General features: G+C 32.4%; 5 protein-coding genes across 6 annotated transcripts in view; 1 reads left to right on the forward strand and 4 right to left on the reverse strand.

The window, feature by feature from the left end:
- Positions 1–2,802, reverse strand: part of LOC127723456 (uncharacterized) — a 4,893-nt gene extending 2,091 nt beyond the window's left edge. The window contains exons 1-3 of one of the 2 annotated variants that reach the window (XM_052230101.1): positions 2,742–2,802; positions 650–1,073; positions 1–258 (exon numbers count right to left, since the gene is read on the reverse strand). The exon at positions 1–258 is cut by the window's left edge and continues 20 nt beyond it. In XM_052230101.1, coding sequence (XP_052086061.1) covers positions 1–258; positions 650–1,049 — 658 coding nt within the window. In that variant the 5' untranslated portion in view covers positions 1,050–1,073; positions 2,742–2,802. Of the gene's footprint in view, positions 259–649; positions 1,972–2,741 lie in introns of those variants that run through there. The other variant, XM_052230100.1, reaches the window with a different exon arrangement.
- Positions 2,803–46,809: 44,007 nt separating this feature from the next.
- Positions 46,810–53,634, reverse strand: LOC127723457 (uncharacterized). The gene is made up of 5 exons (XM_052230102.1): positions 53,379–53,634; positions 52,273–52,412; positions 50,574–50,806; positions 49,832–49,980; positions 46,810–47,258 (listed from the first exon to the last, which is right to left on the reverse strand). The coding sequence occupies exons 1-5, from the start codon at positions 53,530–53,532 to the stop codon at positions 47,179–47,181; spliced, it is 756 nt and encodes a 251-aa protein (XP_052086062.1). The 5' UTR covers positions 53,533–53,634; the 3' UTR covers positions 46,810–47,178.
- A 12,627-nt stretch (positions 53,635–66,261) lies between these two features.
- LOC127723797 (uncharacterized) lies at positions 66,262–68,917 on the forward strand. The gene is made up of 3 exons (XM_052230535.1): positions 66,262–66,356; positions 67,698–67,988; positions 68,779–68,917. The coding sequence occupies exons 1-3, from the start codon at positions 66,298–66,300 to the stop codon at positions 68,786–68,788; spliced, it is 360 nt and encodes a 119-aa protein (XP_052086495.1). The 5' UTR covers positions 66,262–66,297; the 3' UTR covers positions 68,789–68,917.
- Positions 68,918–79,132: 10,215 nt separating this feature from the next.
- Positions 79,133–83,223, reverse strand: LOC127723798 (uncharacterized). Its single transcript, XM_052230536.1, has 4 exons — positions 83,155–83,223; positions 81,701–81,787; positions 80,205–80,390; positions 79,133–79,303 (listed from the first exon to the last, which is right to left on the reverse strand). The coding sequence occupies exons 1-4, from the start codon at positions 83,217–83,219 to the stop codon at positions 79,273–79,275; spliced, it is 369 nt and encodes a 122-aa protein (XP_052086496.1). The 5' UTR covers positions 83,220–83,223; the 3' UTR covers positions 79,133–79,272.
- Positions 83,224–107,819: 24,596 nt separating this feature from the next.
- Positions 107,820–118,077, reverse strand: LOC127723910 (solute carrier organic anion transporter family member 3A1-like). The gene is made up of 7 exons (XM_052230626.1): positions 117,960–118,077; positions 113,660–113,824; positions 112,591–112,774; positions 111,483–111,621; positions 110,277–110,434; positions 109,935–109,999; positions 107,820–108,537 (listed from the first exon to the last, which is right to left on the reverse strand). Exons 1-7 carry the CDS (start codon positions 118,075–118,077, stop codon positions 108,179–108,181), a joined length of 1,188 nt encoding a protein of 395 aa, XP_052086586.1. The 3' UTR covers positions 107,820–108,178.
- Positions 118,078–144,179: the final 26,102 nt, after the last annotated feature.

Raw genomic sequence — 144,179 nt, forward strand, 5'->3', positions numbered from 1 at the left:
AAATGTCAACCATGTGTCTGACTGCGTCTTGTGTTTTCCCGTTGTACGTAATCAGTTTCTCTGTACTACCACAGCGTCCCCAGTGCCAGCTGACGGAGTAATGAGTAAGTAAATGACCATGGACTTGTTTCATGGCTTCCGTTTTAATCATGTTTAGGTTTTGTAAGTACCGTATCTGTTCTGACTGTCCATTGTGACATTTTATTGATGCATATGCTTCATTGTTTACTGCAACTCCATCAAACTTCTCATCTGCAGCTAAATATTTATAGATGTAAATAATAAAGGATTCAGTTAACAATAAAAAAGTCATGCTTGTATTGGCAATGAGACAACTATATTTTTTTAAAAGATATCATTTTACGGCCTTGAACAATGAGCAAAACTTATGGTGTGCAGTAAGTGATATAAGAACCTGGATGACAAATTGTAAAAAAATATACACCAACTTAATGCATTATGACAATTATTTAAATAAGTGGGATTCTTTAATTTAAATTAAATGTCATGTGTTAAGGTTTTGTTAGGTCAATTACATATACTTTGTTTGAAATCCCAGTTAATGAATATTTACTTATTACTTGAACGTACATTAATAAACAAAATATTGCTATTTGTCCTATAGTTTTATATATCATGTGTACAATACCTGCGCAATGATCGTTGTACCAGACCACGTGCTTAATCAAGTCCTTTTCTGATACGTCAATATCACTTACAGCAAAGAGTGCATATATCTGGAGCCCAAGTACTGTTGAATGACCTTCACTTAATGTTTGTTTTATCAATTGAATTCCAGGAAGTCCGCACGATTTGGCATTAAAGCCATCATATAATTTATGATGAACGTCTGCAAGAAATATCTTTCGAATTTCTCTGCCCTGTACCTTACATGTGTTCCATAGCCATTGTCGTCTGCTATGGGTGTCCCAGGTATGTGTAAAGCATTTCGAATGTTTATCCCAGTTCAGAAAGTCACTTTGACTACATCCGGGTATCGTTTGGTCATAACCGTCTCTCCATACATATATGGCATATCCGTTGTTCATTCCCGTCAGCAGAAAACATGAGGACTTTTGTATGAACAAAAATAGAAAGATAACACATAGAAAATTAAGCAAATTGGATTCCATAATGGCACATTAAGTTTGTGTAAGAAAGAAAATTTACCTTTATAGATAAGAATATTAACATCGCGTGACATTCGTGAAGACCTAGTCGGAAATTTACTTAATATATTGTATCCTGTTTTGAATTGCGAAGGAAGTGATTTTGTGTAAATCATAGCGAATATATAAAAATAGGGAAAATCATTGTTTATTATTAATCAACGATTTAAACCTAGTTAACAGGTAGTTAACTTTTGAAGACATGATTTATTTTAATTCATTCAAGTTATGCATTCAATATCTTCCCTTCGACTGGCAAGAGAGGCCTCAAATGCTTAGTGTTCTTAACTACCTTTTTTTTGTACTCTACCACTATAGCCTGTCAACACTGTGTTTGTTAGTTCGAATCCCGCACATGACAATTGCGGCGCTTTCGACTCAAACTTAAGTGAATATGATTGTTAGCTAACTCCAGCTTCCTCCAGCCTCACCACTTCAAAAGCTGACTGCCACAAAATAGCCAATAGTGCTGAAGTGTCGTTAAACATCTCTCAATTAATCAATCAATCAACAGCTAAAATACATTATCTATTTAAGGCTTAAGATTTATCGTATTTATGATTTATTTTTTTCATTTGAAGAATATGCCATGGTGCTGATTGCAGATCTTTGATTGATTACGTTTAATATTCTTTAAACAAACTTTTTAGGACTTCGGAATATTTTTTGCCTGACCTATTTTTTACTATAAAAGCTGGGCAATTGTCTCGTTAACATTTACCATATATCGTTAAGTTTAATCTAGCGATTAATTTCATTTTAGAGGAATCAATTCAATAACGCTGAGAAAAATGTTCTGGTAACTTAGAATTTAACAAAAAAATGTTTGGTTTGAATTTGGTTGGTTTTTATTAATATGAAATAGTACAATTCTATGAAATAGTGATTAATGTCAGTTAATCTTTATAATTTTGCAAATAAATGAATAAAACCTTAATAAATGAATAAAATATTCACCTTTTAATGAATGTAAAACAAATTAAATCTAGGGTGGTTCCTTATATAGTTTTGAAATCAGCATAAGTATGTATATCTGTCTTAAACTGACGAAAATCGACCGTAATGAAGATAGAGACAAAACGTTGATTTTAACAATGCATTTTCTCAATATTTGTAAAACAGCTAATGTACCGCCTATCTATACAAGCAGGTACAAAAACACTATACAATATAGATCAGCTAAAATAGTGTTACTTGTTGTTGATTCAAAAACGGCTTGAAGAAACAATATCTATACGCATCAAACAAAGCTAAAATTTGACAGAAAAAAACAAGCCGAAACTACTTAATAAATAAATGTTCATTAGTTTACGCTTACATATATCAATCTTCTTTGCATGTAAAATGTACCTATAAAAATGGTATATATATTAATAAATAGAAACTATCAATTATTTGTGTTACACATCGTTGATAGTTTCTATTTGATAATTTACCACCTTTACATATTTCAGACATATTCATACAAACTGTATGATATCCTCTTGTTTTATGTGTCGTTGGATTGTTGTCTCATTGATGTATATCCCCACATTTTCTTGTATTAACCAATACATATCTGTAAGAACTTACGTGTTTATTTCCTGATCAATTTGACCGTTTTATTTTTAATCCTGGTGTACAGGTAAAATGATGTCAACAAAGTGTAACTTTTTAAAATTAGTGTGGATAAACAAAACTGTTTGATAGTATTAACTTACATAGTAAATTTTGTAACCGAGGTACTTAGTACTTAACAGTTTGACGTAAATAAAACTAGCGTTTTTAGGGTAAGCAATGAAAACATTAGATGGCTGATAAAAAAGAAAGATACTTTTTTATTTATAATGATTAAATCTTAAAATAGGAATTTGTATTTCAGTAGAGGTTACTCTGAAAATTGAACAACTTAGTGTTACGTTACAAGAGCGGTAACTCCAATATTCCTATTCGTTTCTTTCCTTTTCCTGAAAATATTATACACGAAGTTATATATCCTCATATATAGATAAAATCAAATAAAATATAAAGTTAAAAAAAGTCAGTATTTTTGTTTTTAAATTAGGAAAAGTTTTACAGAGTCACAGGCATGATTCTAGAAAACCTACATTGCCTGATTCCTGACCTACGTGTTATATATGTCGCTGGACGTGTGGAGAGATTCTTACAAAACCATAGCTAATCAGATCTTTACAAAACCATAGCTAATCAGATTCTTACAAAACCATAGCTAATCAGACATGTTATGAGATCATCCCAGTTTTTGGTGGGGTTCGTGTTGCTTAGTCTTTAGTTTTCTATGTTGTGTCATCTTTACTATTATTTGTCTATTTGTCTATTTATTTTTGGCCAAGGCGTTGTCAGTTTGTTTTCGATCTATGAGTTTGACTGTCCCCCTGGTATCTTTCGTCCCTCTTTTAGAAAAGCACAAGTATGCCGACATTGATTGTGATTTCCAATATCCTTTTTTTTCGTTTTTTTATTTGTACACATGCTTTATGTCTGAAAGATAATTGATAATATTTCCAATAAGAAAAAAGAAACATTGGCGAAAAGGCGCTAAAGTTATTTTCAAAGGGGGAATCTCTACAAAAGTTACTTAAAAGTAAATCACAAAAGTACTGAACTCGGCGGAATGAAAAGAAGTTAGCAATATTCTTATAACATTATTTTTCCGCTTTATAGATGATTCTCTCTCATTAAATAATTCAACATGTGAGAGCTATGTTAATTGCATTCATCCCATGTAACTTGAGATAACGGATACAACAGATACAGTTAAGTCTGTCTCATATCAAGAATTGCATCTAGAAATTGACAATGATGGTTGAAAACAAAACTTTAAGATAATAGAGATGAATTCAGCCTCTAAATTGTGAATTTTTCATTTTTATGTAGCAACATTCCAGCAGGTCTTGCATACGGACTGTGTAGGTCACAACTAATACGATATTTCAGGCCTATTTTTTATACCATGATTTCCTTAACAGAGTTGTCGCTCACTAGGAAACTATTTGACTAAATGTTTCTAGCAGTCTAGTTGAAATCTTCCATTCGTTGGTTGTGCGAACGCAATTGCAAGTGGAATAACCGTTATAGAGTATCCGTATTGCATATGACAACGGATATGTTCCAATCGGGGTAGATACAATCCGGCCACTTTTCCCCGAATATGCGAGACTGTTATACAAGTCAGACGTTTAGCTAGCTATTAAAAACCAGGTTTAATCCGGCATTTTCTCATAACAAAATGTCTGTACCAAGTCAGGAATATGACAGTTGTTTCCCCATTTGTTTGATGTGTTTGTGCTTTAACTTTAGCCATTTGATATTGACCCTCCGTTTTAAATCTTCCTTGGAGTTTTATGATGTTGTTATTTAACTATTTATTTTGTGTATGTTCCTTTTTCCCCGAATGTGAATTACCGAATTATACTTATCATCGGGTTTGTACTAACATGAGTAACATGATATGTGGAGCAGGATCTGTTTACCATTCAGAGCACCTGAGATCACCCACAGTTTTTTGTGCGGTATGTGTTGTGCAGTCTTTGGTGTTTTATGTTTTGTTCTGCGTAGTGTTGTTTATCTTTTTGTCGTTTACTTTTTTAGCTCTGGCATTTTATATTCAACTTATAAGTTTGAATTTCCTTTTTGGTATCCGTCGCCTCTTTTTCAAGCAGGCTTTAAGTGTTGTTCATTGTTACAATAAAAATCAGCCTGTCATGAAGTTACATATTTTGTATATAATGTTATTATAGTTTGAGTTTGTATTACTTTTAAAAATTGGGACTGGTAAGCGCAACCTTAGCAGCTTTTTGCAAATGGCCATTGTTATATTATAGTTCGTTCCTGTGTGTGTTACATTTTAATTAATGTTGTGTTTTTGTTGTGTCGTTGTTCTCCTCTTATATTTGATGCGTTTCCCTCAGTTTTAGTTTGTAACCCGGATTTGGTTTTATCTCTATCGTTTTATGAGTTTCGAACAGCGGTATACTACTGTTGCCTTTATTTGGCAAAACCTTTCGGAATCTAAGTTCACTGCTCTTCCACTACGTATTGTATTCGCCTTTTTTCAATTTTTTGATACTAGAAGCACAGCTGGGTGTTTTGTAGTGGAAACACAAATCTGGCGTACAAACGTTTAATCTCGGTATCTTTGATTCAGTTATCAGGATATTTTGTTTCATACTTGTTATATTTCTGTAATTATTACAACCGATTTCTATGACTGATGGAGACACCTTAGAAAACATGGCATGATTGACATACACCTATGTACCTAATACTGCAACTATACGTGTGATACGTGTACTATAATCAACGTGAATGTGAATATTCAATATAATATATAAAAAAGACGATTGATAAACAAATGAATCAACATAATTCAAAACAACAAAGTTAATACAATGCAAGAACATTTCCGTAGACTTATTTACACATTTTGCACTTATTATTGATTTTAGACCCTTCGATTCCCGACGCCATTAACATTAAACATAGGCATATCATATGGGTGGTAGAATTAAATACTATCAAACGATATCTTCAATACAATACCGTAAATTGGGAAATTTTGGCGTCGGGATATTTTCGCGGTTTTTCACTCAAAAGGCATGTGTTTTACAACAATGATACAACAATGATACAACAATGATTACAAAAGTTTTAGTTCACCGATAGTCAAAACATAAATGTTTCTTTCACATTTTACTTGAACAGAAATCAATACCGTATATCCAGAAATGTTCGAATGCGTTCAGTATATGTAAGAGAATGAGAATCCCTTTCTTCATGATTAAGATCATTCATTGATGAGCGTTCAACTTAGAGTATTGTGCTCAAGGCTTAAATGATCTCTTGCTTAGTTGTATTTAAGAATCAGTTTCATTGTCAGTGTAAGTTATAGGTTCATAATTGATGCATGACTTCATTTTTCAACATTTCATTTATTGGGTAGTTTGAGTGATGTAACTTTCTTATAATTTGGGAAATATTTAAAAAAAAAAATGCGTTATATGAATTAGGTGACACAACAGTACAAAGAAAAGGTAGGAATTGTCTAATGAGGCTTATGTAGACGAAACGCGCGTCCGGCGTATCAAATTATAAGCCTGGTACCTTTGATAACTATATGGGTTTCCAGATTAAGAGTATAACTGTTAATCATGTAATATTTTAGCGAAGAAATATCCTTTTTTATTTACAGTTTAAATCAATACAAATAATTTTATTTCACAGCCAATATTTTGGTTCAGACTTTTTTAATCAAAAACCGTTTCGTTATATGTCAGGGAAATATTCTAATAAAAAGTCTTCAAGAGTTTTAAATAAATATATTGAAAATAGAATTTTCATTCAAATTCCTGTTGTTTCTGTTTTTATTTTATCGGAATATTCATATATTGGAAATTACTATTCTTCCAAACCTCTAGTTCAGTATTCTTTTTTACTTTTTTTCTTTTTTTTTTTTGCATTGCTTTGATATTGTTTAATTTTTAAGTAATTTGAAGATATTAATATTTTCAAAACATTAAAGGTACACATTTTACTGCACCAGTAAACTTCAACTTAATTAAAAACAAATTGTTCAGAGAACAATTAAAGGTCTTTCCATAGCAATTTTTAAATTTATTGAAAAGAAGTTAGTTCGTGTTTACTCAAAGTTAAAATTGGCATCATATCATCAGTTTTTTCATACTGATGTGATAAATAAGTGGTTTCTATATACTTTTGAGTGGAATAAGGGTCTAATTAGCTACTTCTTGTGAAGTAAATGTCACTTCCGGTCTTATATGATAGCATCTTTCACACTGATTCCAAAAATATATAGTTTCTATATACGTTTGCGGGGAGATAATTGGCCACTTCCGGTTTATTGAAAGTCACTTCTAGTCTTTAGTTAACGGTTAATGTATTTAAATTACAAAATATATGGATTCCGAGTACTTTTCCATGAAGAAAAGACAAAAATGGATACTTCCGGTTTTCTGAAGGTCACATCCGGTTGTCATTTTTAAAGGTCATATGTCACCCAACCTTTTGTAAAAGGTCATATGGCTTTATAATGAACCAAGTTGAAGTAATAATTAATTAACCTTATAATTAGACATTTCAGGGGCACTAACTCCTATAAGATGCCATAAGAATGTTTCAAACCAAATGTAACTTATCTTCATTACAAAAGGCAAACATTTTGCACTTGTTCTTTTATATATATCTTTAAAAGTGTTGGAGAAAATGCAAAAACAAGGAAAAGTCAAAATTGAGAACTTGACCTTGACCCTTTGACCTTGACCCTTTGACCTTGACCTCATTTTCTAAGTTAGGACCTAGGGACCTCAAATAAAAAGATGCCATGATTATACGGTTAACGGTTTATGAGTTAAAAAAAACATACCGACAAATTTATTTGGTAAAGGTAGATAGCTCCTATAAAATTTCATCGAATCGCTTCGATCAAAATAAGCCAAAAATTCCAGAGGATGTAACGAACAATTTAGAAAAAGAATTTTGTCGATATCTTTTTTTGTTACGAAGGAGATGCACACACTTGATAAACAGTTAATAGGGAGATAACTCTTACAAAGAAAATTGTTCGGCCTAGAATGTGTGAATATAAAAAGCGCATAGACTGTATGATACTATATAAGAAATATCTTAGCGACATATTGCGAAACAAAAATTTTACGCGAGAACAAAATTTGGCGGAAGAAAGAAATTATCATCAGAACAAATACAATTAAAAACCAATTGTTCAAAGAACAATTGAAGGTCTTTCCACATCAATTTTCTAAATAATTGATGAAAAGCTAATTCTGGTTTACTCAAAGCTACTATTGGCGTCCAATCATAGGTTTCTTCATACTGATTCAATAAACATATGGTTTCTATAGACTTTTGCCTGAAATAAGGGAGATAATTGTCAACTTTCGGTTTAGAAAATGTCACTTCCGGTCTCATATGATAGCTTTATTTACACTGATTCCAAAAATATATGGTTTATATATACTTTTGCCTGTAAAAAGGGAGATAATTGACTACTTCCGGTTTAGAAGATGTCACTTTCGGTCTCATATGTAAGCTTTATTTACACTGATTCCAAAAATATATAGTTTGTATATACTTATGCCTGTAATAAGGGAGATAATATGCTACTTCCGGTTTATAAAATGTCATTTCCGGTCTCAAATGATAGGTTAACCTATGATCATTAAAAAAATATATGGTTTCTAGGTACTTTTCCATGAAATAAGTGCAAAAAATACTACTTCCGGTTCACTCAAGGTCACTTCCGGTTTTATTTTTTCAAGGTCATATGTCAACCAACAGTTTGCAAAAGACCCTATGGCTTTATCATGTACCAAGTTGGAGTAATAATCAATTAACCTTAAATTGAATCATTTCAGGGACAATAACTCCTATTAGATATCATTAGATTGTTTCAGACCAAATGTATCATATCTTAATCACAATTAAGCAAACATTTTGCACTAGTTCTTTAATTTGTAATTTTAAAAGTGACAAAGGAGATGAAATAACAAGGAAAAGTCAAAATTTAGAATATGACCTTGACCTTTGACCTTGGCCTCAATTTCATTTAAATGAACCAAGGAACTCAAATCAATATACCTTAGGTCTCTATCACTTACCATTCAGGCTATACATTTATATATCCCTTATGTCAAATACAGAAGGGGAAATAACTCTCATATGGAGTTTACGTATCGCTTCGGTCAAAATTGGACAAAACATCCTGAGGATATATCGAGCAATTTGGTAAAATAAATTTGTCGCTTTCTTTTGCGGTTACGGAGGAGATGCTTGCACAAAGAAAACAGTGTTCGGGGAGATAACTCCTACAAAGAAAATTATTTGGTTACGCAGGGTAAATTTCAAAGGCGCATAAACTATTCGATATCATATACCAAATATCTAAGCGACATATTGCGAAACAAATATTTATCGCAAGAACAAAATAAGGCGGAAGAAAAAAAAAAAAAAATAATCCGAAGAAAACCAATAGGTCTTTCCACAGAAAAGTGGAAAGACCTAATAAGTCTTTCCACAGAAAAGTGGAAAGACCTCATTAGATTTTTTGGTTTGTTTCAAACTTCAACTTTTAGTCAGTTTCAATCACTGTGATACATCTCAATCTGATAAATGTGCTTCGGTGCATTTGTAACTAATTTATAGAAACACTTTGTTTTAAACTGTAAATAGACCTACACAAAACCATAATCCCTTACTAAGAACATGATTTACATTCATTCTTAACCATTAAGAGACATCAAATCCCACAATTTCATTGGTCGAGAGCACTTTTCTATATTCTAATTATAGCTATGCTGAAAAATTTCCAACAAAGGTCCGAAATTAATGATCGCAGTTCTAGGAAATGCTCTAAAATATAGAATGTGCATTTAACTTTTACGAACCGTATCCTGTCGCATATTTCTTAACAATAAAAAACGTGGCAAACATCTCTGAATTGACAGTAATCTCCGGACGCGCATGTTTGTCAGGAGAAATAAATATTCTATACATATGATGCGGAGTTTCATATACATTACAATTAACATGACTATACTACTATGGCATAAGAAAAACAGATTCCATTGTAATAGAAATGCAAAAAATGAATCGCATTTATCGTCCGTTGTAAAAAAACATCAAAAACCAAAACAGATTTCCCCCATTGATTGACAATGTATAATGTTTTGGTTGAAGCATTAGGTAACTGGTTGTATGATGCCATGTCGACTGTCCAATGGTATATCTAAAACATTGCCGTCCCGTGTCAGTCGGTGTATGTTGTTCGAACCCTGACCGCTGACGCAGAGCAAATGTCAGTTGGCGTATCCATACTTTCAATTTTGAGAATGTATTCCTCCTTATTCTGTGTGTACTCGATATGATTGGTATATTTGATATAGCTCTGACCGCCTATTCAAGAAAAGAAAACGCCTTCGCGAACTGCATGGAACCTCACAACAAGGGGATCAATAGACCAATCGCTTACCATCATATTGTTGTTGATGGTTCGGAAATTATTAAAAACAATGATCAAAAACAGTTACAAATGATTAATGAACTGAATACACTATCCATATTTCCATGGATAAAGACAATTCTAAAATCCTTTACAATAAATCTTAAACAGACTGCTTCCTAATATATTCCTTTATAAACATAACAGATCTTCATATATATAATGATTTTTATCATCTACAGTACCACAATAAGCAATACATTATCCCTTCGAAAATATTATTGACCAGCCATTTGGAAGTGCAAATTGAGATGACATGTGTCTCTGCTACTTAGTTAGTCATGATGTTGTATTGTGACTTTTATGAATTGTATACACTGAAACGTGTCTGTTTATGATAATAGACCTGGGGTGTGTAAAAGAACTCTTACAAAGGTATTGTGTGTTTAAATCTGACAATTATTGCAACAGTTATCAGGCATTGATGTTGTCTGCATTTGATTAAGGGAGGATATATAAAAGTTTATCTCCACCATCCACCAAGCATTATATTAAAGAATTTCATTATTTTTCAAGTTTCAAAAAATAAAAGCTGAAAAATTTGAAATTTAACATTCATTAACGAAAAGCCTTTGAAGAAAAAAACAAACAATGTACTGAGGAGTTTTAAGAGTGACTCTAGACATCAAATGTTAAATGGTTTACGAAAACGTAAACCGGGATAAAATGAATAGAATAATTAGGTTATAAGGTTAGGGCTACTCTTTTGATTGATAATTATAAAAAAGAGGATGGAATACAAGTGCAAGTTTTAGCTAGCTATAAAATAAGGTTTTAAAACTATTTTCTACATAAGAAAATGCCTGTATCAAGTCAGGAATATGGCAGTTGTTATCCATTCATTTCATGTGTTTAACTTTGATTTTGCAATTTGATTAGTGACTTTCCGTTTTGAATTTTCTTGGAGTTCGATATATTTGTTATTTTAACTTTTCTCATACTGAATGGTAATTATTTGCTTATTAACTTGACTACAATGATTGTTTTGACCATACAAATTTCACTCAAACATACAAAAATAATGCAAAAAGAAGCAGTAGAAGGTTTTTTTTTATGATAAAAAAAGAATTTATATTTTTAATTTCAAACGTTTAAATTCAATAAACGTTAGTGGTTTTCAAGTTTAATATAAAATAATTGTTTTTCATTTTTTTTTTTTGCAGTATTTATACGTCTTATTCAATAGTTTTGACCATTCATTTACATTCAGGGTACACATATTATCATGACATTTCAGATTAACTTTTAAATATGTTTCTTCTATACATTTTCAAAGTCGTGGTTATTCCCAGATGAAAACATGTGCAACATAACAAAGTAATGTATGTATACTGTTGTACTCGACAGTTGTTTAAGGTACCTCAAAATGGGTCATATTTAATTAACCATAAATATAAAATGCAATGATGAATTTAAAAAAAAAACTTTGACATATGATGCATTAATTCCTACGCTTAAATGGTGTTAATATTGTAAGAAAAAAGAATCAAGAGAACAAGTTTTAGGTTACCAAGGCCAACTGTCTTAATGTTTACAGGGTATAAACGTAATTTTATGCTTCAATGTTAATATTGTATGAGTTCTTTGGAAATGAAACAGTTAAAATTACGATAAACATGTTAAATGAGAACAAGACAGATGCAACTGGATGACAAAAGTAAAATTACAAAAATACTGAACTCCGAGGGACATTTAACAGCAATAAGTAGTCATCTATACAGTATTTTGATTTGTAAAATTAAAATCTCTAAATCGCCACTTAGCATGAAGAAATAGAAAATAAAGATATGAAATTGAAGACTGCATACGAACATCTTAAATGAAAATGACGAAGTTTCAATCGACATGAAACAGTTTGATTCAAAAAGACCCCGTCTTTAGGGATGAAAAAGATGGTTTTGAGATGTTTAGAAGATGAAATGATATGATCATTAAACAAGTTTGATTAATATTGTGGCATTGGGCGTATCACCTAATTAGAAAATATTTCATTTTATTTTCAGAGTAAACTCAAGCTTTAAATTAGTGTTATTTTTTTCAAAATACGGACAAATGTGGCCTATACTTTGTCTAGTGGCATACCCACCCTGAGGTCAATTATTTATGCTATCAATAGACCAATCATAAAGTGATATGTTTGAATTAATTGATCGATGATTTATTGCTTATTACTTAATGCATATTTAGAATGAAAATAAATTGGCAATTATAATAATAGTCAACAGGGAAACTATTCGCTTCATGGTTTTTTGTTAAGTAGTTGTGATTGGGTTTGAACTAACTTTCATACACTGAGTAATCTGTGATTTTGTTAGGTTTTCTTTTGATTGTTAACGATATGTCCTTTCGGTCATAAATCTTTTGAGTACGATTATCGTACTCACTTAGAAATCAACTAATCCAAATTATTTTAGAATCGGTGTTTCGCGCATACAGGTTGTTTTATGACCGAGAGTCCTGATGGCTTGAGCCCTTTTCAACTGACTTATAGTTTGTTCTGATGCAATAATGTTACGGCATAGTCCAAGGTAAGAAAGGTGGTTTAATGCCATGAAGCACATTTAATCCCGTCATGTAATGTATTTGCCAATCTAAGGTTCGATGACTACGCATGTCTGACCCCCTTATGAAATGTCTGGTACTTACTAAGAATTCTTCTTAAGTTTGAACAGGAAATATTTTTTTATATGAAATGTGCAAAGACTGTATAATCATTACAAACACATTACTTTACTGTATACTAGTATTGTATCTGTGAGGATGTTACGAAATAGATTACGTAAATGTGAGCAAAACATAAAAAAGGATCAATTATGTTTGAATTGAACTCACAAATGAATGCATTTTGTGACACTTCTTCCCTGATCACTCAAAATGGTTGTTTACTTGGTTCCAGATTGAATAATTGAGTATAATATTGTTTCAAACAAGAAGATCAGAAATAAACTTACATGTTATAGCCATTGACTGGATATGCATACACATTGCCATAGAGTTTTACACTAAAATAACAGGGAACTTTATTCGGAGTGTCCCTTCCAGAATTGGAAACTGCTGACACACAAATCCCAGTTGTGCATACATCGTTGCCTTTCACTCTGTGGAGTATAACCATTTGGTAAGGGTCTATTAGTAATATAGATTCGGTGTTAGGTTGTGTAATATATCTTATATTTTGATTGGTAACAGCCACATCGAATGGTTCACTATCAGTATATTCAACAAATCTCCTTTTGGATCAACTAAAAGCAGACTCTTTCTGTCATAGTCACATAGTAAAATATTTCCCTTTGTTGTCGCTGCTTTACCAATTATTCGTCCGAAGTCATGTTTGAAATTGTTTTTGAAAACAAATCCATGTCTTACATCTCCCTAGACTGCCAACACCTGTGCCATCACTAAAACGTTTGAAAAGAAAAATCAATCTGTTATATTATAATTATTTGGAGAATTAATGTGAAATTTATCTAGTTCGTACTACTGCTTTTGGATAATACAAATATAGCAAATTAGTATTATTTTTCAACATTTTATATTTTTTTTTTTATACAGTATTTAGTTAATCATAAAAGAAATGTATTATCCAATGGCATTTAGAAAACTTTTTAATTATAATACTACTAAAATTTCTACAACAGTTCAGGACAGCTATTTCTTTTTAAATATGTTGAGTTATCTATCTATTTATTTATTTAATAGTTCATTTTTAATCTTCATACTTTTGACATGCTTTAGGTATCGCCATCTTATATTAATAATGTTTTCTCCTATTTCTTTGCTTAGATGTATATTATTTCTTTCTCTCTTTTCTAATTTATCTTCAATACCATACTTTACTATAGTATAAGGCATTGCTCAGTTTTTCCGAACTAGTAATATTTTTCACATTTTATATTAAGTTTCCAGTATGAATTGTTATATTTTGTACTGGCGCGTGTCACAAAATTCACAGTTATACTAGATTACATTTGTATCAATATACAATATGTTAGGTAAACTCTGCATATATATGATAGATGAAGTGTTTAGTACAAAAACGCCACTTTTATCACTATTGTCTGTTTCGTGGTGGACAATTGTTATTGGTAACGAAAGCATTCATAATTAAATATAATCTAAAATAGTTATATAAGCCTAGCCAATTAAAAAGAGTAAAAAGTACTTTACTTTTATACCCTTTGGTATGTTGATGTTGAAATGTTAAGATAGTGTCAGTGAACACTAAAATGCATTGATGTGTAATGATGCAACATTTGAATTGACATTGAAACTACGTATTCTCAGGCAATCATTATATAGTGTTCTGCGAAATACTGTTTACTCTTTTAAGTTTATCCCATGAGATCTTCTGGAACTTTTTTTTAACTTCAAATATAATTATAATTGAAAAAAACATCATCAGAATTTATTACTCTAATACGAAAAGTATTAAACATACTATGTTCAATATTCAATATTCAATATAAAAATAATTCAACATATCTTATTTACCTATATTACTTGTCAAAGGAAAACGCTTAATTGTAACAAACTATTGCGTACAGTAAATGTAATTTTTCACCCAATGCACAAAAGCATCCGCATCTCGTATTTACTCCATTTGGAGCAATTCTTCGGTACATCATATTATGTTGGTTGTAGTCTTTAAGAAAAACGTGGCTAGTTTGGGACCTTATCGTGCGTACTCTTTTACATGTGTGTATTAATCAAAGAAAAATACATGTACGAAGCTAATTGTACAACGTATTTGTGCAAAGCTAACTGCTCAACAAATGCTATAGAATTTTCTATTTATAATGAATGGACGTTCCAGTGTTTAAAACATATCAGTGTGCTTTTTTGTTGAAAACGATTTTTCAAAAATACGAGTATGAAATCACTTTATCAACGTACAACATACTCTTCCTCCTAAGATCCATAGTAAATTGCTTGATTTGGCAAAGTATTTTTTTTTTTGGGTCATATGTTTTTTTCACATGTTTTTTATAATATGTTTTATCAATACTTTTCAATCGTTTGAAGTTTATATTATTGAAGAAATTCACTTGAAAAGCTCGGGATTTAAAAACAAAATGCATATTATTCAATTACTTCTGTTGAACCTCACAATTGTGTTTACGGTGAAAAGTGTACTACAGTTCTTAATAAGTCAATAACTTTGAAGCTGCTACGGGGGGAACACAATTAGTTGTCAATTAAATTGTGTTTTTACAAATGGTGTTTCTGGATTAAGGCTCATTAAACATGTTATCAATGAAAATAGTATAGTCTCTGGATCATGACTTTTGAACTTGAATCTATAAAATTGTGCACCGCGTGTCAGTATAAAAACTTTATTTGTTAACATTTACTTGCAAAAAACTTTCTATCATTTTTGCAAGTAATTGTTTGTGTTATCCGTATTAAACAGTGAAAACATACTCCTCATTATGTTGCATGCACTCGTAAAATATGTATAACATCATTGTAAGTCAGTTCCGGCGTTCCATATATATGGCCGTGCTTCCGTGTTGATGACATTTTTTGTATATTTATACTTATCTACTTCCTCATGTAAATGAGTATGATTTTGATATTATTTAGATGTACATATAAGGTTTTTCCTTTACAAATTGTGACTTTGATGGAGAGTTGTCTCATTGGCACTCATGCCACATCTTCTTATATCTATATATAATATTAATCTTGACAGTGGTATATAACACTTCTTCCAATAGAAAAAGGTGTATTTGGTATGTTAATTTGCTAAAATTGTGTACTGGATTACAAAGGCATAACATTTCTCTTCAACAATATATGCATGACAAAATATGTTTAAAACTGTTACGTAGGGTAAATAAGAAGGCGATTGGTTTACAGTTGTGTCATTTCCCTATGAATTTATAAAGTATGAGATCATGTTTTCATAAGGTGCTTTCTGTTTGAGATGACAGGTGTTTTATGTCTATAAATTACACCTTCCTGACGGTCAAACATTTTGAAATAAAATTCTATTGAAAGACATTTGTTTTTATTTTCGTAAAAGCGCGACTGTGGTAAATTTTATTTGAATGCCGTATAAAACTTACTGTTTCTTGTAGTTTTAAGGAACGTGGATACATATAACTTCCTTGTCAATTCAAGATACTTTGATATTCGATATTTATGGAAGCTCTTATGCGACATTATATGAAAATAAAACCCGAGAGAGTATTTAAAGTCAATTGATAAGATCAGGTAATATGTCCTGCGAGAAAAGCCTTTTGTAAAATATTCAACGTTTTCTTTAGTAGTATGTCTACAAAAGTTATCGTTTGATTAGGATGATGCGGGAAGGAATAGTCGAAATAAGAAGAAAAAAAACTTTTCATGCTGTTATTCACAAATACTACAGAATAAAATGCACAAAGATACATAGGCAATTGCAATTCTTCATCTTTCAAAAGTTTAAGAACAGCGTCTATTAATTTGGGGAAATTTCAACAATCAACATCATTAATAGAAAAGAATCGGAAGTGATTATTACGTTATGTTCTCTATTGTAGGATACTAAACGTTCCAATTTCTTTGAATGCTTGTTTTTGAACAATACACATACTTAGAGTTTCTCATGCGCACTTGTAATTAAAATTATTTGCCATGTAGAGCCAAATATGCATCATTACTCTTTGTTTTGAGTTTAATCGAATACGTAAAGAAAAGTATATATTTATAGATTTGTTGGTTACAAGCATGTAAAAATTGTTTTTAAATAGAGAAAATAAGCTGAAACGTTTAATGACTTCCTTAATCTAAGTCTCATTTTAAAGAATTTGAACTTCATGTAAAAAGTACGAAAATTGTCATAATTGATAGCATTTTACATAATAAATTCCAGTTGCGAATATTACAATGTAGATAAAACTTTCCGAATTATAAAAATGTGAATGTATCTATAATTTTGATTTACACTGTTTATTCAGAAGTTCATAGTACTACATAGTGATAATTCTATGCATTTCTAGGGATATAAATTGAGGATTATGACTTCGTAATTGAACGTCTGGCATAAACAAACAGAAATCTCTCATTTCTCGGCGTAGATCGTACTGATGAAAATAAAAACAAACGCTGCTGTCAATCTGATATGAGGTAAACGATACATATAATCTAATATTGCAGTATCCAGTTTTAAATATGTAAATATCCTTCTGATTTTACCTCTTTTATTTATTTAAAATGTCCTCTACCAAGTCAGAAATACGGCAGTTTTTTTGTTGCACTTCTGTGTTCTGTTATTTCGTTGTTTTCCTCTTATAGCTGATGTGTTTCCTTCGGTCTTAGTTTGTAACCTGGATATGTTTTCTCTCAATCGATTTACTTAACTTTAATTTATGACTTTTGAACAGAGGTTTACTACTGTTGCCTTTATTTATGGTATCGTGGTTGCGTGCTCACCTCGAATGCAAATTTTCTTAGATTTGCTGCTGCTTCGTTAAGCGGTCTATATTAAAGAGCAAAGTTTATTTAAATATAATTTAATTTTGGATGTAACACGTCTTATGATTGGCTGAAAGTGTTTTGTCTATCAGCTCATAGACATAATTTTGTCATGTGACCGTGACGTTATCAACGTTTTTAGCATGATTTACTCCTTTTTAAAATTAAATTATACGCGGGTTATTCAGTGTGCACCACATTTTTGATGTTATTTTTTCATAGACAGAAAAAATATTGCAGTCATTCCTTAAATGAAATTATTATGTCCTCTTCCTAAATGTGCGTTCATATACCACAGTTCGATAACCTGCCATATATTCTTTCCAACAATTTGTTTTTATAATTATGGGTTTGAATGTTTGAATTAACAGAAAACATATATAGATATCATTGAGACAAGACAAGATCTTTTTTTCTAAAAAAAAAACCACATACATCCAGTTAAAAAAACATAAATCCAGTAAAAAATGAAAACACCACGTTATAAATTTTATGCTTCCGAAGCGCTTATATGGATTGACCTTCATCAGGAACGTTCAATGCCAAATATTTCAAAGCGAAGGATGTATAACAACCGAAACAGTTAAAGAGCCATACGCACAAAAAGCCCCTCAAAAATTGCAAACTCCATCTCAGGTCAACTTTGCTTGGGGAGTTGAAACCTTAGTTTCTAAACAATATCAACATTTATTTCCAGTAATTGATCTCAATATCAAAAATATCTAATGTCAACAGTTTCATCGAAACAATTGATCACTATGAATACATATTGAACTGTTTAAGGCAGACAACCGACCCAAAAGATCGATATAACCACGTTAAAAACATATCCGGTCAAAATATCGTCTTTATATCTGCTATGCAGATACATCACAAAAATGACAAAAGTAACAAATCTGAGAGACCATGCTTACATAAATAGGTAGTTCATATACGTCATATGCTTTCTGTTTGTATTTTGTTGACATTACACAAGTAAACATCATGCATAGAAGAAAAATACAAAAGGATGGACAACTAACAATGTTTGCATGCTTTTAGAAAGAAGTAGACAGTGACAATCAATTTTTATATTTTTCAACACATTGGTTTTTATATTTTTTGCACTTCTGTTTGATTAACATCAAAGAAAAGTTTTGAAAACCATGAAGCGAAAATATCGATCGGATACAAATTTTGTGTATTCTTTTAGAATGCTTGTAATGCATTTCCGTTCATCAAAATGGATCTTGATAATAAAAGTTTACTTGTGGAAATCCTGAAATCTATATGCAGCGTATCATCAAATATTTATGACTTTGCAAACGTGAAAATATAAAAACGAAATAGAAAACGTCTTATTGGGGAAAGTAGTGATTATTGTCAGAAGCAAAATGGCAGTCGCGTACATCGTTTCACTCTGTGTTCTACTGTATTTTGAATTGATAACAGGAACTCTTGTGAGAGAGATAACCTCTCAACATGTGCATGCGTATGATGGAACTTACGAACATGAAAAATCTCTTGGCATATCTTACGTTGGATCTTCTATGCAATGTTCAATAAAATGTTTGAATGATAACCGTTGCGTATCGTATTTTTATAATACAATAACGAGAACGTGTATTCTACATGCAGACCCGTTCACTTACACAAATAGAACAAAATCCGGAACTGGTTGGATATTTTTCCAAACGTTTATAAGTAAGTAGACAAATTGAACGTTATTCCCTCTGAATTTGAAAAAAAACCTATAATATATTGATTGACAGATAATTGAATAGTTTTGTTTAATAATTAAAAAAATATTTGAGAATACAAATATTGCATGACATATTTCAAGTTTATATTGAATTCTTGAAAGGGGCGTTAGGTACGATATATATACAAACATGAAATATAATTTACCAACATTTATCATTAATTTAAAATATAGCAATAATGATGGCTCTACTTCGTCAAAATTAGCTGGATAAAATCGCTGAAATATATTTAGATTGCAAATCAATCAAATTCAACTCATTTAAATTCGTATTCATGAATCATTTCCTTTGACATACTTATATTGGTTGCACATGTGTTCAGACTGTGGTCACACGTCAGTTCTTCATTTATATAAAAAGAGGAATGTCAAACTTTGAAAAAGAATCAAAGGAGCCATTAGGAAATACCGTTTCGTTTACAGATTCTACCGACAAATTATGTTTTTAAAGGTAAATCTGTGATTATTATAATATATTTGATTCGTGATTCTACCTATAACAAGAAATTCAGTGAAATCAATATCGCTTATCAAAACGTTAAATAATAAATTCAGCTTTATTCCAATTTACTTCATAGGAAACGTTGATAATATAAGAACATCGGAAATGTAGATAGACCAGAAGAAAAGGTGGACAATTTAAAATTTTAGTGATGCAAAATAGAATTATAAAATCCAAATTGAACAAAAAAAGTCATGTTGAAAGAGGTCAGAACGTACACTTCCTTTAAGAAAGTGTAGATTGCAAGTCCGAATTAAATTAACTTTACCAATAAACTTGAGATTTTGCAGGTCTTAATTTTGACAGAAAAATACACATGTTACATTGGTATTTTACATTTATAGAAGCACTTGGACGCTGCAAAGCCGATTTCATCTATTATCGATATCTAGATCTCTGCTTTAACTTCGGACCCACCATTAATTCGTCTGATTCTAACGTGGCTATGGCTTGTAGTGCACCTGGCGAAGAACTTGTAAGGATTGATTCGGAAGAAAGACAACAATATATAGAACTTATCACAGGTATAAATAATTGGTTATAAACTGTACGTACAATTCTAAAGTTCAGTTTATCGTTATTGTTAGCTTTGTTTAAAGCAATGACAAAATAAGTACTATTTGTGCGTTTCATTAATAGATTTCATTCAGGAGTAGAGGCAAGAATAATTGACTATGAGTCATATTATTACGTCCTAATAGGTAGAAACATTTTTACTAAAATACAAGGTTAATATAATCCCCACAGCGTAATAGTAAAATATATCTGAAGAACAAGAGTATGTTATAGTCTTGATATATACTTGAACACTTTTCTCTATGCATTATACATATCAGAACATTAATATTTGTTCCTATACTTTTGTAATCTTTACTGAAAGTTGTTCCTGCAATATATGTATCTACCGCCAGGCAAATCCCCAATAGGCCAATTGTCACAATCGGGAAATGAAACAAATGGTAAAATTACACATTGAACTATTACAATTAATTAAGATCTATGACTGTAAACAATGACAATAGTGACATGAGACACATGCATATTGTTGAGGTCAACGAAATTGCTGATGGTTATCTTACAATTTATGAAGTATCGAATTCAGTCGAATTCAGTCGTTATTCCTCCAAGCTATGTACATGATATAGGACTATATTGTGTGTATGGAGAGCAATTCTGCAAATGCAGTCGGTAAAATAAGAATATGCACGATCGCAATGTATCAGTTCAGACAAGTTAACTCTATACGATATAAGCAGAGGGTGGTTGGTTTTTGCTCAACATTTGGAAGTTGACGAGTAACACAAATGACAACATAAAAAGGTAAAGATTGTTTAAACAAGAAACTTTTCCGAAGTTAAAATCTTTCTTATCTATAATAACATGTAGAACGGATATTTAGTTTTTGTTGTTTATTTTTTTTCGCTATGCTATTCAACTTTTTTTTACTTAAGGGTTGTGGTTGCCGCACTGATATAAAACCTCTTTGTACAATTTGGAATGATATATACGCAAGCATGGTTTTCCCTTTTCTATATATGGATATATGCCCCAATTTTAATTTTCAGCTGACATTGGTCTAGTTTTTGACAACGCTATCTGTATACAAGGCACAAGCATGATAGACCCATCCAACAAATGGACATTTAACGGTGGGGCATTGATGACATATTCTAAATGGGAAAAAAACCAACCGGCTGTGAATGGAACGTTTGTACGCATAATACGAAACAAGAATTACAAATGGAGATCTATCCCTAAAGAGGAAAAGTGTTCATACATTTGTGAATATAACTGACATGTCATGATACAAATGCTGATACGAAACAATTATCATTTGTATTTTTACATTTTCCCCTAATTTTATCCATAATTAATCATTAATGATCACATAATGACAACAGTTATACGTCGAAGATATGTTGTCATTGCCTGATACTATCTGATATAATCTGTGGCAATGCCTTAGCACACAACGGCCTCTGAAGTCATTATTTCCAAGCGCAGACAATAATTATAAAGTTGACCTTAGATCGATTTGGTATTTTTTGGGATCATTTTTTGTTAATATAGCTCTACAGCGGTTTCGGTTCTTACACACAACGTTGGTTTTCAAATAGTCGGCTTTGAATGTTCCTGATGCATGTAAATCAAGAAAAGCGCTACGGACAAATGAAATTTATTGTGTGTTTTCTTTTTCAGTCTTTATAATGAATGTGAAATTTTTAGTTCTTGACATTATTCTATATATAAACTTACGATAATATAGGACTTAAATATCAAATGTTACTGTTTTGCTTAAAACAAAAATACGGAAGTGTTTTAAAAAGGAGGATTGAGCTCTCGCACATAATTTAACCCACAACATTATATCTGTTACTGTCCCAATTCAGGAGCTTGTAATAAGTTATTATCGTTTGTGGCTATCATATTTGCTTTTCTTTTTTCTATAGATTAGGCCGTTATTTTTCACAAATAAATTGTTTCATATTTTCATGTCGGGTCGTTTTATAGCCAATTATTTTGTTTTATATATTATATATTGTTAAAAGGCCGTACGGTTGCTTATAAAAACTGACAGACATAGCATTTCAATTTGATTGATAGTTGCATATCATACCACATCTCCTTTTTTTAATTAATAATGCAGTTACCTGAATCATGTTGGCATAATAAACACTAAATGCCGAATCACCTTTAATAACACTGTACTGTTTGGAACTAATCAGCGCACTTCTATAATGTTATGCCTGATATATGGCTGTAAAGACAAACTGACATTAAAAGTTGTCTCCTTCTTTCCACTATATATTCCTCCAATAGTTTCAGCAATCAAATGTATTATGACGTAAACACAAACCAAAACAAAAACGAACAGTTTGCCTCTAACCTTACACATTGAACTATTACAATTAATTAAGATCTATGACTGTAAACAATGACAATAGTGACATGAGACACATGCATATTGTTGAGGTCAACGAAATTGCTGATGGTTATCTTACAATTTATGAAGTATCGAATTCAGTCGAATTCAGTCGTTATTCCTCCTAGCTATGTACATGATATAGGACTATATTGTGTGTATGGAGAGCAATACTGCAAATGCAGTCGGTAAAATAAGAATATGCACGATCGCAATGTATCAGTTCAGACAATTTAACTCTATACGATATAAGCAGAGGGTGGTTGGTTTTTGCTCAACATTTGGAAGTTGACGAGTAACACAAATGACAACATAAAAAGGTAAAGATTGTTTAAACAAGAAACTTTTCCGAAGTTAAAATCTTTCTTATCTATAATAACATGTAGAACGGATATTTAGTTTTTGTTGTTTATTTTTTTTCGCTATGCTATTCAATTTTTTTTGACTTAAGGGTTGTGGTTGCCGCATTGATATAAAACCTCTTTGTACAATTTGGAATGATATATACGCAAGCATGGTTTTCCCTTTTCTATATATGGATATATGCCCCAATTTTAATTTTCAGCTGACATTGGTCTAGTTTTTGACAACGCTATCTGTATACAAGGCACAAGCATGATAGACCCATCCAACAAATGGACATTTAACGATGGGGCATTGATGACATATTCTAAATAGGAAAAAAAACAACCGGCTGTGAATGGAACGTTTGTACGCATAATACGAAACAAGAATTACAAATGGAGATCTATCCCTAAAGAGGAAAAGTGTTCATACATTTGTGAATATAAGTGACATGTCATGATACAAATGCTGATACGAAACAATTATCATTTGTATTTTTACATTTTTCCCTAATTTTATCCATAATTAATCATTAATGATCACATAATGACAACAGTTATACGTCGAAGATATGTTGTCATTGCCTGATACTATCTGATATAATCTGTGGCAATGCCTTAGCACACAACGGCCTCTGAAGTCATTATTTCCAAGCGCAAACAATAATTATAAAGTTGACCTTAGATCGATTTGGTATTTTTTGGGATCATTTTTTGTTAATATAGCTCTACAACGGTTTCGGTTCTTACACACAACGTTGGTTTTCAAATAGTCGGCTTTGAATGTTCCTGATGCATGTAAATCAAGAAAAGCGCTACGGACAAATGAAATTTATTGTGTGTTTTCTTTTTCAGTCTTTATAATGAATGTGAAATGTTTAGTTCTTGACATTATTCTATATATAAACTTACGATAATATAGGACTTAAATATCAAATGTTACTGTTTTGCTTAAAACAAAAATACGGAAGTGTTTTAAAAAGGAGGATTGAGCTCTCGCACATAATTTAACCCATAACATTATATCTGTTACTGTCCCAATTCAGGAGCTTGTAATAAGTTATTATCGTTTGTGGCTATCATATTTGCTTTTCTTTTTTCTATAGATTAGGCCGTTATTTTTCACAAATAAATTGTTTCATATTTTCATGTCGGGTCGTTTTATAGCCAATTATTTTGTTCTATATATTATATTGTTAAAAGGCCGAACGGTTGCTTATAAAAACTGACAGACATATCATTTCAATTTGATTGATAGTTGCATATCATACCACATCTCCTTTTTTTAATTAATAATGCAGTTACCTGAATCATGTTGGCATAATAAACACTAAATGCCGAATCACCTTTAATAACACTGTACTGTTTGGAACTAATCAGCGCACTTCTATAATGTTATGCCTGATATATGGCTGTAAAGACAAACTGACAGTAAGAGTTGTCTTCTTCTTTCCACTATATATTCCTCCAATAGTTTCAGCAATCAAATGTATTATGACGTAAACACAAACCAAAACAAAAACGAACAGTTTGCCTCTAACCTTGCATGGCTTAATAACATAAAAGAACATATCTAACTAAGAACAACGATCTGACACTTTTCACATAATTTCAATATGCTAATTTGTTTTTGTTTTACATCATACTATGTTAGTGCATGAACAGATGATCATAATTTATCAGCTTTTTTCAAAAATCAAAAAGTAATCTTGGTCTGTATCCAACAAATCACTAACTCAACAGTTAGTGTTAAAGTAAAATTATGTATAATACATTGTATATATATTTGTATTTCTCATATATGTAGTCTGTGTCAACATATCCATGTAACCCTCCAAAAAATAACATTTATAATATAAGATTCGGAATTCACTGTAAAATATACTCAGAAAATTATGTCTACAAGATCTTTCTATAGTACCAATGTAAAATATATTTTCATTTCTAATTAACCAGTGTTTGTATACGTATTTGGCACAACTTTTTTGAATTTTGGGTACTCAATGCTCTTCAACTTTGTACTTATTTGGCTTTATAACTATTTTGATCTGAGCGTCACTGATGAGTCTTATGTAGACGAAACGCGTGTCTGGCGTATTAAATTATAATCCTGGTACCTTTGATAACTATGTATACAACCAAGCTTCTTATTTTGTATTTTCTTCTTTTTAATGGAATAAAATGTAAGTAAACCCTACCACACATTGTTGTTCCAGAACCTGATCAGTTGCTTATTTACATGTATGTTAAATATGTTGGATTTTGTTATTAAGAATATTTGCTGTTGACATCATATCTTGATTGTTTCTGTTTAATATATACAAACTTGTATGGACGACTGGACATATTGTATAGACACCTGTCGATTGTTGAAGACTGTATGTTGAACTTTACATGTGTTGTTGGATTGCTGTCTGCAAGATAAGTATGCAACAAATTTTTCTTTAAGTAATGCAAACATTGACAAATTTAATATACATTTAACATGTACAAATGGTGTAGTATTCATACGTATATAAAATATGCCATTTAAAGGGGCATTAGCCAAGAGATATATTAGAAATTAAATATGATTTGTTTTTGTATGTTTTTTTTATGATTTCAATGAAAATTGAAATGATCATAATGATCATAATGCATTTAAATGTTCAATGACTCAGTAAATTGTTTGTCAACCATTTCGAAATGCCCATAAAAATACACAATGATTGGATTTAAACAAAACAAATAGTTGCCAACATCCATCCAGACTAAATAGCTAAAAATTCGGGACAAATCGCCTGTAATAGTACCATATTCTTTTCTCCATACCTTCCTCCAATAGTTGTCCTGATTGAAACATACACAAACACAAAAACAGTCCCTTAAATTGTTCCCCTGTACGTCTTGATACACAAAGAATATCTTGCAGTCCAGAACAAGCTAACCCATATTAATCAATCTGAAACTTTATTTTTCATATAGTTTCAATATTGTAATGTGTGTTTCTTTATTTTGTTGTTGTTGTTAGTACACTATGTCTGTAATCAGAAAATCAACTCTTACAAAAAATTAGAATTACTCTGCATTTAACTGTTCAATGATTCAGTAAATTATTTAAAGATAAGAAACAGATGTGTAAACATTTAACATATGTGTATTTTCAATATATGTACTCTATGCGAATACAACAATTTTACAAAAACATTTCAAGATTTGGAGTACACCGTAAAAAGTAAAATCACAAAAATACTGAACTCCAGGGAAAATTCAAAACGAAAAGTCCACAATAAAGTGGTTTAAACACATCAAACGAATGGATAACAATATACTTTTCAGTTTCATACACAAGGTCTACTGGCAAGATCATCCTAAATCATCAATATATAATACATACTCGTTTCACATTAACTTGTCTTATCTATTGACATACATCACCGTCTTATTTTTGTGGCTTTTTTCCTTCTTTTCCATACATTCACAGGCAAGTTAAACCTTCCACATACTCCTTTACCTGACACTGATCAGTTGTTGTTAATTTGTGATGTAGGTTGTATTGTCCGATATAACTGGTATTTTTCGTTTTAGGAGAAATTGATTCTACCTCTTTTGATATACTTTTATGAACGCTCCATTTATATCTTCATTCACATATTGAAATCGAAAGTAACATTTGTGTTGCCACTTCTTGATTCATTTTGCGCATCGTCTTGTCTACAGACGACCTTTGAAATCTGGTCACAAAAATCTTCAAGACGAAGACCATAATGATTGGATCTAGTAGAAGACTAATAATTTTTATTTAAAAGTGTTACAGTAAACTATCCATCAACTAATTGTTTCTGTCCGCCCAGGAATTCCTAACACAGATTAATAATACAGCTTGGTATGTCAGCGAATAGTGTTATTGACAACACTACACTAAGTGTTTTGAAAGCCTTGATCGTCATCTCTGTTGCATGAAGAAACCTGTCGATTATTATGTCTCTTGTAGATTCTCACAACAATTATAAGATAAATCAGGATTGTAAAAATACAAAGCAATGCCAATGGTATATCCAAAGCTGTGTTGATACTTGGAGCACTTGTATAACATACCGATAAACTGTTTTGAAACAGAAATATTTCAATCAGAGTTTGAAGAACAGAACCAAGATGACATACAAAGCATCCAATAACAGCTCTCTTGACTGAAGTTATTCCTCGTATTGCAGTTATTTCTAGCAAAAGTTGCATTGAGTCGTTCAGAGCAAATGAAAAAACAATGAAATAGTGAGAATGTATTTGTCCCTGCTGTTAAGTATATGCTATATAAAGTCTAGTATCAAACTCTTTTGATATAATATAAGTGATGACTTTACCAGGAAAAATTATGTCAATTATACTCAGATGTATAACTAACTTTTCGGGTTTCGATTTTTTGTAGCTTAGAAGATTTTTTTAGCACGAAAGTAAAAGCAGAATCAGAGCAAAAGACGAGGCTACTATATAATATATACTTGAGTACGGCATGCTCTTTTCCTATTAACAAAGTTGCACGTTGGTGCAAGTGTAATCTTCAAGTTATCTAAATAACATTTTCCGTCACACTGCAAATTATAAGCCTGGTACAATTGATAATTATTAGACGGGTCTTTACTGGGTTTGGTCATAAACTGTGATTCCTAACAGTACAAAAACAAGTTTGCTATTAAAAAGGCACAATTAGTTCCCATCAGAATACCTACAATCTGTCGATAAACTTTATTGACGAAAATTACATAAATATTATCAAGGAGAAAAATTAAATGCTTCAATCATCTCATCACAACACCAGTAAGTTATCTACCATATTTCCCTTTCTCATTAGAGAAGAAGGCTTTAAATGAGTGGCAGCACACATAAAGTTTTGTTTTCAACCGTTCCTTATTGTAAATTTCTAGATGTAGTTCAAGATACGAAGCAGACTAAACCTTATATGTTGTCTCCGTTCTCCTAAGTTCGATGGAATATTTAATTTAATAGAGTTACCAAATTTAGATTTTTTAAGTAAGAGAACATCAACTTTATAGCGGGAGAAAGGTTAAAGGAAACTGCTAAATTTTTTATTTGTTTTTTAAGTTCATGTATGAAATAAACATCATATGAATAAAGGACCAAGTAGGCAAGAATCTTGTTCAAACTAATTTCAGCTAATTTTCGTTTGAATCAGAGTGAGTTTTTTTCCCTTCCTGATACAAGATACTTGCATCTACAATGGCCATTACTTCTTTGAAAATGAAGGACAAAACACACAACTAAACGGATTTTTTGCATGATTTGCAAGCTTTGTTTGAGTTAAGTCATTTCAATTGATATTTTATAGTTTGTCTTTCTATTTTATACTATTGTTTCAAAAAAGGATGAAGGTAGGTATCTATTAAAACGTTTAAACCCGCTTCATTTGTTTGCACATGTTCTAAGTAAGGAATCTGATGTTCAGTAGTTGTCGTTTCTCGTTTCTTGTTTTTTTATAGATTAGACCGTTGGTTTTCCCGTTTCAATGGTTTTACACTAGTCATTTTTGGGGCCCTTTAGAGCTTGCTGTTCGGTGTGAGTCAAGGCTCTGTGTTGAAAACTGTACCGTACTTTGACTTATGATGGTTTACTTTCACAAATTGTGAATTGGATGGAGAGTTGTCTCATTGGCACTCATACCACATCTTCTTATATCTATGGTATGCATCACTAATTTAAATCACTACGTCTGTTTTTTATCCGCGAATTATCAAACTATGTGAGAGAAAAAAATAACTGACCACAACATCAATATAATTTATATTATCAGACACGAGACAATGCCCTGTTATAATAAAACTTGTTTCCGTTTCATGGTGATTACATCCAGGCTCATATATTTCGATGAACAGCCTTCGTTCAATTATGATAATTGTAAAATCTGACACTGTGAAATAAAATGACAAACTCCTTTAATATAAAACTAGGGCAGAATCCGTAATAACATACATGCATGTACTTTAAATTTACTCCAAAAGTCATGCAGCGTGCACGGTTAACAGGAGATGAAAGTAATGACAATGGAGCACCTGTCACTAATTATTTTCACTATTTATTATTATACCATTGTTTGATTGGTATTTAGGACAATGTTGTCATAAAGCATGTCAAAAGTAAAATCACAAAAATACTGTACTCGAGGAAAATTCAAAAATGAAAGTCCTTAAACAAATGGCAAAATCAAAAGATCAAACTCATCAAATGAATGGATAACAATTGTCATACTCCTGATTTGGTTCAGGTGTAGAAAATGGTGGATTAAGATAAACAGACGTGATTAGTAAAAATGACAAAAATAGGGGTACAGCAGTCAACATTGTGTTATAATCGTATTCACTATAAAAACAAACAAATATGCAACAAGGGAGCACAAAATGGCATATATACAAAGTACATTTAGCAAATATTTAAGACAAGAATACAAACATTTACCATAGCACAATAAAATAAAGCACAAATAAGCATTGTCACATCTTCGTACTATGAACATCAAAATTTTTTTTTCTTTCTCCTTAAATACTGTTCCGGCACCGTTACACGAAGTTTTATCGAGCACTAATTGTATAGTTTAATTGGTGATATTCACCCCACATGTACCAAGTTTTATTGACATACAAGAAATTTCATGGTATTCCTAAACGGAAGATTACATAGACAGGAGAAGAAGTATACTTAACAACAAAATCATTTTCATTTACCTGTGTATAATATGACGTAATTTTTTTCATAGTTGATGTTTTTCTGAAAATGTTTAACATTTCACAGCGGTTTTATATTTTTACTTTAATCATCCCTTATTTTATTAACTATGTATTTACATTGTATCATAGATCAAATTTATTCGTTCATTGTGTGTAAATTAGTGTTACTACGTTTTTTGATTGAGTTAAGTCATTCCAATTGATATTTTATAGTGTGTCTTTCTTTGTTGTGAAGTTGTACTATTGTTTCAGAAAAGGGAGAAGGTTTGGTACCATTAAAACGTTTAATCCCGCTGCAATTGTTTGCACCTGTCCTAAGTCAGGAATCTGATGTTCAGTGGTTGTCGTCTGTTTATGTGGTTCATAAGTGTTTCTCGTTTTTCGTTTTTATATAGATTAGACCGTTGGTTTTCCCGTTTGAATGGTTTTACACTAGTAATTTTGTGGCCCTTTATAGCTTGCTGTTCGGTGTGAGCCAAAGCTCCCTGTTGAAGGTCGTACCTTGACCTATAATGGTTTACTTTTATAAATTGTTACTTGGATGGAGACTCATACCACATCTTCCTATATCTAATAATTACAAGAGATGAACAATGAAGTTCTATCGCACAACATTAAACAATTATTGGATAGCACGATTACGATGTATATCAGTTTGGTTCAACGCTAATAAGGTGGAGAGAGAAACTTACTACAGACACTTAGTTTTATAATTTGGTATGATTAAGAAGATTAACAAGAAACAATGTAGATATATCATACAAAATTTAAGAATCCTTTAACAAGTTAAATACATTGATTAAGGTATCGACACTAAGCTTATAATTAAGTATGATAAAATATATTATACTAATTGTGAGAACCTTAAATACTTTGCTTAAGATTTCGACATATCATTTTTAAGGGTATCACCAGCCCAGTCCTCAGCACTTCTGTGCTGACATGAATTATCATTGATATGGTCACTTTTAAAAATTAACTGTTTACAAAACTTTTGAATTTTTGAAATCCTAAGGCTGTTCTACCTCAGGAATAGATTACCTTAGCTGTATTTGGCAAAACTTTTAGGAATTTTGGTCCTCAAGGCTCCTCAACTTCGTACTTTATTTGGCCTTTTTAACTTTTTTGGATTCGAGCGTCAATGATGAGTCTTTTGTAGACGAAACGCGCGTCTGGCGTAAATACAAAATTTAATCCTGTTATCTATGATGAGTTTATTTACAACCACTGGGTCGATGCCACTGCTGGTGGAGTTTTAATTCCCCAAGAGTACCACCAGCCCATTAGTCAGCACTTCTGTGCTGACATGAAATATCATTGATATGGTCACTTTTATGAATTAACTCTTTACAAAACTTTTGAATGTTTGAAATACTAAGGCTTTTCTACCTCAGGAATAGATTACCTTAGCTGTATTTGTCAAAACTTTTAGGAATGTTGGTCCTCAGACTCTTCAACTTCGTACTTTATTAGGCCTTTTTTATTTTTTTGGATTCGAGCGTCACTGGTGAGTCTTTTGTAGACGACACGCGCGTCTGGCGTAAATACAAAATTTAATCCTGTTATCTATGATGAGTTTATTTAATACAGTCCATCAAATGGAAAAGCCACTCACCAAAGACACTATACTTGTTATCTAGGATGAATTTATTTTGGTACGGTAAAGCGAGTTTCATAACATTGTACTTCTATCATACTACTTTTTGAAATCCACAAAAAAAAGAAGTCCTTAATCAAATGTCAAAATCAAAAGCTCATACACATCAAACAAATAGATAACAACTGTCATACTCCTGACTTGGTACAGGTATTTTCTTATGTAGAAAATGGTGGATTAAAATAAACATACATAATTAGTAAGAATGTCAAAAATAAGGATACAGCGGTCAACATTGTGTTATAATCTTATTTACTATAAAAACAAACAAATACGTAACAAATTGAAAACAACACGTTTAATAATTTCAAAGAGGCACACAAATGCACATAGATAAAGTACATTTATTTAGCAAAAATAAAAGACAAGAATACAAAAATTTACCATAGCACAATTATATAAAGCATAAATAAGCATAATTACAAGAGATGAACAATTTAGTTCTAGTGCCTGACATTTATTACTTATTTTTTGTGCAAAAAACAAAATTGTCAATGTGAACCCCACCCCATTTTATTGAGGTTTGCAATAAGATTTTTTAGTGTCAACCATAGGTCAGTCATTTGAACGAACATATTCAACAAACACCAACATCTATATAACATATAAGTTGGTTTGTATGGTGGAAAATATCTGTTATAATAGCAAAGGTATGTAAAATTGGCCTACATGAACAGTTTACACCACCTAATATGACCCAATTTAAATTATCCGTCAGTAGTAAAAAATATGTTTACCCGGAGAATTTTTTTCATGAATAATCAGCTGAATACCTAATCTTTAAGTGTAGTGAGTCATGTTTTGGCTATATTTCTTAAAAAAAAATATTTGGGGCACACATTTGGTCAAATTTTACTCATTTTGTCAAAGATCCACAGTACCTATAATAGCTATTGGCTCTATTATTCTATACTGTTTGTCACCGTTTATGATCTACTTTAATAAATACATTTTTATTTAGCATATTCTGTTGTTTATTTAATGATAAGCTATTTCAAGCTATCTGCAATAAAAACTGAGCTGTTCGTAATTTAAAATTTGTCCTTGGTTGTTAAGGAAATTTAATTTCCTTAGCAACGACAAGAAGGATTGGGATGATTAAGATTTTAAACTGATTTGTATGAATAATGCAACTAACTTTGATGTTAGAGGTAGTTTTTCTATCACATTATTTTTTTCATGTGGCCAGATGTTTGGTGCATACAGAGAAATGATGTTATAAGTTCTGATGTCACTTTGGTGTCCTTCGCGTCTCTTTTTAAGGAAACGCGAAAGATATAGACGACATCGTATCGGTAAACCAACTCGTGATGTTGAAGACAAATATTTTTGTTTTTCTAAAGTACGGTCTTGAACATAGCAAGGATGTTGTTCTTTTCGATTGGGTTTGTGTTGTTCAGTCCATATGTTTTAATGTTGTGTTTTGAATACTGTTGTTGGTCTTTCAAATGTTTTTTTTTTCTTTTGTTATATGCCAATGCATTGTTGGTTTCTTTTCCACAAATGAGTTCAATAATTCCCTTGTTTATTTTCGTCTCTCTTTTGAAATGGACATAGTGGTTATATCTTCTTGTAGCTATTGTGACATTTTTTAAAACATTTAATCACCTGATCACTGTCCAATACACGGCTTGAATTTGTTTTTGTATTTTTCAAACGTTGTTGCTAATATTTGTTCCAGTTAATATCCCTGAAGCAAATATATCAATCTTAGTCTAGCAAATATGTCTACATTTATGAATCATTAGGCATTCACGTTGAATCTCAGGTTTTGGGCCTACTCAAATGAAATTTCTTCTGAGCTATACAATTTGAGATTTTTAAAAGTACCTTCTCGCTAAATACAAACTTTAATTTTACGTTGATGGTATCATGCACCAGACCTTAAGTATTTCCAATTCAAAATGGTAATATCAAAGTACTGTTGCAAACCGAAAATAACATTAAATGATTGATTGAAGTCAAAATTATATTTTTTATATTTTTTTTCTGTAAAAATCTGAAAGATGTGGTTCTTTTATCAAAGACTTTAAATACTTGCTAAAATATACGTCTTGTTTTATAGCTAATGATTTATCAAATTATTTTGTAAGCATTATCGCGGTTATCAATTATAATCAAATTAGTTCTGATTGCATCCAACGGTATATATACAGACCCAAGCAGTCTTATGATCACAGCAGGTTAACATCGTCGACCATAAGCCACCATGGGAATGATAACCCTATTTCTGGTCTCCCTTGTCGGGGCTGTATATTGCACAGGAAAATTGGATCAAGGTTTTAGCCAAGGATACGGTGCTAGTAGCAACGGAGGTTATAGTGCTGGAAATATCGGTGGTGATGAAGGAAAAGCAGTTGGAGGTGAAGCTGGAGGAGGATCAGGAAATGGTGGTGTAGCAGCTGGAAAAAAGGGTCAGTTAGCAATATTTTAGTTTGGTTTTATTGTATTAATAATACTCAATTCTAGCCTTTGTGGTGATTAGAAAAATAACTGGCAAACTGTAATAAATACAGTTTTTATTCCGTTTAGCAAGTTAAAAGTCAATATTATCAACACCTTCATAGCGTATGTATATGATAAAGTAAACACTTATATGCCATACTCGAGTATCTGAAGAATGAATTTCAAGATTTGAAATACCAACATGGTTTCAAATGCTATTCTACATGTTAATAGAATATATAGATTCGAGACTTCATTTTGACTGCTCTATTTGTTTGAAGTTGTATGTGTATCCTATTAAAAGGTGATCTGTATCACAAAAGATTAATGACTTTACGGGGTGAAAGGTTAATGCTGAGGGTGGCGAAGAGGGGCAGATTTGGATTCAATTTGGGGATGATCAGAAAATAATTATTCTGGCCCAGGCGGAGTGAACATGAAAATAACCTGGCCGCCTTTATGTTTGAAATAAATATTTTGACCTCATCAAATTTGCTATCTCCCCCTCAAATCCCCCATCAAAACTAAATGGTCGTCCGCTAACAGACTGCTGCTTTGTCCTCTTGCTGGCGCTTATTTAATGTGGTTACATTTCGTATCATGCCAAGAAATACGGCAACTGGACGTCATATGTCCAACTTTAACGTCATTCGATATATGACGTCACGCCTTGGTGACGTAACACATGTGTGATTCCGGAAGCATGAAGAGGTCGTCTTCTAAAATTTCAAGCGGATAACAACTAAGGAGTTCCAGAAACAATCTCAAGATGTTCCAAAAGGGGTGCGATACGTGGTATGCGATACGAGTTTAGCTATGCGATACGGGGTATGCGATACAGGGTAGATGATACAGACTGGGGAAAAGAACCTTTATAAGATATACAAAATTTCTGTATTTAGTACTAAATATATGATAAACGAAAATATCACTTAGCGTTCTAACTAAAGTGTTCGGTATCTATAACGAATTTTTTATCCATGATATATGTTTAAGTTACGTTATTGTATCAAATATTAGTCATTATGTGTTTCGTATCTTTGAGTTACCGGCTTAATTCTGCCTTCCTTCTAACAAATAGCCAACATCTCTTCTTATTTTATTACAGCACAGTTAGGATGCAACTTCTTATGAGCTATATGGTTGAAGGAGCACATTTATCAGTGTCTAATTATATATTCAGTCAGAAGTTATAGAGATGTGTTTGCTTTGAACTAATCCTGCTTATGTTTTGCTTTAAAATCTTTACATTTTTCTTCAATTCCCTGTTGATAAACTAACAAATTACTAAAAATAACTAAGGTTGACATTAACTGATTTTTACTATTAATTTTTTGGTCAAATAGCTCTTAACGTTTCTATGATTTATACTTCTAAGTGTATCAGTTTTTTGGTTTGAACGTTCATGATGAAAGCAAATCCAAAAAAAAAAAGGTTCGGTCGCACTAAATTAATAATGTGTTATTTCCTTACAAAGTTATCATCACAAGTTAGTGATTTATGGTTTATTTCCAGTGTCGAATTTGACTGAATTGACTCTTTATTCAACATGGTCAGCAGGTGCATTTGTTATACGACGGGACACGTGTTCCATTGGAAATGGTATGCAAGTATCCTTCCGAAACACTCATAATCAATTTTGATGCAAATTCGGTTACCTCAATTTGCCGTTGTAAGGATATTTTTCTTATTTATTTATAAACGACGTGAAGAAAAGTGTTCAATAGTTTTTCTGTAGATCCGTCTTATGGTATCTTTTTTGTGAAGAACCACTATGATTCCCACACCAAATTCATCGAAGATGATATAATGCTTGACATTTTGATCAACAACATATTTGTTGATTTTGGTGGATTGATATTTCAGTAGAAAGTCGGTATTCCAATGGACACTAATTGTGCACCACTACTGTTCGACTAGATTTTGAACTCATATGAGGCAGAATTTATATTAAACTTTCCAAAAGACAAACAAAAACCTTGAAAAGTTCTTCAATTTAAATTTTAAGATATGATGATGATGATGTCCTAACGTATGGGTATACATATCTCAATTGATACGTTCCGCTCGTGCTTGTTAACACTATATAGACTTCATTAGTAGGGTTTGCTCCTTACACAAAAACTACTGCAAAAAGGTTATGAAGACAACAATATATACATGTAACATGTGTAAGTATTATGGTCACCATCGTGAACTTGTGGCCCGAAACGATATGTCTGTATCGCAACTCTATAGCAACATGTTTGAACAGTATGAGAACTTTAGATGCCAGAATAGAGTGCGGAATGTTCCCGATATTGGCATTTTTATTGAGTGTGGATTCACATGGCTCATGATGCATGCATAGCAGTAGATGCTTACCTTGTCCACGCATCCGGTCTCATTTCTTTTGTAATTTATGCGATTCCCTCAGTTTTGTTTGTTGCCTGGATTTATGTTCTTAACCAATTTGTGAGATTTGCACACTGGTGAAATACACTGTTACCTTAATTTATTGTCAGAAATATTGTTACTGTTCTAAAGTTAAGTATACTTATAGCAAATATACATTATAAGTAATAAAAAAGAATGCAAAATCTTTATAATTATATATCTGTTGAACAAGAAAAAGGACAATACATATCAAATGTTTACTAACATATTGTACTGTCTTCAAAGAAAAAGAACATTTTAAAAGTATAAAAAGGCACATTTTTAATATAGCATGGCAAGTTCACTAAAAGTCAGCATCATTGTCACTAAATTGGAGTCGTTTAGCTATTTTGTTCAAATAAATAGCATTTATACACAAACGGCTTCTTTGACCTTTGCCCAGAAAATATCAGTGTCTTGTCTATCATCAGGATATTCTATGTATGACTGGTTTTGTATGAGTTCATAAATCACTAAGGGTATATCCTTTGACCTCACGTGCTTGTATAGAACAAGGAATATCACATTCTTTCCATTTCTTGAATGTATCCCTTCCATTCTGGCCATGTTAAATTCAAACATACAATAGTATGAGTCAAAAAATGATTTACTAATAATACAAATTGTTTTTCTACTTTTTTGAATAGCATTTATAATATTGTCAGTAATATCATCTCCAGGAACAAAGTCGCGATGATTGATACACAAACTAAGATTCTCTTCTTTTTCAAGTTTTTCAATAAAATCGGTCAACACAAATGATCTGTCATCTTCTGAGTAGGATATAAATGCATCGTAGGTGTAGTCGATTACATCTGAGACGGCTTTGTATTGATTGTATTTACTCTTAGCAGAATAAAACATGTACCGTAGTTTCCATCTTTGCCTATATACTATTGCTCCTAAAATGAAACTGAGTATTATAATAAGCAACGAGGAAGCTCCGGCGAGAACATGGCTCGTATTTATACATTCTCTTTGTAAATGCCTTGTTGCATCGTTCACTGTTCGATACTCTAATGACTCACCAGAATAAGCGCAATTGTAATGTCCAAAATGATGAAAATGAACCGGTCCGTTTCTCATCCATAACAAAAAAGATAAAGAAGAGCAACTGCATTGGATTTCATTGTAACTGAGATCTACTGTAAGCTTCCTGTATTTTGATATTGTTTCTAAGTTCCTCATTGTTACTTCGGTAAAAAGCATGATATAATTTCCAGATAGATTCAAAGACTCCAGACTGATTGAGTATGATAAATCGAATGCAATTTCTCGTAGTAAGTTACCACTTAAATCGATATTCCGTAAATTAGGCTGTCCGTGAAATATCGGATAATACAACTTGTAGATTGAGTTGTATGATAAATCTATATGTTCTATCCTACTTTCATTTGATTTCATATATCCGTTATTAGCAAGGTACTTTCCAAGTGTATTGTTACGTAATATTAGCTTGCTAACATTTGCTAGATTTAATCTAAAGTTTACAAATTTGCTATACGAAAAATCAATTATTTTAAGTCGTGGTGACGGTGATGTTGGGTAATTTGGAAAATCCCACTCATACCGCCCATTATTTGTAATATATAACTCCCTCAAAGGCGTGTGTCGAAAAAAAAGGTTAGCACTGTCCCATGGGAAAAGAGTTATTGTATCGTCATTAATTAAGGCATTCGTTAGTCTGAAGATTTCAACAGCTGTAAATCTTAATTCTTCAACGAACTTACAGAATTCCATATATTTCAGCTTAGATAAGCTATCGTATTTAATCGACAAAGTATTAAGTTGCTTTAGTAAAGCAAACGTCCCATCATCTACTTGTACTTCTGCACATTTGACAAAAAAATGACGAAGCTGAGTCATATATCTTAAAGTGTTATTAGTCAGCCATAGCATATATGATTGTCCAATGTATATTGAATTAAGATTAACTAAATGCGAAAACCCCTCTCCAAAATGCTTTGCCGTCCTAGAACTGGCATCGATTTCTATTCTCTCCAGCATTGATAAATCTGCTATTGTTTCAGATGGCAATTTAAAGAAACCAGAGTCCAAGGTGGAACCAACTATGTTAAACTTTAGACTTAGATGTATCAGGGAAAGGAGAGGTTTAAAAACGCCTTTAGGTAATGTAACCTCACTATAGTTCAATTTGTTATGATCTAGATTCAGGTACAACAAACCTGTTAGTCCTATAAAGGCTCGTGGAATCAAACTAGATATGTTATTAAACGAAAGATCTAAAACAGTGAGCTTGTTTGATTGTAAGAATGCATTGGCTTGAATTTTGCTTATACTGTTGTGTTGAAGATTCAAACTGCTGATATTTTCTGGTAAAGCTGGAATATCTGTAATATTTTTCCATGAACAGTCGACATTTACATGCATTTTATAAACTATACACGTACATCTTTCGTCGAAGTGGCACTGAAACGAATGTGTGCGATCAAAACAGAATATACCATTTTGGAGAAAGACGAGTATGACCTTTAAAAACAGATTACACCGATTACCCCTGTAAGATAAATACCAAATTTATAAATACATTAAAAAAAACTCACTCAAAATCACATATTTTTATTAAAAATATATTCTTATAAATTAAAGTAATATGAAATGAAATTCTTGTAATCATAATCTCTGGGACATTTTTGAACTAATGCATGTATATATATATACTAAATTAAGTCATATATGCGCGATTTATTACGAATTAGGGGGGTACAGAACACCTAAGAAAAGATAACTCTTACTCATAGTCTGTTTCATTGCAGCGTTTTAAAATCACATGCAATATGCAAGAAATTTAAAGATCCTGATCAGAATGTTTACATTGTTGCTAAGAGCAGATGTACGCCTATTGTTATTCATTTAATCTTTTAATCCATTTATAGTTACACATTTTCCATAAATGCATCTTCAAAGAGACAAAATAGGAAAATTTCAAAGTAAAATAAATTTAAATAGTTCAAAATTCAACTTTACGACAAAAGAGATGATTTCAGCTTCCCAATTATGACCTTTTCATTTTTAAACCAAGAGATCCAAATGGTGAAGTTGTAATCATCACTGCGTAAATATTACGGACGCCATCACGAGTTGGTTGACCGTTATGGAATATTCGTTATACATATGATATCGGATATGTTCCTTATGTCGTAACTACAATCCCCTTCCCTTTTCACGAATGTGACCTACCGAATAAGACCATTTACCGGCTTTGTAACAACATAAGCAACACGAAGGTAGCCACATGTGGAGCAGGATCTGCTTCCCCTTCCGGAGCACATGAAATCACCCCTAGTTTTTGGTGGGGTCCGGGTTGTTTTTGTACCCCTATGTGTGACATTTTGTTCACGCATCATTGTCAATATAATGGAAATTGATGCGACTGTCGTACAAGTGAGAGGTTTAGCGCTATAAAACCAGGTCCAATCCACCATTTTCTACATTTGAAAATGCCTGTACCAAGTCAGGAATATGACAGTTGTTGTCCATTCGTGTTTTGTCATTTGATTTTGCCATGTGATCAGGGACTTTCCGATTGAATTTTCCTCGGAGTTCAGTATTTTTGTGATTTTACTTTTTACAAAAAAAAACCAGGAGGTCAGATTTTTTCAAAGTGGCAAATGAAGGGGAACAGAAAGGACCATAACTGTTTTCGTTTTTTTACCTAGGCCTTACATATAATATAATAAAGTATAAAAAGTAAAAAGACTTACAATAAAATTATAACCAAATACATAAATAAACCAAGAACAATTATGCTTCTACTCGTACCAAATTGATTAAAATCAAACCAGAATTGACTCCACGATACTTTTTTTGAAAACGGTAGTTTTGAATGAAATACACTTAGTAGTGTAAAATTGTAGGTTACGAATAATTTATATATGACATGTGTATTTGTGTGTTGAAAAACGCTGGCATGGTTTTTTATGCAATTGAAAATTTTAGGACATGATTTATATTCATATAAAATGTCTGAAAAGATACCAAGGATAAAATCAACCACTAGTACATCATTTACAAGTCGAGGAACAAAGACAACAACAAGAAAAAAACCATCAGATTCAGTCCACAAAACATTACACTATATTATTCAACTCTCTTACTCCCTATTTCAACCTTTATCCTGGCAGGTGTAGAATATAAACAGGTGTCTTCTATTCCGTCCGCAATTTTTGGGAAAAGTAAAGTCTAAATTTAAAACCATGGTTGAAACTGAAACTACACATGTATGATGAATATAGAACATGTTATTTTTGCTTTATCAAATTCTAATTTCGAAGGGATATCGAAATTTGTTTTCTTTTGTTGTGCTTTTGTGTATCTTTCCGAATTAGTGAATGCAATTTTGAAGTAAAATTTTCTTCTCAAGTCTCAATTCAAGATTAAGACTAAATAGAGTACAAGGGGGCCATTAAATAATGTGACAGTTCTAACTGCAGTTTGATGTTTGGTGGAATGAGAGGTGAAATGAGTTAAGACTCTTACATTTTGATAGCATTTTTAAGACTGATTTGCTTTAAAGTAAAAACCAATTGTATCTAATTTTCATAACCTCTGCAGAAATACTATCACATTCTTTGTTTAACGAACTTGATTATACATAAAGGTCTTGCACGGTCAGCTCTATTTTATAACCTAGTTCAGATTTTCAGGAGACGTGGTTCTTTGCACCAATGGATTCTTCGTTCATTTTTGAATCGTATATCTTTTTTTTTAATCTGTAGACCAACAAAATTGAAAATCTTGATCATGTAAAATATCTGCCGATTTTTAAGATTTTCCCTATGTATCCTATGTATTTTTGGCGTCTCATGCTGTTAATTTCAACAGCTCGTATCTCAAAAACGAAAAACGGTTACTCCCTTTTTCATTTTATTATCTCGTGTACTTTTACAAGCAGAATTTATATGTGAAATTAAAAAAAAACATTCTGTGGAGGAGTTAGGTACGTACACTTCGCCTCAATAGAAACTATACCTTTTTTGAATTTTTTATGTATATACATGTCTTTTATGTATTCCGTGTGCATGGAATTTGTTGATATGTCATACTGTGTGTCTATATTGTTGTATGGTCGATTAGAGCTTGTTTAATATGTATTTTTTAACTAAATATTGACTCTAAATAAAACTTTGAATTCAATTGAATTGAATTAACAAGCCAAAAATTTCAGGCCTAGGTCAATAGACAACAAGTCATGGCCTGCTCAAGTGTTTCTTGCCAAAAATACAGTTATGGTCCTCGAGGTTAAAATTCAAGGTCACATGAAAGTCAAAATTGTAAGGGTGCACACTTCCTCATGATAATACATCCACATGCCAAAGATGTAAGGTATAGGTCAAAAGACGAAGACGTTATGGCCTGGTTATGTTTCTTGCGAAAAAGTACATTAAGTTGACCTTAAGGTCAAATTTGAAGGTTACATGAAGGTCATCACGATACAAGACACTTAACCTCATGATGATACATCCACATGCAAATATCTAAGGCCTAGATCAAAAGACAAAAAAGTTATGGCCATTATGTACTATCAGAATAGATTTTGCTCTTATTTATTGAGCCAATTTGAGGGTGGGGACGTACTTTAAACTTTAATACGAAAAAATCATGTGGTTAAATTTTTATAAATTTTTGCAAGAACAACAGACTGATATAACACTACAAATGGTTAGCTTTTTGAAAAAATTAAACGAGACATCTTTTTTCATAAAAAAATTTCTTCTTCAAATACTAGACCCATCACATTCAATTTTGGGGGCTGACTCTGATACCCTTCTTTTTTAGTTCGGACAAAACATTAAATCCAAAATAAAAAACTTAGAAGTAAAGGGTATCGGTGAACTCAAATTTGCCTCAGTTATGACTATAAACTATGCTATTGTCAATTTAGGATTAATTTTTGAAAATATTAACATATATACCCCTATACCCATATTTCTGAAACTTCCAAATTTGGACGATATTAGCATGTAAAAGATGCCATATTCGAGTTGCCAAATCTTTTAAACCTATGGTTCAAATCTTTTGAAAATATTTATAAGATGTTTAGCTAGGCCTAGTTTATCAATGAGAGAAAAACAAGAAAAATTAAACGACAGGGTTGTTTTGGGGGGTATAGAGTTGGGTACACCCTTAATAACATATAATCGACAAAGAATATTTCATTCAGTGGAAAAATTCCCCTGCTGATTAACTTTCGTGTTTTGTTCCCGACGTTTACCTAGCCTGGCATCCTAGTTAAACTTCTTCTTCGTGTCAGTACGGCCAGACGTATAAAATACAATCCACGTGTTTATTTTTTCAGCGCTAAACTGAAATGAATTACTGCGTATAGGTATGTGTGTTCTATAAACAACTAGTATGATCGGATCGTAAATTAACTAGTGATTCACGATGTAAATCAATAATGTTTGGATTATAATTGCTATATTTTTCTGGAATTTGTATTTTGTTTTTACAATTAATTCGTGGCAATGTAAATATTTCCCGCCATGTGTCAAGAAATGATGTTATCTAACGATGCATCATTCTTACATTAAAAAAACGGATACATGTCGTTTTTTTCCGCCTGCCTCTACTGTCGAGCAGTGAGGCAGGATCCCAGGCTAACCTTTACCGTGTGTGATCTTCATAAACAACCAACACAAACTCAGAATAATGGAGCTCGGTAAAAAATAGTGGAACGATAGACATGCAATAGAGCGATCTTTTTTTTAATTTTTTACCAATGCATTTCTATTTGTTAATTACATTTTTTCCTAACAGTTGTTAAATGATTTGGTGTCATAATTTTTTTCTTTCGGGATCAAATAACACTATCTAACTTCAACGTTTGTTTACTTTTTCTTTGATCGTGTTTTTCTCGCACTTGCGCTGTGCGGTTGCCAAAGAACTAACGCGTGGTCTCGTGGTAAAGATCACTACATTTGGAAAAGCTATTGGCGAATTACAGTACGGAAACATAATAATTTAAAAGTAGCACATATCGGAAGATTTTTATTACATTAAGGATTGTCTTTTGAAAAAAAGTCAATGTACACGTGTTTCATAGTAAAACTTCAAGAATTTTACATATTCAACTTTGTTTTAGATTTGAATTGTACCACATGACTTAAAGGAGACGTGGTGTAATGGTAAATAAACTCATCATGTAAATGAGACTACCCGACAAATCAATCATAGAAAAAAAAAGGATTCATCAACAACAGGTGACTTTACGGCCTCTCATAATGAACAAAACCGATACCGTCTAGTAACTAATAAAAGGTCTGTTTGATCACCTGCAACGCAGTTATAACGGTCTACCAATTAATGAAACTAGTAGTGTCATCAAATATTTCGAAGAAATGACTTCAACTTTAGCTCTAAGAACTCTTTGTTCATCATTATCATCATTACAAATATAATTATTGAATATAAATTTAATTTTGTATTATATTTTGTACATTTTCGGAGTACCTGAGTGCACTTCTTTGTGGTTTGATTCGTGATTATCCTTGTTTTTGTGTAGTATGTCGCAGAAAATAGTTTATCATTCTCCGGTCGTTATGTTGTCTGTTGCTCTTTGATTTATGGTTTGTGGATTGACCCCATGTTCTGCTCTCTCTGTTTATAGTATTCGTATCATGTAAATATGTAAAACCATACTTACATAATCATTACTTAGAAATATCAATCTCTGCCAATGTATATGTATTTTTGGAAATACCCGTTTCTGTCGTTGGAAACAAATGTGCTCGGTCGAGAATGCTTACTTATTGCATATGATTAACTACACTATTAGAACAAAAATTATTCATACTTTCTCTACAATAAGGTAAATGTTAAATTTCCGCGTTTTACAAATCGTTTGTGTTTGAAATTCTTCCTTAGTGTGTACGATACAGATATATTTAGGTTTCCTATGTAATTGTTTTACGCAATAAATTTATTTAAACTGCGTAATAGATTACATTCAATTTCTGACCTTGTCTGGTCAATAAACTCATCATAGATACCAGGATTTAATTGTGTACGCAAGACGCATAAATGACGCTTTAATAAAAAGTTTATATGGCCAAATAAATTATGACGTTGAAGAGCATTGCGAACCCAGATTCCGAAAGTTTTTGCCAAATACATCTAAGGTATTCTATTCCTAGTGTATTTTGTTTTTCGTAAAATTGAGAATTTTGTAAAAGCAAAGGTTAAATTGAACACGTACATGTACTTTTTAATTTTTTTTTACAAGTAAGTCGATCAAGACTTGTACAATAGGTAACGAACCCTTTTCTGCTATAGGTTCAGCAGATGCAATAGGTAACACAGGTAAAATTCTGTTGAACATGATCACAAAATACATCATATTGCAATTGCAATCGGAAACAGACAAATGTTTGCCGTACACAATAGCAAAACACAAATGTGTTAATGGCAATCAGGAACACAGGTCCTATTGTATGGACATTATTGATAGCAGGTAATAGGATGTGAGTAAAAATATTCCAATGTTTCAGAAAAAAAACAAAGTCTGACAACATTTTCGGAAGAAAGAAGGCGGAAAAAAACTTCTTCGACTAAAAACTTAAAACAGATCCTATAGTAGAGTAAGCAATTCCTCAAATACTGGTTAATTGATTGATTGTTGGTGCTTAACGCCACTTTCAGCACGTTTGGCTACATCTTTGTGCCTAGTTTTTATAAGCGGAGAAAGTCGGGGTGCCGGGGTGCCCGAAGACCATCACCGAACTTCGGTGGGAAAACTGACAATCACCTACTTACCACATGCGGGATTCGACACCACTGGTGACCTACGTCATGTAGCACATGACACTTATGAATCTGACGATCAATCGCATTCCGTCATATCACAAACAAGGAAAGTAGGGTTAAGGCTAAGACTGTAACATAGTTGTAATCTACGATCTATATATTGAATATGGTTAAGTAAATAATGACGGCGTCTGTCAAACATTTAAAGAGATTACTTCACTTTAAACATTAAGAACCCTTAGTACATGAGTTTCCTGGTTTGCAGCAACCCTTTATAAAGGAAATTATAGGAAACTCATGCCCTGACAAAATGTTATTTCCTATAGAAATGACGTCTGTCTTTTAAAAAAAACATCAAATGTAGCATATTTATTGTCAGTTACAAATCAAGCATCTGGTGTATGAGTATTATTCTTAGACTCTGTTTACAGTCTATAAAGTCTGTTGATTTCTGATGCTTGTATAAAGAAAAACCAAAGTACATCACAATATTTTCAGTAAGGTTCTTAAGAAAATATCAAGAAGGAATCAATTAAAAACTTTTTTTGAAGAATAAGACAACTTGTGGAGATTTAGAGCTTGCTATATTGTATACTAATGATAATTGTGGTCTTTTGATAAATATGATCAAAATAGGATTTTTGTTAAATACAAATAAAATATGATTTTGAATGAATGACAATGAAAAGGAACTAAAAAAAAACATCTAGTTAAAGGTTAACATACAGTCTTCAACAACAGGTACCTCTACTGTAGACTGGTTCCCTGTCCTTTATCTGTTTGGCTCTGACTTGACAACAAGGGTGTCTGAGATACCCGTATGTTGCAAGGAAAAGGACCAGCCTACCTCTACTGATGTCCAAATATTTAATCGCTCCTTTTTTCTACAACGGTTTTGATGAATTGTACTTTACATTAAATTTCATGCAGCAACGTTATAGAAAAACCAAAAGGTACCATCGTGTGCAATGTACAGATTACATTTAAGGTCAAGGAACAGTAAATAGGATATCTCACCGATTTTGTTTTTGAAATTTTGTCAGATATTAGGAATCCTATAGTTTAACCATGTAGTGCAGTTTTGCCCACTAACCCCTTCTTTTGTTTTCATATTTTATTATATAGAGTTTAAATATGCAGACATTTTTGAAAATCTTATAAAAATCCTTATTATTTTTTCATAGTTTTTGAAAAAGTCATCAATGATAAATGTATGCAAAATTTAGAGAAAATCATTTCCTGCCAAATTTCCAGTTACTTATATCTCAAAAACAAGGACACGGACCTTTCATGTTTTTCTGAATTCTAAATTCAGTTATTTGTATACTGTCAATTTATAACAGTCTTTAAAAAAGCTTGTTATTTTGAAAATGAGGAGCAAACATCCTTAAATGCAAAAAACTGAGCATGCACCTGTTACATTAACGATCTGAGAGATGTATAAAATAAAATGATACAAAATATATATTTAGACTTTTGCCAACAGGAAAACAAAGAAGAGATTACAATCAGAGTATTTCCGTAGAAATGCGTTCCTTTCAAAGGAATAGACAAAATATCAACTTCCGATCTTTAAAATTTTCTTAAATTTTCCGTACTGAAGAATTATCTTCTTGGTGAAATAATAAAAATTATTACAATAATCTGTATATTTTTAATAAATCATTTAAACTCTCTTTTAAATACTTTCAAACATATCTATCTATATAAGATGGTGAAATAAGAAAATCAATAGGACCAATACTTGTATTGTATCTTCTTCTTTTTAAATAAAGCTAATTACCAATAAAAACATGAGGTCATCAGTACGTGACTGATGTAAGATACGTGTATAAATGTCAAAAATTGTAAGTACAAGTGAATGTCAAATCACAAAAAAAATACTGTAAAATGGCAATAAATTATTTTTTAAAGAAAACATCCTGACAATGTAATAAACTATTTGTAACTTCTTTACTTTATCGTCAAAGATTAACACTTTTCACTCATGTTTTGATGTCAGCTGTTTTCATTTCATATCAGTACCTAAGTACTCTGATGGAATGTAATCCTCAAGATCTTTTCGTATTGTTCGGAGTCTCTCTGCACCTGCAATGATAGAATTTTTCTTAAGAAACAATTCTTTTCAAAAACCAACTTTAAATTATTTATTTGCCATGGGGTTAAACATTGAGTTTTTTTGTCGTTTGGTTGCTATCTTTTTGTTTGTAACCCGGATTTGTTTTCCCTCAATCGATTTATGACTTCTGAACACCGGTATACTACTGTTGCTTTTATTTATGACGTATACCATAAATCTCATTTTTCTTTATTGAATGTTTCTTTAAATGAAAGTACAACCAAGTCAGCAATAATCAAATGACACAGGAAATGGCGTTTTACATTACAGTACAATCCTTTCTTCTTAATCTATTTACGAGATTTGAAGATCGGTAAACTGTCGTCCTTAGTCGATTAAAGATTTTTTAAATGCGTATCTCCATTTCTAAATACTCTGTATAAAGTGATTTGAGAATGGAAACGGAGAATGTGTCAAAGAGACAACAACCCGACCAAAGAGCAGCAAACAGCCCAATGCCACCAATGGGTCTTCATCGCAGCGAAACATATGCACCCGGAAAATCTATTTGGAACTTAAAATGTAAAACAAGATTTCAGTTTTTAAAGGTTTTCACTGTTAAGTGTGCATTTATGGAAGGATCTATAAAACTGTGTGTTGCCGCTTATAAACGTATCTTCTCAACAAAAACGTGTCTCTGATTAGTTTCAAATGTACCTATATTCTGATTTTTATTGAAGATCAATGCCATTTATGTTCAAAGTTTGAATTCCCTTAGCTGAACAAAAACAAACGCCAGGCCCCTTTGACGTAGCACATTCTAAAACCTTCCTATAAGAATCGAACTCAGGTCATCCATGACCACAGATCAATATCGTCGTAAAAGTATACATCATATAGATATATGTTCTGCATACTAAATGCGCATGTCAATTCTATTCTGTTTAATAACCGCAAAATATCAAAGAGATTGCCAGTCATAGAATGATAAGAACCGTTTAAAAAATGTGTCATTATTATAATATGGACTGCTACACTCATACCAGGAACATGGAAATCATATAACCTATCCAATTATAATCGGGGTTAATGGAAGGGGTTGAAAATTCATACACTGAGTTGGGTAGACAGTTAAAAATCCCTAATATAAAAAGTGAAACAAAAAAAAAGAACTCTAAGGTAATTTCAAAAAGGGGGAAGTCCATTAAAACTGGCAAAATCAAACGTAAGACTTTATCAACCAACGAAACGAATGGAAAACAACTGCCATATTACTGACTTGGTACAGACATTTTCCGAAACAAATGGTGGGCTAAAACTGGTTTATAGCAAGCTACACGACCAACTTGCAGGCCTCTAACATAACTGTTTATAAAATTGAGAATGGAAATGGGGAATGTGTCAAAGAGACAACAACCCGACCATAGAACAGACTACACCAGAAGGTCACCAACAGGTCTTCAATGCAGCGAGAAATTCCCGCACCCGGAGGCGTCCTTCAGCTGGCCCCTAAACAAATATATATACTAGTTTCTTTATATTGACAAAATTGGATGAGCAACCCAAACAGACAAAAAAAAACCCAACCCTTTGTATATATAAATTATAATAGTGCTGAACACAATAACACTTATCATCCCATTGTATCTAAATGTTAAGCACAGTGGCACTTCACATTAGATAAGTACATGTACAAATCCCACGACCTAAGGTCATATCGGATAAGTTTCACAAAATGACCCAATGTCATTTTCCTAGTAAAGAATGATTATAAAACAATTATAAAACGAATAAAAAAAGGAAGGGTGACTTTGAGTCATCGTATTATTCGTTAGCATACAAAGAGGGTTCGTGTATTTATCCTAGACAAAGTGGTCATTGTCTTACACATCAATATACTAGTAAGGACGACCGAGACAGGCTCAGATCACTGAGTTATACTTATCCCATAAAATACAATAAAGAGGAATTAACTAAAGTCAATTTTTAATTCTAGTCCAGTACATTGTAAACAGAGGAATCGATAACCTTTAATCAATGTTCATGAAGGGGATGACCTGGGTAAATTGTTTTCGCCATTTATAGGCAAAGGGGGTTTAAACATATCCAGCACTATTAATATACAATTAGACTGACCGTGGGTTTTTGTGTTTTAACAAGTATCGCTTATGTATGATATTAGGGATTTCTAATTTTCTACTAACTTTAGACTAATAAATATTTCAATTTTTTTTAGAACTCCATTGCTAGTCCCGTTTCAAAAAGAATAGGTAGTGTTATGCTCATAAGTGACACCCATTTGCATATACCTGATTCAAGGGCAGCACTTACTAGTATCATAATCATACTTTTTCCAAACGTTTCATACCATTATTTGGCTGACGATCTTTTGAATATTTTGCGGTTTAAAAACGAAAGTAGAATTGTCATGCGCATTCAGTCATCAATTCTTACCGAAACATTTTGAGAATGTGCTTTGTCGTACAAATAATAAAGGATAAAATCTGGATGTTCTCTAATAAAAAAAGATAGGACTTGGAATGACAGTAATCTTTATTTTTAGACAACCATGATTGTTATCCTATATATATATATACTTTACCTCTTCTCTTGTCTCCTGGTCTAACACTAGGTGTATTCGGTCTTCTTGTTGGATCGTCTGTAAAGCTTCTGTCATTTTCTGATATTTTATGCTGTGCAGCTAATACAAGTTGCATTTCCTCTTTACTTACACCTGCTACGTCACCTGGTCTGTAAATATTTATATTATCTTAGTATACTAACATGAATAATGCTTTACAATATCATATTCGTTTGCGTTCCCTCGAATTCCAACAGTTACCTCAATTCCCCCAATTATGCTCCAACATTGACATGTAATTATATGGTACAAACGAGAGGCTTATTGTTACGGACAATTGATAATCTCTGTATTGCTGTCTCTTATGTTTACTCAATATATATTTTTATTTATAAAATTACCCAACGCAGTTCAAGTTGTAAGGTTATCCCCACTATACAACTGTGACGTTTAATATGCTGGTCCAAGGGCTATAATCGTCCTCGAAATTACAAAACCGTATTTTAACAGTTGCCACCGCGAAATCCTAAATAGACGTTCGAAACTGTTTACATACAGTATTACAATTACTTGATTACAAAGAAAAAGAAGAGGTTTTGAAACTTTTGTGTGAATTATCGACTTCAAATTTTATACAAATAAGAAAACAATAAAAAAAAAGTGTATTTTCTTGAAATGGAATTTCTATAATATTTATTGAAAACAATCTCAAAGAATTTCTATAAGAATATTCATCTAAAACTATTTCTCTATCTACTCATACTTCTGGTAAAAGTCTGATGGGTGAGATGTTCTTCCACGGGCGAGAATCTCGTATATCTTTGCAGCATATTTATCCGTATAACTGTCCGTAGGGAGCTGCTTGTCGTGTCTTTCAGCGTACCATCCCATTGTTAAATCTTTCAGGGTTTTTATCACCTTATCTCGAACATCATCACGGCAACTTTTTATTTGAGTCTCCAGCATCAATAACTGGGCTTCAAGTATTCGTCTTACCTAATCATTTTCAAAACAACAAAAAAAAACTATAAATAGACCTTACAAATTGAATTCATAACTCGCCTCTATGCGTTAGAATAAGAGACAAATCTATAATAAATTTCCTCTTTAGTGAGTTAACTTCAATTTTTCAATTCATAATTAGATAAATACCTTGTTCTCTATCCTTTATTTCACTAATTTAAAAACTCTGAAATCTCTTACAGCTATAAACATTAGTTCCTTCCCCATGTTCCCCTTAATGGTCTTTAATGGATACTATCATATTGTATTAGAGATATGTACCTCTTCTGTTTTTCTGCTTTATTGTTTTTGAAACACGTTTAAGGATGGTCGCTGCTCTGTTTCAAAACTACAAGGCCTATTATTAATTGATAGTATATAGATAACGAACGAAACTAAAAAAGCAAGAAAAATGAAAGTTCCGTATACTTGTTTTTGAGATATAAGCCATTATCAATTTTGGGGGAGATGGTTCTCTCAGATTTTCCTTACATATAACCTTGACACCTTTTTTCTTTCTAAAACTAAAAAAACAATAACAAGGATTTTATGAGGTTTTCTAATATGGCTTTTTAAACTACATAATTATAATAAAATTATGAAAGGAAAAGTTGAGGATTCGCCGGCGAATTTTTTAATCGCACTACATCGATAAAACCCGAGGATTCCGAATATCAGACAAGATCAGCGAACATCCTTAAAACTGAGTTGCACCAGCACAACAACCTTAAACCCTTCAGAAAAGCAAAATAACAAAAAAAAAAGATAAATGAATACCAATGGGTTTCAATGAATATTTAAGGGCATACAATACAGTTTTGATTCCACGGTGAATTTTTGACGAAAAATTGCATACAAGCTATTTTTCACCTAGAGTTAATTCAAATGTGCAATAAAAACGTATAGCTTCGTGTGCTACTTTTATACATAAATGCAGTCAACATCTAAGATATTTACTAAAAATTATGGTTTCTTGGACATTTCTATCCTTTGGATAGACAAACCGAACTATTGTTTCAAAAGATAAACGCAAGCGGATTTTTGTTAAAGCGTTTGCAATATCTTTTGTACATTAATACACAATGTATGCTTATATTAGTGTAACATTTCGTTGGAAACAATTCATTTTTATTAAAAACATTCTACTGTGTATTTATCTAATTTATAAAAAATCAACGTTGATTTGTTCATAAAAATTGGTACAAATAATCTTCATACAAAAAGGGGACCCATGTACTCGTTTTCGAGCTAATGGTTAAAATCAGTCGAAAAATGCATCTTTTCCCCGATATGTCAGTTTGACGTCGCGAAAAATAACATACATACGTTAGCAACGTCATGCATCATAATATTCCCATGAAACTGTATCGCATGCCCCTAAAATAATGCATCGAACAGTTCTTCCGATCTGATTAAAATATTTACAATCTAAATACGATGTATTTCTTGCTTGTACTCACGTCATAATCTCCTTTATGAGATTGGTCAGGAAGGTTTATATTTGATTTTGTTAATCGATTTGATTTCTGTTCTCTTTGCTCGAATTCTTCTAAAATAGCTATGCAGTTGCCATATACTTCGTATACCATTTGGGCACTTGCTATTTCAAAATAGAATAAACAACATTGATTACCAACATCATCAATAGACCACTTGCACATTGTTTGGTGATTAGTCGTACCGGAAGTACGTAATATCGTATTTTGCCCCACCTATTTACGGTCGATATATTTTGCAGATTTGAAAGCGAAACGCCACTTAATGTGCAAGTGGTCTATTTGAATACTGATGAGACTCGAAATTCTGTAACGCCTTTCTTTCCCGATATTTCTCTTTACTTCGAATTTTAAAGTGTTTCAAATACAAAGTAACCGTCTCTTTGGTCTTGTGCTCCCTTCGAGAACGGGAGATGTGGGTTTACTCAACGACCGGGACAAAAAAAAAAGACTTATAATTTTGTAACTGGGTCAATATTCATAACGTGCCGCAAATTCATGTACTCATATGTGATCCAAAATTCTTTGTGCAGTGATATTGGACATGTTGCTATTTTTAACAAGTGACAAAGTATACCTATTAATTTGTGCTGATTCGAATAGCAAAGGACCATAGAATAACAGTGTACAACTATGGAGTTTGGAATAATTTGAGTGCGGGTAGGGTGAACTAGCACATTAAAAATCCGGCTGAGCGTGTACAAAGCAGGTCATATTGATATCTGATGAACATGTTACCATCCCGATAAGGATGTAATATATGCCACTGGACGTTAACCAATAACTCTTCATCATCATCAATACAAGGTAACATGTGAGATCAATACATTCTCTTTAAGTATATTACTGTTTAATCCAATCGTGTTATCGATGTTTTAAATATAAAAACTACAAAACGGTTTAACTCTTACATATATGAATTATAAAACGTTAGAATTCCTTAATCATAAAAAGTACAAAAAACTTTTAAATGTGTATTAATAATAAAAATGTGATTAAAATTTAACGAAATAAGCCTAAAATTTTTATATCATCTTTACTTAGATAAAAGCACAAGTAAATTTGTTTACCGTCGGCAGTTCGTTGGCAATGTTTTAATTGCTGGACTTGCTGCTGATAATGTCCATGGTCTTCATGATGACCGTGATAGCCATGATGCCCATGATGACCAGTCATATCTTGGTGCGTTCTGTCTGAAAATCTGTTTGATTTGCCAAATGACATTTTATGGAATATTACTCTTCAAAAACAATATCTGAAATGAGACAAGTAATTTGTAAATGTGCTTTACATGCGATCTTTAAGAAGATGTTTCAATTGGCTGAGAATCGTTTTGAAATCCCCAAACTATATTTATACTAATTCCTCGAATTCGATTTTTTGTTTACTGGTAAACGATTTAAGGCGCATGTCATAAACCTCTTATTGTTAAAGTTACTCTTAAAATTCCACTATGTTTTTTAAATCATCTGCATACGGTGACGTAGTCCCTGAACTGTAAATTTAAAATTCATTTTTTTTTCAATTACGAAGATTGTTAAATTAATGCAAGTCATTATACTGTGTAAACTTTAATATACATTTCGTCATAATTAAGATTAATTAAACTCGTTCGATTTGAATAACAATTTAAAGTATATACCCTTTTATCATTGGCATGTTGCCAAATGGCGTCCGTTTCGTACATTTCTGTTGTATTGGAATTTTTCATGTTCTTATATGGTACTTCCTAATAAAGTTCTTTGTAATGTTAATGACATAGTTCTCAGAAAATTATACACAGATTCGTTGTTCCCGATGTCAACATGAAATTCTGTCAATATTTACTAATCAAATTGTGAACGAATGAAAATATATTTCAACAACTTGTAGAAAGTTTTTGTAAATGCCGGACTTTTCGCAGACTAGGGTTTATTTAGAATTAACATATGGTATAGATATTTAAAAACAAAACGAAAAAAAAGCTTTATATAAAGTGTATGTGTCCTAAACACTTTTCCGGATTTACAGTCATTAAGAAAGCTCAAAGCCAAAAATTTGAAAGCCAAGGAAGTTTACAACAAATATCGGTTCACTTGAAGAGCTATATGACGGAAGGGGACCTACAAATAATAGCCAACTCACATTGGAGAAGACCGTAGCATTGTTCAACTCTGGGAGTCTTTTTCGTGCTTTGTTTAAGTGTGTTAGGCTTTTCTTTCATTGTAAAATCCACTGCTTGTTTAGTAGGTATTATTCTACGTAATTACGACTGTATTTTCAATTGTGTGCATGTGCGACTGGTTTTTTTGTTTTTTGTTTTTTTTTTGTTTATTTCTTAACGCCTCTGTTTTGTAAAGGATGATGATGAATGGCTGTTAAACATCCAGTGGCAAATTGATATGCATTTTCAAGAGGAGATCATGTTAATGTAATATGAATATTAACCCTGCTTTGTACTAGACCGACACACTGAGCCAGATTTGTAACGTGCTAGTTCACAAGCTAACAGTCCGCAGGAAGACATGTCACCTTACGCGGACACATTACTCTGACTCCGAGCCGACTAGTCTTTGCTTTTACACCTTTTAAAATGCAGCGTGCTTAGCGGAGAAGCAGCAAATACCAATATTAAAGTCTTTGGTTTAATTGACACGGATGGGGTTCGAACCCACGACCTCCCGCACTCGAGGCGAACACACTACCACGAGACCACCGAGGCGGTAATTGTAAAGGAGCCTGGATGTGCACGAGACAGTCTTGGTGGATATGAATATTCTGTAACACAAAATGCAGGAAACAAATGTGTACAAAAGTGAAAATAAATTTCAGCGTGGCAATGCGGTAAAAAATAAGCATGCGTAGAAACAGATGAAAATGTATTATCAATCCCCACCCCAGATTATCAAATGGTCATAAAAGCGGCCATAAAATCTAATAAATTTATTATAAAATTTCTGTTTTATCTTTATAGCAAACCAAATAATTCGAACGAAAACCTGTTTTAATACATTTAAGTAAAATGAATCGAAAACTCTCAACAACAAATACGATGTTCAAGCATTTAACATTGTAACAGACAATGCATTCTCTAAAGTAAAAGAAATGCTGATGATAAAATTGAGAATGGAAATGGGGAATGTGCCAAAGAGACAACAACCCGACCATAGAACAGACAGCAGCAGAAGGTCACCAACAGGTCTTCAATGCAGCGAGAAATTCCCGCACCCGGAGGCGTCCTTCAGCTGGCCCCTAAACAAATATATATACTAGTTCAGTGATAATGAACGCCATACTAAACTCCAAATTGTACACAAGAAACTAAAATTAAAAATAATACAAGACTGACAAAGGCTAGAGGCTCCTGACTTGGGACAGGCGCAAAAAAAGTGGTTAACTTTGACAGTCTCTGTTGGAATTATTTACAATTTGTTAGACTTTGGGCGATTAAAAAATTGGCAAATGTGTGTTGTCTCTTTGACGTAAATCTCTAATCTCTTTCTTTCTTTGCTATGTACAAATTGAATTGACAACAACATCGAGCATCACTGAAGATATACTATTTGTCGAAAGCGCAGAAAACAATGGTACTGTTTAATTGGAATAATATACTACTTGGTCGAAAGTTACATAGCTGAGTGCTAGCTGGAATGAAAACATGGATATTGGTTTTTTTATATTTTTTTTTAAATAAGGAATGTATATCTCTTGTGTAAAGCTTTGATACCTTGTCAAGGTTTAACTGGTTTTTCATTTTCGGTTTTATCAACTCTTCGTCGTTTAGGTTTTGTTTAACAAATATTTCGGTTTCCAGCTACATGTAATATATCGAAAAAAATATTACAATGTTACTTGTAATGATTATCCTTTGTGAAATAAATAAAGGAGTCGTGATATTATAGCATTTTAATCAAACGAAATAGAGTATAACATTTAATCATTTAGAGGGCTATATATAAACCGCGCAAAATGTAAATAGTTAATAACCTAAAGAAGGATATGTCTTGATATGAATATTAAAACGAATATTCCACTTATTTGAAAAATTACATTTTCCAACTAACACATAATCATTCGTAGCCAAATGTTATTGTATTGGTAATGAGTAATTTGTTTCTTTATTATTAATGCGGTATTTTGATTGGCTTAAAATAAAACTTCCTTTCAAATTTCTAAGTATACGATTAAGTTCACATTTATCCAAAAGGGTTAACAATCTGTGTTAACCGAGTTCCGAGAATGTTCTTCTCTAAAAAAAAAAACAAAAAAACTATAATAATTTAGTCGAAGCATTTTTTGAAAAAAAATTATTGACTGATATCTAGATACAAACAAAATCTGAATATCCTTCACTGAGAATAATAATCTTTTATTCGTAAGCAATACAACTTATAGAATATAAATATTACAAATATTCAATAACATCAGTGAAATATATTTACATTTAAACAATTCGTCAAATAATCATAGAAGTAAGTATACCCATATAACAGTACAGCAGAGTATGATAAAATATAACACATATTAAGCATTTATAAATGAATTTAATTACTTGCCTTCTCGGCCAGAAATAAAAACTTCCCTAAATTGTTATATTCCTTTACATTATGAACAGATAGCAGTTGTACGAGTTTAAAATTCGAAGGTTTTCTCCAATAATATGGTTTGATAAATTTCTTTCGAAGTTCATTATACTTTTCACATACTAAAATAAAATGATATTCATCTTCAGTTACTTGTTTATCACACATATTACAAAGTCTCAGATGTCTCTCAATATCATAAAATCGACCAGTTTCTATATTCAAACAGTGAGCAGATACGCGGTATTTACAAATAAATGGTTTATAAATATAATTTACAGCATGATCTAAATAAAATTATAACATGTTGGGGTCAAATACATATCTATACAACGTACATTTTGGCGAATCTTCAAAAAATGAGTTCATTTCACTATGAAAGCTACCCTTTACTCTATCTTTAAATTCAATTAAAAACAAATCCACATTTTTAACACCCTGATGTAACCATACATCCTTGAACCCATACATGTATAATATGTCTCTAATTCGACAGGCCCAGTTATATTTGTCGTTTGGTTTTTTATTACATCTCTCGAGCATTTCTTCATAACAGCATTTAAGAATACAGTTATCAGTACATAATAACTAAACCAATATTTTAACATTCGACAATATCTTTCTATAAACATAGGGTATCGTCCCAACTCACAATAAACCATATAATTAACAGTAGATGCTTTCACCTTTAATATACGTTTTAAGAATTTCATTTGAACTTGTTCGATATCATCACATTTGTGATTTCCCCAAACTTCACAACTATAATTCAAAATACTTGCTACATACGTGTCAAACAATGACAGCATAGTTTCAAAATTAAAACAGTCATCCTGCAATTTACTATACAAACTAAATAATGCTTTACGACCTTGGTTTGCTAATGATTTTTGGGTATATGTAAAATAACCATTATATCTAAATAAAATACCCAGATATACAAATTCATCACACATATCTATTGAATTTCCATTTAAATACCATCTCTCATTTGCTTTAACTTGACCTCTGTTTCTGAATACAACAATTTTTGTTTTTAAACAATTAATAAATAAATTGTACTTATTAGAATAGACATTTAAACAATTAATCATCTTTTGTAAATCTTCAATATTTTCGCTGAACAATACTGTGTCATCTGCATACATAAGTAAATACAAGTTCAACATTTTTAACTCATAAGGTTGACATCCTTGACTAATAAGCTCTATTTCCATGTCATTTACGTATAATGAATATAAAAATAGGGATAATGATTCCCCCTGCATTAAACCAACATTCCTATTAAAGAAATTTGAGAAACTACCATCAAATTTTACACAACATTTAAGTTTTGAATACATAGATTTTAATACATTTAATAGTTTACCAGTTACACCTAATCTAATAAGTCGTAACCATAATTTAATATGTGTGAAATTGTCAAACGCCGTTTTAGAAACAAATGACACCAATGCATGATCGAACATTGAAGTCTTACAAGTGTTCCCGATTTGTGTATGTTTTGTTTGATTTTGTTATTTGTTTTTTTTGTTTTTGTTTATAGATATAAGAAGATGTGGTATGAGTGCCAATGAGTTGTTTCATTTTTGTTTTTATTTTTTGTCATTTATTCTTTAGGGGGGAGGAGGGGTACATCGATTTGAATAGTATTTCATATGATGTGCTACATTTTTCTTCGCTGAACCCCGGCATGAAGCCTATCTGTCCACAATTTCCTAGCCTATGTTTCTTGACTGATTCAAAGCACAAAAATCTCCTATTTATTACATATTTTGATTTTAAACCAATAATTGATTTGATTTGATTTGTTTTCTTTCAATCTTTTTTGTACGTTTTTTCTTCAAGATTCCGTCCGTTACCTTTGAAAATGTGTAACCACAGGAGATGGGTCTATTAACGGACTTAAACACATATTTTCTAAATCTAACAAAATCAATATACAGTACAAATCAAAGGATGGGCCTCAGTGGCCTGTCAAGGTTTGAGGTTGAGAACTCGAGCCTTGCAGTTTTCCAGCCGAGATAGGTGGTTCTCTTCGGAAATTTCGGCTTCCTCTACTTATAAATGCTTGTCGCGATGATTATATAGACAAGGCAGCTTAAAGAGAAAGGGCTAATTATGCCTATCTATCTTTCACTCACAGGGACAAAATCTTAAGTTTACTTGTCATACTGGAATTTGAATAGTCCAATATGTATTTGTCATTTCGGTGCCTTTTATAGCTGACCTATAGTTGTTAATTTCTGTGTCATTTTGTCTCTTGTGGAAAGTTGTCTCATTGGCAATTATACCACATCTTCCTATTTTTATATTAAAACATGTTTCAACAAATATACATACCTCCATAAAAAGGAAATTATATTCAGCGTTATAGATTGCTGTTAATGTCATTTTGATACAAATGTAAATTTATTATAAGTTTTACATGCTTTTGTCGTATAAATTTTGCATCGAAGGACGTCTTTAACATAAAAAAACAAATTAATTTGTTTCCAAAAGACAAGATATAACTTTTCCAATAGAATTTTTTGGCTTCAATTTAATTTTCTTATACATTTTCTTATAATTACATAAATTTGACGAAAATCTAATTTGTGAAGCAGAATTTATATCAATTTTTAAAACGAAGAGAAAAAAGTACTATACCAAAAGCCTGTTGTTTCATTTCATATTTGATTGATGATGTCCTAAGTCTTAAGTGATAATATTTATAATACAAATTTTACTGCACCAGATACACATTTCGACAATAAATGTGTCCTCAGTAATGCTCTAGGAAAAAAAATATTAGAAAATCTAAAATCTAATACAAACGTTGTAAATCTGATACAAACAAACAGAACATAAAGTATAGTTAGATCCGGACAAGGAATCAGAGCAGTTGTTCTTAATTTAAAATGATGATACATTTAATATGTGTCTTCATCTAAAAGACATCTGTTGACTTGTAAATGGACTAACAAGTCCTATTTTTAAAATCCGTTTGAAACTTTGGTCAGATGGGCAACTCATAAATATGATTCGTTACAAACAATTTTTCTATATTGTTCACTTCCTATTCTTTCGCTTCCTCTGTCCTTGTCAATGTTGTTTGTGAATATCTGATAATAGAAAAGATTGCAAGGGGGACAATCGAAAATAAAAAGTCCAAGTTTTTCTTATTTCTATTTTTCTTCCACAACTTTTGTCCGAGCTAATTCTCGAAGATGAATGAACCAATTCTGATGGAACTATATCATAAAGTTAACCAACATGTGAAGTTGTGCACCTGACTTTGGAAATCCAAAAATTGCTACTATTGTCATGGAAACAGCAAAAATTCGAAAAAATTAAAAATGTCCCAAATTTAATCAAACTTTGTGGTTATGTTACATGTCATAAGTAGATGTGCAATCCATCTTTGGAATTTCTTAAATGGATGCTATTGTCATGGAAACAGGTAAAATGTTTACCATGGATTCCTCTGGGAAAAACATTAAAGTAGAATTTTCTCACAGAACATAGTAGGCCAAACCCTGTGAAATTGTAATGGTATGTTCCCTTTCATGTGTCAATAAATGTGGTATCTGTCTTTGGAATTTTGGAAATGGTCACCGTTACCATGGAAACAGCAAAAATGTCCAAAACTTTCGAAATGCTGTAACCTTTATGAAAATTTACAGAAATGATTATTTGCATGTGTGGAGTTACTTATTGACTTTGGAATCTCCAAAATGGCCGCCGTTACTGTTGTATATTGAAAATTGGGAAAATTAAAAGATGCTCAAAACTTACTGAACATTTACAGAAACATGTGTTGTCATCATCATGCATATATGTGCATTCACTATTTGAAATTTTTAAAATGGCTTGTCGTTTGGTGCCAATTGCCAGACCGGGGTGACATCAGCTATTGCTTGAGGGAAATCTTGTTGTTTTTCTTTTTGTCATCTTTAGATTTTTGCCATGACGTTGTCAGTTTCTCTTCGGCTTATGAGTTCTGGTATCTTCGCCTTTTTTACAGGATCTATAGTCATCAGCAAGAATTGGTAACTGTTGATTTTTTCTGTATTTTCGGAGCTATAGTAATACTCAGTTTATCGGAATTATATTTACTCTCAGTTCAGCGGGGCTATAATAATACTCAGTTTAGCGGGGCCATAATAATACTCAGTTTACCGGAGTTATATTTACTCCCAGTTTAGCGGGGCTATAGTAATACTCACTTTAGCGGAGCTATTCTAAACTCTCAATTTAAGCTATATCTACTCTCAGTTTATCGGAGCTATATTTATACCCAGTTTATCGGACCAATATGTATTTTTAGTTTATCGGATTTATATTTACTCTCAGATTATCGGGGCTATATTTACTCTCAATTTTTCCGGGGCTATATTTATATTCAAGTTACCGGAGCTATATCAACTTTCTGTTTTCTTGACCTATTTGAGTTCTATTTACTTTCAATTTACCCGAGCATTATTCCATCTCAGTTTACGGAGCTGTATTTTCGGATACTAAAATGGTCGTTCTATCATACTTAAGTCGAGAACAAATTGATAACTTAGGGATATGAACATTGCTTTGTACTGGACCGACACGGTTAGAGGACGTAGTACCGCACAGGGTACCGTTCTCAAGAAGATATTTAAACCTCCTCAGATATATTATTTTAACTATAGGGCTTATTCTTAATGCTTATTAAGAGGCGAAAAAGATGAATATACTTGAATGGAGTTTAAACCATTCCTCCCAGACTCAAGGTGTTCACGCTTCCACGAGACCATCGAGGCACTACCTAAAGTTAAAAGTAACTTAAATGGACTACTAGTACTTCATTTCATTGCACTGAACATAAGATGATTTGAAAACAGATACGGGTGCCACATGCGGAGCAGTATCTGCTTACCTTTCCGAAGCACCTGAGATCACCCCCGGTTTTTGATGGGGTTCGTGTTGCTCAGTCTTTAGTCTTCTATGTTGCGTTTTGTATACTGTTGTTTGTCTTTTTGGTCTTTTTAGTTTTTTGCCATGGCGTTGTCAGTTTACTTTCGACTTATGAGTCAGAATTTCCCATCGGTATCTTCCCCCTTCTCTTATAAGATAGAAGACAATTATGAAAACTTTATCCAAAAAGGGGGATTTCTGCATGTCGGGCATTTGAGTTCTTATTATAGATATTTAGTGATTTTCAAAATAAAAAAAAAAGTGTATGTCTACTTTTTATGCACATATTAAAATAAGAGCGTGTGTGGGGTGGGTTTTTTGTTGATTGCGGTTGGGGTGGGGGTGGGGGGGGGGGGGGGGGGGGTTCAAATTCATTTGAAGCTTATGCAATGTAAATGAATTAATTAAAATGTGACCATGCAATTCTGTTAGATCTTGTTACAGTGAAATAAGTAATCCTTATACTAAGTGAAATAAAGGAAACAAGGATGTCAAATAATATAGCATTATTGAAAGTAGTTTTTAATCCATTGTAAGTATGGCTCCAATAAAACGAGAAAAAGTATATCACTTATTGATCTGTAGACCTATTAAACTCCTAGTTATTGAGAAATGTGAGAGGAAGTGATCTTAATATAGATATTTAAACTAGCATTACAAACATTTATGAAATACCGTATTCCAACAAACTCGGATTCAATTATCCGTATAAATCAATAGAATTTCGAATATATATTTTTGTTTTGTATTCTAATTGGCCTAACCAATAACTTCCTTTTAAATTTCTCAGTAAAATGAATTTTAAAGCATAAAAAAATCAAAAACTGTGCCAAAAGAGATAGGCGATTTTGTTATTTTAACTTTCAATAAATAAGTTACAACAAGTTTATCCTAAGTATTTCATTGTCTTCATAAATGCATGTTCGAGTAAATTAAATCATTATACACTAAATTAAAAAAAATGATTTTGTAAACCGTCTTGAAACATTTTTTTCTCTTTTGTTTTAAACTATACTGAAAATAATAATGTACTGATTGAACTATTTTCCATTGCCTAAACTTACGAAAAGCATTCTATCCACATTGTCCAATCTCTTATTTTTCAAAAGCACTGCATGGTATCTCCCAGGTTCACGTATTTTAAACGTCTCATCATACGAGTAATCATAATAGAGTTTAACATTATCAAATATGGTGTAACTTTTGTCTGTATCTAACAAAAGTATAATAAATCAAGAATCAAAGGTAGAGTCTTGAAAATTAATAGCAAAATCATATACTATTAAAATAAAAATCTTCCTTTGCTGTCCTATTAACCAGAATTATCCTTTATAATTGTCCCCGTTCTTGGCTTGATGCTGAACATATATCAGATAGTTGGCAATTAAATGATCAGATTTTAAGTAGATTGATACAAACTAATTAACTTGTTATATATCTTTATTCTCACAAACCAAATTACAAAGGTATAGAGATAATAATATAATTCTGTGTAATTTACGGCTGTAAATATTCTATTTGGCAATGTAGTGTCAGCTTTGAATAGGTGCATTTTTCTTATTTTTCCTTTTTCTCTTTTTTTTTTTTTTTCCCCCATTTATAAACAGAGTTGTTGAGATGTATTATGTATTTGTCAGTCCCTGTGTCCTATGCATCCTACACATGTATTCTGTAGTTGTGTAAAGTTTGAAATACTCCTGACTATTTTTCTGGTTCTTGTCAAAATTTTCCCTAGACTGACAAGACTGATGAATTTCAACATCTATGTTTAACTGTAAATATTATTATTTTAAGTTGAGTGTGCAGTATTGTGTGATTTTAGGTAGGTTATGGGTTAAATGAGGATTTCTTCGATTTCCCATATTTGAGGTGAAGAATACATACAGAAAAAGATACGTTGTACGTTGGTCCGTCGTCCGGATGGCAACACTTCGTGCGATAACTCAAACTTGTAACCAATTCTCATGAAATTTAACACAACATTAGGTTTGACGGAAAAAAACACCATTTCAATTTTGACGATTTATTATTTGTAATTTTAGAGCTATGGGACTTATTCAAGAAAAATTGGGCATTTTCTCAAATGTTGTACAATAACTAAACTTTGATGCAATACTTATTCCTGAAAATTTATCACAGGTCTAGAATTCATCAAAGTAATTTTCTTCTCCGTTTACATGATTTTCCATTTTGTCAATACATTTGAGTTATGGGATTTTATTCATCAAAAATTTAACATTTTCTCCGTTGTGCGTGGATTGATTTCCTCAAAACTTTACACTGTTGTTAAGAATGATAAAAGATAGTAAGATTTATAGACTTTTTAATAGTCATATTTAAGACACTGATACATGTTATTCTATAAAGCCATTTTACTACATTTGTACTTTCTTATAAGATTCCATTCTATTTTTAACATTTTCAATATGCACAAAACGGACATAGCATGCGTGCTAGTCGTAGTTGCTTATTTTGTCAATGACTGTATCAATTCCTTAATTTGGTTGCGTGTCCTTAACTGGATTTATGAGCAATTATGGATGTTTAATGTCAAACAAATAATCTGTTAACCATATTATAAAGTCGTGAACTAGTTAATTGTTATGAAACTTGTTTTTTACTGAACCGAAACGGGCAATCTGATTAAAATCTGATCCATATTAACTCGCGTGCTCGTATATATATATTTTACTGAGAGGCTTTAAAAAATAATTAAAAAAAAAAAAAAAACCAAGATTATTTCAATTTATTCTTCGCAATCTGTTTATATAACCCCTTAAAACATATTTTTTTTTTTTATCACATATCATTTATTTTTTACTAATGTACGTCATACTTAATTGTGTCATTCCTATTTTAAGTTATTTTTTTTTTTTTTTTTTATTTAATTAATGAAAAAATTGTGTAAAATTCGGATAATTTTAAACATTTTTCTACGTTTTACAATTTGTTTTTGTTAAATAGTTATATATTTGTATATATAGTGTCTCATAAGCCTGTCTAGGCTGGGTATTTGTCTTATTTTATTGTTATGCAATGTATTTTATATAACCTGTATAAAAATCTGTAGACAAGTATGTGACACTTTAATAAAATAAATTATTATTATTTATAAGTCATATGAGTATAACGAAATCAGAGAACCATATTTTAATTAGATTGCCGAAACGGAATGTCGATGCTTTAGATAGTTCTAGAGTTGGAGAAAGTAAAATCAACTTGAATACACTGTTTCATCTATTGCAACGAAGATAAGTTGTTTTACAAAAAATGTATAACGGGATATTTTTTACAGCCCAAAGATTAAGGTCCGATCTATGAAAACTAATTGATCCTATGAATAAATTTATTATTTAAAGGTTATCAATTGAAAAGCATAGTAAAATCCTTTAGTTATTTATAGTTTTATCGTTACTAACATTGATTGATTTAAAAAAATCAAACATAAATAAATATGTATTGCTACATATGTACAATTATGAGTACTCATGACCCTACATTATATTGACACTGTTTACTTATAGTTTGGAATTGCACAAGTGTATGCGTTTCTCTGACTGTTTATGATTTTTCAAAAAATCCGTTGGATGTGTACTGATTGATACTTTAATCTGGGATAACATGATTTATTTATTAGTTGTAATTGGCTTTGAACTAGCTTTCAGTAACTGCGGTGCTTTGTTTGTTTCTATTTTTTATGTTAAATTAGTTGTATTTTGTGATCTTTTGAGTTAGGCTATTTGCAACTAATTTTTACACTGTTCCAGGTAAGGGGAGGATTGAGCGCTTACAAACATGTTCAACCCTGCCTCATTTTTTTGTGTACCTGTCCAAAGTCAGGAGCTTATAGTTCTGTGGTTATCATTGATTCATGTATGTCATATTTGTTTTTCATTAATTGTATTATTAAAAATTAGGCCGTTAGTTGTTCGTTTGAATTGTTTCACAATTTTCATGTCGAGGCTTTTTATTGCTGACCATACGGTATGTTTTTTTCTCATTAGGCCGTACGTACGGTAAGTGACCTATAATTGCTTACATCCATGTCATTTGGAGCCTGGTGGATATTTGTTTCTTGTCAATTATCCCACATCTCCTTATTTTTATATAGGAAAGAAGTAGATAATGAAAAAAATATACAAAATAATTTTAAGCCCCCACCCCCCTCCCTCACCCTTGAAAAAAAATAAACAGCATTCATTCAAACAGTTTTTATGCACATATTAAATTTATATAATTAATCATAAGAAACGAAATTCTTTTGTATCATATTCAGTAAACACAAATGCCTCAAATTATATGCGCTTCGTTTAACTCCTTAATGTCTATCCGTAATAGTTAATTATAGTAATTCGGGTATTCATATTTCTCTGAACTTTAAATTGATTCGAGTAAATTAAAAGAAAAATGCTATATTTAGAATAGGTGTTTTACGTACGTTAGTACATTTGAAATAGATCGTTAAAAGACTTTGATTAAACAATCTCTACTAAAGAAGATGAGTGTGGATTGGTACCAGCTGTCAAATTTTAAGTGTCCGATTAGCGGATGCAAGGGGTATGTTCATTTACTAATTTTAAGCACAAATCAATTGTTTGATTAATTTTTGTTTGTATCAGTTGTACTTCTGTTGTATCTCAGAGCGTTATACAAAGTTTCTCTTTTATACAATGAAGAATTCAGGGGAGCATATATATATATAAGGCTTACACATCTTTTACTTAGATTCGTCGAAAAAAAAAAATAAAAAAAAAAATCGATCGGAGCTTTTACCATTTTTTACAATTACTCCCTCTTCCTTTTCACCGGATCCTGCATTCGCCCCTGTTTTTGAATTTTTTTTTATTGGTATTGTAATCTATGACCCTAAGGAACGGAACAATTATAAGCCCCTGATAAATTAAAGTTACTCAGTTTATGATGTTTTGTGTTATTTTATATGGGTGGTAATATACCATGGTTTTGTAGTTGCTTATGATTAATTATCACGGTAGGATCCAGGGTCCGGCGAAAGGGGAACTTACTTTTAAAGAAATGTGAAAGCAAGTGGAATTTTTCTTTAATATTATAAGCAAACATCATGATATTTTTCAGATCAAAATGGAGGACGTACGACCCCTCCCCTCATCCCTGAATCCGCCACTTCTCCGAATTCTGTTCCGTCAACGAACAATTTGACACTTTTTATATATACACTATTGTAAACTACTTCCATGATTTGACAGACCAAAATGTACTATTATTTATAATGCGATCTTCAACACTGCATTTACAAAAGTTCTCATCGTCATTAAACATATATTGTATAAAGTCAATCATTGGCAAGGGTTATATGAAACATTGGATAGACATTTGTTTTGCGGGATTGAATATTCAACCTCTGGAATTGTATTTGGAAAAGTAAAGTAATTAAGTTCGTATAGAAATAAGAAAATAAAGTGCAGACAAATCATTTAAAATATAATCTCTAAATCAAAATCGATATCGCAAACGACGAAAACACAAGTCAACAACAAACTGTTATTGCCTTTATGTGACGTGAAAACCTGAGATGGGCTGTCTTTCAATGAGCCTATTATTCACTATACCAACTAACAATGACAACTACTTGGGTCATTGCAGTGGCTGTCTTCGTCAACAGTGGGTCCTCAATCTAATATGTTAAGATCTGAGTCAAATTATGCAGATGTCACTATTCCATCATAAACGCAGTGCTGTATGATAGCGGTTTAGCATATTAGACATTTTTTGATATCATTATGATTTCAGTGCAATTCTGATTAACTGACATCGTACAAATTATTCTATTGGAACATATTTTCTGTTTTTAGCAATTTTAACAGAAAATAAGTTATTTTAAGCTTTAATCAAAATGTCTTTTTTCTGTATTTTTTTCAGTGCCCAGGAACCAACCTCTTGGGTGTGTGCTAACGATAGAACTGACATCTACATAGCTCAAACTGGTTATTTAAGGTGCAGTCATATAGACCAAGGACAGTATAGTCATGTTGGTCAAATTTGCAACTGGGGTTTTGATTGTGGGAACCATGGAGACCATCCAGTCCACAGATTCAAAAAAGCAGATTTACAAGGTTTTTCCTTTGCTTTATCTCATGCGCTGCAATTAGTTTCTGAAGCAGGAGCAACCTGGTGTGCGGCTTTAATAACAGAACTGGGGAAACAATATGGGTATGTTTGAAAAATTCTGTAAAAAACGATATTGTAAACACACGAAAAAACTGAACAATCTCCAAATCTTACAGGAAAAAAATGTATGTTTGATAGCCTCAATTCGGACAGGCACATACTGTGATATTAAAGAGTCTTTGTAGCATTCAAGGCGGATTTTTTTTAATGTGTTGCTGTTAGTGTCTAGTGTAATAGTCAATTTTAACTAAGTTTCTATCGACATTGAGTAGAAGTAGATACAACTTTGTGATGTCCAGAACTTTGACCTATACGCTTAAGCCTTCCTGGTGAATATTGTGTCTTGCGAACTTGACTCGACATCATCTATCTATTCGAAGGTCTTATACAATCTAATTTTGTTTTACAAACATTGATGTTTTTACACGTGCCTGACCTCTTAATACAATAAAATTATTATATAGAATGTCGTCAATTAAGTAAAAATATAGTGTATTGCAGAAAAATAGTGGTGAAAAATAACTTCTTCGAAGCGTCCATGCACGGTCTTCCGGTATACCGATACATTTGTGTACATAAAGCATGAAAATAAGGAAATGTGTTATGATTGCGAATGTGACAACTTTTCACAAGAATCCAAATGAAATGGATGTAGGCAACTATAAGTAATGCACCGTTCGAACTTTTAACAATGAGCAAAACCCATAACGTGTATTTAGCTAACAGGTACCGAAATACCTAAATGTGAAGCAATTTAAACAAGAAAACCCAACAGGCTGATTTCTAACATGAATATTTTGTTTAAACTGATGTTGTTTTTTCTTTATTTCAGCAAAGAATAAAGATCAACTTTCCATACATCTGCTGAATATTGACATTTTTTTCTGGTTTATGTCATGAACGCTTATTTTCATTCATTGTTTTGATATATTTGTTTTCTAAGTAAACATTTATAAAAAAAATGTAAAATACCATTATCATTATTGTCCCTAGTCCTCTTTGAATATTTTGTCCTGATTTAGATTGCGTGCATAAAAATTTTGAAGTCATCATAATTATATTGTGAAAAGGAAGGAAAATACCAATGCTTATCAAAACCCTGATTTTAAAAAACATTATGACAAGAAGTAAAAATATAAACAGAAAAACCGCAATCCACAAAACACAATACAAAAAACTAAAGAATGAGCAACACTAACCCCATTAGCATAGAAACTGTCGTGTCTCTCTTTGATGTATAAACCTTGCGACCAGTCATGAACGACGAAAGAAGGTCGGACTATGAAAAATTAAACCTAGCCATGGAATCGACAATCTTCGTATAAATCCGCTACTCTCGTTAAATGGAGGGACGAAATCAGCCGATCTAAGACGACTGCCTATCCTTATAAAAATAAGGAGATGTGGTATGATTGCAAATGAGAACTATCCACCAAAGTTCAAATGAAGTGGAAGTAAGCAGTTAAAGACAACCGTTGTCATCTAAGAATTCTACACTGCATTGCATTTTAATATTTAGTTCTGATTGAATTGTATAAATACATGAACGTATAAGCATACAACACGTGTTTCGTGGCGCAACTTATTTTGAACTTTGGTGGATAGTTATCTTATTGGCAATCATAACATATCTCATTATTTTTATATTATATCGGATACGCTTCAAAAAAGTCCGATAAAAGGCCGATAAGTTCAAAGGTGCATAACTCCCAGAAAAAAAATGAATCATAATTTCCTGTCGATATGCACATCTTCATAGTATGTTGTGTGGTTTCAAAGGAGTTTCGATGACTAACTGTTGCAGTAGTATATTGATGTCATGCCAATAAGTTAAAAGGAGCTTAATTCCTAGAAAAAAAATTGAATCATAATTTCCTGTCGATATGCACATCTAAATAATATATGTCCTTATTATCTACAAAGTTTCATGAAATTCTGTTGTGTGGTTTCAGAGGAGTTGCGTTGACAAGAAAAGGACGGACGGGTCAAAAACATTATACCCTCCGCAATGGGGTATAATAATAGCCAAAACATCCACAAACAATCCGCATCACTCCTGATCAGTGGCAAATCCAGTTATTTTTAAAGGGGGTGTCTCAACAAGGGATAAAAAAAGGGGGGGGGTGTTCCAACCATATGTTCCCATTCAAAAGCATTGATCGTCAGCAAAAGGGGACCCCAAAGGGGACCCCCCCCCCCCCCGGATCCGCCACTGCTCCTGATTATTTGTTCAAATGGAGAAGATTTCAAAGATAGTTGTTGTGATTTTCAAATTCGATGTCCTAAAAAGAAGCCTTTGGAAACTAATGTCTATTGTGAAAAGGATTTGAGGTGTATACATTAGTGGGACAGCAATTCTACAACTCAAAAAATATATATAATGACGATTACGGGGCTAATTTCTATAGGGGGCTAATTTCTATAGGGAGATAATAAATTATTGTTGGTATAAAAATAAGGAGATGTGGTATAATTGTCAATGAGACAACTATCCACCAGAGTTCAAGTGACGTGGATGTATGTAAGCAATTATAGGCAACCGTACGGCCTTCAACAATGAGAAAATCCATACCGCATAGTCGGCTATAAAAGGCCCCGACATGAAAAATGTAAAATATTACAATTGAGAAAACTAACGGCCTAATTTATAACAACAGTTTTAAAAAAATACTGAAATATGACCGACATGAACCATTGACAATCACTGAACTACAGGCTCCTGACTTGGGACAGGCACATAAAGAATGTGGTGGGCCTAAACATGTTTACTGGCGCAAACCCTCCCCTAACCTGGAACAATGGTGTAACTGTACAACATAAGAACAAACCTAGATAGTTTGTGTAACTTAATGCACCAACAGTAGAATTTAGGCGAAAATTCTTATGCAAACACTAATGATTCAACGGGGAGTGTTCAGTCAGCAACAGTCAATGTGACTAGTTGCGTTTTCCCTTTATTTGTATAAATTATAGAAATGACATGAAGAAAAGACAGCCAATTACTAGTACAAAACAAATTGAAATACATTCTCAAATAAATCAAATTTTTTTCGGCCTGAAATTTGTTGCTATTCAGATATCACCGAAGTGTTGAAACACACCTTCCCCAGTCCTAGTCACATGGTTAGAAGGTACACTGAATTGCGTGCAAAACGCAATTACAACAATGTTGACGCATATCAAGAACAGATTAAGTACTCCGACAGAAATGAGAATTTTAATTTTAAACTGTTTTTCAGTTGTTAAAATACCATGATTTGCCTTTCCTGTTCTAATGTTTTGTACACGTGGGACTCCAAGCAACGCGATCCCCGATTTCTATGATTTACTGATTCAGTTTCCTTATTAATATAGTCATCTGCCCTTGACTAGAAAGCGGCAATGGAAATTTAGCAGAGAAAAATGCTGCCTACTTCCACGTTTCCCGACAGCATAACATCATGAAAATTAGCTAAATTGATATTAATTATATGAACTAACCCTATGTAAGTGTGTCGCTTGAGCATTTTATTGATTAACCTGCATATATCGTGTTCAACTGATCAGCGTGTATCGCACATAAACAAAATGGCGGACAATGAAATAACAATTGAAACTATTATCAAAACAATTGAAGAGTCCAACGACCTTAGTCTGGATAGCATTTACTCAGAATATCCTCCTGAATGTATACCTACAAAGTTAAAAACGCCAGCAGGCGATAAGGCCAAACGAACTAAATATGAGTCCATAGACATAAATCTATATGAGGACAAGGCAAACATGGTTGCCTTTCGTGTGAAAGTTGATCGAATTCTCTTGTGGATCAAAACTCTTCATGTATGGTATTATGATCATCTTGGTAATTCCGCTGAACATGACATAAGGTGGTTTGACGATCCAGCTGATTGGAATAAGAATGCAGGAGGTAATAAAGCATATGTATTGAAATCTCAACGAAGCATACACATGATTCAGAAACCCCCCTTCTCTACAAAATAACATTCTTTATTAACACTGGGGTGATTCAGACTCAGGGTAAGGCCAAAGACAAATTTGTTCAACATGACTTTCCCATCCTAATTGCACTGATTAATAAAATTAAAGAGTTCAATGGTGACCGGGTTGTCCAGCATGATACACCTAGCACTGTAGAAGAGGGCAACGAGGCAAACACTGATGTTACCAGTGAATCAGGTAAACATGACAATGACTCAAATGAGGACAAAGTTAATAATGACCAAACACATGGAAAGCAATTATTTGAAAACAGAGGTGATTTAAACAATAACAGTGAACCTCAAGTAAACAACCAAAATAATGAATGGTCAGTAACACAATTTAGACCTGAGAAAATGTTAGAGAGAATGGAAAACTTCTTCGTACTTGCTCTAGATAAGATTTGTACAAAACAATCTGAACTTTTTTCAGCTAAAATGAAAACAATGGAAGATTCATATCTAAATCACCTTAAAGAAAATGATAATAAACTTGCAAAAGTACTTGAAAGTGTTTCCAAAATTCAAGTTGCCAAATCTGATTCCACAAATGCATGTGATCAGAAATTTTTCAACAAATTAAATACACTTGAGCATGAAAACTCTGATTTGAAGATGTCATTACAACAGGTTAAACACACAACAGAATTGGACAAGTTTCAGTTACAGTCAAAACTTGATCAGCAAACATCTCAGTCTGAGCTTCAAAAGGTGAACCATAGCAAATCACAGAAGCAATTTGAGTTTGAAATTAATAAATTAGAAACTACAATACATGAGAAAGATGATAAACTTAAAACTTTAGTAAGCTCATGCAATGAACTGAAATCTAGATTAGAAGAAAAAGATGATGAGCTATACAGTCTCAAACAACATGCATGTAGAGATGATGGTGCAGCGCATTTTCAGGATGTTCCATCAAGAACTAGACGATCTACACAAAGCAACTTGCGTCAAAATAATGCAGACAAACCACATGTTATATTAATTGGAACGTCAAATATTGAAAGAATTGATGTATCTAAATTGTCATCAAAGTTTACAATGGAGAAGCGAATTGCTTACACTTTACCTGATACCGAGAAAAGTTTGCGAGAAATTGAGCATGCACCTGATATAATTGCGTTTCACTCCTTAACAAATGAGCTACGTGAAAAAAGTGCAGAAATTTGTGTTAACAAAATGAAGGAAATTATATCTTTAACATGTGATTTATATCCATCTTCAAAAGTTATCTTATCTACACCAACACCTAGAGCTGACAACGAAAGCTTCAATATGAAAGGTCAGTTGATAAGTGCTTTATTGAAGCAGGAATACTTTGATACCGAAAAAGTTTATCTGTGTGATCACAGTAACCTAGCTAATAAAGGCAGAGCAATCCCTAGATTTCTTAGTGAGGATGATAAATATCACCTTTCAGATCAAGGTGTAAACGTGTTTGCAGCAAATATTCGGGATATAGTTGATGAAGCACTAGATCTACCAAAACGTAGACCTTTTTATAACAGCAATGTTAACCTGAATAACGGATCAAGAGGCGGATATCGTGGACGTGGTGGATATGGTGGATATCGTGGGCGTGGTGGATATCGTGGTCGCGGTTATAACACTTATAACAATTATCAAAGTCGGGGTCGTGGATATGGGCAGCCTTAATATGCTGATACATTTGTATTTAGATTTTCTTAGTAAAGAAGATAAAGTTGCCAGTTATAATTAAGTTTTGTTTGATATATTGTAAACAATTGTAGCTAGATTTTGTTTTGCTTTCTGTTTTATCTAAACTTAAATTGTCATTTATATAGGACAATAAAAAGATAATTTCATTTTTGCCTTTCTTTAGTTAGAGGAGTTTGTTATTTTATAAGAGGGAAAAGAGTTTTATTATTTTACAAGGATTTCATATTCATATTACCTGCCCAAAAGCTGACTGTCAAAGTTAATAAAAGATTATTGTACAATTAACCAGTGGTGAGAGGGAATTTTAAAAGATTACTATTAAAAAAGCAATTATGACCAGTCAAAAGAGAAATAATTTTTTTCACAACATAACATTTTGTGTTTGGAACATAGGTGGGCTTATTTCAAAGCATCATGATAAAATAACAGATCCCCTTTTTCTTCAAGAGATAAGAAAATATGATGTTATACTATTAACTGAGACCCATGTAGGTTATAACACTACAGTCAATATTGAGGGTTTTAACTATTACCCTATTTGTAGACCACAATCAGCTAACTCTAGATACTATGGGGGCTTAGGTATTTTGATCAAATATGAAGTTCGCAAGGGCATCAAGATTTTGATAAATACATGTAAAGATTATCAATGGTTACAGTTTGATAAACATTATTTTAATCTAAGTACAGATATATTCCTATGTTTGGCATATATTATACCAGCTACTTCATTTTATGTTGATCAATCAGAAGATGACACACTAGAAAACATAGAAAAAGATATCATAAATTTTAGCCATCAAGGTAGTATTATATTGTGTGGGGACTTAAATGCAAGGACAGGGTCAGAGCCAGATTTTATAATAAATGATGTTAATGATACACATATACCAATGTATGATAATTATAGTTGTGATATTATTCAAGAAAAGAGATTAAGTTATGATATGAAAGTAGATTCAAGAGGTAAACAACTTCTGGACTTGTGTATTGCGTCCAAATTACGTATTTTAAATGGAAGAATGTGGGGCGATTCTTATGGTAAATACACTTGTATAAAAGCAGTAGGTAGTAGTGTGGTTGACTATGTTATCATGTCGGAAGACTTGATTGAAGATACTTTATTTTTTCATGTTGCTGATTTTTTATCAACTCTGTCAGACTGTCACTGTAAACTGACATTTGGCCTGTTAGCTAGTTACTCGCATAAAGCTAAGGAGCAAGACAATACTATTTTATTTCCAGGAAAATATATATGGTCAGAAACCTCTACACAAAAACTTCAAGATACTTTATGCCAGCCAATTATTAGAAATAGTATCAAAAATTTTTTAGACACAAAATTTAATCTTTCAGAGGACTATATTGAAAAGGCAGCTAATGAATGTTTTGATATAATAGATAATGCTGCCAGTAAATGTTTAATATTCCGTAAAACCAAGAAAAAAGTTGCACGTAAATACAAAAACAAAAAATGGTTTGACAAAGACCTGGTACAAAAACGTAAAAGCCTTATTTCTAAAGGTGAGCTGTTATCAAAATTCCCCTGGGACCCAATTATAAAAGGGTCTTACTATAAATGTTATAGGGAGTATAATAAGCTACGTAAATATAAACAAAGGAAATTTAAACAAAACATTCTTGACAGTCTGGATAATCTAAGGGATAATAATCCAAAGAGTTATTGGAATCTCATCAAAGAATTAAAAGAAGACAATTTGGATGGTCCAGAACATTCTATTCAAACTAACGTCTGGTTTTCATATTTTCAATCTTTAAATCTCAACTCTGACAAATTTAAAGACAGATTAGAGGAAATTAACAAGAAAGTAAAAAATTTAGAAAATAATCCAACTTTTTGTGAACTGGATTACAAAATAACCCTAAAAGAAATTTTGGATGCTATAAATAAACTAAAGAATAATAAAGCTGCAGGACTAGATGGTATCCCAAACGAGATATTAAAATCAGGGGGTAGTATATTTGCACCTGTTTTGCAGAAACTTTTTAACTTGATATTCTGCTCTGGAACATACCCTCGCAAATGGTCATTGTCTTATATATGTCCAATTTTTAAAGCAGGGAGTCCTAGTAAACCTGAAAATTACAGAGGCATAGCAATTAATTCATGCATTGGAAAATTATTTAACAGTATTCTTAATAAAAGACTTGACATTCATCTTGATAAAAATAATATAATTCATCCATGTCAGGTTGGTTTCTCAAAAAAGAGCAGAACATCTGACCATATGTTTGTTTTAAAAACCATATTAGATAAATATACTAACAGAAAAGGGGGGAAAATTTATGCTTGCTTTGTGGACTTTAAAAAGGCTTTTGATAGGGTCATACACTGTGGTATTAGATACAAATTATTGGAAAATAACATATCTGGAAAATTTTATACTATTTTAAAAGACATGTACAGAAAAAATGAAATGTCGGTGAAAGTGGGTAATGTACTAACGCCATCTTTCAGCTCGCTAGTTGGGGTTAGGCAAGGGGATGTTCTAAGCCCAAATTTATTTAAGCTTTTCATTAACGATCTGCCTCCAAGATTTGAGTCGAGTCCAGATGCTGTTTATATCAATGGGCGTAGAATTGATTGTCTTATGTACGCCGATGACATTATTATATTATCAAACACTAAACAGGGTCTGCAAACCCGACTTGATAACCTGCAAACTTATTGTATTGATTGGTGTCTAGATGTTAACTTGTCCAAAACAAAAGTTTTAATTTTTAACAAGCCTGGAAAATTTTTGAAGGAATCACTTTGTTTAGATAATGAGGCTATAGAATGTGTTAACAGATATAAATATTTAGGGATAGTCTTTACTTCCAGTGGTCTTTTTCAGCAGGGGAAAGAAGAGCTATTCAAAAAGTCCTTAAAGGCAAAATTTAAACTACAAAAATCCATGTCAGCTTGTAATCCAAGTATTGATACTGCAATCCATTTATATGATCACACAATAAAACCAATTTTATTATATTGTAGTGAAATCTGGGGTACCTTTAAGATTAACTCTGCTGCTTGCAAGAAAAAAAGTGATTATCTATTTGAATTAATTTACATAAATGATTATTTGGAAAAATCACATTTCAGGTATCTAAAATATATTCTTGGTGTAAATAAAAAAGCCTCAAATTTGGCAGTGTTATCAGAGGTTGCAAGATTTCCTCTTTATTTTTCTGTCATTATATCTATGGTAAAATATGTACACAGGCTTAACAAATTGGACGATGGGTTACTTTATGATGCTTATGTTTGTAATAAAATTTTAGATGCAGGAAACATTAATTGTTGGTATTCATCTATGAGATATGTCCTTCAATCACTTGATATACAAAATTTGAATACAAAGCTCAATAGATTAATTAAATTTGTAAAATGTAAACTTTGTAACAGTTTTAAAACATTTTGGGGGGTCAAAAGATCTGATACCTTATCACAAGGTAATAGTAAATTAGAAAATTATTTCAACCTCAAGACTGACTTCGTAAAGGAGGCTTATTTATCAATTAAAGATTTTAATATAAGAAGAGCTATATGTAAATTGAGAATAAGTGCACATGATCTTAAAATTGAGAAAGATAGGTATAGTAAAAAATACATAGAGAGAAGTCAGCGTCTATGTCATCACTGCCTATCACATGGATCAAATTCTATTGAAGATGAGACCCATTTCACAGTAAGTTGTCCTTTATATAACGAACAGAGAAAATTATTATGGGATAAAGTAAACAGTTTTTGTAATAATTTTAAAGAATTACCCAAGGATAAAAAATATTTCTGGCTGTTCACAAATGAGCATTTACCAACTCTTATGTGCCTAGGCAATTATATAATTAAGTGTTTAGAAATAAGATCCAGGTGGATACAAAATATATAAAATTATTATGCAATTATTGTTAATGTTATGTAAGACACATGATGTGTTAGGCTCTGATCCTGTCCAATATATGATAGTATTATATTAGGATATAGTTTTTCTTTTTTCCAATCATATTGTGCTTAATATTGTTGTAAATGATGCCCTTTATGGGTTCTTGATTAGATTAATAAAATTCTTATCTTATCTTATCTTATCTTATAGTAAAATTTTGTAACCGAGATCAAAGATTTAACAATTACATGTTATACTTTGTTACAAATAAAATATTTTGGTAAAATACGTTTAGAAGGCAACCAACATTTTTCACATGTAACCTGTAAGCCGTCTGGCCATCTGTTTGATAAGTTCACACTGAAGTCTTGTCTTTACACGGGACGGTAGTATGATCCGTTCACACTTATCTAGACACTCGGTGGTGTGATTGTATATTTCAAATGTGATCCATTACAGTTTGTCTATATACACGCGGAACGTCTTTTTGCTTAATTCAAAATCATTTTTACACGAGGTGATCTTTTTTGTTTGAATCTTTCACACTTGCCTATACACACGGAACGGTCTGTTTTTATCATTCACACTTTTCTAGACATAGGCCGTTTGTTTGATAATTTTACATTTGTCTCGGATGCGGTCTGTTGGATTCGATCACACTTGTCTAGATATAGGATGTTCTGTTTGATTCGTTCACACTAGTCTAGATAAGGGATGTTATGTTTGATTCGTTCACACTAGTCCAGATAAGGGATGTTATGTTTGATTCGTTCACCCTAGTCCAGATAAGGGATGTTATGTTTGATTCGTTCACACTAGTCTAGATAAGGGATATTATGTTTGATTCGTTAACACAAGTCCAGATAAGGGATGTTATGTTTGAATCGTTCACACTAGTCTAGATAAGGGATATTATGTTTGATTCGTTCACACAAGTCCAGATAAGGGATGTTATGTTTGATTCGTTCACACTAGTCTAGATAAGGGATATTATGTTTGATTCGTTCGCACTTGTCCAGATAAGGGATGTTATGTTTGATTCGTTCGCACTTGTCCAGATAAGGGATGTTATGTTTGATTCGTTCACACTTGTCCAGATAGTGGATGTTACGTTGGATTCGTTCACACTTGTCCAGATAAGGGGTGTTATATGTTGGATTCTTCCACGCTTGCCTAGACATTGGCTGTCTGTTTGAATCTTTCATACGTGACTTCACATCATTACACAATTCTAAATAATTCTGGCACTTGTCTAGACAGGAGATCGTTTGAGGTGCTCACGTTCATCTAGAACGTGTTTGAATTTCACAGAATAGGGGCGATCTGTTTTAATAGTTCACTTTAATTTGTCTAGACATTTGACGTCTGATTGATTAGTTCCATTTCTTTTCTTGAGTGTGTGTGTGTTTTTGTATGTTTTCATTCAGATGATAGTTTGTTTGTTAGTTCATTCTTAATTGGTACAGAAACGTGGTTGTACATGTAATGTATCATAAAAGTTTATATGAGAATTTTCCCTTTTAACATTACTTTTGTTTAATCTATAGTTAGTTAGTCAGTTAGCATTAGACTATAACAAACTAAAATATTGAGCCTTGTTTTTCTTGATAAAAATAATCGTGTTATAAAAAAGTGTTCGTATGTTAAAACATTTTATTATTTGATTTATTAAGATGTATTCTTTGTAAATGAACCCACCACGCAAATGTCTCACATATGTACTTGATAACAATGATTCCTGGTTTTCGATTCTCATCATCATCATCATCATCATCATCATTATTGAAGTATGTATGTGCTTCTGTTGTTCCTATCATAAAATACAAATCAATAAATGTGAAAATTATATAAGGGAAACAATAAAATATACAGGAGCAAATTTATTCAATATGAATTAATCGTCTTTGGAATATGAAACCCTATTAACGAGATAATTTTTATGCGCTTTCCAAGATCAGACCGTTTTCATTATGGAAATACTGGAGCTGCCACTCTTAATCTATATTGTCTCAAAATAAAAAAGAAAAGTAGCTGGATGTTTTGATTAAATCATAGCATATCGACATTAGATAAAAATGGACCGCTAGGTTGTAAGATACGTGTATTCTAACATAAGAAACAGGAGATCGTCGGCTCTCAATAACATGGTCAAAACTCTTCTCCCAATATACCACGAGATTTTTTAAGCAACTTGATCCGGTGAAGTTTATATTTTTCCAATCATGCAATTATCGCATATGTATAAAAGAAGTAAATATTGCATTTACATGACAAATTGTGGATCCGAAGCTGAATAGAAATATATATTGTTCAGTAAATAGCAAAATATTGCATATATTAATCAATTCAAAATGTTGCATTCAAATGAAAATTATACAATATTAATATAAAGAAAGTATTGCTTGAATACAGAAAATTCTACAAACTGAATAGTAAAAAAAAAATGCTCCTAAATGAAAATTATACAAACATTGTAAACAGAACATAAAATGTGTAAAAATATAAAAAGATTTTTGTCGACTTTAATAAAAAAAATTATAAAAAAATTCTCGAAAATATACAGGGTCAAGATTATTTTTTAACTCGATATTGAATTAATATTAGTTTCTTTTTAAAATCATGAAATCTTGTAATTAAGCTAAGCTTAGGGTAGTGACACCATTTAAACCAGTAAACATATTTTTAGATAGAAAAAAAATATTGCAACATACTCGTATTGACTCCCAAGATGTACAACCAGAGAAGAAAACCAAGTTGCACCTGCTGAACATGTCAGTTGTGTTGCATGCGATAATGCAAAAGTAAAACCTTGTAAATCAGGTGTCTGCCATCTCCGCACTGAATGATCTCCGTGACTACCGCAATCAAATTTCCAGTCAATAATTCTTCCTATATGTCTAACATTGAAAAAAGATACATTTATAAAACAGTCACAATATCAAAATAGTTGACAATATATGTTTAAAATGTATTGATGCCACAGAATGTTTTAGTACCCCTCTATTCTTATTTTGTGGAGATATTGGATGTGCGTTTTATTTGAAAAATTCGTAAGGGTTCCACGGAACCCAGTGTCTCGCCTACTTTTTCTGTTAATCGCAGGCTCAACAAAAATGAGGAAGTAAATCAATAAAAATATTCCTCTTGATACTATATTTTGGTTGTAAGAAGCTTCTGTCCAAGTTTGGTAAAAATCCAGGATATTCAGTTATGAATCTAATAAATGTTTAAAAACTTTAACTGCAGACTGAATGTAATGTTAATTGGAAGAAAACAAAATGTCCTTCCAGATACTAGCATTTGAGCATAAACAAGCTTCTGTCCAAGTTTGGTACAAATCCAAAATAGTATAAGAAAGTTATTAAAATTTTAAAAACATTAACCACAGAGTGAATGTGTTGTTTCCTGGCAGAACATCTAAGTCCATTTAAAAGTAAAATACGGAAAAAATGGATTAATATTTTTACAAAATTTACTTCTGGATACTATCTTATGATCATAAACAAGCTTCTGTCCAAGTTTGGTAGAAACCCAGGATAGTTTAAGAAAGTTATTAAAATTCTAAAAACTTTAACCACAGAGTGAATGTAATATTTCCCGGCAGAAAAACTAAGTCCATTTATAAGTAAAATACGGAAAAAATGGAATTTTATTTTTACAAAATTTACTTCTGGATACTATCTTATGATCATAAACAAGCTTCTGTCCAAGTTTGGTAGAAATCCAGGATAGTTTAAGAAAGTTATTAAAATTTCAAAAACTTTAACCACAGAGTGAATATTTGTGGACGCCGCCGACGACGACGACGACGCCGACGCCGACGGAATGTAGGATCGCTATGTCTCGCTTTTTCGACTAAAGTCGAAGGCTCGACAAAAATATCGACCATGAAAACTATTGTTTTTTTTATAATCAATATGCTCAATGGATGGAAAGAAAAGACCATTTTACCCCCACACTTTTTTCATGTATGTCTATGCTTATTCCGCAAATAAAAGAGGGTTCAATAGAAGAGAAATCTTTCCTTTGACAACTATATTAATTGTAAGATAAGATGAAAATTGGGCAACAACTAGAGCTGTTCATTTTGTTTTACTACGTGACCTGGAAGAAAGGTCACATATTTTGTATGAAACGAACTTCACTGAATTTCACTACATCTCATCGAACATAAATTGGAAAACTTCTGTGATTATATTATAATTACCCAGCTCCACAGCTTAGGGTGCCATTCTGAGATATGAACATATCTGTGTTGTCTTTTTCACACACCCAATTCTTTGGAGAAAGAGATCTGAAAACAACGAAAATTGAACATTAAATGATTACCTTATGTACAAAGAATGATGGATTCTGTCATTTTGAAAGGCGGACAACAATCCAGCGGTGCATTACAGTGATGTTTTCTGTATTAATAATATTAGTTACATAGTGTGCTAGTGACCCCATATGAAATTTGCTAACCCCATATATATCGTATTAGGTCACTAGCACACTGTGTAATGAATTTATCTTACCGACTATCTTAACATGTGGCATTTAGACTAGTGGCCTATCAAAGTATCAAGTCTTCGATATTAAGAACCTACTTTCATTGGTCTATACAAAACCAAATGCCAGCAATAGCATCTTGTTAGCTTTTAATGTGTTTTTCTGCATTTATTTCAATCGTTCATCATTAATTTCTTTGTCTGCTGAAACCTTTCACACCTTGTTGTTTTTACAAAGGGATGTAACACCACTACTAACCGTGTATTGAAATAAACGACGCATACTAACCCCATATGAAATATACATGGTCTCCACGCGGTTGCTTTTAACCAATCATATTCCTAGAAATGTATAGGAGGTAAGATAAAGGCAGATGTAGAGTATACATCAATTAGACGGCAATCCAACTCAACGATAAAAATAACAAAAAGACATCTAATGGGTAACTGCTGATGGTGTTCCCAACTTGCGACAGGCACATGAAAATGTGACAGGGTTAAATAGTGTTTTTTTTAAATCTCGACCTTTTATTCTATGAAAGAAACTTTAGAATAACGGTTTAAAATGCAGAAAAATAAAATAAATAACAGATCATGAGAAAGGCATGATTTTGAGCCTTATCCAAAACAACTCTACAGACATACAACAACATATTACTAATAGTATTAATTTGCTTGAAACTATTAACTAACAAATTAATACTTATCCCCACCTATACGCGGCGCAAAGTTTAAACATTAACTGATTTCTACACATCATTCACAAAACAGTTCTAATGTAAAACTGTACGATAAAGTTTAATTATTTATCAATTTATTTATTTATTTTCGATCTAAGCCTAGGGTCGTGAAATAGGTCACGTAGTAAAAATAAAATGAACACCTCTAGTTGTTGCCCAATTTTCATCTTATCCTACAATTAATACAGTTGTCAAAGGAAAGATTTCTCTTCTATTGAACCCTCTTTTATTTGCGGAATAAGCATAGACATACATGAAAAAGTGTGGGGATAAAATGGTCTTTTCTTTCCATCTATTGAGCATATCAATTATAAAAAAACAATAATTTTCATGGTCGATATTTTTCAAATAAATCTACTTTTTTCATAGATATTTTTTTTTATAAATAAAAAGTGCATCTCTATCTGAGCAATCATAGCAGAAGGTCTTACCCTGGGCATCCATTTACTGGACATTTGAAACTGGAAAGCGGAAGCCAGACATCTCTACTTGCCATGATTTAAGATTTTTATTTTTTGATATCACGTTTAGTTTTATTAAATTCAACAAAGCATCGCGAGTTATTTTTAGACCTAACTGTAATACCCAAATAATTTATCCATTTAAAAAAATCATGCGTAGATATCATGTTGAATATGCATAAAAAATAATTGTTTTCAAACTTCCTGTTCATGCTACTCATGAATAATATGCAAATTAGTTCTACCCAGCAGGCACACAACGTTGAACCAACGTTGAAAATATGTTGAAATTTGGTTGTAGCGTTGATCAACGTAAAATCAACGTTGTATCAACGTCAATCCTATCAACGTTTAAATCACGTTGTTGAATCAACGTTGATCTGTGGTTAGAAATATCAACGTTGAACTTTCAACGTTGAATCAACATTGAATTTGAGTTGATGCTTTCAATGCTTTAATTGGTTGAAAATATAACGTTGATAAAAGGTTTAGTTAAGGTTGATGACTTTAAGTGTCGACCAAAGTATCATACAAGATGAGATTGAACCAACTTTGTATAATCACTTTTTATTTATATTAGTTTACTGATGTTTTTGAATTAATTCAATTATTACTGTTGCATATATAAATTAATCTTTAAATTGCGATAAAATATTATAATTACTCGAAACGGATATCTTTTTCTGATTGGCGCATGCGTATGAGGCCGATATTTCGAATTTATTTGCGCCAATTTGATTACCACATCAAGTTAACAGCTGCTCTCAGCAGTGCAAAGTAAGTATAATTTTCATTTATTGTTTGATTTGATAATAGTTATATGATAATTTAATGTATACAATAGTGTAGCTGTAATTATATGAGTATAGTGATTTAAGCAGATCAGAAATAATTTATAATTATACACGTAGTTGTCATATTCCAGCAGATAAGATACACATATATTGTTTAGGTCTCTGGTAACATCAGTGTTGACCTTAGATATATTTGTACATTTATTGGGTGAGGCAACTTATTATGTAAAGACTTGAAAAAGAGGGAGTGTGTTTATGAACAATGATTAGGTAATTAAAAACAAAAGCGAATGGCAAAGAATTCTATCATTGCAGATATTGGGCGGGTGGAGTCAAAATATATCATGGAACATCAGATGAAATTGAAGAATTTATTCGTCTGACAAATAATGATAATCAATTATTGAAGTTCACATATGTTCTTTTACATGTTTTATATGTTGATAAATAATTAAAAGTCAAAGATTTACAACACATGGCATTCTTGACCTTGCAACACATTTAAAACAAACAATTTTTTTTCTCTGGGTCAGAATTAATAGATGTCACTCACAGCATGTATTCCGAGGATTTATTAATGAAGCAGTACGGCAGATAATTCGAGAAACTTTTAAGCTTACAAATAAAAAAGATGATTAATCATCATTAGTTGATCAGCTGCATCGAAACAGTTTCATTATACCATAAATTTTATGTCACAAATGGCAGCCATGTGTTTTAGTTGGCTAATTCAATCACCTTCTTGATTGGTCAATAACTTTTTCGTAGAAAGGAATATTCTGATGTTGGAAACAGTGTTTTTTTTGTAACTTATATGCAAAATCGCCTATTGATAGATAGATAGATTGAGAGAGAGAGAGAGAGAGAGAGAGAGAGAGAGAGAGAGAGAGAGAGATTTTAAACACTGTTTGCTTAACTTCAGATTACATATTGTATATGCAAAAATATATAAACTCGTGAAATACCATTCTTACATATGCTTTTTTATATGACCGTTTATGTATAAACAAATTTATTATACTTTTCAGACACACAAGGCCATTTCGAAAGGAAAATATAGCTAATGATAACAAAATATCGTTGAAAAATATTTCAAAATATCAAGACGTTGACCCTAATTCCGAAAAAGGAACAACGTATACAAAAAGAACAACACACGATACTTCTGCAAATAATGGTAATCGTATGCAGTTTAAATCAGAACACGCTTTAAATAATACAAGGAATTTGGAAGACGAAAACGCCGTTGTGGTGAAAAAACACGACGTTGCATCTGGTAAGGAGAACGCAAATCGAAACGACACTAGCGAAAATGCTGATTCGTTGGATGTTCAGGAGAACAATTATGATTTACTAAACCAAGAAATACGGCCTAGTGATATCGAATCTGGGAATATCTACGACACTTCCAGAGGATGTCGTGACGTCTACGATACGACACAAAATGTCAATAGTAACAAAAACAAAGACGAATCTGTGTATGACCATACATGAAAGTGATCTCCAAACTTTTGTTAAATCTTCTCATCATGCCTATTAACATCATCAAAATCTTTGTTTTCTGTTTTGTGTATGAATTAAAGGCTTGTTTAAAATATGGAAAATCAAATCAAATATCATAGATACGCGTGTGCTGTAGTATTGACATGACATAGTTTGAAAGACGTTTTTCATTTCGATATATATATATTAATTTCACCGGGAAAACGCGTTCCTGATTGTAGGACTGATATCTTAAAAATCTATTTTACATTAATCAATTAATATACTAAGTTATCTTTTTGCTCTCATCTTTGTTGTAACTGTTTTGCATACGGTTTAGTCAAACATAATTGAAATTCATTCAAATGTTTGAAATGAGCATTAAGATAAGGAAGGGTCTCAATATTCTATTCTTATTTTTTCAGACGACGAGCTTCTAGCGTCCTTTATAGAATAGGGAGGATAAAAAAAGTAGTTTCTGTTATGAATGTTGAATGGCTATACGTCCATTGAAAAGGGTAGTATATCTTCAATTTCTGTAAGTTATGGCTTTAAATATCTCCATGATGTACTCCTTACTTTAGCTTTTTTAATTCACTTGTTTGATGATCAACCTTATTCTGTTTTCAGTGGAATTAAGATTAAATTTTCTATAATTTCGCATACAATTTTTTTACTTACGGTTAATCTAGTGAGTCGTCAATTAGATTTCTTACAGGGTGGCGATTTGAGTTTATTTTATCTCCCAGGGGAACACAGTCTTATTGCATATCTGTTTGAAAATACATTTTTATTTCTCTAATGTAAATTATTGCGCATCATTCTAGTTTTATTGCATTTAGTTGACCGAACAGAAAGATGTCGTATAACAGGCTTTATATAGGAACTTTACATTACCAGTACAAGAAGGCGATATGTCTAAATCGTCTAAGTCAAGTCAGCTCATATCTTGACTTACATCTAGAAATTGACAATGAGGGTCGATTGAGAACAGAACTTTACGACAAAGGAGATGATTTTTGCTTCACAATTAAGAATTTTTCATTTCTATGAAGCTATATTCAAGCAGCGCCTGCAAATGGAGTATATATCTCTTAGCTGATACGGTATTCCAGTGCCTGCGTTTCCTATCATCATTTCCTTGATAGAGGGTTGCTGCTCACAAAGGAAGCTATTAAACCGAGAGTTACAAGAGGTGAAGTTTAAATCATCCCTTCGAAAATTTTACGGACGCCATCACGGGTTGGTTGACCGTTATGGAATATCTGTTTCACAGATGACGACAGATATGTTCCAATCGACGTAACTGCAATCCCGTCCTCCTTTTCCTCGAATGTGACCTACCAAATTAGACTTATTGCCGGGTTTATACTTACATGAAATACACGACGGGTGCCACATATTGAGCAGGATATGCTTACCCCTCTGAAGCAACTGAGATCACCTGCCGATTTTGGTGGAGTTTTTGTTACCCAGTCTTTAGTATTCTATATTATGTTTTGTGTACTGTTGATTTTCTTTTGGTTTTTTTTGCCAGGGCGTTGTTAGTTTATTTTTCGACTTATGAGTTTGAATGTCCTTTTGTTATCTTTCGTCTCTCTTTTGTGTCTAATTCATTTCTAAAGACACATGTGAAATGACAAAATAATAATGCCATACTATCATGAATATTGAATCAATCTTCCGATCAAGAGGTATATTTATCGAGTTCAGTTACAAAATAGTGTGCACTTCATTGTACTCTTTCATCAAAATAACAATATTTGTTTTTTTTGTGATGGCATATCTTAAAATAAGTTCTTGTGCCTCAGCCTTGTAATAAAAAAAGCATTTTGAATTATAAGAATGTGGTTATCAATTGACTGTGAAACATTTGTAGGGATAAACTGTCTCTTTAGTACGGTTAACATCACACTGATGTAGAAACTTCTGATGGAGTAATGCAAAAAACTTTCATCTGCCACATTGCTCGATAGAAATAAAACACGCAAAACATACTTATAACCTCCTAGAAAAGTAACAATCATGAACGCTCAAATTCATTGTTTACTGTGAAGAAAGCATAAAAGCAGAAAGTAATGTAAAAGCAAAATTACACTTCTTGTGTCCACCAAGTATATAACTATTCGATATGATGTTGGTCTCTTCATTGCATCTGTTTTTCTAATGACAACTTGGTAACTTAATAAATATAAAGAGCTATTAATAACTGGTATAATTCCAAATGTCTATTTAAATGTTGAACTGTTGCTCCCATTGCTAATGATAGATGAAAGGATGCACCGTCATACTTTAAAAAGTAACAAATGTATGTCTTTTCTATCTTTGGTAACATTGACCCTGGTTTATTAAAAGAAATCAAATGTAAAAAAATATCTTCTCGGATATAACTGTTGTATTCATATAAATGAAAAAAGATCAACAAAAACATCATGTTGTTTTCTACCACGTACTGAGGTTGTGAGTTCGAACCCCGCAAGTGGCAGGTCGTTCGTTTCTGCCAAAGGTCGGTGGTTCTATCCGAGCAATTCGGCTTCTACCGTCATTAAAAGCTGGCCTACACAAAATAGCAAATAGTGCTGAATGTGGCGTTAAACGCCAAAAGTCAATCGATCAATAGATTAAACATTTAGTTAATACGTTTTGTTTATTCTAGATTTACAAATAGATATAACATATGATTTATCTATTTTTTTATATTTTCATAAAACGTTAATTTCTGCAATAAAATTTGAAAATATGCAGAAAAGATCACACATCAGATCTATAATCTATGTTTATGTTTAAAACATAAAGAACAAAATAATTATTTCGTGGGAATCTTAAACATTTCGACACGCTTCCTAGATTGGAGATAGTGGTGTTTTCAGACTTTTAAAAATTCTAATAGAAAAATACTCCAAGGTAAATTAAATAAATGGAAGTTCATAAAAACTAAAAAAAACCTCAACGCTCTACTATATTAAACAACGAAAAGACTGTAATACAACTGTCATATTCCTGACTTGGTACAGATTTTTTTCAGAGAAAGTGGTGGATTAAACATGGTGTTACACATAGCAAATAAAACCATTTCCCTGTACGGCGGGTGACTACTATATTTTCTTTGAATTGACAAAAGTAATGTGAGCAACCCCAAAATATGTAATTGCGATCCAGCAACCAAAATTTTGTAAAAAAAAACACAACGCATGGCAATGTGTGTACAATAGGCACACAAGCGTGAAATGTACCAAACAGGTAAGTTCCTGTTGATTTCATACTTTTGCGTTTTTATAATAAATGTATAATACATTATGATAATCAATAAATGTTCTTAATAAGTAAGTCTAAATACAAAATTAGGTATTTAGATCGTTAGCTTGTTTGTCGGATAACAATTTGGCTCTGCGATCGCACAAGTTAGCACTAACAATAATCACGAATGTATCCCTACCTTGCCTGTAAAATGCACAAACTATTTGGAATATATCAAAAAGCCTGATCACATACTTAAAAAACCTAGATACATCCTTATTGTATTGTTTTTTTTCTTTATGTACGTTTGTTTTTAATTGTCTGATATCGTGCACGATCAGATGTTATCCATTAGTACATGTATAGTACACATTGTTTCCATTAAATTGATAAAGGCTATAATAGAATATCTAAGTTGCAATAGGTGTGGTATAGTAAAACAAAATTGTAACAAACTGATTGTTATATTATGTTTATCAGAGATGATAGCTGTACATTTCTATTAATTAATATAATGTTTTTCAGAGGGGGGATCAAATTAAATGTTGGATACAGAATAGAGTTTCGAAAATGGTCAATATAGTTCCTTGCCAATGTGATGTTTACCATACGCCTTCCAAGAGTGACTCAGTCTGAAGGAATGTACTTATTAATATTACATTCAATGGGCTTAGGTTGAATGTCATATTCATGCAATTATAATCGTTAATTCGAAATATTTGGAATTTGATTCTGAAGGAAAATCACAGTATTTCTTACAAGAGGATATCAATACGTGAAAAAGCAATACTAATGCTAATAATTATAAAGATAGTTTTGTCGTTGTGTTGGCGTCTCACTATTATATACCCCATATTTCATTTTATTCGTAATTATAATAATATTTAAAAGATTTTTTCGCAAACCTTACGTTTTTTAAGACACATTGGGGCAAAACAAATTTCAAATATAATAAATTATCTACGTTTAGTGAAATACTTAATTGTTACCTGAGAATTCATTTAAGATAAAACAAAACGATCAAAATAAGTTGATTGATTTTGCTCTTGAACAATATTGATCGTTATAAACAAAAGATATCGCTTCCGTAAATAAGTGCATTAATGGAAAGAAAAAATGAAACTAAACAGTTGCCTGCTTCTTCTTATAATTTCACATATAACACAGGGAATTAGTAAGTATTTTATAAACTATTAAATAGAAAATGTGATCTCGATTTGTTCAATATTTTCATTGTAACTGTTATGATGCTAAATGAAATTCAAAGACGTGTAAAATGTATAAACATCATTGAAAGTACAAAACGATGTAAAGAACAAAATTGGAGAAAAGCTCTTAGAGATGGACGATGGTCAATCAAAAATATATAAATATTCGATATATTGATAACTCATGCTGATAGTTGAAAAGTTAATTTGAAGACGGTCAAATTTGTTTCTAGATTATTTATTGCATTACGATGCTATGTATTAGAACATAGTGGCAGCATTTTTATTAATATAAACATTTCTCTTGACTACCCATGTGGGCGAATCCGAAAATTACCAGTTACCACATTTAATTTGATGCAATATGCTTTTGTTCAAAAATACATCTATCACTGGTGCTCAAAACAAGATGTGAAAAAACGGGTAGTATTAACAGACGTAACACATCGAGTCCAAAACAACACAATAAAGATAATTATAAACTTATAAACGTACATCATAAAATTAACTCATTTGGTCTGTAAAACCGGTTGCTACGATAATGTGGATTAATGTAAAAGTTAGAGCGCTGAACAGACTTTCATCAACAATCTAAATGTTTGACAATAAACATACAGATGAATTAATAAGTGATAGCAACATTTAAACGAGATAATTTTCAAGTGAATAAAACAAAATAAAAGGGAATGTTTTTTCATAGACACGATTTATAGCTACTAAAGAATTCATTAGATAATAACACCCCAATCAATAAATTGTTCCTCACAGGATTTTCCAAAACTGCTATTAAGTTTATGATAAAACAGGGAAGTGCACATTTAAAATAATAAATATGGAATTGCTGACATCTCTCCTATTAGTGATTTTTAAATTATCTAATTCAAACGGTAAGTAAGTGTTACAAATATTTTAATAATCTGATGCATAAGTAATCGTCATTGTTAGTATTCTTCGATAAAAAGAAAGCAACGTGTTAATAAGTACTAAAAGGGTCTTCCGGGTATGTCTTTTCTATGGGAAGGTATTTTCTGTTGATATCTATGAAGTGTTCAGGTTACAAACACGTAAAGCGATCAATCCCTGTGTTGATTTTATTTAAACTGATCATGATGACCAAGAACTCGAATTATAGTCCAGCAGATAGGTGCAATATATGAAGGAATTATGCACTTCGTGTTAAAAGCACCAAATTTTGCTCAAACATACCTCTATCTATACTCTTAAATCTAAGATATGGAGGCAAGCTGGAAAAATAGTTTACTTCCGGTAAAATCCAATATGGCGGATGCACGTTCTGTATTTCAATTATTTCCATTTTCTTTCAGAAATGTTAATTTAGATTACAAAAAATGATATATTAATTTGATCAGAATCACATCACAAGGGTTTTATTGTTATTTTTAAATATTGAAATAGTATTTGATGAAGTTGAGGCCACTTCCAGTCGCAATTTTGTGTTAAAATACAAGAAAAATGTCGACTTTCCGTTGCACAAAGCGTATTGATACTGGTGCCGGACATATGAGTTATCGGAACATCTCGTGAAATTTTAAAATGAATCTGAATAAATGCCGTAAGACCTGCTATTTAAAGTTCAATTCAACAGATATCAAGAGATCACAAAAAAGACATAGAGAGGATACATATGATATGTCAGAAAAGACAGCCACTCGGAACAGGAAATTCACCTGCACCTGCTTACCATGTAAAATAGCAATAGAAGAATATGTATGCTTCTTTTATAGTTCGAATAAACCAGATGAAAACCTCCACGAAGTTACTACAAGTAATGTTAATATTCGTGTTTGTCAATGTGCACTTAAACTTCAGGACACAGCTTTATAAGCGAAACTCAGTGCAGAGGACCGTGTTACACAAGAAGCGCAAGACCATGTTCGACGACTTTCTATTATATACCGAGGATAAACGTTTCCCGTTAGGATTGCCGGTATTGTATGATAGAGTGCTCTCGGTATTACAATGAATAAAATGGGTTTGTGTATCCACCGTCACTGGAGAAAGACGTATTTACCATCACTACCGTAGATATAACATTGACCACAATCCAAGCTAAAGATTCATTTCATGGTACTGGGATATCATTATACCGGCATGTGACAAGTGATGAACAAGGTGAACAACGGATAAACTTACTCCTACAGAAAACACAGTGTACAAAAGTGACTGAAATTTTGCCAGCATCGTTTGCAAGTGGAAGACCTGTTGTCTTGAAGACCAAAGTTCCTGAGATACCGCTGAAGGAAGGACCTTACACTGACTGTACTCAAGATTTACGAGAAGCAGTTCAGGAGGAATTTAGGTTGTTAACATACTTAAAAAATGATAAATAGTTGATAAATAATGAGACAGATACAATAAACAATTGTATACTGGGAACCAAATTATGTTTTATAACCTTTCATAATGAAGCAAAATCACTAGGAAACAATTTGCATTCAGCTACTTTTTGCTAACAATATACCATGACTCAACAATGTATATGCAATCTAATTTGTTCAATATAAGTTTACCGTATATAAAAGTTCCGATTGATTTCGTTGCAGATGTCAGAAAATTGTAGCAGACACACAAGAAGATGAAGTTGATGAATTGTCAGTTGTGTCTTGGGGAACCTTCCCTATGAATATGCGTTTATTAAAGAAAGCTATATAACAAGAACACGACGTGCGCATCAATAGAGAGGCGAAACATACTAAAGGGGCATTCAAACTAATAAGTCAAAAATAAACTGACAACGCCATGGCTAAAACAGAAACAGACCAACACACAAACAATAGTATAAAACACAACATAGAAAACTAAAGACTGAGCAACACGAACCCCACCAAAACTGGGGTAGATCTCATGTGCTTCGGAAGGGACAGCAGATCCTGCTTCACATGTGGCACCCGTCGTGTTGCTTATGTTAGTACAAACCCGGTAAAAAGTCTAATTCGGTAGATCACAAGTGAGAGCTTGTAGTTTGTTTGTTCTTCTTAAGACTGCTCCCACTGAATTTCTTTAAAAGGAAAACCTGGATGAGACACCAAATTTTGACGAATGTTGTATGCAATTGTCATTGGATAAGCCACATTTTCATTGCTGGTATTTAACAATGAAGTTTGAATTGGATTCATAAGTTTTCATTTGAGCCATCAGAGAAGGACATTTCAAGCTGTACATAGATACGTTGAGTAAGATCATTCCTTGGTGTTTTGCCCTTGACCATATTCATCATTCCTGGTGGTTACCAGTTCATGTTGCTGACATAACAAACATTGAGTCTGAATGAAAACATTCGTCAAGGATTTAATGTGAGTTGCTTTCGAAGTGCTTAAATCTATTGACAACATCAACAGGAGATGTAACCAATGTAGACACTATAATAGATTGACGGTGTAGCTGTTGGTAATATGTCGAAGCATGCAAGGAACAGGAATAAGAGGCGTGTACATGGGCAAACATGCGTTCCAAGAAACTGGCAGAGCTTCTAACGGGTAGATAAAAACAAAACAGAGCGTTCTCATTTTCTGTCTCATAAACTGAAGGATGAGAACATTTTCGGGAGATAACTATTGCTTCAGATTGACAAAATGTTATGTGTATTTCTACCCATGATAACGTAAGGCCTTGCACCTTGTAATTCAATTGAAGAAGCGAATACCAGAATTGTGGTACATATTGCAGATGCGGTAAAAGAAGGACATACTAGAGTGATGATTCGAACAGTTGACACGGATGTTGTACTGTGGATTCATTATTATTCGTTGGATACCAATTTTCGTGGATTTCGTGGGATCAGATGAGCCACGAAATTAGATGTTCAACGAATGCCAAATTTCCTATAGGCTTGTATGCAGACTTCGATAAAACCACGAAATTAAATATCCACGAACATACAAGTTTTCCTTAGTCCACGAAATTTGGTACCCAGGAAAATAAATGAATCCACAGTATTAATTGTTGTGTCTTGCTTTCATTTGACGAATTCAGCTGGAATTTGGGTTGACTTTGGGACTGGAAAATAATTTAGATATAATTCGATTTCATGTACTTGCAAATAATTTGGGACTAGAAAAATCATATGCATTGCCTGTCTTCCATGCATTCACCGGATGCAATACTGTGTCATCGTTTGTGGGTAGTGGAAACAAATCAGCATGGAATGCATTGAAGGTTTTTAATGATGTCACCAGAGCATTCACAATTATGAGAGACCAGCAAGGACTGTGAATGTCAAAAAAATTATGCTTTTTTTTAACGATGATTCGTTATTCGGTGTATGGTCGAACAAATATATCAGAGAAAGTATATAAGGCACAAAAACATCAATTCGCTCAAAAAGGCAGGTCCATTGAAGGTATTCCTCTAACAAAATCAGCATTTTCCAAGACATCAAACATTAGATTTATTAAATAAAGGCAACAGTAGTATACCGCTGTTCGAAACTCATAAATCGATAGAGATAAAAACAAATCCGGGTTACAAACTAAAACTGAGGGAAACGCATCAAATATAAGAGGAGAACAACGACACAACAAAAACACAACATTAAAATGTAACACACACAGAAACGAACTATAATATAACAATGGCCATTTACCTGACTTGGTACAGGACATTTTACGAAAAAATGGTGGGTTGAACCTGGTTTTGTGGCATGCCAAACCTCCCGCTTTTATGGCAACGTCAAACAAAACAACAAAACGACAACATCACATGACAGGACCGCAATACAAATACATGGGAGAACATATAGGACAAAGAAACACACGAATAATAGCTATGAAAAGGTACTAGGCTTAAAATTCAATACGCCAGACGTGCGTCTTGTCCACACAAGACCAACCAGTGACGCTCAGATGAAAAAAGTTTGAAAGCCAAAATAAGTACAAAGCTGAAGTGGATGTGTTTGGGGTGAATGTCTCCACTTCAAACCTCAATTGTCTAACAAAAATGCTTTCGGCTTGATATAAGACAAAAGCGATCAACGGCAACTGCTTGCTTTGGAGCAATATGTCAGAGGCTTCATCTTCATGCCTAGTGTTAATTCTCTGTGGATGCAAACGGGAATGTCGTTTTCATTGCATGTGTGGACAATATGCCCTACAATGCACTTCCCTGTGTGCTTGTGGTGGTGATTGTGAATGACACGTCTTTCAATTTGTAAACTTGACAATAGAGCCATAGTAATAACAGTTCTTCGACTCTGTTTTATATTATATAGATATAAGAAGATGTGGTATGAGTGCCAATGAGACAACCCTCCATCCAAGTCACAATTTGTAAAAGTAATCCACTATAGGTCAAAGTACGGCCTTCAACACGGAGCCTTAGCTCACACCGAACAGGAAGCTATAAAGGGTCCCAAAAAAAGACTAGTGTAAAACCATTCAGATAGGAAAACCAACGGTCTAATCTATATAAAAAACGAGAAACGAGAAACACTTATGAACCACATCAACAAACGACAACCACTGAACATCAGGTTCCTGACTTAGGACAGGTGCAAACAAATGCAGCGGGTTTAAACGTTTTAATAGACGCCAACCTTCATTCTAACCTGAAACAATAGTGTAACATCACAACAATGAAAGACAATCTATAAAATATCAATTTAAATTGCTTAACTCAATCAAAAGACATATGAACAAAAACAATTGAACATACACTGAACGAATAAATTTTATCTATGACACAATGTAAATACAAAATTAATAAAACAAGGGGGTTAGATGTAAAACAATATCAGAAAGACAACCATAACCTTGGACAAAATGCCGCCAAATAAAATAACGTACACAGGTAAATAAAATAAAATTTTTTGTAAGGTATAGATGAAGTATGGAAATATTTGTATACAAAATATTGATTATTTTATTAAACATCTGTATTTTGTCCCAAAATTATGTTTTTGGTGATATTTTTGACCGCAAATGACAAAATTCTGAATAAAATATCCCGAGATCTTTACGGAAATAATACTATATTTTAAACCATGTATACAAAATAATAATAAGGTATATCAAGCAAAGTTTGGCTTCCAATTGTGACAAATAAATAATCATCTTGATTCAGTTATAAAACGCATGTCCGCCATTTTGATGATAAAACAGGAAGTTGGTAAGATTAAGCTTGCCTCCATATCTAATTTTGTTAAGAATGGTTGAAATTCGCTTTGTATCAAATGTCATGCTTTTAACACAAAGTGCACAATTATTCACCTATCTGCTGGACTATTAAGTAAATATTAACAATTAACGTTTGCATTAAAGATGTTCCATTATGATAACGGGATGGAAAATTACAAAAATACGTTGAAATGTTTATTTATACTTTTCTGCTTCTAAAGGTCTTTTCTAATTATTACAAAGTTTTTACAGCAGCTACGGTTAATCTGATTAATATACAAAAAAAAAGGTTGGAAGACGGTTTTCACAAACATCTGCGAAATGTATACAGAGAGAACACCGGAACCGTTTTTAGCAAAGGAACTTTTTATCAAAAGCCTCATCCAGCAGGTTCTTCAGAAAAGTTTCATCGTATTCTGATTTCTGCTTTTTTTTCAATCGTTTGCCTATATGATGAAAGCATAAAGAGGATCAAAGCAAAACAAATGTCAAAATTGTGAATAGAAGGGTACCATGGATAACAGGTTTACAAATCTTCGGTTAACTCTAACCAAATAACTCGCTATTTATTTCTGATGGCACGATCAAACAATTAATAGATTTACAATTTTCCTGCACGTAATGATTCTGGAAAGGGTAAGCTCTTCGTGCGATGTACAATAAAGCTGCTGTGTTGTCATGTATAGTAAAACAAGTCATTTGTAATATCCGGTAGTAGTATGTTAAACAGGTGACTCAATACGAACATACAAATGTTTTTATTTTTTTTTTCAACTTACTACATGCTGACTTAGCCAAACAAGCACGTACCAAATCGTATTTTCTTCGTTTAAGCTAAAATAGATATGAATATAGTAATGCATAAGGACATCTTTCACAAACATAAACCTTGTATAATAAATGGACTTCAACTTGTCACAATATAATGTCGTGGTATTTGCATGAAGATTTTCATCTTAATTTTCATTCCAATGAATATGATAAAGCATATGATTTTGATCTTAACATAAAACCTTTTTTTATTTCAATATTATCGGAGCCAGAAGATTAACAGCACACAACAATACCATTAGATAACGAAACATGCCTGATTATCCGATAAACTGTTAGTGATATCCAATATGATCGTTAGTATCATAGCATATGTACTGTTTAGTAAACTCCAAAAACGAACAAATACATAGGTTTGATAAGTGATTCTTTATCTTTATCTAATACTTTTTTTTTCATTTCATAAGAATTTCATTCAATATTTGCGTATTTTTTGTTTGTTCATTTTGTTGTTTTGTTTTATTCAGTATTTACGATTGACCTTAGGTTGATAGTTGCTTGCATAAAATTGATATCACATCATCCGAACGTCAAAGTGTTTGACACAAAGATATTGAACGAAGTTGTACCTCTGTTACCACGATTACTGCACACTAAAAAAAATTCCACACAGAAAAGTACGGGAAATTAAAGCAGTTAAGTAAAAGAATATATAAGATCTTATCAGAGTAATCACATTAAAACAATTCCAAATACTAACCGACCAAGTACATGAAGATACCACAAAGCAACATCATGAACATGCGCAGTGTCTTTCCGATTATTTTTGTTTTGCTTTTGTCAGAAGTGTTATGTGTCGATTTGTTATTCCCATTGGTCCTAGCTCTCTATTGTTTCCCCCGAATCCTACAATCATATATATTGAACTTATTCTATTCTTTTTTTTTTACTGACTTGATATTATTTTCAAGATAATCGGTATTGCAATTTGGTCTGTTGTAACATGATGATGTTTTAGCCTTATATATTTTTCATCGGGGGGAGGGGGTATAAAAGTGTATTAAGTCCTTAAATCCTTAGTTTTTCGAAAAATTCAAAGTTTTGTTACAGAAAATGTATAAAAATGACCATATAATATATATTCATGTCAACACCGAAGTGCTGACTACTGGGCTGGTGATACCCTCGGGGACGAAACGTCCACCAGCAGTGGCATCGACCCATACACCATAGCACCATACAACTTCTACCATTGCACCATATGCCATACACCATTACACCATACACGTATTTTGGGAAGTTTACACCATCCAAGGGCTGTAATAGTTATCAAAGGTAGTACCAGGATTATAATTTAATACGCCGACGCGCGTTTCGTCTACATAAGACTCATCAGTGACGCTCAGATCAAAATAGTTATAGAGCCAAACAAGTACAAAGTTGAAGAGCATTGAGGACCCAAAATTCCAAAAAGTTGTGCCAAATACGGCTAAGGTAATCTATTCCTGGGATAAGAAAATCCTTAGTTTAAGTTATTCTTTGAAATTGAATGACAAAGATACAAAGTCGTCTTGGATCTAATTTCTTAGTTTTCAAATGCATGAATCGACCTGAGTTTCCCAAGATACAACGAATTTGATAGAAATTATATGATGCCATGAAGATCCCACTACGATCTATAAAAAAATAAGATCGCGGAAAAAAAAAGAGATCGTGGTATGGTCGGCTTGAATATTCAATATTTCATAGATTTCACTTCATACCACGATCTTGCTATGATCCTGATAAGATCCTGCAACGATTCAGCTTCGACAGTAACACGTTCTAGTTACGATCTTGTCACGCTATTGCTACGTCTAATAAGACCTTACCACGACTTACACGATCTCTGTACGCTTTTACCAAGACCTTCCCGATCGCATTACGGTCTCAATACGAGTCCATACGATTAAATCACGACTCCACTACGTTTCCACAAAGTTGCCACTGTGGTCTTCGTCCCTATAAATATTTTGACTTTCCAATTGTATACACCAGTTTCCATGAGAAAACATTCCGCCAAAGGTATCAAAAACACTTATAGGTATCAACAGAATAAGGTCGTGCAATTATCGTGGCTAGGACGTAGTAGTATCGTAGTGAGGTCGTATTGAGGACGACAAGCGCGTAGTAACAGCGTATTATTGTCTTCCTCATCGTATTATAATCGTATCAACATCGTAGTAGAATCGGGATAGTCACATTGAAATCGTAGTAAAGTTGCAGCAAAATATTTTTCATTGGCTTGCCCGATCGCACCACGTTTCCAATACGATGATTCTAGGCCCATCCCGATCTTACTACGTCCTTTTTACGGTTCTACGCTTCTACTACGACTAGTTTTTGCCACGACTGCACTACGAATGTTTTGAGCATGTTCAAAGTTGGTCGTAGACCTCCACGATCATGAAGACTTGGCACGTCCTTACTACGACCTTACCATGACCACCACGATCTTACTACGACATGTTATAAGTCATGTCAGAACCGAAGTACTGACTACTGAGCTGATGATATACTCCTAAGATATGTAACGCCATGACACGCATTGTATATTTAAAGTCGTGTCCATTGTATCAAGTAGACTTTCAGTAATGTGACGTGACTTGGGATAGGCACATATGGAATGCGGCGGGATCAACCCTTCCCAAATCTGGGACCGTTGTATAACAATGCAATTTAATAAAAAAAAAAAGTGAAAATTAGTTGGCAAGCTCTCGCTTGACAAAACTGATCGGCACAAACCTCACAATTCAACTCACAAAAAAAAAGAAAAAAAAAAGCAAAGCAAAAAGAAAATATTCAAATCAATTTTACTGATTGTTTGGCCCTCAAAACAGTTTTATTTATTTGACGAACCCTCCCCCCCCCCCCCCCCCCCCCCCAAAAAAAAAATAAAGCGTTTCTGACTTGTGTGTCTATATTGAGTAAACGTAAGTTTTCAAACTATTTCTTTGAATTACAAATAATTTTTAAAATTTAACACTTTACCCCCACTTCTCCCGGTTCAATCCCTTCTTCCCTTTAGCTTAGTTTCCTATCCTGACGCCGTTTCTAACACCCCCGTTTATTCATTTCCTCATCCCTGGCAAACAATCTATGTATATAGTTCAATGTACATTAACTTTTCCATGGCCTTAACTGATGTAGATTTATTTCAAATATGCTGTCGTATTGGTGTCTTGGACAAGAAACATATTTCATTGAAAACATTTTGGATAATTTTGACGTCAATACATAGGACAGTGCAAATCTGGTTGAAAAGAGCACAGATTTGAGAACGAACTACCTTGAAACATATAAAAATTAGTCTTCAAATGATAGTGTTTGAATATTACTAAAAAATTAACAAATTGTGATGCAAACTGTTACTTGTCCTTCTAACGAAGAAACTCATATGATTTTATCTCATGTTATAATAATATGTTTTACAAATACAGACTAATAGATAAAGGGATAATATTAATTTCCATAATTAAGGGACAGTACAACAGACCAACATCAACCCCGAAAAACTAGATTTACAAACAAGGATTAACATAAACAAACATTAAATGGTCGAGGTATCCAGACTAATCTGAAAACGGCAATATTCTAAGGTTCCAGTCACTGGTTGCAGGACAAATATGGAATAATTTCCTAAATTGTACACTGATTAAAAACATTAACAAAATTCAAAATGGGAAGGGGCTGCCTGGCAGATCACAAACCCAGCTTACCGTAATGATTGTTACTGTATGGTATACATAGTATTAATGTTGTTTTTTTTTTGTTCCAAATGCTCATACTATAGGCACTCCCTCGTCGAATTGATAAATGCCTTTGAAATATTATGACAAACATATCATCCAGATCACAACAGGTTAATATATAAGCAGAAAATAAGTTAAATGCAAAAATGAATGACTACATAGTATATAACTATTCAAAATGAATGTTTTAATGTTTATCATCACGAGTTCACTTCATTGCATCTGTTATTTCTAAAAGCAACCTGAAAACGGAATAAACATGAACATCATGAAGACACGTAAATATTGGTATAATTCCCCATGACTTGTGTATTTGTTAATTGCGGTGCGCATTGTTAAATTAACAATAATTTTTCTGTCATTTAGTCATCAATTACTTTTATAATATGCTAATTTCTGAAATAGAATAAATATGCCATAAAGATTACGGTGAAAACAGTTCACCACATTTCTTATCATGTATCAATTATAAGATTCATATATGCGCTCTTTTGATTTTAAATTTACACATGAATTTTTACGATTGTCTGAATTCACTCTCTTGTTTTATTTTCATACGTCGATGAATTTAAAATTTTTTAAATGTGTTAATCATATTTGTTTTGTTTTTTTTGGAGCAAAGGACAATATATATTCAGAGGCCTAGGAGCCGGAGAAGGGAGGAAATTGTCCCTCCAACTTTCTAAAGTGGGAAAGAGGAAACTTCACCCCATCCTCATATATATTTAACAAAATTATGACCAATAATATACCTCGGACACAGCTTTAAGACTTGAGAAGCGCGAGTCTAAACGCAGAATACCTAATTTATTGTTGACTAAATATCTCCATTCATCGTAGAACATACCTGACCTGACTACTCGTGTAGAAAAAGGATACGCAGCGGTTGTTACCTGCCCGTTTTTTTTTGTTACCTTTGTTCTGTTTCCTATAATAAGTACTTATACATGTTAAACTAAGCAATCAAAATACACCTTTGACGTAAATCTTGTGTTCAAATGCTCTATTTTTTTTCAGGAATGGAGAATTATTTTCTATTGTTTATTTTCATTCATCCAGACGTTTTTCCAGTTTGATATTTTCATAGACACTTCCATGAAAAGTGTATATCAATGGAAATACTTCTAAAGGAAGTTACGTGATATTGGATATATGAAACTTACTTATACGGCTGATACTCGATTTTTAGGAGGGATCGTACGGATAGTGTAATGATAACGTAATAATACAATGAAAACCAAGTCTCTAATCATTAACATTTTTTTTTAATTTTCGAGTCGTTATTCCATATTATAAAATATATAATCGTATTAACTCAATTTCAACAACTATATCCGCATTATTTTCCGCGCCTAAATTTCTTTCACAGATAGTATCCAACCTGGTAAAACAAATATTATTCCTTGCGTGCCATTTCTCTTCTTTGCATCTACAAAATATTAACTGTGTTAACTCAGTTGTGATTTGGTAATATTGAACACATAAACATTATTCATTTATGAAAATTAGAGAACAAATATATCTTGTTTAAAGGGGCATAAGCTGCGAAATATAAAAAAAATAAAATATAACTTTTTTTTGTTTAATTATTAATGAAAGTTAAATAATGAAATTATAATTCGCCTCTAGCAGCCAGTTTGGTTCAATGTTGTCAAAATAAGCTAAGAAACATCGCTGATGAATTAGTCAGTTGCAAAGGAAAAATTCTATATCATTGAATCCGTATTCATGTGACCCTTAATTTAATCCCTTAGCTAGAAATGGATTACGCATAAACTTTGCGTGTTCAGCTATTAAAAGAAAAATATTGTCAACATTGAAAGTGAAACAAGAGTAAAAGATTTGGTTGACTGATTCGATCCACAAAAAATTATTCTTATACAGGTAAAAACGATGATTAACATATTTTTTAACCTATAATATAAAACCAAACAGATCTAGAAAAATCAAATTGCACGTGTTCGCTATCTATTTATATATATATATATATATATAAAAGAGGGGCGAAAGATACCAAAGGGACATTCAAACTCATAAGTCGAAAATAAACTGACAACGCATGGCTAAAAAAGAAAAAGACAAACAGACAAACAACAGTACACAACACACAACATAGAAAACTAAAGACTGAGTAACACGAACCCCGCCAAAAACTGGGGGTGATCTCAGGTGCTCCGGAAGGGTAAGCAGATCCTGTTTCACGTGTGGCACCCGTCGTGTTGCTCATGTAATTACAAACCCGGTAATAAGTCTAATTCAGTAGATCACATTTTGGAAAAGGGGACGGAATTGTAGTTACGACTTTAGGAACATATCCGCTATCATCTGTGAAACGGATATTCCGTAACTAGTGATGGCGTTCATAAAGTTAATGAAGGGATGATTTCAACTTCACCACTTGGAACACTTGGTTTAATAGCTTCCTTGTGAGCAGCAACCCTCTATCAAGGAAATCATGATAGGACATACAAGCCCTAGAGTATCGCATTAACTGGAAGATATATACTCCGTATGCAGGCGCTGCTTGAATGTTGCTACATAAAAATGAAAAGTTCACATTTGGGAAGCTGAAATCATCTCTTTTGTCATAAAGTTGTGTTTTCAACCGACCCTCATTGTCAATTTCTAGATGTATGTCAAGATATGTGGCAGACTAAACGGTATCTGTTGTATCCTTTATCTCAAGTTCAACTGGATAGATGTGTTCAACATAGTCACCAAATTTTGAATTATTTAGTGAGGGAACATCATCTATTTAGCGGAAAGTAAAGTTAAAGGATACTGCTAACTTCTTTTCTTTCTTCCTAAGAAGTATCTGTATGAAGTCAGCCTCATATGAATAAAGAAACAAGTCGGCATGAGGATGGGCACAGTTGGTTTCCATGGGAATGCCGATTGTTTTTTTTTTGAAAAACACGTTCTCCAAACGTAGCAAATATGTTGTCAATCAAGAAATCAAGCATCTTGGTAATCTCAGATTTTTTGTTAGAATCAGAGTGATTTTTTACAAAGTAGGATTTATCCCTTCCTAAGACCAGATACTTGTATCTACGTTGGCCATTCTTTTTTATGAAACAAAGCAGGACCAACTCTTTACATTTGTCTTTTAGTTTGGAATGGGGAATACTTGTGTAAAGTGTAGAAAAGTAAAAATTAATGTTTAAATACTATTGCAAGATGAAAGAGTCTTAGATTGTATATACTCTAAAAGAATTTTGTAGTATCCAAATATGATTCACGCCACCTCTTGAATAAGTAGTTTCACGATAACTTTGAAGCCCGGCTTTGATTGCTGTTAAAATTGATGTTAATAATTCAGAAAGAGGTTTCGTGGAGCACTTGGAAGACCTCCCAATATGCCGTTGTTTGTAAGGATACTTATGAAGTTTAGGTATCCAATACAGTGATCGAAGATCCAGTTTTTCATCTCTGGTTGAAATTCCAAAGGAACACAGAACAGACCTATAATTATCCAGGATTTAGTAAGTGTCGTGGGGGTATATGTTGAGTTTGCAAGTGAATTGTCAATACCTAACTCATTTATCAAGCAGTTTATGTAATGTGATTAACACACAAAATCGATGTTGTTTGGGCTTTATATATATATGTTTATATCGGGTAATATGACCGTCGGCTGTCCTCAGATGTCAACGTTATGATTATGTAGATTGCGTCTAGACTAAAATACTCACGAAATGCTGATACATATTATCCAGTACATACATCGTAAGTTGTTCGTTTTAGACTTTTTTATAATTTGGATATACGTTTTAGTATGATATAAATCAAGTATGAGAATTTGAATTAAATCGATGATCATGAATTTGACAACTAATGCCCCTTAAAAGATTTGCTTTTAAACCGTTTAAGATATCATCTCCTAGAAATTTAAAATGCTGCATTTTGATTTTGTACAGATAAAACATTTGTTGCATTTCAATAAATACATGAACATACTTCAAAAACAGAAGCGTTAATCGGTGAGTGTAAATGATACAACAGTATTATTACTTTTTATCGTTACATGAAGATTCTACAATAATATTGTGGTTAGAATAAATAGTTCACGAAACTGAAAGGGTCAAGATGGGGTATTCGGTATAATTTAAATGTTCGATGTTATAATTTGAATATAGTACTAAGGGATAAACTTTTTAAGAAGTGTTGATAAAATTTTGATAATGCTTCTGTTAAATTAAGTGCGTTTTAAATTCAATTTTCGACAGAAATGCGTAATATCACGTATTCATTCACTGTTTTTGTTATATGTTCAGTGACAAACACAACAGTTATATCGGGAATGGACATGACGAAGTTAATATTGAAATGTTTATATGAAATTAAAAAAGTAGTTGTTAACCTGACATAAAGAAATACAAAATCGAATCTAGAAATGTTTGTTAACATCAGGATTAAAAAAAAATCATTGTTTCTCCTCTGATTATACCATGTATACGGAAGAATAAAAAATATTTTCAGTTTGCATTGTGTGGTATTTAAGACTCATTAGACCTGGTACAAATGTATGAGTACAATTAATTTATCATGAAGCACTATAAGTGTTCTATATACCAAAAGAAATAATCTTTCTATACCACGTAATTTTTTAGTAAAAAAAACTTTTATCATAATTGATTTCAACTATTTAAGAAATGACTGTAATATTTTTTCTGTCTATGAAGAAATAACATCAAAAATGTGGTGCACACTGAATAACCCGCGTAGCGGGTTATTTTAAAGTGTGCACCACATTTTTTTATGTTATTTCGAATAGACAGAAAAAATATTAGTCATTTCTTATAGTTTAATTCTTAATTCCATTTTAAACCGGAGTAAATCATGAAAAATCGTTGATGACGTCAAGGTCACATGACAAAATTATGTCTATGAGCTGATAAACAAAACAACGTCAGCCAATCGGAAGACGTGTTACATCCAAAAGTAAATTATATAACAATAAATATACGCTTTTGTTAAAGAAATAGAATCTGCTTACCAAAGGGAAAACATATATTTGTGGAATGTCTATAAATTAATATTCGATGAATATTTGTTTGTATCATTTTCAAATCATTTAATCTATTCATTCGTAGTAAGTGAGATAACATTTGTGTTCGTTGTAATGAACAGAAGGAAAAAATGATGGGATATGTTTGAAACTCTCTTTTTCTTGTTTAATCTTTTTTTCATCTAATAGAATGGTTTGAAATATAGAACAATATTTACACCCTTATTAGTTAAATAACCTAAACTACAGTGTTACATATCTGGACAACTATTCTAGTTGTACCATTTCTTTTTTCTTAGCCGATTCTTCACCCAGTATTTATCAAAATAAAAACACACATAATCCATAAACTTACAGACACAAATAAATATCCTTTAAAACCCACAAGAAAACGTGCGGAGCCAATGACTAACAAAATGTTAAACATAAATCTGGATGAACTTCATTCAAGATTTTTTTTTATAGTGTGTATGGTACTGCTCACAAATACTCCGTTTAGTGAGTAGATGGTCAGCTTGATCTTAAATTTTGCTTGCGGATGATTGGGTACAATACCGGGAAAATGACATGAAAACCATTACAAAATGAAATACAATTACTCTAAATATTATACTCTGAATATTGATTTTAAATACTTAAAGTGTATTTTAAGTAAGCGAAAGTCAAAACAACTGTCCAATACTGGGGAATAATAGGCATCGTCCCTACGGGCCTCCGCTGTATTATTTCGTATGGGCATTTATTTGGACTTTCTCTATAACTAGAAATGTGTTTAAACTAAACCAGGAACAATCAAACCCAAACAAAATTGTAAGCAATTGGTATATAAATGTTGGAATTTTTACTGAGCTATCAAAATAGAAAGGACCCAAAAGAACAGCCAAATATTCCTAAAGTGAACTTTGCCTGAGAGAGTTGGAGAAATGTATGTTATAGTTATATTGACACTACAAATTTGACATGCGCATATCGATAGATAATGTCATTCAATTGATTCTCGAAACCAAAATATTTAAAAAATCCAAAACCTTGTACAAACGTTGAAAGATCTAATAAAAGCAACAAAATGAAAGCCAAACGCGAACAAGGAATTTTGCATGATGGAGATTCATTCCATAATTTTAAATTTTGGAATACAAATTTTATAACGGCATATTTCACTCAAACAATAATATTTATTAATCATGCAGTACAACAGCAGCGGTATTAAACACACAAAACTCACAAACAATTTAAGTTATATTAAAGTTACATTGACGGTACAAATGTGACATGCGCATGTCAATAAATAATGTCTCTTCAATGATTCTCGAAACCAAAATATTTAAAAAATCCAAAACTTTCTTCAAACGTATGAAAAACTTATACAAGAAACAAAATGAAAGCCAAAACTGGACAAGGAAGCAGACTTTTGCATGAGGAAGATTTATTCCATAATTTCGTATTTTGAATTCAAATTTTATTACGCATATTTCAATCAGACAATAACCTTATCAATCATGCAGTACAACAGCATCGGTATTAAACACACCAAATTCATGAAAAAGTGTAAGATGTTATACTTACATTGACAGTATAAATTTGACATGCGCATGTCAATAAATTATGTCTCTTCAATGATTCTCGAAACCAAAATTAAAAAAAAAAAGCAAAACCTTGTACAAACGTTGGAAGATCTAATAAAAGAAACAAAACGAAATCCAAACCCTGATAAGGAATCAGACCTCTGCATGTGGGATATTCATTCTATAATTAAGAATTAAAGATACAAATTTTATAACGACATATTTCAATAAAACAATAACCGTTATTAATCATGCAGTTCAAAAGCAGCGGTATTAAATACAGCAAACTCACAAAAAAGTTTAAGGTTTGTAACTTTGATAAGTCATGCATACTAAGCAGAAGATGCTCATCATGTCGACGCATCAGGTCTCGCTCCTGTTGCAATATTTTGCCAATTTTTTGTTATGTTGGTTTGTATATTTATGATGCATAGATTTACATCTGTAAACTTATGTTGGCTCTCAACTATTCACAACCTTTATAGACTAGAGACGATTTAATACTTAAGTTATTTTATAGCAACTGTAAAAAACTGTCTCTATTTGTGTTTTTTAGAGTTATTTTTGTCGTCATTTTCTGTCCTTTGACGTATACTCTACATCTCATGTGTACATAGTTAGGAAGGTATTTACAATTCTTCCCTGCATGCTGATTGTATAGTAAGTTTATTTAGCAAAAGGTGTCATACATTTTGTTTATTTGAAACTAAGATCACATCGATCCACAAAGAAAGAGACAGAATTTTGATATCATTATGTTTGTGACGCATTTGTACGATTGATAATGAGCTGCATCAACATTTATTTGGCGAACTTGGAAGTCTTCGATTTCTCAGTCAGATGTTGTAAATAAACTTCTATCATTGTTTAGTTGGTCTTATCAAATGTCGTATGAATATAGATCGTCGACATGACCTAGAAAAGTCTTATAAAATATCGTCAGATGGTTGAACGTCAACATGAGACTTCACGTGTATAAAGGCATTGTACTTTGTGATTCAATTGTATTAACATAAAATATTTGTTTCTTTAAATTCCTTATTTTCTAAAAATGTCTTGATGTAACTATTGTTTCCATTAGTATCCCCTTCATCTACGATGAAACTTTGTTTTTCAGGCAATTCGTTTTTACGTTCACGTCTAGTTTCTCCAGTACTCCAATCCGTTTTCTTTCGTGCAATTAAGTAAGCCACGATGTCTATTATTAGAACAATACATCTCAGTATGAGGCTGAAACCATAAGTAGCATATCGGAAGTTCACATTGTTGTACAACGCGCATGATCCCTTTACTCCACACCGTGAGCTCCATATTTTGCAACACATGTCAATTATTTCCCCAAAGATAATAGGCCCTAAGAACCAACCTAGAATATTAATAAATTTGTTTAACAAAGTTCATTTAGAATATACATATATATAGAAAAACCACGATTGTTTTTATCAAAGAAACTAAGTACACATTAGTTAAACAATTTAAATGATATTTATTCATCACACTCGGATGATGTTTTACCAATAGTTTTGCATGTGGTTTGAAAACGCCATGGTTTTTAATTGACGTCAAAGAACAACGAAGCACAAGACAGTGCATACTTGCATTAAAGAAAAATAATGAGGAATATATCCCTTTGGTGTTTGGAACAGCAAAAAAGTATACCACAAATATCTTATTCAAAGAGGAAATCCATAAAAACTCACAAAATTAAACGCTATCAATCAACTGAACTTGTCAAGTGAAAAACAACTGCCATATTCCTGACTTGGTACAGGCATTTCAGAAATAAACGGTGGGTTAAACCTGGTTTTATAGCTATCCTAGCCTCCCACTTGTATGACAGTTGTTTATAGCAAATATTAGAGGGCTGGATAAGATGTTTATGGATTTACGTAAAATGGTCTTTAAGACATTTTTGACTTTTACCGTTAACATTTGTGTGTGCATGTCCAAATCACAGTTGCTTAACTCTGTTTTCCACGAACAGAATGCTGACGCTTACTATTTCTAGTTGGGTAAAACATGAAATAGCACTAATTTGTTTTAATGAATCTTGCTTGTTTTTAGGCAATCTGAAGTTATTAGTTTGATTTGTAATCAAAGTGAAATTGAAAAAGATCCGTTGTTAACGTTTATTCGTGTATAGGTTGACCGGCAATTTGCTTCACGGTACCTTAATTTTAGTCGAGAGATTACTTTCAAAAATATAAATGTTGGTCTATTTCAAGGTCTAAATTTAGGTTCAAAATTTATTAGACGAGAAATACATTTTAATTAAAAAAAAAATGTGTTCCCTTTTTTTGAAACATTATACATTTTGTGTTGCCTGAATGTAGTACATGTTTTCAACTTTTGAAGATATTTGCTTTTAAAACAACTCATAAATTAATAAGAACTAAATGCATGTTTGCTATGGGAAACATTGGCTGTCATTGAGAAAACTTACAAAAATAAGAGATACACAAGAGATACACACTGTCAACAAGGTACAACAAAAATACCGAACTCCAATGCAAATTCTAAAAGGAAAAGTCCATAAAAACTGAGTCAAACGAAATCAATCAGCTGAACCAGTGGGAAATATAGTCTCAATATTATCTAACAGTGTGATTCGGTCATTGATTAGAGAGATGGAGACACAACCAGATAGTTCACGGACATGACCAATTGCATACTTTCGGGTCGGGTGTTTTATCGACTTTATACATTGAAAGGTATGCGAGAATTTTCGAACAGATTTTTAAGAAAAATATCCTCACTGCTTACCTAATAAAGTTGTAATAAATGCTGAGAAAGCTATAGCTATTCCTTTCTGATTTTCTTTAACTGATCTAAAAACAAGAAATAGAATATATCAAATTAGTTTTTATATAGTTTTATGATTACCTACATATATAAAAGCGTAGATAAACGAAATACAACATCAGTATTACATTTTCAAGGGGAAAACTGCAACCCCAGAATGATTTTCAACATTGAATTTATACCAGTATTGTTCATTTGTGTATTTTGTGTTTTACAAAATTTACAGTTTTTCTTTTGCTACCCTTATTCGAAAGTACTTTCTAATTCGTTATGGTCAAGGTCTGATTATTATAATCAATTTACCTCAACATGAATATCAAACTTGGCATTATACCCAATGATTCGACCAAACTAAACACACAGGTAACAACAAGATAGGGAACCAACATTTGACAGTCAGATGAACATAAACCAGGTTTACCTGTCGCTGTTGGACCTATACATGTACAGTTCGTAAATCCCTTTCAAATAGAAATATAACTTATTTATATTGCAACTCTGCTTTTTTGTGCAATCAAAATGGATTAACAATATGCACTTTTGCTCCATACAGTCACTGGCCGTTCAGACGAGTTAGAATCTCGACGGAAGAGTAATGATTTAGACTTGAGCAGAGAATCTATATTACCTCCTTTTTTATCTTTACGTTTTTGCTTTACATTGTATATTAAGGTGGTACCTAACACTACAGGGAGATAACTCTGTAAAAATCAGCTAAACGTTTTAATCACGTTGTATTGTTAAGGAAATATTAAGCTTCTCAATGATCAAAATTAGTGTTTGTCAAACTGCTATATAACCAATGAAATTTTTCTGATAAAGTGGTTGGTTCAAATTTTTTGAAATTTTTATATTTTTGTCAAAGGGTCAAAGTAAACATTTTGTCAAATTTTTATGAAAATTAAACGAGCCAAATTAATATTAGTCAAGGTGTTGGGTACCACCTTAATAACTGTGATATTTATTTTTAAAAATTACATGTCGATCCTACTTTATTGAATTAATTGATTGTTTTTCATTATCCGTTTGTATTGAAAGTTCAATTCATTTACAAAATACAGTTAACAATCTTATATTTATGCAGCAAAAAAACGGGAATTCTAGATATCGTTTGGGTATTTGGGTGTCGTTAGACATAAATCATGTTTTGAGGTCAACGTCAACATCTCTAAAACATTTTAAAGTGAAAAAAACATGTTATTGATTTCAACATTAAGTGCAACTTCCTCGATATATATATATTATTGAAGGAAATCATTATATTTAGGACAGCTACGCTATAGAAGACCAACATTAACCGTAGCTTTTTGGCTTATGATATTGATAAATTTGATGCTTGCTATTGTAGTAAAAGTGTTTAATTCTCTAATATATTGTTACCAAAGCAAACACTTTCCCTCATTATGTTTCCTTCCTTTTGGTCATAGTGTCTTTTTCATTGAATAATTTGTTTTAATTGCAACCCTTGTTATCCCCTCTTAAGTCTTGTTTATTCAATAAAGCATATACCTGTAATGTAGATATACTTGAACAGCCGGCATGACAAGGTGAAAAGTAGTTATTGTTATCCGAACCGCAAACAGGAAAATAGTCCTCAGAATTGCAGTTGCAATTACTTGTACAGATATCAGATGAATTGCTTAAATTTCTGAAATTGAAAAAGAGACATAAAAGCATTAGTATAATTGCTTGTTTGCTGGTTACAACAGACGTCAACATTGAAAATACACTGGTCGAAGATGACCTTGTAAATTACTGGTTCTGTATGGTTGTTTTTAAGTTTACTTGTATTAAATTGGATAATCTTGGATTAAGTGCATGAATATAATCCATAGATTTTCTACGCTGGACAATCATTCCAAAAATTATGTCCCGCGTCAAACAAGATCAATTCACAAATCTCGAGTTGTATTTATGAGTGAATTGTACTGGTTGATATGAGATCAATCGGTGTAAACGACGCCATCAAACAATCGGTTATAGTGACGTAATAACATAAGCATTGTAACATAGGAACTTTACGGGAAAGTTCACGAATTCGAAAGTCGTCTAATGTGAATTCGCACCATATGCTTTACGTTTATCTGCATATATTTCTAAACGGCTTTTTAAATCTTTACTTATCTTAAAAGACTAACTTATAAATTATTAAGTGATTTTCAGTTTTTATGTCAATTGTTAAAAACATATCCACTGCCGCAATGGTTAATTAAGTTGATTTTATACACTTAGCTCGCAGTCATTTTCTTTGTTTCGGTTCAAGGCGAAGTTTTCAAAACACAGTTCTTACTAGATAGTTATACTCATGTTCTTAAAGGAGGACTATGGTTGTATCCATGCAGTATGAGACATACAAAAGATATGGTTGTATCCATGCAGTATGAGACATACAAAAGATATGGTTTTATCCATGCAGTATGAGACATACAAAAGATATGGTTGTATCCATGCAGTATGAGACATACAAAAGATATGGTTGTATCCATGCAGTATGAGACATACAAAAGAACCTAAGGAGGACTATGGTTGTATCCATGCAGTTGGAGACATATAAAAGAACGTATTAAGATCAAAGAATAACAGAGTGAATAGAAATTCCAAACGAAAGCAAGCAAACCTGTTATATCCAATTATTTCTGGAGTTGGACAACCAAGAAATATTTGTACCAAGTATTGTAGAATGGTAAATAATGACAGAATGACGATTAATCCGCCGCATCCTAGTGGTGAAATCCTCTTTTTAGACGTAAGATACCCACCAACAAAAGTTCCAACAGATACTGCAAAGATACGTGTTACACCTGAAATGAACATCGATTCTTTTTTTTTATTTGTCAATATAAAGTCAAAAAGTAGCTTAGATAATTTATAATTTTGTAGAATACCGTTTCAATACTGTAACTTGTTTTATTTATTTTGATTTCGATTTTGTCATTTTGAGGAATTGTGGCAAATCATTTATGTCCTCTATTTGATATGTTCCTTTCTACGCATATCTATTGTTGCAGACCGTACGCTAACCCCAAGTTTTAAATTTTAATTCATATTAAAAAAACCTCGAAAAATATACGATTAATCAACATTGTCAATTCAGCACTGTAATTTTTAGAAGACGAGAGGTTTTTTTTTCAAATTTACATCTCGTATGAACAATTGAAGTAAATATATTGTATCTTTGCCCTTCATTTAGCGTTCCGAGATACGTACTCACAGGCATTATATGCATTCGAAGTCTATGCTTGAAAACTGCTCGTTTTAGTTTCCTATTAAATGGTGTTACGTCAAAGACATTTCTTTTCATAATACACTTCATGTTAAAACGCTTGTTTTGTTTGGGGTTAATTAGAGAGAACCATTTAACTCTTTGGGAATGCTACTATCTTTTATTAAACAATAAAATACTGGCAAAATAAAATCCATCTTTCAACAACTTATTTTGTTTATAATTTCGATTAGAAGCTGTCTCTCATCAGATTGAAGTGAATGTTAATACATGGCTACGAGATTTGAAATAAGCCTTTTTGGTTCAATTTTGCATTATAAGTTTTGAGAAAATTTTCATACAATCACACAACCTTAAAACATAGTTTATAATGATGTTGTAGAAGAATACATTGCTAATTATTAGATTTTACGATATGACCTGTTATTCATGTGTAGTTTAAAAGTTTGAATAGTATTCATACCTATTACTAAACTAGACTTCCACGCAGGCAAAGTGAATTGAGTCTCAATGTATTTTGGTCCAAATGCAACACTGCCACTGACTAGAATAAGGATCAAACATCGACCCACTATGATTAGTACATACAGTTTGTTTCGAAACAGTCCATATATACTTTTAAAAAATTCTCAAATAAAACAAATTAAAATAAATAAATTGAAAACTGAAAAAGGTGCGTCAATGTTTTATGCTGTGTTCTAATTCTTCGTAGTAATGCCAATAGCTCTGTTTGCAAATCCAAAGTGAATGTAAACCAATGTTGAAAACTGAAAAGGTGTAAGAAGATCGTACGATGACCTAAAAATTGCTTTAAATTCGCATCATTTAATGTGTGGTGGATATGTACTCATTGGCAATTATACCACATCTTCTTATTTTTATCAACAAATTGAAATTTGAGAAAAATACATACGTTCATATGTTATGTTGTGTTATAATAATTCATATTGATGCACAAAGCTTTGCATTACAATTCCAAAGAGAATGAAAAACCTAATTTATCTTGTTAAAGATATTGAAACACATCTACTTGTTGTAAATAAGTATTCTAAGTTAAACTGCATACTGCGTCAAAAACGTCATTTACAAGAACAAAACATAATGTTTATATGAAATTATTTCTTTCAGCCTTATTCATGTTAGTGCAGATTGACGGCATCAATTACATTTATTGTTCCAACATACGCTGTTGTTCTAAATCTGCATTATATTCTTTGGAATTTAATATTCTTCAAGAATAACGAATGTGTACGGCTGATTGTGTCGGTTCATGCGCAAATATATTTTTTTTTTTTTTTTTTTTTGGAATCATATTTTCTATGAGTTCGAAATAACGGTTCATATTTCCTCTTTTCATACCTTCTATGATTCTTGTTTTTCTTTTTTTCTTCAATACTTTCGTATCCACCTTAGTTGTTTTCGCTTGGAATCTTTTTGGGAAAAATATGACGGGAAGTCCAGCTAAAATACTTCCTACTCCGAATGTTAAGAATCCAATCCACCAGGCACCAATCCATCTTGGATCTCGTGGCGAAATATTAACATCTACAATTATGTACGAAAACCGTTAGTTCTAAAAAATTATATACTTTATTGTTTTTTAATTGTTTAGTTATAGACTATTTATTGCAGTTTTACCGTTCACTTAAAAAAAAAACGTTTGGGTTGGGCATGCCTGGTAAAGGTTAATCGAATATAGTGTTGTTCTTTTGTCACATATTCAGCAACAAATAGCAACAAATTGCAAAATGTGTAGAAGGAACGGTGCAAAGGAATACATCAATTTACTGAATTGACAAGTAACGTCTCATTCATTCGTTTTACAATTGCTTCTGAAATATCATTTCTATATGAGGGTCTGGATTTAAGAACGGGTAGTCCTTGCTTCTTCACCTCTTTATTTTTTTCATTTTTTATGCAATTTCAAGTTTTCTGTATTCTCTAACGAATTTGTATTTTTTTCTATTATTCTCTTTTTGTTAGCTTTTTGTCTTTTTTTTGTCTATTCTTTACTTTTTTCTGACCAATTCTACTGTTGTGTTAGCTCATTCCTATCTATTCTGTAAAACACATTCACGGCAGTAAAGTTGGTTTTCGTTAATGTTATTGCATATGGCTTGTGTTTTGTTATGTAGAAAATGTCATGTTGAAATGACAACGAAAGTTAGAAATACGTTTAAAGATAATCAAACATGTGTTGTTAATTACTTTATTTTCGTTTCTCAGTTAGCTTTATAAATGAAGTGTTGATTTTTCGAATTAAGCACAATATAAATGATGTCACGTGCTCTCCATTAAAACTCCGCATTCAAAGAAACTAAAACAATACAAAAGGAAAGTTTGAAGAGATAATTTAATTTTTTAACTTTTTTTATAATAAAAAGTGTCCGTTTGTAGTTTACATGAAGTAGTCACACCTTTTAATAAAGCGCAGAAACGAAAAGTGCTTCAGTCAATACTTTAACAAACCTTATGATCGTCCAATTCTATAATAATGAATTATGATAAATATTAACGAGAAAATTCTTGAGAACTTACGTTTGTAATGCGATACACTTTCTATACAATAGACTTTTAATTCAATGCAATATTCCACAATATTTTGAAAACAGAAAGACAAATACCTTTCTCGTTACAACTTGAATCCTCAATTCTTACTTGACTCATACTTCGATGTAGCTTTAGTGGTTTATTCTGTTATAAGGCAATTATCAAAAAAACTTTAAAGTATTACGTCTAGAAAAACAGTTACCTTCTAAAGTTACATAAATTTTGCTGAACAGACCACCGAGTCCAAAACCAAGTGCAGGTCCAAATATAGCTACTGCCATTACATTACCTGTTACAATAAATTGTCACCAGATGTTTCCAAAAAGCAACATATAGACAATACAAATGCAAAAATATAATAAATTAAATTATTATACCTCAGTATGTTTTTTCTATATAAAAAAAGAATGAAATATTTGTGCTTTTTCATTCCACAGACTATTTGCCAGTCAATAGTTTCAAAGACTATTTCAACGGTTAACAGTTTTATCAACATATTTCCCGGATTTTTTCATACTACTTTTTCATTGGACAACAATGACGTCATTGACTATTCTGCTTGGCTTGGAGCGCTTGGCAACGCGTTCAACTCTGAAATATCGTAAACGGTATAATCTGTATGTGTCTGTCGTCGTAATTTCAAATAAGTATATTACTTACTGGAAGCAATTAAAAAAGAAAAAGAAAAACTACATATTTTAAGATCTAAAACAATACAAATGTATGGTATGGGACTGTCATCGTTTTCATAATCTGTGATTGCTTTAGTATACGGTAATATATATTAGCTAGCGTTAATTATATGCACGGGAATTATTACACAAGGATTCCTTGTCTTGAATACAGTAAATAAGATATTTACAAATACCACACGGGCAAAAAGAACCAAATAGTCCATCTTGTGCATGTTTAATTAAGTGACTATTTGGGTTTTTTCAAAGTGGTGTATGTAGTCTTTTTAGAAAGTTGTTATGTTCGGTGTAATAAAACTTCGCCTCGAGTAATAGTTGGTATCTCAGGGACAACAAAATTGCTACTACACTCATTACTAGTCAATAGGTGTATACTATCACGTTGAACTTGCTTATCTGTCGTTCTTGCATTAAATCGAAACACTACTTCTTTAATCGGACGGAAGAACAAACCTATTTTATTTCTTGTGATGATCGATTCCTTCAGATAATTTCTTTGTTCATTCCAAGGAATTTAGACAGCAGATATTTTAAGGTCTTGCAAATGATTAACTCTTAATTTGTCACTTCAAGTACATATACTAAATCGGGCAATTAACGGCCGATTTCATTTATGTTAGGAGTCACACCATACACAGATTGACAATGTCAGTTTGTGTTATATTTTATGTTGAACTGTTTTAAGATTAACTATTTTAAGACATAATTCTATGTGTCAAAGGTTACAAATTTTTCTTCAAAAGTCAATCACTGTTATCGATAAATATCGATGACCAGGTTCTATGATTTATGACACCGTTTGACCTTTTTTATGCTTGATTCTTTTAGAATATATTTACTAGAAGAAACTGATTTATTCATTGGCTTTGAACTAGCTATCAGTAACTGTAAGTACTCTTAGATCGACACTTTGTGTTTTTTGTCTTAATGTAAGTTGCTTTTGTGCTTCTTACCGATCCGATGATTCAAACCATTTCCAACTAATTTTCAAAGTTTGTTATTACGTTAAGCCGTAATACTACTGTCTCGGGTTGGGATGAGTGTTGATCGCTCACAAACATGTTTAACCCCGCCACATTTTTTTCATGTCTCAAGTCAGAAGCCTGTAATTTAGTGGTTGTCGTTGGTTGCTGTTTGTTTGTTGTCATATTTGTTGGTTGTTGTCATATTTGTTTTTTGGTTATTGTGTTTTAAATCCGGGTGCTTGTTTTCTCGTTTGACTTGTTTCGTATATTGTGATGCCTTTTATGCAATAGCTGACTATAAATATATACGGTATTTGCTTTGTATATTATTGAAAGCCGGACGGTGACCTATAGATGTTTAAATTTGCTTCATTTTGGACACAGTTGGATAGTTGCCTTATTGGCACTCTTACCTTCAAGCAAAGGAGATTGTCGTGTGCATATATTTTTTAAATGTATATCAGACTGTTAAAATGACTAACCAATTGGTTTTCATATTACTAATTTGTAAATTTCTTATAATTCAAATAGTTAAAAACTATATGGAATAACTCACCGACATAAACAGCTGTTTGAGTTTTTTTAACATTGTTGTCGATATACGTGGTAATAAAAGCTTGTCTTGGAGACTTTCCTATTCCTTGAAGTATCATTCCAATGGCAATAATTGCCATGGCAACAGGAGTATAGGTTGCACTTTGTAAATACAGCTGTTTCTCAAACCACGCCTCTTTTGGGGAGATATTTAATATTCATAGGTATGTTAATTTGTTAACGTACTGGTTCTCATTGATGATCTCTGTGTTTCATCTCATAGAGACATCACTTGGGAATGTAACCAGTATAGATAAACATGGTAGCGGCTAAATTTTAATTCTTAGGAGGTCCAAAAATGGAGGTAAGGGTAGTATAGAATTTTAGTATAAGTTTAAACTCTTAGAAGTTCAGGGCATATAAATGTTGAAAATATGCCGCACAGCCCTATATTTTGACCTTTGAATAAAATAGTAGTGCATATAAACTTTCCGTTCTGGGATATTATTTTTCACGAAACTTCATAGTAAAAGTGTCACAGTTTTAGCCGCAAAGGGAGTTCCTATGGGAAATTGCATTGTCTGTATTTACAGAATTGCAACCTATATAGGGTTAAAAAATAGAACATACAGAATTTCACAAAATCTGGTTTATCTCAGAGATTTTAAAGAATTTAACTCAAATATGAAGTTTTATAAATATTTCATGAAGATTGAGAAAATCCTGGGCCTTAACTATGATGACTCAGCATAAATTCACAGTTTACAGTATGCATGGTTTACTTAAAGCCCTGAATTCAAAATAAATTCATAATATATGCCTATTTGTAATTTAAATTGTTTAGAAGTGCTTATATTTACTCTTCGCAGTAATTGCAACCTTTCTAAATATTTCTGGTGGGGTGTTTTTGTCCTGTCGATAACCCAAAAGTAAGCCGTAACGCCTAAATGTGCTTTTTTGTGACTGCGGCATAAAAAAGTACAAGCTAGAATTACAAAAAGACCTCAGATAAACTTACAATAGTGTGTTCTATCCTAAATATGTAGTAAATATTTCACATTGCTAGAAACAGGGAAAAAAATTAGGAAATGTGAGGCCCCAGGGGCAAAAAACAGAGGAAAATGCCTACCCCTGAGTCATAAAACAGATAATTTAACTTGTAAATGCTATGATTTTTTTATTTTAAAGGTCTTTTATAAAGTAAACAATAACTGTGCTAGGAAGTTATGCAAAAATCAGATGTAAGCAGTCATTTCAATCAAACTTTTAGTGAATTTATGCACCAGACTGATATCTTCATAAATACAACTTTTGCAAATATGCCTTTGTTTAAACACTTCTAGGACATATATTAACTAACTTATGTTAGATATATGGTTAGGGATGATACTGTTGTGACAAGAATTCTAAACTGACCATTTGAGGCAGAAATTGTGAACTTTCATTGACAAATAGGCATACAGTAAGATGTGGACTGGAGACACAGGCAGGATTGGATACTTTGTATAATCTTGAATGTTGGAATGCTTAACTACTAAACAATACATTTATAGTATTCTAAAATGCTTTCAATTTGTTATCAGAATAGTTTCAAACAGGTTTTAGACAGTTCATGTCAGAAAACATGCACATAGGGTAAGCTGACAATAATAAGAGTCTTGTTTTCAAAATCTTTAAAAAATTGAAACAGGGGTAGGGGTATAAAATGTACTGTAAAAGGAGACATAGAGTATATGCAGTGATTTCTTTAAGGCTATAATTCTGATAAATAAGTATTGTTGTGAGAAAAAGTGTTTTTAGAGAGTTTTCTATTTGAATAAATGTTTGTATAGGTTGCACTTTGTAAATACAGCTGTTTCTCAAACCACGCCTCTTTTGGGGAGATATTTAATATTCATAGGTATGTTAATTTGTTAACGTACTGGTTCTCATTGATGATCTCTGTGTTTCATCTCATAGAGACATCACTTGGGAATGTAACCAGTATAGATAAACATGGTAGCGGCTAAATTTTAATTCTTAGGAGGTCCAAAAATGGAGGTAAGGGTAGTATAGAATTTTAGTATAAGTTTAAACTCTTAGAAGTTCAGGGCATATAAATGTTGAAAATATGCCGCACAGCCCTATATTTTGACCTTTCAATAAAATAGTAGTGCATATAAACTTTCCGTTCTGGGATATTATTTTTCACGAAACTTCATAGTAAAAGTGTCACAGTTTTAGCCGCAAAGGGAGTTCCTGTGGGAAATTGCATTGTCTGTATTTACAGAATTGCAACCTGAAGTCGTTTGCAACACCTACCGACGTATGAGTATCTGAATTTGAACTACAGCTCATATTATAATTTGATTGGGCGAAAGTTGATGAGGCATTTACATAGCTGTCCTGATGACATCATCTTGGATAAAAAAACATCACTTCGACTAACATTCGAAGTTTTCGGCAAAAATGATTTTGAATACATCGGTGAAACAAAATATGGTATTGCACAAATTATTCCGGCAGCACCGAACAATAATGTTGAAAAGGATAGAACACGAGGAACATGCACTTTATCTGCAAAATAGCTGACAAATAGAGTTACAGCCAAGTAACCAATATCATTACAACTCATCAGTAAGCCACTTTGGGTACTTGTGAATCCAAACTGTTTTTCAATCGTTGTAATCTGTGACGCTATATATACGGATAGAGTGGATGTCATTAAAGCTGATATTGAATAAAACACAGTAAAGATTTTCATTGTTGCACAACATTGAAAACAATTCGGTTGAAACCGACCAATGCCACATTGTATCTCTGTTTCCATGACGGATTATAAGTTATTTTCTTAAGGTTTGGATATGGATCCTGAAATATTACAAAACTAAGTCAGTTACAAAACTTATCAAACAAAATCAATGATGTATATTACAGACATTTGAAAGAGAGAGAAACAAAAATCGATTTTAATGTTTCTTCGATATGCCTTTTTATTTCTTCACATAAACAATCAACATTACAGTAATTTACTACTTCACGTAGAAAAAAGAAGAAAAACATTCAACATAATTGCTATTTGAATAATTCACGTGAAAAAGTCGATATGAAAGCTATTTACTGCTTCAAACAAAAAAGGTTATTTTTACGTTTTTTGTGGACTCCACGTAAACGAATCGAAATGAATTTTATTTGTCTGCTTCGAGAGAAAAGCTGATATAGTTAATGTAACTTTTCTGTCTTACGTGAAAAGAAAAACCCAATCGACATGAATGCTACTTTACTGTATGGTTCACGCAAAACATCGTGCAAATTTTTGCTCTACTTAACTGCTAAATATGAAAAAAAAAAAAAAAAACAACACTTGATATCCCCTTTTTCTGCTTTACGCGTAAGGATAGTCGTTATAAATGTCACTTAACCAATTCAAGTGAAAAATGACAATTATCAGTGTTACGTCACCACTTCGCAAAATAGTCGATATAAATGCTGCTTTACTACTCCAAGTTAAAACTTGCCAATATGAATGCTACTAAACTGCTACATGTGAAAAACAGTAACTATGAATGCTTCGTTATTGCTTCATGCGACAAGTAGTAGATATGAATGTTACTTTTATTCATCATGCTACAAAGGGCTGATATCAATGTTACTAAACTGCTTCATTATAAATTTGTCAATTAATTGAGGAAAGTGTTGAACAAATTAATTCTAATTAAAACCATTACTTGAGAGAAATTTTGTTTTAAAAGTCATTCAGCCGATAAATTATCACATCCATCCTTTAAGTCGTGAAGATTTCTCTTAACTCGACTGTGAACCGGTAATTTACTGATGATACACACTTGATTGTTCTTTGTTTAACCTACGGTAGGATACATTTAATATATATTCTCAGGATGGTAGTTCCTTCGCATCTAGTGGCAAACTGTTAAGTGGATATTTTCTTGAGGGGTCTATTTACTCGCTAGTTTCGCGATTAGACATATATTCCCTCGCAAAATATTCCTTTGCGTATTTAACATTTTAGGGAAAAAAGTCAGGAACAATGATAATGCGAAAATAAAACATCGCGAACAGATGTTGTTTTCGAAATTGCGACATTTAAGTTATTCCCCTTTAATGATGATTTTTATTAAAATAATTAAGAGTTAACTGACAATTTCAGTCATGTTGACACATTTGTAGACCTTATCCTGCTGATAATTTTTCTTTTTAAAGTTTCTATTTATCTATTATAGTTTTCAAGATAATAGGCAAACATGCAAAAGCAATGTTAAAAAATAACTTTAGAGGGTGATAACGTTTAACTCCAATCAAGAGTCGACTGAAGATTTCAGCCATTATGGCTTATTGTTGATCTTGTCTTGCTGATCATTTGACCAGACTCAAGCTAGCGACCAATTCCAGCGACCAATCAAGCTAGCGACCAATTCTATCGACCACTAAAGTTAACAATGAGCATCAACACGTTAGAGAATCATTCAGAGATATGTCTGAAAATCACAAATGGACATTATGCTACAACGTTCTACTAATAAGAAATACGTAATATATCGCTTTTAAATGTTTAATGGACCACATATGTCTACATTTGCAATAAATAGGGGACGGAATAATACATACATATACTTTTAAGAAAGAAAAAGTAATAAATTTTGTTTGAGTTTTACTTTGGATTTCAATCTTTCTAACAATTAACATGAGTAGTGTGCTTGCTCAAGGCTTATGCTCTAAATCAGTAATTAAGTATTTGAAGATTTTATATTACATGGCATTATACATTTATATTAAATCGAGATCTTTGTTCCGTGCAAAAAATGAATGAAAAAAAAACAATAAAAAAACAAAAGGCAAACACAAAACAAGTTAAAAAAAAACAAAAGCATCTGGAATGTTTTTTGTTTGCGATAATTTAAACTAAGATTTTGAACGTGTAACAATAACTACATATAGTATAGATGAATTAATAAAGGCAATATGAGAACATAACGGCTAAACAAAGTCTCAAGATTCAGAGGTGTATTAAGTATTGTAGAACATAATAAAACAATCTTAGTACATTAGTGCAGATGTCAATTTATGGTGAGAAAAATAAAAAGTTAAACTGAAAAAGAAAGACGCTATATTCGGTAGAAAAATCATATAACGGCTTTCTATACTCTCGGCATCCTCAAATATCGTGTATTTCCTTAAAATCCCTTTAGGTAAAGAATTCTTATATCGGCCCGGTCAAAAAGAAAGTAGTACATATTTCAAACAAATTAGTTCCTACGCATATAGCCAAAACTTTGTCAATAAGTAAAATATTTGGTTTATTTTGGAATCAAATGAAAGTTTAATCACTTTAGATCACTATAGGACCCTTGTTGAAAGTCTCCTTTGAATAATAAAAAAAAAAGAAATTATAAAGCAGGGCATATTTGCCCTGTTGCTCAGATTTTGCTCAGTAGCTGTTTTTGTACTTTAAAATTTCCGGGAACCAGTCAACACATATAGGTACTGTATGCTGATTTTTTTCCAGGAGAAGTAATGATAATGTATAGTTTGCCATTGAATTACTGTCATATAATTTGAAGTTAGGACAATGGTTGTTATTTTTACCATACTGGGTAAAAGGGCCGGTGCACTTTCCCACTAGGGCATTTCCATGAATAAAAGGGCCTGGGACAAGCTTTCAATCCCACTTGGTGTGGGTAAAAACTTTTCCGTAGGGAACAGTACACAAAGACTGAAAAATGTGCCCATACCCATAATTGATAGGTAACTCAGAATTTGGGTGGCCAGTGAAGTCTTCAGGTACACTTTTCCGCCCAGGTAATCATATGAGTTGAAGATATGGATAATAGCTTTCAAACTAACTACCTGCGGTCAAGAACTTTGCCGTAGGGAAACGGGAGGATAGCGATTCCTGCCACCACCCCTGTGCTGAAAAATGAAAAATTTGGTATGTTGTTGTGAGCTTCTGGTGCACTTTCCCACCCGGATATTTCCATAAATAAAAGGGCCTGGGACAAGCTTTCGATTCCACTAGGTGTGGGTAAAAACTTTGCCGTAGAGAACTGTACACAAAGACTGAAAAATGTGCCCATACCCATAATTGATAGGTAATTCAGACTTTGGGTGGCCAGTGAAGTTTTCAGGTACACATTCCCACCCAGGTATTTATATGAGTTAAAGATATGCATGGATAATAGCTTTCAAACTAACCACCTGTTGTCCAGAACTTTGCCGTAGGTTAACGGGAGGATAGCGATTCCTGCCACCACCCCTGTGCTGAAAAAATGAAAAATTTGGTATGTTGTTACCAGCTATTTCAAAATCCAAGAAGGAGGAAGACACCCCAGCTACCTTAAGAGAATTAATTTTTCACATGGGCAATCCATAATATGTTCGTTTGCCAAATATAGTCCCATCTCAAAAGTACTTAATGTCGTGAAAAAGATCGTATATCTTCCATTAAAAAAAACCCAGAAAAATAAAAACTTCAAGTTACTAAGTTTACCATGACATACAATTTTTCAAAACTACAGAGATCAATCATAGTCTTTACACTCAACATTTCCAGACCGTTCAAAAGTAGGCATTGCCTCTGAATTAGCCCATAACACTTTTGCCTTAGACTCATCAGCATGAGTGTGGGGGTATCCAGTATGTCACATAGTCCAACTATACTATTGCTTGCCAAACTAACAGATTCTCCACATGGGCCATTATACCACAGGCAGAGGTAGGCATCGCATCAAAAATGGCCCATAGCACTATACCCTAGACCCGTACGAGTTTGTCAGCATAAGGTAGGGATACCAAGTATGTCACATAGTCCAACTATACTATTGCCAGCTGACCAAACTAACAGATTCTCCACATGGATCATTTTAACTGAGGTAGAGGTAGACAAAGGTTTCTAAAGTGGACAATAGCACTTATGCCCTAGACCCGTACGTGTTTGTCAGCATAGGTCGGAAGGTATCCAGTATGTCACTTACTAGTAGTCTAACTTAACTATTGCCGGCTGGCCAAACTAAAAGATTCTCCACGTAAGCTATTATACCACAGGTAGAGGTAGGCATGGCTTCTAAAATGGCTCATAGCACTTATGCCAACTCATTTTAGACGGATATGATTTTTGTTTCTCGGCACAATGGCTTTCAAATTCGACTTGATTACTGTTTTACTACCTAAACGAACATGCCTAAGAGAGGGGTGTTTTTGAAAGGGCTATTGAGATCACGAATTAAACCAATTCCCTCGTAGAATTGTTTACCATTTTTAAATACCATCCATCTCCAAAGGTAGTGGGCAGGTTTTCTGCGATGAGATATAGACCTTCACCTTACTTTTTACACAACATAATCACACCCACGGCGTTTGAGATAATTAATTTAAATCTTGCGAAGACGAAGGCGTATTGTGAACTGCTTTCCTCTCAAATCGACAATATGTCCATCTTGATCAGTTACAATGTAGATAAGTGCGCCTGTTAATGTTACAGATGGAAAAAAACCTGCAGATGGTTGGTTGTTGTGATCCATTGACATACCTACCACCGATGATACCACTGCTGACTAAAATGCTTTTGACACTCAGTCTGTTTACGGTAGGTTCTTTTCTCACGCGCCGTTTAAATGCTGTTGTTTTCTTGGCTAAGTTAACGTGGCTCGCAGAGAACTACTATTAGAACCAATGATAATTTTGACGTAATGTTTGTTTAGTTGTAAATGTCGTTGAATTTCATATGTCGATATCGTAAGAACCAGTGTTTAATTAAATTGTGAACTAACTCACATCTTCGTCCAGGGAATACTTTATGGTGTTATTTCTCTAAGATTGTTTAGGAAAGAGTTGTAAGTCTCAAGCTTTAATTTAGTAATTACATAACTTTTCTTGTCTTTCAAGTGAATGGTTGTATCGTACCAAGTAGACATCCGGCTACACTTGCTAACACGATAATTGTTTAAGGTCTGCATTGTCAGCAAAGCATTTACTACATATATTTTTTCATATTTCAAAGGGGTTCCTACTAATGTACATACACACATATTCACACTCACATTCACCCCACTGTTTAGATTTAAAAAAAAACTTGCGTACGACATCGATAGCAAACTTCTCTCCGGTCATTTATCTTGTCCTTAAAATGACGATATTCTGTATCCTACTTTTTCATCTATCTGAAGTTATATTCCTTTGAGCTTTATTAAACCTTACCAAGGTGTGATATATATATATTCCAGATGTGACTTTTGTCTCTAATTAAGATTCAAGGTCATTTAACCTTTTATGAAAATCAGCAAAACAATTTCTTTAATTCTTGGTGGAAGGATTAATGGTGAAATAGCCATGTGGTTCTGACCAACATCGATTTCACAACTGACCAAAACTCTGCTCTTGTCATATCACTACAGTATTCTCGATAAATATGATCTAGATTCTTGGTCGGTATGAGCTGTTTGAAATAATTTTGTGATAGATATAGGGAGTTGATATTGTTGTGCCGTCAACAAACACAGAAATCTTCAGTTTTCTATGTTGTGTCTTGTGTACTATTGTTTGTCTGTTTGTCTTTTTCTTTTATAGCCATGGCGTTGTCAGTTTATTTTCGATCTATGAGTTTGAATGTCTCTCTGGTATCTTTTGCCCCTCTTTCACACTTTTTGTTAGCAAACACATTCAAGTGTGCGTGGATCAGGTACATCTTTGTTTTGTCAGAAGAAAACAATACCTTTGGGCTGTGTGGAAGATGGTAAATGTATACTGTTAACCATATCCTGTAGCAAATAAGAACGCTTATTTTAGATATGAGAATAATGTCTTCTTCGGAAAACCTTTCAGTCAAACTAGTCCTCAAGAGGTGTAAGATGGGTTTATAGTCATTTTTGTATACATACAAACATAGTCCATTCAACTCGATCTAAGGAGTTAATTGTTCACTGCTTCCTGATTTCTCAATAATAAACACTCTGATTAATTTCTGTAGTAGGAGAAAATGGTCATTTTTCTGTGTAGTATTTTCATGTGAAGAAATGTCTTTCACGTCAATTTATTTGAATAAAATGATGATCGATTGCAGGAAATGTAGAACAAAAACAAACACGGCGGACATTCAGGAAACAAGGACCAGCAATGGTTGACATCAAAAGAGTAGGATGTGCTTCGTGTGTTGGTCGAGCAAGTTTCAATTTGTCGACCTTAAAGGAGCTGGGTTGATCATTCATAATTCAACCATTGAAATGCATTTCCAAGGGCATAATTTTACTGGGCCCGGAACAGAATTAAACATGAAATAAACCCCTAGTAAAACACCCAAAACCAAGGTCATTTCCACGCAACCTAATGGATCAGGCAGCCTATTGGCATGATCTGTGTTATTCTAAACACAAGGAGGATATATCCATACCAAATTATGTTTGTGACAAAAATAATATACTAAGTGAACACAATCCTACAGTTCGCAACAAATAGTTAAAGTATTGTTAAACTTCTTATTGGAACCGACATAAATTTACTCAGTGAACTCAATCGTATTAACAATCCTATAGTAAAGAATAATAGATAGGGGTATTGTTTAACATCTTACTGGAAACAACGTTTGACTTCGACCTGGTTTAAAGAAAGATGGTCGGATAAACTATCTGAAGAGTTACACACATGCGTCCACCGTATGTTTAAAAACCGACGTGTGATTGTTTGTGTGTAGATGGAACTTGGGCAGCTGATCTCGTTGATTTGAGGGCTTTTTCCAGAGACATAAAGGGATACAAAATGTATTCAAAGTATCATCGGGGTCTTCCTCACATAGTGTTGGCAGACTCGCCCAAGAATAAATGAAGCATAGCAGCCATTGTGCCTTTAAGGTGGTACCTAACACTACAGGGAGATAACTCTGTAAAAATCAGCTAAACGTTTTAATTACGTTGTATTGTTAAGGAAATATTAAGCTTCTCAATGATCAAAATTAGTGTTTGTCAAACTGCTATATAACCAATGAAATCTTTCTGATAAAGTGGTTGGTTCAAATTTTTTAAATTTTTATATTTTTGTCAAAGGGTCAAAGTAAACATTTTGTCAAAATTTTATGAAAATTAAACGAGCAAAATTAATATTAGTCAAGGTGTTGGGTACCACCTTAAGAGGTATCGAAAATTCAAATTCATAGGAAACTATTGACGGCATAAATACATCAGAAAATCATAGTCATTATAATCAAATATACTCGTAAGTAAACTCATATTTGACGTCTGATCTAATTTCGTAAACCAATTTTTTTCTTTTAATTTTCATTATCATTATTTTTGAATAATTATTTGTGTGTCTTTAATCTTTTGTTTACATTTTGTAGTGCCATAATTTGATGTATGAATTCTATCGGTCAAGATGTATCTCTTGTCATCTTAAGCTGACAAAGCAATTTCATTAATCTTAAAAAAATATCTTGAAGATGTCTCTTAATACTATTCATTGATTTGCTGTGATTCTTAACATTGTTTCTTTCAAAAGTTATAGTTTTCTAAATCACATTTTTCTTAACACCCTTTTCCTTTTTCAAATTTCACCATCGACTATGTTGGTGTACATTTGGCCCTTAAACTAACAAACTCGGTCATTATTTTACCAGCACTTTCATCTTTAAAAATGCCAATTTCCATTTGGTTATCACCTGTTTCAATTTTTCAACATGTTGGAAGATATCCACCGGTTTGAATTTCACGGCCTAAACTATCTGTATCGGTAAACAAAAGCTTAACATAGTTTTCATTTAATTTTCGTATAATTTTGTAATGAAATTGTTACTTTAATGTTTTTGAAAGATCAAAAATGCAATATCCTAAGTAAATTGGCTTATTAAATTTCAGCTTTGTCTTTTTTATATGAACGACTACCTACTGTTCTGTAAAATTAACTCTCGTGTAAAACGTTGGTTTAGGCACAAATTTACAAATTGAAGTTCTTGTTTTTCATTAATACATCGGCTCTCTTGTATATATTGTCCATAGCTTTTGCAAATATAGAGTCATTAATCTTTTTTACACATGACTAAATTCTTAAAGAACAACTATGAATTTTTACAAAACTTTGTTTTCCAAGCATGATAAAATACAAAAGTTCTAACTAAAACCAGTATTAAAATGAACGTACATGAGACTCATAGTACTATTCACATGTTAAATTGACTGACCTTGTTGTCCTGACGTAATCGCAAACTTTAAAACCAAATCATATTTTGTTTCACTAGACGGAACTAAACGTGTCTGTATAAAACAAGATAAGGCGAGTACTTAGGTACTATGACAGAAAATTGTGACTTAAAATATCATAAAAATGTTTATAGATCACATTATGCTTTAAATTGATTCTATGCTAAGCAGTGATGTTTATAATAGTATGAAAATGTACTTGATAAGTGAATTAATGTTTTCTTTTATAATAAATGCTAAATAAAATCATTATGAACTTTTGAACTCATTTGTGCACGTGCACTTAAATTCTTATTAAACAAATATTGATTTCGGCGGCAATGCATTTTGCAATTTTTACAAATACAGAAGATTTATATGTGAAGGAAAGTTATACTACAGATGCAATATTTACCTTGTTGAATGTTGACACACAAAGTATTATCTGAAACATTATACATGTTATCTTACCTGTAAGGATCAAGGTTTTCTTTATTTATTTACATACTATAGTATATTATCTAGAATACAATACCACGAGTGACTGTCTATCCAAAACAATCTTATTGACATCTTACCTGGGGTCGTCAATCTTAACGAGGGTCGTAATGGTGGTATCTTTATGACGGATAACGGTAACAAATCTTGCCAAATGACGTTAACGATAAGTTTTGGTGTATGGTTGGATAACATTTACATTTTCTGTATGACGATAAAAAAAACGGTAACGGATAAATATTTGAGACCTCTGACGAATCACTATAAAGATTTTTTGACCAATCACGATAAAATTTTAACCAATTTGACGCTAACGGTAGCCAAAAATGACCGCTTGACGTCCGACGATAAAGGGCATTCATACCCTTAATTGAATAGGATTGTTAGTTTTCCCACCGAAGATCATTTGTTTGTCTTTGGCTTTTGGCCGCCGAGAGTACGGAACGTGGCATTAACCATATACAATCAATCAATCATTCATATCTTACCTGTATTTATATCTGCAAGTACATTGAAACATAAACAAAAGTATAGGTTGTCCTGTTGAAAATCCTGTCTAAAATTCGCTTTGTCAATCAATTTGTATTATGTATTGGTCAAGAACAAGGTGTTAGACAGTGATTGATTGATTGGTCGATCGCCCTCCGTCGCCCCGTTGGCCAGATATTCAATTTTGTTTTCTTTTTCCAGACAAAATTTTAGATAAAGATAATGTGACTTCATATTTATTGAAATTCGCTATCAAAAAGATGTTTTCAAAAGGATATAGGCCAAAACAGTGATCATTGTTTATTGTACGGCGAATTGCAAAAATAAAAACTTGTTTTCTGTACGGCGTCTTGCAATATACTGTAAATCAATTACTAGTAGATACCAGCTTACAAATATACACACAAAAAAAAAAAAAAAATACCTAGCAAACATCATAAAACAGATGCCGTTAATTTTATTCAGATGCCATCATTTCGTATCCTTTTTGAAAGTTGTGTTTGGAAGACAAAAATGGTTTCTGCAGACCATAAATATATTCATATATTGTATACTACTAACAACTGTGTTTTTTTTTTTTGTTGTAAGGGGAGTTTATCTTTGTGAGGTGTACGCACATTGATACACATTAGGTTTTTTATTATTCAAAAGGATCGTATTAAAGTTTTAGATTATTTATTTCATTGTTTATACAATGCATTGGATAACTTCCAGAGGTTATCATCAGCTCAGTGGTCAGTACTGACATGATCTATAACAAACCTTTCTAAAATTGTTTACATCCAAGGGACGACTGTGGTAATAACAATATGGTCACTAAGGTCATCTTTAGACCGGCAGTAAATCCTTGCCAGAATAGGACGTCCGTTTGGCTGTGCGGGATGTACAAGAAGACAGCCACGTCCAGTCAGAATGGGGCGTGTAGAGAGAGTGCCACGCTTTCTGCAAATTAAGAAGCCTTGCAACAACTCTTTCAGGGGTCCGTAGGTAGCCTGATGCCAGGCAAATTTTCTGTCCCTATCCAATATACACCAATTTTCCAGTGGCAGTCCAAATTTTCCGACCTTCATCCCGAAAGGCATCTACTACAGTACCTACATGTTGTATTTATTGTTAATTTGTTCTAAACATGCATGAACTATTTGCCACTGGACGTTAAGCACCAAATAATTAATTATCTAAATAAGTACGTTTATAAATTAAAAACAAAAGTTGAACCTCATGATCAGATGTATTTGGCTATATTTTAGGTCCCTTTTAGTCATATAGGTCTTCAACTGTTTCGTTTCTTATACATTCCGGGGGGCCTTGGTGGCCGAGTGGTCTAAGTAGTCGAACTACTGTATCACTAGCCAGTCAACACTGAGGTTGTGAATTCGAATAGGATTGGCAGTTTTCCTACCAAAAGTCGGTAGTTCTCTCCGTTCACGCCTGCTTCATCCACCAATAACAACTAACCGCCGAGAAATAGCACAATAGTGTTGAAAGTGGCGTTAAACACCAATCAATGAATCAATCAATCTTATTCATCCCTGGCTTTCATATTTTCGGCTTTGAGTGTTCCAGATGAAGGTAATTCCAGAAGAGTGCTTCGAACGCAAGAAATTTATAAATTGTTGTTTTCATTTCTTTATTAGATATTCCATTCAATTAAAATCTTATTGTCAATAGGAAATAGAATATGGGCGGATTAAGTGGGGGAAGCCTCTTTTAGTAGAATAGTTGTGTTTATATTGAATTTTTCGGATTTTTTACTGCAATTCCATAATTTCTTTAGCCCTATTTAAAAAATCAGGGGTTCGCCACAGTAATCTATATCAATCATGAATGTTATTGATTGTAATAACAAAGGTAGCATGAAATGAAATTGAAAAGATTATGAGTCCCCTGTACCCGGTTCTTAAGACTATTTTCAAAAGAACCCAGTGATTTCTTATGCATCGTAATATTGTAAGGTTTATTGTAAAATGTTCTCAGTACATACAATTAGCATTAGATCGAAAATGGTGAAATTTAATCAACATTGTAACATTTTTTTGTGACGTATTGGGAATAATAATATTGTTCTTCAAAGATTACAGTAATAAACTAGAAAAAAATAAGTTTTAAATGCTGAGAATGCATCTTTTCTTATTTACATTTTCTTTGCAAAACCCGGACCGTTTGCTAAAAACCCTGGACGTTTTAAATGTTGCTCTCGAAAATACACGGACAATGTAAAACGCTGAATTTTAATTGAAATTCAAGCAAAATTTGCGTAGTTTGAGCTTAAAATATGCATAATATTTAAAATTTGGTGAACAGTTATGAGTAAATCTATTATACTTGTGAAATAGCAGTAAATGCGTCTGATTGCATGTAATATCACTCGAAAAAACCTGATCTACACTCGACAAAAATCGAACGATTCACTCGAAAAAAACACGATCTCAGCCTGACACTATACCTACTGTGAAACTACAAAATTTTGTTGAAAAGAACTTATCTCGTCAGATCTATACCGAGCAGAAAAAAATCTTACAAAAAAACAGGTCGGACCTTGCAGGGTATTTATACACCCCTCACAACAAAGAAGACACAAAGTACATATCTGTGAGTACTCGCAGTTACTGATAGCTAGTTCAAAGCCAATAACAACTAATACAAAATTCAATTATCTAAGACTAAAATATCAATCAGTACACATCCAGCATCCAATGGATTTAGTGTCATTAACAGTCAGAGAACAAGAATGTGTCCATAGTACACGGATGCCTTACTCGCAATTACATTTCTATGTTCAGTGGACCGTGAAATTGGGGTCAAAACTCTAAATAAGAAAGATCATATCATAGGGAACATGTTTACTAAGTTTCAAGTTGATTGGACTTCAACTTCATCAAAAACTACATTGACCAAAAACTTTAACCTGAAGCGGGACAGACGGACGGACGAACGGACGGCCGCACAGACCGAAAAACATAATGCCCCTAGGTGGGGCATAAAAACATGACCTTGTGCAATGTCAAAATATAAGTATCTATAGATTGTAGTACCGTGAATGTGCATATGTGTTTAACAATAATATATAGCAAGGTTTTAATTTACTGATAACAAAATCAATATTCAAACCATATATGTTTTTTATTTCATTCAATTTACTTGGGAAAAGTGTTCCCAAGTTTAAGTTTTCAGAGGGAAATGAATAAATGTTCAATTTGATTATTTGTATTTCGATCATATAATATATTAATGGATTATTTATTATAATAACCGTCAAAAAAATTCAATTCCACGTGTCCTTTATTTAAAAAAATTATGATTCCTTAAACAGGTGCATTATATATACTTTTTGTATAGCCCTGCTCTGAAAAAGTACACGGCCAAGTCAGTGAAATCCTTAATTTATTTGAATTTCATTATGAATGGGCATTATTCCTTTTTTCTTCTCCAAAAAGTAACGTTATTACCGTTGGCTAACAGACTACACAATACCTTTTCATCATCAAGATCAATATTATTTCCTTTTTCTGGTTACACTTTGACATCAGATATATATCATATGCGAACCTGTTAACAGAGAAGATAATAGAATATATATAATTTAACACGTCACAATTTGATATCATATGTTTCCGAGGGAAACAACTATACTCAGCAACAAAAGAAACGGATCACCTCCATTAATTCCAATGAAGTAAACATTTATATTGACCATGTTGACCATACTTTTTAAAAAAATGCTTAAAAAAGTAAAAACTGTGAATCAACGTTTTTGAAGACATAATCATTTATCCCAGATGCTTGTTAAAACACAACAACAAATTGGCAGTATTTGGCCACAGCCTTTAATATTATTTAAATTTATACATATTGTATATAAGTAATCTCAATATAAATGTATATATGTGCCGCAGATCGCTGGCAATTTAACTGTCACTTGTATATCTGAAAATATGAGGTTACCGGCATATCACTGATTATGGCAACTGTACTATCAAATATATATATATATAAATGACTTCCACAGATTGTGGTAACTGATAATAAGATTAGAACCATTTGGATCACCGTGGGAACACAGGTGAGGGATCAAAACCCTTACATTGTTCATCTGTAGTGAATGATACTATTTATGAAACGAAATGTTTTTTGATGCAGCGAATTCTGCCAGATTGACATTGAAACCAAACCTTGGTTACACTGTCAACCGCCATAAAATTGGGGTTCGCTGCCAATCTGTATGCCAAATACATTAATCAATAATCAAAACATTTAAACTTAAATTATAAAGTGACGTCAATAACTGAAAAATTAAAAATCATTTTATGTAACTTAAACTATACAAGCTAGATAATTTATCATACATTTATTTTTATATCAAGCTGCTCTTTCAGTAGTTGAAAATATATACTTACCAATTGCCTTATGCATGAGCAAAAAAACCACCTTGTGTCGATATAAAAAAAAATTCCAAGAGAACATAAGAATGTGTAAAGTTTGTAAAATTTTAGAAGACGAGGAACACTTTTTCCTTCATTGCAAAATCAGCAGTGATATTAGAAATCCATTTATTAACACAATTAAAGTCCATTATTCTAACTTTAACCAGCTCTATTCAAACTGTAAGCTATTCTAACTTAAACCACTTGTAAACTATTTTAGATCCAAATAAAGATCACTGATAAAGATATTTGTCAAGTCTTGTGGCTGTATAATAAAAGTAATCCATGGAGTTGGGAAAATAAGGTCCACATTGGTCAATTATCTATATACTTATTACATAATGATAATGTATTTTATCAATATTAACTTGACTTGCTTAGAACTTTTGTTCGTGCATTGTATGCTTCCTGTGTACATGGATATTATTTTTGCACTTTAACCCGTCAGGTTTTTACTTTTTGCAATTAGTTATGTATTAAGAAAAACTATTGTTTCCGACAAATGACAGATGTACCCTATCGATTTTAATATCTTTTCACTTCTGGAAATGTCTCACAATCGCCAACTAAATCTTGACAGGTTAACATTTATAAACAACTCTTTGTTGCATTTAATTTGATAATAGTTCTTATGTGTGGAGGAAAACTATCAAACTGTTTACTGAACTGCGACTTTATTATGACAGAATGTCTTGAAACATTTACCATCATTTTTGAAAAAATAGCTTTGCAACCTTTTATGCAAATTAGCATTGGCCGACAATGCACGATAAACAGCAGACAATATTCCCAAATAGGGCATGCCAATAATATCCGCATGTTAAATAACCAAAGCTCTAAATCCACTTTCCCGCATGAACTTGCTGGATCAAATGCTTTACGTAACCTGAATTGCTCATCATACATATTTCGCTTTGCATCTAAATGATGACAGTCGTCGTGTACTTTAGTAGATTCTGGGTCTATTTGGATGAGCTGTACAATAGACATGTACATTTATTTAACAGATGTTCATTGCTGAATGAAGGAAACGAAATTTATTTTGTGTATTGTTTAACTAATTTAAAACTAGCTTACGTGTAGCCGGCTTTGAATAATTGTTCTAAAACAATATACCAAAATTAATAATTGACATTATACAACTTTTTCTCATATACTTCCAGAAACATTAAAAGCTGTATCAATATGCATGCTAACATTAGTTATTTGGTAAGACTGAATAAGGTTACATTACCAAATAAACGATCTCGACTGGTTCCGGAGTTATTTGATAAGACTGAATAAGGTTACATTACCTAATAAACGATCTCGACTGGTTCCGGTGTTAAAATATGATCATCGTACTTGTAGTGGACTATACCTCTGCAGTTGTATTTAACATTCGGTCGAAGAAGGCTAATGTGGTAAATGGCAGTACTACGTACCCCCGAATTGTAACAGATATAGTTGCTGTTAAACTGTGGTACAGGTACAAATATAGCTGGTAGCCTTTCGTTGACTTTCTTGCAGAAGCTGCTACTGACAGTTATTCGTGAATTAAACTTAGAATTTTGTAACACAATATCAATATGAATTTGTCTATATATTAATATTTAATATTTCAAGTTAGAAACCTAGTGACAAAATGTGATCTCCCCTGTAAACACTGAAAACTAGATCTCTTTTAATGTTTGTCCCGTTTAGCCAGGACGCTACCAATTATAAATAAGTTGATATAAAAACAAACTTCCATTTAATGTTATTTCCTTCTGTAAATAGCAAACGACAAGTGCGGCAAGCTATAGGAGCTTCATGTAAAATAGGTTTAAAATGCTGCTATGCAAATAAATTCCTGGAACACAAACTTCAATCTATTTTCTACTGGCTGTATATCTCTCTGTAATATGCTAATCACCCGGATATCTTTGCAGCTAGATCAGAAAAGTTCAGAGGGGAAATTCGAAAGGAAATGATTGATATGCAGCAAAGATTAATACTTTGAAAGTAAGTTACTAAGCAAATTCAAACGGACTTTATCGTGATGTTAACATTGAATGTTCATTGATCGAAAAGACCGAAAATACATGTACAAAAATCAAGACGACCTTTCTTAAACTTGTATAAAAATTTTAAAAAAGATGCCTACCTTATCAAAATATTTAGCTTTAATTTTTTTTTTTTTTTTTTGACCTGGACAGACAAGCTATTCACGAAAAAAAACAACGTCTTTATCAAATGCTCACGTGAGAAGAGCAGACTGGTGTACTCAAAAACTAAGATGTAAACATAAGTACATTTTGACAAATTGTAAAGTGCTTATGACTTTGTGGAACACTTCGAAAATGGGGGACCTGAAAGATATTTAGATTTTAAGTGTACAGGATCACTATACATTGAATAAATTTTTAGACTTCAGTTTCAAAGCTTATAATGCAATTAGCTCATCAATACTGATGTGTTTTGCTTGTCAACAAAAATTACGAACATTTATAAAATTCTTCAGTTGGACGGCAAACGATTTAATGGCTTCTAAGGTCAACCATTGGTCACGTGACAAAAGGTCAGAGTTTACGTTTTTTTTTTTTTTTTTGGTAAACGTGCATGCCTCGTGGTTTTTGACTCGTATCGTCTTATTTGTACTTGAACATTAATAAAAGTGTTCAAATCTTGAGTAAATAAGCTTCATTATTCTTGATATATACATTTTGAAACCGAGATTGTCGCTAGCTCACCGAAATGCAAACATACTTGTAATGAATCATGAAACAAATTACCAAAATGAATGCAGGATTTGATAGTAGTTAATAATCACAAACAACGCATTCGTAAATATGAATTATATTAAACAAAAAAACCTCTATGACTATATGATGTATGTCATCTTCGCAGTTAAATGTTGCAGCCACAGGCTTGTTGCTTATTTATTTTTTTTTTTTCTTTAAATGCACGTTTAAATGTCCTATTCAAAATCTATATCAGCCCAGTAGTAGGTTTTCAATCCTGTGCTGATCAGCGTGTAGTGAATCTTGAAACTGACCACAAAAAAATCAATTTATTGCAATAGTTACGCAATAGTTACAACACGAACAGCATTTAAACATATGCAGAATTATATTATAATAAATATTAGGTAGATACAATATGATATAGAAAACTGCTAAAAGATGCTAAACCAGAATCCTCACACACAAATTTAATCTGAGAAATTCCAGAACTACGTAAAATCTAAAAAGAACAATGATCATGATGTTTAGTTTCCTCTAAAACCTTTTTAAAATGATGAAGTCGTACAAGGTTCTGGACCATGGAAATTGTGCTGCTATTTTACTTCTATTCTGTAAAATGGTTCATCCCAACTCGTTCGGATATTGCAAAAAGTTTAGAAGAACCATTGAATCTGGTTACATATATCTGTTACTTTGGAGTTCCACAAGGTTTTACACTTGGACCTTTAATATTCTTGGTCTATTTAGATTTTAAACTAAATAGTTCCCGAAGTAATTTGTCAAAAATTTTACCGAAACAACATAACTTCTGAACTATTTAACCTTTCAGATTGAAAATACCGGTAGATCAAACCCAATATTCATGATTTCCGTTTCCGTTCACCATCAACCTGACAAGGAACATACGCATCAATAACATCGTAGCTAAAGCAAATAAATCATTAGGCTTCCTGAGAAGAAATATCAGTATACTTCCAAAAGAAAAGAAAATAAGGCAGCCGGATTTTTGCGCCTGTCCCCAGTCAGGAGCCTCTAGCATTTGTTAGTCTTGTATCATTTTTAATTTTAGTTTCTTGTGTATAATTTGGAGTTTAGTATGACGTCCAATATCACTGAACTAGTATACATATTTTATACAAAGTTATTGAAAGACCAAATTTAGTATATGTCAGAAGTGCTTGGAATCCATACCAGGAAAATCTCCAAAAAACAAAAATTAGAAATAGTGCAAAAAAGATCAGCGAGTTTCATTCAACATTAAATACAGTAGACATTATATCAGTCACTACCATACTTTAGGAATTAAAATACCGTCATTAGAAACCAGACAAAAACTCAAAAAGCTCGTTTCATAACGCACTATAATTATAACATCATAAGATAGCCATAAATATGCCAGATAATATATATAGAACCAAGGTAAATTCATTAGTATTTTAACATCAACCAACACTCACAAATACTGATTCTTTTCTCGTATCATCAAAGACTGGAACAAAAATAAAACTTAAATAAAGATGATGCGGAGGCATTTAAGAATAGCCTCGCATCTTATTTTAAAGAGTTGTCACGCAAGAATATAATAATTTTAATTTGCACATGTAAATCACCATATTGAATGTCTGATTTAGTACCTGCGTAATGGATACTAAGAGACTGCATTTCAACGACCAAGTAATAGACAAAAATAAAATGTATCTATCAAATGTTGGCACGATACATCTGATGAGTAAGTGTTCAACTATAGTAATGGTGCCAAATATATAAATAAAACCCAATAGTCAAAAAAATTAACTAATCTTCGGAAAAAATTTTTTCCGCTTCTTTTTTCCATGTGGTCGCCATGTGCATTTGTATTTCAGTCAGCACACGTTAAAAATAATTCATAATTAACGTCACTTTATGACGAAACACCTTACATGTAAAACCAACAAGTATACTTCAAAGGTTTAAATATTTATCAATACTCCTTGACAATATTAAGGATTATCAATTTCTTTTGGTTTTATATTGGAGTTCAATTGTCTCCTGCCTTCCTCCTTGCATCCAAATTGAAAAAGGCTCGTTACGTCAGATTTAAAGGTTCAGTAACAACCAATTAGATTATGGTATAAATGTATACGTAGACTCACTAATAACCAAACAAAACATATAGGGTACAGCGCACTGTGATAACTGAATTTAAGTACAAGACTTAAATTCTATTTATTAAGCGAACGTGAGAAATTTTTCAATTTTTGACATAAAAATAAAACGAAACAACAAAACAACACACATACATACATACATTCATTTTTAAAACTTAACTAATTTACAAAAAAAAACATTACAGAATATCTACTTTATCTATGCACGAATAGAATGAGATGTGGGTTGATGTCAATGAGGCAGAAACTAAAACAAGTATCACCTGACTACATCTATATATCAACAATCAGTCTTCAGCAATGGATTGATTGACTGATTGTTGTATGCTCAATGTCCAGTGGCAAATATTTCATGCACGTTCTGGACAAGATTGAATTAGTAATCAATACAATAGGTAGGATCTACAAGGTAGACATGGATGAAGAGCGATAAATTTGGACTGCCACTTGAAAATGACGGTCTGTTATATAAGGACAGAATTTTTGTAACAGAGATTGTACATCAGATTTAACGTCCCCATTTCGACCAGACGTGTCTATGTAATTATACTTCCCGTATAGCTAAATCGACGCCCCTATCAAACAACGGTTTTACTCCAGGAAAGGGATGACCATATTTCTTTACCCTAGTCAAACTGTTTGGGTTTCAGCAATAGACAGGTGTTAAGAGAAAAACAAATGAATCGCGATTTCAACTTTATAAGTTAAATAAATAGTGTAGTGACAGGCGTGAAATATGATCAAAAATCAAATGGGTGAAATCATACTTCTATAACAAATTCCAATTCCCTCAAGCAAAGTCAACATTTAGTTTAATGATTTTGACAGTTTGGGTCTTTGTTGGTCATATAGCTCTGAAAGTAGTTATATACTTCTGGCATTCCATATTGTTTTATTGTGACCGGCGCTAATGCAGATAAATCCGAAATGCGCATCGGTCTTCAAATTTTAAAGTTTTATTTTCATACTCTTTATTTTGAGTTCAATATACATGATATAATAAAGGGACATGTAGTTATTGTTGCTGTTGCAGTTTCAATTTCTAATTTTATTTGCAATTCGTGAATCATAAATTTTTGCCAACCGTCTAGCACGTATCATGCGTATTGTCGAGTATAAAGTATGACATGAACTGTTTATAAGTAATCTTCAAGCTATCCTGCTATCATCTTAATTTTTTTATCAGTGTTCCTAAACAAACTTATTGATAAAGGCCAAGGGCGTCATTTGGTTTATCAAGGACTCAGTCCGTTGACCTCTGTTTGTATGATGTTACATAGGAGAAAAGGTCAGTTGATCTAGTAAGCTATTTTTCCGTTGAGATTAATTTCTAAACCGTTGCTAATTATTTTGTAGAACCTGATAACATTCGCAGATTCGTAGTGTTTTTGCAAATAGTAATAGAAATTGCCTTCTAAAATTGTTTAATGTTATAAGTGTTTGTTAACCTAGAGGCCCAAAATTAACAAATAGATAATAAGGTTTAGGCATTATTTGGCCAGTTTTATCTTAAATAAAATATAACATAATTATATGATATATAATATGTATTTAAATTGGCAATCTTGCTATGAAAGATATTTATCAATGTCTGTATTTAATATAGCTTTAAATTATAATGTGGCTACCGCAAATTATGGCAGACCACTAATATAAATATATTTAATTAATATTTCTGGTATTAGAAATTGACTGATGAACCCCGGTAATCAGAGGCTATCATTACTGTTCACTGAATACATGAATGTTAGTTCCAGCGCAGTGAAATGTGCCACCAATGTCCCACTTTTACATCTACATTATGTTCACTAGTTGTCTCCTACTCTCCCATCTCGGTACCATTACCAGAGATAAGCTGAAATATAAACTAAAAAGCAGGGAAGGGTGATGGTTTTTTGAAGAAGATTATTTTCTCGTCAAATTTTCGCCTGCTGCAACCTTGCCGTCGTATTTCGAAAAGACCAAAGCGATTTTGCGATTGACACAAATGTTAAATACCCAACAGTGAACAACCACCTAACCAAATCAAGATATTCGAGTTAGTACCCAATGGAAAATGCCAAATAAACGGATCACAAGAATCAACAAAATGGATCTTTATTATTAATTTAATATCAAACAGAAACCAATAATCTTGCGGAAAAGATGGTATACCGCAAACATGAGGTGCAAAAAATTTGTACACCATATGCGGATGTCGACAATTAATGTCACTTCATTGATGTTAGGAATCGAAACGGTATTTTACATATACATACATATATACTGCAAATCCCTGAGAACTACACATTTTTTACTTATATCAATTTGTTGACAATTTGTAGATATAGTTTCATTGAAACAACACTAACATATATGTTTCTTTATTTTTCATTTATATTCAAATTCAATAAGTTATATACGCAAACTCCGAGATAATTTCTAACCAGAAGATAAATAAAAAAACTAGGATTGCCAATGAGACAACTATCCACCAGATATCAAATGACGTGGATTTTAGCAACTATACATCATCGTACGGCTTTTAACTGTTAGGGAAACCCATACCGTATAGTAAGCTTTCAAAGAGCCGACTTGAAAAAATCAAAACATGAAACAATTTAAAGAGAAAACCAACGACCAGATCAGTTATAATACAATATTAACCAAAAATAAACACACCTGTTGTCCAGTGGTTTCCATTAGTTCATGTCTGTCATATTTGTTTTTCGTAAATTGTTTTGTTATAGATAAGGCCAAAATTTAGTCAATTGAATTGTTTCATACTTTTCATGTCGGGGCCTTTTACAGCCGACTATACGGTATGGGGTTTCTCATTGTTCATGTTGTTGAAGGCCGTACGTTTGTCTATAATTACTTAAATCCAATGCATTTGAACTTTGATGGATAGTTGTCTCATTTGCAATCATACCACATCTCCTTATTTTCATAACATTCATAAGGAAGACAGCAACCAATGATAACCACTGAATTACAGGCATTGGACAGACACGTTGTTTTTAATGACATCAAAAGTAATGTATTTTTGACTGTCTTTTTTGTACTTTCAGACGCTCTTACGAAATGATAAAGAAATACGTGTTGTGCAAACGGGCATGGTATCTGATACATGCTTCACTTCCACTGCTGAAGGACGGTCAGTGTACGGGTACCAGTAGATTGTGATTCTGTATTGACATGATTTAACTGAAACATTTGTCTGTAAATTCTCAGCTGAACAAGTAGATAATTGGTATAAAACTAGATTTGTTAACATTGTAATAGGAGAGTTCCGAAATAGTTGTCGTTTCAATGTGGAGATTGAAAAAATTCGTATCACGTGACATTTTTTTATGCACATGCCTAGTTTTTACACAGGCGAATTTAGCAAAATTAATGTAATGATTTGAATAGATTTCCACTGATGAAGTCGACCATTCTGTTCTAGTTTGACCCCCTCACTCAGATGAAAACCTACCGTAAAGTAACAGAACCCATCTGTTGACGTTTTCATACAGATGCTGTTGTATGCATCCCAACTCTGCATATATTAATGACGTTATCATGTGACTTTTGTGTGTAAAAAGAAATCGAACACGGTAAAACGGACAATCTTGGAACTAAAGTATTGTTTGTCTGTAAATACCTTAGTTTTTGATGAGTGTTTGATTGTTGGTGTTTATCGCCACTTTCAGCATACTTGGCTATTTCAGGGCGGCTAGTTTGTATAGACTGAGGAGTACGGAATACTCGGAAATAAGCAGTGACCTTCGTCAGGAAAACTGGCAATTCTAGTCACTAAGATCGGAGTCGAACGCACCTTACCGAAGCGGGGTTCAAACTCACAACCTCAGTGTTGACAGGCTAATCTTTAGTGTAGATGAAAGACTTTAACCACTCTGCAATATTGCCCCAGGTATTCTAATATATGTGTTTGAAATACCTTAGTCCAATATAATACATCAGATTTGGCAGTTATAGTGAGGCCGTTTTGCTTCTAATGCTCTTACAAGTTTCAGCTTTTGCTGACAAACTTTTAAGTTTCGAGCGTCGTATCAAACTTTAGTGTGTTTGTTATCAGTTATTCTTTGATATTTATCTAATTATTGTACTTATGCGTTTTTGAATCGATGTTTTTTAGTAATTGAGACTGGTACCGGTTTAAAGTTTCTTTTGTTAGACTTATTTTTAGTGAACGTTCATGTATGTATCTTTTTTTTATTTCAATGATCGAGTTTAAACTGAGAGCCAATGCTCAGAAAGCTTGTGTAATCTCTCCATATGTTCATATGCCATTACGAAGTCGTCAGAGGTGTTTGTAATCATAACTTAACACGACGGGTGCCACATGTGTTGTAGGATCTGCCTACCCATTCGGAGCACATAAGATCACACCCTGGTTTTTTGTTGGGTTCGTATTGCTCAGTTTTCAATATTGTGTTTTGTATACTGTTGTTTGTCATTTGTTTATTTTTCCTTTTTTTTTTGCCATGGCGCTTTGGTATCTTTCGCATCCTTTTTAGACGTCAACAAATTATTTTCCATATATCATTTATATATGGATGTTTGATAATTATAGAATACACATTTTCGTTGCGAAACTCAAATAAATAAAGGTGTTGAGGTTATTCAAAAATTACCTTAATGAGTTTAAATATCCCTCTGGTGTCTTTTGCCTCTCTTTTAACACCTTGTTCTTCATGAGATTAAGTGAAAATGGTAGATATTTTATAGTTTTCTGTTCAATTGATTAATGTCCCTCTAGGATTCGGTAACATTCATAGCTTTTCATAATGTTAAGTCAATGTATACTGTAATAGACCGTCTGGTATCCTAAATAATCA

Source organism: Mytilus californianus, unplaced genomic scaffold (assembly GCF_021869535.1).
Source record: "Mytilus californianus isolate M0D057914Y unplaced genomic scaffold, xbMytCali1.0.p SCAF_13, whole genome shotgun sequence".
Taxonomy (NCBI): Eukaryota; Metazoa; Mollusca; class Bivalvia; order Mytilida; family Mytilidae; genus Mytilus; species Mytilus californianus.

Coding starts and splice junctions, on each gene's coding strand:
- LOC127723457 (XM_052230102.1), bottom strand. CDS start 53,532: ATGTCATTTGGCAAATCAAACAGATTTTCAGACAGAACGCACCAAGAT. Junction 49,981..50,573: donor CCATCAGACTTTTACCAGAA/GTATGAGTAGAT, acceptor AAATATTTACAG/ACCAGGTGACGTAGCAGGTG. Junction 47,259..49,831: donor ACCAGGAGACAAGAGAAGAG/GTAAAGTATATA, acceptor CTATCATTGCAG/GTGCAGAGAGACTCCGAACA.
- LOC127723797 (XM_052230535.1), top strand. CDS start 66,298: ATGAGTGTGGATTGGTACCAGCTGTCAAATTTTAAGTGTCCGATTAGC. Junction 66,357..67,697: donor CCGATTAGCGGATGCAAGGG/GTATGTTCATTT, acceptor TATTTTTTTCAG/TGCCCAGGAACCAACCTCTT.
- LOC127723798 (XM_052230536.1), bottom strand. CDS start 83,219: ATGGCAAGTAGAGATGTCTGGCTTCCGCTTTCCAGTTTCAAATGTCCA. Junction 81,788..83,154: donor CCAGTAAATGGATGCCCAGG/GTAAGACCTTCT, acceptor CGTTGTTTTCAG/ATCTCTTTCTCCAAAGAATT. Junction 80,391..81,700: donor ACCCTAAGCTGTGGAGCTGG/GTAATTATAATA, acceptor TTTCAATGTTAG/ACATATAGGAAGAATTATTG.
- LOC127723910 (XM_052230626.1), bottom strand. CDS start 118,077: ATGGCAATTATTGCCATTGGAATGATACTTCAAGGAATAGGAAAGTCT. Junction 111,622..112,590: donor GAAATAATTGGATATAACAG/GTTTGCTTGCTT, acceptor TTTCAATTTCAG/AAATTTAAGCAATTCATCTG. Junction 110,000..110,276: donor AGTTTGATATTCATGTTGAG/GTAAATTGATTA, acceptor TCTTGTTTTTAG/ATCAGTTAAAGAAAATCAGA.